At 45.2% G+C, this 143,704-nt stretch overlaps 5 protein-coding genes across 12 annotated transcripts in view; 4 read left to right on the top strand and 1 right to left on the bottom strand.

Annotated features, from left to right (window-relative positions):
* Positions 1-16,495: 16,495 nt before the first annotated feature.
* degs1 (delta(4)-desaturase, sphingolipid 1) lies at positions 16,496-26,169 on the top strand. The gene is made up of 3 exons (XM_017684071.2): positions 16,496-16,731; positions 21,881-22,623; positions 24,883-26,169. Exons 1-3 carry the CDS (start codon positions 16,650-16,652, stop codon positions 25,027-25,029), a joined length of 972 nt encoding a protein of 323 aa, XP_017539560.1. The 5' UTR covers positions 16,496-16,649; the 3' UTR covers positions 25,030-26,169.
* Positions 26,170-28,096: 1,927 nt separating this feature from the next.
* nvl (nuclear VCP like) lies at positions 28,097-57,901 on the bottom strand. Of its 3 annotated transcripts, none has more exons than XM_037532954.1 (23): positions 57,453-57,901; positions 55,237-55,307; positions 55,100-55,152; positions 54,455-54,545; positions 52,930-52,990; positions 50,697-50,954; positions 49,536-49,674; positions 49,379-49,455; positions 49,135-49,269; positions 47,793-47,894; positions 47,570-47,687; positions 46,805-46,949; positions 44,872-45,247; positions 43,904-44,125; positions 42,494-42,598; positions 41,770-41,832; positions 39,956-40,075; positions 36,627-36,726; positions 33,958-34,064; positions 33,701-33,777; positions 32,776-32,864; positions 32,574-32,671; positions 28,097-30,039 (listed from the first exon to the last, which is right to left on the bottom strand). In XM_037532954.1, the coding sequence occupies exons 1-23, from the start codon at positions 57,507-57,509 to the stop codon at positions 29,995-29,997; spliced, it is 2,709 nt and encodes a 902-aa protein (XP_037388851.1). In that variant the 5' UTR covers positions 57,510-57,901; the 3' UTR covers positions 28,097-29,994. The 3 variants fall into 3 exon arrangements, with proteins under 3 accessions (XP_037388851.1, XP_037388850.1, XP_037388849.1); XM_037532953.1 differs by having other exon boundaries at positions 43,904-44,122; positions 50,691-50,954; positions 57,453-57,897; XM_037532952.1 differs by having other exon boundaries at positions 50,691-50,954; positions 57,453-57,895.
* A 4,930-nt stretch (positions 57,902-62,831) lies between these two features.
* On the top strand, positions 62,832-89,350 carry wu:fc17b08. Of its 4 annotated transcripts, none has more exons than XM_017684076.2 (7): positions 62,838-62,927; positions 70,889-70,954; positions 75,338-75,417; positions 76,516-76,648; positions 76,891-77,208; positions 77,299-77,395; positions 82,905-89,350. In XM_017684076.2, exons 5-7 carry the CDS (start codon positions 76,944-76,946, stop codon positions 87,364-87,366), a joined length of 4,824 nt encoding a protein of 1,607 aa, XP_017539565.2. In that variant the 5' UTR covers positions 62,838-62,927; positions 70,889-70,954; positions 75,338-75,417; positions 76,516-76,648; positions 76,891-76,943; the 3' UTR covers positions 87,367-89,350. The 4 variants fall into 4 exon arrangements, with proteins under 4 accessions (XP_037388847.1, XP_017539565.2, XP_017539566.1 ...); XM_017684077.2 differs by having other exon boundaries at positions 62,848-62,923; XM_037532950.1 differs by lacking the exon at positions 75,338-75,417 and having other exon boundaries at positions 62,832-62,927.
* A 7,337-nt stretch (positions 89,351-96,687) lies between these two features.
* LOC108412153 (acylphosphatase-2-like) lies at positions 96,688-113,954 on the top strand. The gene is made up of 4 exons (XM_017684070.2): positions 96,688-96,834; positions 99,644-99,660; positions 103,060-103,169; positions 113,671-113,954. Exons 1-4 carry the CDS (start codon positions 96,762-96,764, stop codon positions 113,783-113,785), a joined length of 315 nt encoding a protein of 104 aa, XP_017539559.1. The 5' UTR covers positions 96,688-96,761; the 3' UTR covers positions 113,786-113,954.
* A 13,341-nt stretch (positions 113,955-127,295) lies between these two features.
* The window catches only part of LOC108414519 (spectrin beta chain, non-erythrocytic 1-like), a 147,861-nt gene continuing 131,452 nt past the window's right edge, over positions 127,296-143,704 (top strand). The window contains exon 1 of one of the 3 annotated variants that reach the window (XM_037532859.1): positions 127,296-127,436. The gene's annotated coding sequence lies outside the window, so the exon portion shown is untranslated. Of the gene's footprint in view, positions 127,437-129,576; positions 129,601-142,798; positions 142,895-143,704 lie in introns of those variants that run through there. The other 2 variants (XM_037532861.1, XM_037532860.1) reach the window with 2 other exon arrangements.

Below are 143,704 nucleotides of genomic sequence, written 5' to 3'. Positions count from 1 at the left end.
GCTGGAGTACAGTCTCATTTAATATTTATATTCTTAACATAGCACGTTATCAATATGGGGGTATGATAACCTCACAGAGACCCAAATTTCACAAAAGACTCTCTCCTCACAAGTTCGTGACTTTGTCCACAACTTCTAACCAAAACATGTTCACAGATCACAGAAAAAAGAAAAGGTGCTTATCTTTCATTTTACTCAGCAGCAGCCAGAACAACGGGTGGACAGCATGATCACAAGACCACAGTGGGAAAGCAGATCTCACGTCCCATTGCTGGCAGTAAGGGCGGTCAGGGCAGAACGTTTCCAGGAAAGAGGAAGTGGTGGGACAGGCCGACTATGGCACGTCACTGTCTGAGAATAGTGAAGTACTTTTAGTTTGTACTTGTTTGTGGCTCTGACAGAGCAATACAAGAACATGACTGAGACTGATTTCATCACACGGACGTCAAAAACACTGTATCAAATAGAGATTCACAAAATCAGCAAGTTAGATCTGACAGAGAAACCTGGACCAGGACCATTTGTGAAAGACAAAGTTCACAGTATTGCCAAAGACACAAAGGAGAAAGCTCTGGAAGAGTTCATTGAGGAAATCCGAGTCCAAAGAAACGTTGAAGAGGACATTTTAGGTCCTGTGAATGATATTGTATCGTCTGTGTCCTTATGGTTCTGTTCTGATCCGCCTGCAATTCCAAGCCTAACTGCAACACAGTGGAACTACAAAGAGACTCTGTTTAAACTGTGCAAAGCAGTTCACAAGACCAAAAAGTGGTTCCCCAGAGAGACGCCGATGGTGAGCTGGTGCATCCTGGCTCTCTCTGGATCTAGTCGGCTGGTCCAGGTTGGTACTGGAGAGGGCAAGTCATGCATAGTGGCCATGTTTGCTGCATATTGTGCCATGATTGGAGAAAGTGTAGACATCATCTCCAGCTCCCCTGTGCTCGCTGAAAGAGATGCTGAAGAGTGGCGTCCATTTTATAAGGAGCTGAACATCAGTGTGGACGTCAACACAAATAAGGAGCCAGACAAAGACTTGAGGAAGTGTTACGGATGTAAAGTGGTCTACGGTACAACTTTGAGTTTCGCAGGAGACTGGTTAAGACAGAGATTCCACAGGGAAGACGTGAGACCTGGGAGAGTGTTTCAGCGTGTTATAGTGGACGAGGTGGATTCACTCATGCTGGACAAAGGTCTAGAAGTTGTCTATCTGAATGGTCCAATGCCAGTCATGCAAGCTTTTAATGTCATCTTAGCTGAGATTTGGTGTGCTGTCAACCAAGTCAAACATCTGGACACAGGGAAGACACTTGGTCTTCTACAGCCCTTTTCTCAGCTGCTGTCTGAAATTCTTGGCACAGATACAGACCTTGATGAACTTAGCATCTTACAGATGGCGGAGGATTCAGGTTTAACCCCCCACAGGATCCACACGACGCATCCGAGAAAACACCCACAGCATTATACAACAGTTAGAAGGTGTCAGCGTCGACCAAATGGTCGCCTTTTTCAAGGTGTTTGAGAAGGTTTTGCCTCAGTATAAGTTTAAACTGTACCACCAGGAAGACGAGAGACTGCAGGAACTCAGTGATAACAATAGCACAGATGCAAGAAACAGGCAAGAAGTCCACATTCTTATCCTGGAATCTGGATTCTGCCGTTTAGTGTTTATGGATGAGGAAACACTGCACACATCATTAGGAAAAAAAGATTAAAGCAGGCATTTTATCTGGAGTACAGGCAGCACAGGAGGACTCCGGGGTTCCCAGTCTTCTAGAGTACATCAATGGAAAACTGCACACTTGGATCAAAAATGCTGTTCATGCCAAGACAATGACACTGGGGCATGAATACATTCTGCATGGTGGTACTGTGGTTCCTGTAGATTACCAGTCCACAGGGGTGGTGCAAAACGACATGAAATGGGGAGATGGACTTCAACAGTTTCTTGAGATGAAGCACCAAACTAGACTGACTGACATGTGCGTTATAACGAACTTCAAGTCCAATGTCAGTCTGTTCAAGAGCTACAAACAGCACATTTATGGAGTGAGGGGAACCTTGGGAAACCAAAAAGAACTTGATGTGTTACAGGATCTATATTCAGGCATTAAAACCTGTAAAATCCCCTCATTCAAGCGAAGAAAGCTTTATGAGGAGGACGGCATGTTCATCAATGAAGAAGAAGAATGGGTAGAAAGAATCTGTTCTGTGGTTAAGACCCAAGTGAACCCTAGAGTCTACCGAGGCCCAAGGGCAGCACTGGTCATCTGTGAAACTATTAAGCGAGCAGAAACTATCTACAGAGCTCTTACGCAAACAATCAGAAGAGAAAAACTGAAACTCTACACAAACAACAACATGGACAACTCAAAGGTGACAGACAAAGACGTCATGGCAGGTGATGTCATTATTGCCACTAACCTTGCTGGGCGTGGGACAGACCTCAAGATCTGTAAAGAGCTAAATGATGCAGGGGGTCTGTTTGTGCTACAAAACTTCCTGCCCCTAAACTTACGTGTGGAGAACCAAGCCTTCGGTCGAACTGTGCGGCAGGGAAGCCCTGGATCAGCCCAGCTCATCATGTGCTCCACTCACTTCTCCGAATCACTCAAACTTGTGATGGTCATTCAAACTTCTCCTCTCTTCCTGTTACTGAGTTCCCTGGATTGTATCACATCCACTCTTATGTCAGAATCGTTTGACAACGAGTTCAGAGAAGCCTTTAATACTTATAAGGACAACCCCAGCAACCAGAACTATGAGGCAATGGCACGTGCCCTGAGAAAGTTGCTAGTTGCCCGAAAGCCAATAGGTCCAACTATCCTGGAGAAGGCCAAACAGGCCAGAGATACAATGGTGCAAATGAGATTATCAGGTTTTCTTGAAGAAGACATCCCAAAAATCATCAAAAAAGAGGAGCTCTTTTCTGAATACCTTAAAACGCTGGACAACATTTACAACCAGGATCTGTGTCCCAGCAGGCGTGCAGACATGGTGTCTTCACTGCATGAATGCTGGGGCATGTGGCTCCTGATGAAATTCAAAGAGGATGAACCTTTAGAGACACTGAGACAGCAGTTAAAAGAATACATGCAAAGTGCAATAAAACAACTACAGTCTGAACAGTCCCCCTCAACCATGGTCTACCACAATATCAGATCTGGCAACAGACTTCGTCGTGAAGGCAAGCTTGCAGAGAGTATCGAGATGTACACAAGAGCTATTCAAGAGGATGCTTGCTGGGTGGCCATTGCTTTGTACAACCGTGCAGTGTCCAATATAAAACAGAGAGGCAGTGGTTATATTGCTCAAGCATTGGAAGATCTGGAAAAGGCTGAGACAGAGGTAGAATCATACATGAAGCAGTTTGTAAGTATCTTCAAATACATAAAAATCTCCAGCGAAGGCCCCAATCAGGACGACAGCTTGTTTAGCAAACAATTTCGAGCAAAGTACCTCATACAGCAGTTACTCCAGGTAAATATTCAAGAAGCAGTGAAGGCACTGCAGATCGCTGACAGCAGAGGAAGAGATGTGCAGGTAACTGAAAAACATGTGCTGTTCCTGATGCCGGGCTCTCTTCGCCTCTTATCTTCGCCTCTTATCTATCATGGAGTGTCCATGATAGAACTGATGAGAGAGCTGGCCAACCTCAGCTCAGTGGGGCTGGACACCATCTTCTCTCTAGACACAAGCTTCTCCTTTGCTGGATTCCTCACGAAAGTCTTTCGCAGTGCCAGGTAACGAAGGCTTGTTTCAGACTTGTGTGTTCAAGTGACAGCAATGCCACAACATTCTGTAACTTTACAGGACAAGGAAAAAACCTACTTTACTTTTAACAGAAGTCAATGGAACCAGACGTCTTTCCAAGTCGTTTTGGGCTGTTTCTTTTGGTCCATTCATCATGAAATTTACCTAAAGCACCTAAAGCAAGCAAGCAAAATTTATTTATACAGCGCTTTTTACAACAGGTGTTGTCACAAAGCAGCTTTACAGAACAATCAGTATTACAGAGAGGAGAGAAAAGAAGAAAGAAAATCCGGGTCCGAGCCCCCATGAGCAAGCCAGCGGCGACAGTGGCAAGGAAAAACTCCCTAAAAGAGGAAGAAACTTTGAGAGGAACCAGGACTTAGAAGGGGAACCCGTCCTCCTGAGGTCGACACCGGACAGCAAACATTATTAGTATGAAGTTTTATAGTAAAGTGGGAAAGAGATGATCTGAGGGTGAGGACTGCACAGCGCTGTACAGCAAGAAGCTCAGTGGTGGTCAAACCGGTCCAGAAGCTGGTGAGCAGTGGCACCAATCAAGGCAGTAGAGGCAACAGCATCAGGCGCACAGGATGGGCAGCTGATCAGCTCGGCAGAGAAAGGAGAAGAAAAAACAGTCAGTTCTGTAAAGAGTGGCTGACCACAGAGTTAGTTCTGTAAAGAGTGGCTGACCACAGATTACAGTAAAACAGCGCAGCAGAGACTCCAGCAGGTCTAGACCTGACAGGGAAGACTAGTCACCAAATGCTTGACTGTACAAATAAGTTTTTAGCCTAGACTTAAAGACTGAGGCTGAGTCTGATTCCCGAACATTAACAGGAAGATTATTCCAGAGCTGGGGGGCTTTGTATGAGAAGCTCCGCCCCCTGATGTAGCTTTATTAATTCTAGGTACCAGTAGTGAGCAGCACCTTGTGATCTAAGTAGGCGTGATGGTTCATAGTAGGAGAGGAGCTCATTCAGGTACTGAGGGGCGAGTCCGTTTAGAGCTTTATAGGTCAGTAATAGGATTTTATAATCAATGCGAAATTTAACTGGTAACCAGTGCAGGGCTGATAAAACTGGGCTGATATGGTCAAACTTCCTAGTTCTTGTGAGGACTCTGGCTGCAGCGTTCTGGACCAGCTGAAGCTTGTTGAGGCTTTTGCTGGGACATCCAGACAGCAGGGCATTACAATAATCTAGCCTTGAAGTGATAAATGCATGAACTAGCTTTTCTGCGTCCTGTAGAGATCATGCATTTCTTAATTTAGCGATATTGCGGAGATGCAGGACGGCTGTTCTAGTGATATTAGTTATATGTGTGTCGAAAGACAGATCAGCGTCTATCATGACACCAAGATTTTTAACAGATAGGCTTGATGAAACTGAGAGATTGTTAAGTTTTAGTGTTGAGTTAGACAGTCTGTGTCTGTTTCTGGCTAATTTTGAACCAAGAAGCAGGACCTCTGTTTTATCTGAGTTAAGTAACAGAAAATTATTTGACATCCAGTCTTTTATGTCTTTTACACAGTCCTCAATCTTGCCAAGTTTCATTTTATCATCTGGTTTGCTTGATATATATAACTGGGTGTCATCTGCATAACAGTGGAAATTTATGCCGTGTTTACTGATAATGGTGCCTAGTGGTAGCATATATATTGTAAATAATATAGGTCCTAAAACAGAACCTTGTGGAACACCATAAATTACTTTTGCACGAACAGATGATTCACCCTTTACATTAACAAACTGATATCGATCGGTGAGGTAGGACCTGAACCAGGAAAGAGCTGTTCCTGTTACCCCTACAAGGTTTTCTAGTCTATCTAGTAGGATAGCGTGGTCTATTGTGTCGAATGCTGCACTAAGGTCAAGGAGGACTAACAACGACACATTTCCTTGGTCCGTGAATAATAGAAGATCATTTATAATTTTTACTAATGCTGTTTCTGTACTATGATGTGGCCTAAAGCCAGACTGAAATTTTTCGTGTAGATGATTCCTATGCAAATAAGGGCTTAATTGTTTTGCTACCACTTTTTCCAGGATCTTAGATATGAAGGGGAGATTTGAGATGGGTCTATAATTTGATAGTTCACAGGGATCGAGGTTAGCTTTCTTAATCAGCGGTCTAATTACTGCAAGTTTAAAAGTTTTTGGGATATATCCGAGGCTAAGAGAGGAGTTTATTATTGACAGAATAGGCTTAGTTATTTCTGGGAAGATTTCCTTGAGTAGACCTGTAGGGATCGGGTCCAGAATACAGGTCGATGGTTTTGCAGAAGAGACTATTTTGATTAGTTCATTTTCCTGGAGTAATGTAAACGATTCCAGCCTATCCAACCTATCATTGCTGCTATAGGCTGATGGCATCTGGGGTTCAGTGACTCTTTTGTTCTCTGTTAGTTTAGAAATTGTGCTAAATAGTAGTCTGGGATTGTTCTTATTGTTTTCTATGAGAGAGGAGAGATAGGCTGAACGTGCTGAAGTAAGGGACAACAGGCACTTTATCAAAAACTGAAAAATGTAAAAAATGGAGATACAAGGTTTTGTTCTGACAGCATTGATATAGCAAAGGCCTTGCATGCTTTTCATTTGCTGGTGGATCAATTGTAACTCTTGCAGTATACACTTTATTATCGATTATTTTCCGAAAGTTTCTGAAAGTTTATAGCTGGAAACCATTTTCTTCACCTTCCCTCCAACACAAGGCAACAGCACCAGGCTGGTAACAGTAAACATGAAAATGATTTCTCTTCAGCTTGTTTTATCGTCTAGTGCTGTCAATCTGACTGCCTTCCTCTTGGTTTCACACACAAATAGACACTTACTGACTCTGCAGAGTTTATAACTGCAAAACCACAAAGTAAAGAAAACAGTTTGGTTCCATTTGATTCATTCTGTGTAAAAGTCTTCGGGCCCCAAGACTCGTTTTCTAAATCTATTTATTTGTGTAGTTTGTGTTTATTTGCTGAGAAAAGTGTTAATATTAGAATAAACTAAATTTATAGGATTTATAATATTAATAATGATTTTACATAAATAATAAACAGTGATTTTCTGGATGTCGGTGTGTTTATTTGCTGAGAAAAGTGTTATATGATATATATATATATAAAATAACTAGTGATGTTCTGGACGTCAGCGTGTGTGTTTACCCATCTCCAAGCCTCTCCTCCTCGAGGAAGTCCAGTATTATATGTAGTTAAAAAGCAGCTCCTGGTTTGACCAATCAGTGGTCAGTAAATTGAGCTCATGATGTAATTGATGATATTAACGAGTCTCTGTGGCGGCTGTGAAGGTGTCCAGGAAAAATATGGACCCGAGAAATTCTCGTTACTGTTTATAGTTTTTTTTCTGTTTATTTGAATTATGAATACGACTTTATTCTGATGTATATTGGGATAAACTCACTGCTGAGGTCGATGGTTTAAACATTTGCCTAAAACCTTTGCGCAGTTCTGTATGTTAGCACCACAATTTATCATTTTCCTACAGATAAATTATGATGAACTGCTGCCTTATATGTATATTTAAAACTAAAAGCTGGAGTACAGTCTCATTTAATATTTATATTCTTAACATAGCACGTTATCAATATGGGGGTATGATAACCTCACAGAGACCCAAATTTCACAAAAGACTCTCTCCTCACAAGTTCGTGACTTTGTCCACAACTTCTAACCAAAACATGTTCACAGATCACAGAAAAAAAGAAAAGGTGCTTATCTTTCATTTTACTCAGCAGCAGCCAGAACAACGGGTGGACAGCATGATCACAAGACCACAGTGGGAAAGCAGATCTCACGTCCCATTGCTGGCAGTAAGGGCGGTCAGGGCAGAACGTTTCCAGGAAAGAGGAAGTGGTGGGACAGGCCGACTATGGCACGTCACTGTCTGAGAATAGTGAAGTACTTTTAGAAGTGACTCCGGCAGAAGCTCGGTTAGGTTCGGTTAGGTAACAGCAAAGGTGTAAAAGCAGGCTTCGGTCATTTTGATGTGTTTTATATAAAAAAAATACTTTAAAACAAAGAAAGATTTCTGTGATGGATTCTGGAGATCCAAAACCAGGTGTGCAGTTCACTCCTAGACAAACCTTGTTTTGCTGGGCCACCAGATTCTCATCGTTCTGACCGGAGAATTTTGTTAATAAATGCAGTTACATTTACAGCATTTAGCAGACGCTCTTATCCAGAGCGACTTACAAGAAGAGCTTTGTCAATCTAGAGAAAGTATCTTTGCTAGTTACCAGTAGCTTAGAGAAAAAGACAGTCCTGAGCTCAGATACTGATAGAAACACAGTCACTGCAGACACCAAGAGAAAAAGAACCAGAGTTGAACGCAGAACTCTGAGCCATTCAATGCAATACAATAACAATAAGATACAATACAATAAATAAAATAAGTGCAGCTTATAATTCAATGCTCATTTAGGTGCTTAAATACGATACAATACAATATGATTACTGATAATAAGAAGAAGAAGAAGAAGAAGAAGAAAAACAACAATAATACATTTTTAAATGTCACATTCACTCACACACGTTTTCTAATCCACTTATCCTTCTGGGTTGCGGGGGAGCCGGAGCCTATCCCAGCAGTCATTGCATGGAATGTAGGATACACCCTGGACAGGTCACCAGTCCAGCACAGGGCAGACAGACAGACACGTTCACACACCTAGGGGCAATTTAGGGTGACTGCATGTCTTTGGACTGCGGGAGGAAACCCACGCAGACACAGGGAGAACATGCAGACTCCACACAGAGAGGACACATGTTCATGTAACTGCACATGCAAAGCCATAAATACAGTGCCCACAGTAACGATGACATGGCTCTAGCTTACCTGACAGCGTAAGACATGCCTGGGCCCCTGAAAAATTCCTCCCACCTCTACCCACTCTATCCAGGGGGCAGTCGTGGGCTAGAGGTCAGCCCTGTAACTGGAAGGTCGCTGGTTTGATCCCCTGAACTGACTTGAGTCAGACACCTAACCCCCAACTGCTCCCTGGGCACTGCAGATAGGGCTGCCCACCTCTCCAGGCAAGTGTCCTCACTGCCCCCTAGTGTGTGTGTTCACTAGTGTGTATGTGGTGTTTCACTGCCCCCTAGTGTGTGTGTTCACTAGTGTGTATGTGGTGTTTCACTGCCCCCTAGTGTGTGTGTTCTCACTAGTGTGTATGTGGTGTTTCACTGCCCCCTAGTGTGTGTGTGTTCTCACTAGTGTGTATGTGGTGTTTCACTGCCCCCTAGTGTGTGTGTGTGTGTGTGTGTGTGTGTTGAATGGGAGCTTGATCATTAACATCAACGCCGTGGGTCACGACAGAAGCTTCAGTAGGAAGATCTGAAAATAACAGCAAATGGTTGTGAACAAGCGCGACGACTCTGGGGTTGAGTCAGATGCTGTAGAGCCGCTGAGATTGTTGGTTAAAAGCCTTTGACAATGTGAGGCAATAAAAGGTTCACAAGGTGAAATAAGAGCGAACCGTGCAGCTTAATTACAGAGAGAACTTTAATTAGGAACCTTAACCAGCGCTGAGTTTACACACTCGTGGGCTCTCTGGGGACGGACGAGCCTTCATGTCGAGTCTTATTTAGTGTCAGAACTGATTTTTTTGAGAATGCTGTTTTACCGTGTTACCGCTAACGGATGGGACATGTCGGTTCTGAGCAGCGGAGAGTTTACAGGCGTAACTGTCCTTTTCTTTAGAATTCTGTGTTTGCGTTTTCAAATCTCTCTCTGTCTTTCTAATCTGATGTCCAACTCCTCCCATGAGCTACATAAGATCCATAAACACCCGAGCAGATGACTGAATAAACTGCAGCCCGAAGGCCAGTGGTGGACAGTATCTGAGTAACTGAGTAACTGAGTAACTGAGTATCTGAGTAAATGTAATTAGTTTCTGTACTTTAGTATTTTTGGTGTATCTGTACTGAAGTTTCTCCGTTCTGGGCGACTTTCTCCTTTCACTCCACTACATTTCAGAGTCTAATATCCGACTTTTTCCTCCTACATTTTGAGAAATCTGTGGTTCCTTTTGGTTTCTGTGTGTATAAAAACGTAACATGTCAAAACGAAAGAAGCGCAAAGCCAGAGCACCAATCAGGGCCCAGCGGTCACTTTGTTTAGAGCTGGTTTTGACCTGTTGGTCATACCGACCCAGTGCAGCACGCGGTTCAACGTCAGCGCAGCAGCGTAAAACTTTGGGAGAGTCTGTTCAACATAAATGATGAACTAACCTAACTTTGTGTAAATAGAGCTCAATATAGAAATATGTCCACATATGCAGTCGAGACTGACGCGGCTTTTTTCTGAATTTCTACAAACACCATTTCATTTTATAGTAAATGAGTTTGGGCTGGTTTATGTTTATGAACAGACGCCTACAGATCAACATAGTAAAGGAGCTCATCTGTGATCCTGAGTTTAAAGCCAGTTTTTATTCAACTTAAACTTGGAACTAAGTTGTAAATAAATCTGAAACTGAAACTTTGCTTGTGTGTAAAAAGTGATTTCAGAGCCACTCGGTTCTCCCTGATGGAAACTGTTTACCTTCAGTGTTTTGTGCTTCTGATCATTTTAATAGACGTCAGCGTCACTAATTAATGACCTTCTATTAAAAGACTGGTTTACCAAGAGAGACGCTGGAGGACTTTCACCTGAAATGAGTTCATGAAGCCAGTCTGGTTATAAAAATGATAACAGGACATCAGAGCCAGAATTACTCTTTTAGTACTTTTACTTTATACTTAAGTACATTTGAAGGGAAATACTTTAGTACTTTTACTCCAGTGGAGGTCTAAAGGGAGGAACTTCTACTTTTACTGGAGGAATATTTTACCTTGGGTAAGAAGAAACAAACACACTATTTATTAATCTCTTTCGTTTCAGAGGAAACGCTGGATGAGCAGGTGTCTACAAGACTTCTTCACAAATATACCACAATGTGAACTTTCAATGGTCTAAATGTAAAACATTACAAGATGAACTAAATCACCAATATTAATGATGAATTATATTCCACACCCGATTAATTACATTCCTCTACACTGCTGTCCACATCAGATGCACAGAGTACTCAGGAACGCTCAATATTCAGCATCAAACATTCAGAATTTAAATTAGACTTTCAGATTTTTATGATAAACTGGTATTTAAAAAGCACAGAGAAGGAAACGGGAAATTCCGCCATCTGGTGGCGAACACGAGCAATGGCATCAGCTCTCCAGCCTGCTAGCTCGCACAGCGGCCGTTTTTATTGGTAAAACTGGAGCTGTACGGCACATAACACCATAAATAAAATAAAACATAAAACATAATAAAATATATAAGCTGCAAACAGTAAGGCAACCACAGTGTGCAGTTTCATCATTTTGTCAGCTTTTCTGTCTAAACAAAACAAGCTACCCTTAGCGCAGCCTCATGTAGCTCCGACAGTAAAATGGCTTAAACTTCGCCTGAACTTCTTTATTATCGCCTCTAATTAGCGGTAGCTGTGAATATAGAAGCTGACGAATAATATCACTGCACTTTACTCTGCTTTTCCAGGTTTCTCTGGGTCACTGTCAGAACCAGTACTCACCCACAGCGGTGAACCAGAGCCAGTTTAAGGGAGCCGGGCCGCTTCCTATCCCCCCCCATTATATCAAACACAGGACTGCTGAACAGCAGGGGGCGCCCGCGAGTGGGTCCTCAGTGAATGGGACTGAATGGAACTCAATGGCTAAAACGAAGGGTTAAAATAGTCCATAATCACTCCGAACTTTCCTTTAGTTTCACACAGTAGAAGAACAAGTTTCACTACAACAGCAGAGAAAACTCACCTGCGTGTTTCCTTTATTCTACAGTACACGTGGCCTCAGCATCACCAGCTCAGCATATTTTATCTAAATCAATTATCTAACGCTATTATATTTCTGATTGTTATTTAACAACAACAACAACAACAACAATAATAATAATAGTTATTATTATTCATTTGTAAAATAAATGCTTCGATTAATGAATATGGACTTTCTGTGAGTGGCGTTAGTGACTGGTGGTCAGTAATGGTATTGCAAGTGACATCACAGTAAAACTAACATATCAGCACTAAAATCGTTTTATTTCACCATCGGTTCTTTAATAAAGGCAATGGTTCTATATTGAATTGAAATGGTTCTTCAGATTGATAGTGTCAGGTGTGATACCCGTCCTCGCCACCAGAGGTCAGCCTCGCCTGAATACTGACATTCTCCCTCGTTGCACCCTGACCCCTCACCTGCAGCTCGTTTCACCTGCCTATATGAGGACCTGCAGGACGCTGACTCAGTGTGAAGTCCTGCCAGTCTCTCTGCATGCTGAGCCTCGGCTCCTCCCTGCTGATGGTTTTGGTTGCCTTCACCCTTTTCTGTGCTCTTTCGCTGCTTCTGGATCTCCCTTTGATGCTTTTGAACTTTTCCAGTGTTTTGACCTTCGGACTGTTTTCGACTCTGACTCTGGATTCTACTCAGTCTGGAGACTCTTCCTCCTGTTATATATTGTTCTATATGAAACCTTTTTGAAATTGGTTCTGTTTAGAACCAAAAGAGGGGTTCTTACTGTTCTCACGCTGTCAACCTTGTAAAAATAGAAGAGCCCCTTTTATCACCTATAGAACCATTTTTAAAAAGGTTCTATACAAGGCCATACACAACACATTCACCAGCAAGCACGAGAACCAATTCATCATGCAAAGAGCCACTTAAACACGCAAACGTTCAAAATAGTTGGTTCTGGTTCTAAATAGAATCAATGCTTGGACTAAAAAACCCATCAAACCCATCGTTTCCGGGCGTGTAGCTCTTAGGAATTGCAGTAAAACGTCATTCTTTGCACTCCCAACTAACGCCACTCCTATTTTTACGGCAGTGAAGTAAACGTGTCTTCCTTCCAGAGAAGAACACCTGAGGCCGAGCGTCTGTGCGATAAACGTCTCGTCGTTTGTGCCTCAGAAGATCTTCGGCCTGATGGGATGTTTCTTCAAGCTAACGTTCTAATAGTTTAGTAAGGCCAGGCCTGCTAGTCTTTAACTGCCCCACAAGCTTTTCTGCTTTCCATCGAACATCAAGCGCAATAACAAGCCGATGTTCTACAAGGTGCTTTCAGTGGTTCCCAGCTCTGGTCCTGGAGTAAAGCTGCCCTGAACATTCGAGCATCTTTCCTGCGGAGTCAGACAGGTAGACAGACAGTCAGGTAGACAGAGAGACAGGTAGACAGACAGTCATGGAGACAGAGAGGCAGGTAGACAGGTAGACAGACAGGTAGACAGACAGTCAGATAGACAGATAGATAAGTAGACAGACAGTCAGGTAGACAAATACACAAGTAGACAGACAGTCAGGTAGACAAATAGACAAGTGAACATACAGTCAGGTAGACAGATAGACAAGTAGACAGAGACAAGTAGGCAGACAGTCAGATAGACAGATAGATAAGTAGACAGACAGGTAGACAGACAGTCAGGTAGACAGGTAGACAGACAGGTAGAAACCATCTAAGTTCAGTTCAGAGTGGTGGGCAGGCGTCTGCTTGCTCTGTTTAAGTGAACACGGGGGATTATCCTGACCCACCCGTTGTCCTTTGTCTGGTTCTGGGTTTTGGGTTTCGGACTGTGAGAACGAGGGCGCCAGGAACGCTCCGCTGCCCGAATAGGAAGGAATCATTCGCCCACAGCAGAGCAACGTTTCAGAGAAGCAGCCAGTCCTCACTGATGACATGACACTGGGCCTCAGTCTCCAACATCTTCCTTAGTCTGTTCTTCATCGTGTTCTCCAGAAAGGTCCTAAGGTAAAGACTGGGTCAGATTCATGACACCACCATAAAGAACAAATCCCACATAAGAAAACAGGCGACTGTCGGGATCTTCCTGAAAACTGCGGACGTGTCTTCAGAACGGTTGGTGATTGAGGCCTAATATTTTTTCTATGCTGACAGTTAGTGAATGGGGATTATTCATGGCGCAGTGCTCCAATCCTCCTGCGGATCACACCCAGCGTTATCCAATATCCCTCCTGCAGGACGTTCCAGTTAAGCAGCAAGGTTCTGTAGCGCAGCTTCAAAGGCCTACTCACTTCCACGGGGAGTGATGTTCTCTCCAGAGGGCCGAGTTCACCCCGACAATATTAGCACCCAGGTCTGACTGGAATGCACACTTATATAGGGCAGTTTACAAAGAGCCACCGGCCTCGCAGATATCAGCTTACATCACTAACCTGTACAGAACTTACCTGTAGGCGTGTCCCAAAGTGTCTGAGTTCACAAAGATTTTCTCCAATCTGACTGAACACGTTCCGGTGATAGATTAAACAATAATATACCAGCAATAAGTGTGGCTAAAACACCTGAACTCAATAATTAGGAGGTGTCCCAGTACTTTTGGCTATATTGTGTACAAGCGATTTTCCCTGTGGAGAGCACTACACACGGATATGGTGTGAATCTGTCTCGGTCTGGTTTCTGTTCTTTAAATTGTCTGCTCCAGTTTAGAAAAAAGAAGCTCCCAGTGAAAGTAATTATCACTGCTTTAGAGCTGAACACGCTCCGAGTCTGTACGCGAGCCTGCTGGACGCTCGCAGACGCGGTCTCTTCAAATATATGATGGACACTAGCTCGGAGTGGAAAAGGAGGAGAGTGCACACTTGGGATAAGAGAGACTCACCCCCTGGCGGGAGTGTGGTTCCACCATTTCTTCACTGTTAATGTGTGAAAGGCCTCGTCTGTGGTTGAGAAACGCTGCTGTGAAAGACGTTTTCAGAGCCGCCGGTCATTTCACAAGCCCCTCTGAAGGTGTGCTGAATCAATAACTGATGAATATATTTAAAGAAAAATTTTAAATCATTTTTAAACACTTTAGAGGTGCAGGTTAGATGGCCTATAGTGCCCGTGCAGGCTCTAACAAACACACAGCAATCCACGAAAAGAAACTAGCTTTGAAAAGGCACAATAAAAAGTGAGTCTTGCTTCAAGGTCAGGAATTCTGAATATATATCTGGTGAAAAACAAGAAGAAATGAAACTAACAACAACATGGATACTTGACTGGTGGAACTGCTGCTCGACATCCACAATTTCCAGAGTGTTGGATTAAAAGGCTGTTGAACTGCAGAGCATTACAGGCAACAGTCGCTCTTTGTCCTCCTGTCCTGTGTGAACTACATACACATGTAAATATATGCAAATATATAACTGTAACTCCATGTTCCTGGATCTGCAAATGAGTCTGACTGTAAATGAGTGACTGTACATGAGTGACTAAATGAGTCTGACTGTAAATGAGTGACTGTAAATGAGTGACTAAATGAGTCTGACTGTAAATGAGTGACTGTAAATGAGTCTGACTGCAAATGAGAGACTGCAAATGAGTCTGACTGTAAATGAGTGACTGTAAATGAGTGACTAAATGAGTCTGACTGTAAATGAGTGACTGTAAATGAGTCTGACTGCAAATGAGAGACTGTAAATGAGTCTGAATGCAAATGAGTGACTGTAAATGAGTGACTAAATGAGTCTGACTGTAAATGAGTGACTGTAAATGAGTGACTAAATGAGTCTGACTGTAAATGAGTGACTGTAAATGAGTCTGACTGCAAATGAGAGACTGTAAATGAGTCTGAATGCAAATGAGTGACTGTAAATGAGTCTGACTGTAAATGAGTGACTGTAAATGAGTCTGATTGTAAATGAGTGACTGTAAATGAGTCTGACTGTAAATGAGAGACTGTAAATGAGTCTGAATGCAAATGAGAGACTGTAAATGAGTGACTAAATGAGTCTGACTGTAAATGAGTGACTGTAAATGAGTGACTAAATGAGTCTGACTGTAGATGAGTGACTGTAAATGAGTCTGACTGCAAATGAGAGACTGTAAATGAGTCTGAATGCAAATGAGTGACTAAATGAGTCTGACTGTAAATGAGTGACTGTAAATGAGTCTGATTGTAAATCAGTCTAACTGTAAATAAATGACTGTAAATGAATCACTGCAAATCATTCTGACTGTAAATGAGTCTCACTGTAAATCAGTCTGACTGTAAATCAGTCTGACTGTAAATGAGACTAACTGTAAATCAGTCTGACTGTAAATCAGTCTGACTGTAAATGAGTCTAACTGTAAATCAGTCTGACTGTAAATGACTGACTGTAAATCAGTCTGACTGTAAATCAGTCTGACTGTAAATGAGTCTAACTGTAAATCAGTCTGACTGTAAATGACTCTGACTGTAAATCAGTCTAATTGTAAATGAGTCTGACTGTAAATCAGTCTGACTGTAAATGACTCTGACTGTAAATCAGTCTAATTGTAAATCAGTCTGACTGTAAATCAGTCTGACTGTAAATGACTCTGACTGTAAATCAGTCTGACTGTAAATGACTCTGACTGTAAATCAGTCTAATTGTAAATGAGTCTAACTGTAAATGAGTTTTTTCAATTTAATTTCTCTGCTGTATTTTCCTAAGTTTGCCTCAGTACATAAACATCATTAAAACCCACTCAAAGCCAAGACCCACTATCGTGGAGTTACGCCCCTCCCACTCGAAGCTAAGATCCAGTCGTTTTGAGTTACGCCCCTCCCGTTTAGCGAGCAGACCCGCCCGTTTGGGAGTCACGCCCCGCCTACTCGAAGCTAAGATCCAATCGTTTTGAGTTACGCCCCTCCCGTTTAGCGAGCAGACCCGCCCGTTTGGGAGTTATGCCCCTCCCATTTCCAGCGTGCCTCCCCTTCTTGAGCGCCGCGCCTTGCCGAGCGGCCGAGCTCAGTTAGCTGTGTCCCGAGTGAGGAGCGGACGGAGCGGACCGGACAACTGGAATCTCTCCGCCTGAACAGGACGCGCTCGCCTTCCACAGAGACAGTCAAGCAGAGCAGCAGGTTCGGGAGAGATGGGGAACCGAGTCCCTCGGGAGGATTTCGAGTGGGTTTACACAGACCAGCCGCATGCGGACCGGAGGAAGGAGATTCTGGGTGAGTGGCTTGCAGTGAAACCCCCGCGGCTAATCAGCGCGTAGTTCTTCTGCTATGTTTGTCCCGGTTCTCGTGCGCCAGGGCTGAAAGCCCGTGTCCGAAACTGAAGTTTTTCATTCGAAATCTCCCGTTCCACCTTAAATGCGCCTCAGGCACTGAGTTAACTGCTGCACTGTTTAAGGTGGGCCGGGAAGTTGGCGAACAGATAAGCCAACTTCTGCCTCCTGTATCTGAAAACATGAGCTTCGCTATGCAGCTGATACTAGACATTGTCTGGGGACGCATGACCGTTTAAGGTGGAACGGAAAAATCCAAGCGAGAGGGAGCCGAATTCAGCCTCGTGTGTTTTGAAGAAGACACGAATTATCCCGCGGACATTAGGCGGAAACTTTCGGAACATAACGACATGGCTGAGTTTCCTCATCGCTGACCTCGTTAGCCGCTCCACCTTAAATGGCGCAACCGTTAACGTGCCCTGAAGTTACATCCTGGACAAGAAGCGCCCTAAAGCTGAAGCGCCCGACATATGGACTCGTTCTTCCACAGCCGCCGCCGGCCACACCGCGTTTATCCGCGTTTATCTGTTAGCAGCGGGTGAGTTAGCTTAGCACTCAAGCTAACCCCGCAGCGCACAGCGTACCGTTATGTCAGGGCAGCTAAGCTAAGCTAACACCCACCCAAGCTAAGCCCCCCACACCCAGTTAGCTTAGCCACACTGACGCTAGCAGCTGTTTCGCGTGAAACGGCTCGATAAACTACATTTATACCCGATATGAACCGATTTAAGGCCGCGCCGGCTGGGAAAGCTTCGCTACAAGTCGCGGCTGAATAGTTAAACAGACCAGGACGAATTCCTGACATCTTTATCTTTAAGGGGAATTCCGCCCATTTCCCCAGAATTTCTGCATAACTGGGTGTTTAAGACGTAATCAGAGAGATCCAGAGTCATTCAGAGGGTTCGGTCTGAAGCGGTTCAGACGTCTTTACAGTGGTGGTGATGGGAACCAGGCGTCGCCATGACTACAACACAGATATAGACACTTTATTTACCATCCAGAACCTCCAGAGAACCTACACGAGTCTTCTGAGCTTATATGGAATGTCGATGATGGAAAACAGTGGAAAATCTGGAATAATGAGTTTTCTTTGGGGACTATTTTGCCGCACAGCGCCCTGCATGTCTCCCTCCACCATGAATGGAGTTGAAGTTCTCTAAACTCTCATAAAACAGCGTCTCAGTCATCAGGCAGTGAATTCAGAACCAGTTCATGTAGGAACTTTCTGTAGGAGCTTTTAGAGGGGGACGTCTGGTTCCCATCACCACCACTGTGAGCAGCTCTGACTCGGTACGTTTATCTAGAACAGAGAACCGCTCTGTTTACGTCTTAACCATTTCATTAAAGAGAAATCGGCTTTAATCGCGCAAACGTGTGTTTTTTGGAGGGGAATAATATTTATTATTATTATTATTATTATTATTATTATCTCTGCTTGCCTGAACGACATAATTTCGCATACACTACCTCAGGACAGGCCCGCAAGCAGGAATTCACTGTTGTTCATAACCGCCCGCGTCCATTTGTCGTTTTTCCGTCCCTCGTTCCTTCCATTGAGTCCCATTCATTTTCGCCACCAAAGTACATGCACTCCTTCAGCGCAGGTCCACAAGATCAATCCGCCGCGTTACTGACCCACACTCTTCTGTATGTAGTTTTTTCATCCCTCATTCCTTGTGTCCTTGTTCCATAGTATCCGCTGCACAACTATCCTTGGCACTTATCTAGTTATTATAATAATAATAATAATAATAATAATAATAATGGTTACTGCCATAGTAATGCTTGGCGGCAGCGACACCTGAGAGTCTGCAGCTGATACGAGGCGGCGAACAGCAGGAGATAATCTCTTTATGACCTGCTGGTATTGTGCCTGTATTTACTTTGCAGATTAACTGTTTGCAAAGCGAGATGTAGCGTGTGACGTGTGTAAAGACCAGGTACTCGGGAAGTCATGAGGCCGAAAGTGACTGAATTCTTCCAGTGGAAGCGTTAAATCCATTCGGCCACGGCTGAAGTCCAGCGTGACGGTCACATGCCGCTTAAAGATCTGCTCGTTTGGGCCAAAGTTGAACTCCCAGCCCGAGGGCAGAGCTTTTGACATGTGGGATAAACGCTACACGCTGAATGCTTCACCGGGTCCAGCTCTCCACTCCTACACGTTAAAAAAGGCGGTTCTTCAGGGGTTTTCGGGAAAGAAAACGGTTCCACATAGAACCACGAGTCCTCAAAGAACCCTTTGTAAAATGAAAAGGACCTTTGCCTTGTGAAACTGCTGTCAGATCAATGGAGAATGGGTACATGGTTCCATATAGAACCTTTTTGATAATGGCTCTGGTACAAGCTTAACATCCTAGCAACAGCAGAACACCCCCAGTCCGAAGAACTATTCACCATGCCGAGAACCTTCTAATCCTTCAGAGGGTTCTCAGAGTGTTCATGCTTCTATATAGAACCATTTCGTTACCAAACAGCCCTTAAAGTTCTGTTTCTATAAGCTTGTATATTAAAGGGTTCTACATGGCACCAAAAAGGGCACAAGCTTGACGTAACGAGCAGAACCTTTCTGTGGTGCTACCAGCACATAGAACCACATGCAACACATTCTCAAATCAATCTGAAGAAACATTTAATCATGGAAGCTTCACGAGGAAATGGTTCTTCAGGCTGATGGGGGATGTGTTTTATACGGTTCTACATAGAGTTTCTGATAATGGTTCTGTATAGCGCCAAAAAGGGTTCTTCTGCTGTTACAAGCTTGACATCTAAACAGAAGCACTGCCTTTACTAGGGAACCCTCCTTGAAGCTTGAATGTTGATCTTTGCAGACAGTAAACAGGAAAAGACAAACTGAATTGCATTTATTAATTTAGCAGTGAATCCTGGGCTGGAATCTTTTGAGTGCACCCGATAGGGGGACCCGTGTTCTGGCGCTGGGCGTGTCAGTAGCAGTACTCGGCCCTGGAAGGCCTTCGTGCCAGGTGAGTCGTACGAAGATGGTATTCATTTCAAGCGGTGCGTCATGTGACAGGAAAGGCCCAGATAAACTGAGTGAGCTGGCAGTCCAGCAGCGCCAAGGAGGACTGGCAGAGAAGACGCTCCAAAATAAAGGTGTGTTGCAAGAAAGAAGGAAAATGCAAATAGCACTTCAGCGATTTGTGTGCGCCGACACGGAGGTTCGCCCTTCTGCCTCGGCCGAGTCTTGAGTGAAGACTTGCCCCATATGAGGCAACACGTTCTCAGGAAGTTGCTCATCGTGGCCACAGTTAATGCGAGGTGTTTGACTGGCGGGGTGTTTGACTGGCAGGCGGCGGAGCAGAAAGCGAATGCAGTGCTTGCGTGCCACGGCGTGATTTGCTACCACCTGCACGTCTAGTTTGGTCTCCTCATGACTTAATTTCTGTCTACGTTTCAGTTTTTCTTTAAATCAGAGTATATAATGGTAATAACACTGAAACGGATCGCCGTTTGCTTCGTAGGGCGCTACTGAGGACGAAACTGGGTACTGAAGTCAGGAGTGGGCGAAATATTATCACGAACCCTCGAGACATTTTCACGAAACACGGTGTGCGTCACAATATTGTTTTTGTTGGAACAGAGAAAATATAAAAATATCAGCATTGTGGGAAGAAAACCTTTGACCCGGTGACTTTACAGGAGGAGGAAAAAGCCTTTTTCTTTCAGTGCAAGTCAGTGGAACCGGACGTCTTTCCAAGTCACTCTGGGCGTTTCTGTTCGTCCATCCATCATGAAATTTACACACAATGTAAAGAGCAACAGGCGTTTTTCAAGTCATTCATCAGTCAAAAACTGAAAAAAGACAAAGATGATCAGGTTTTCCTGCGATATGAGATAATAAAGCTACAGCTGTCATGACTTTAATCAACTGCGCTGAACTGAATCCAATTACCCAGGCCTAATTAGCTCACTTGGTAATGAAACCTGTACGAGCTGATGTCCGCGCTGTCCGATTGACGTGCTCTGGTCGCGTCCTTCTCTTTATAGTTATTAGAGGGTTTTAATGTGCAAACCTAATGATTGGAATTCCCCAATCATAATTTGTCATGATAACCATAAAATATAACCGTATTGCCGCCCCTAACTGAGATCAGTGAAGAGTCCGTGAGTGTAACGCACTCCCCACACCTCAGGAATTTTGCTGTTTGAGATCGTTTTCAGTAAAACCCACAAATGCTTCTTTGGCTGTGTTAAAAACAGCGTGACTGTGGCTCGCGGATCAGCGCCGTATTCTACATAGCCTACATGGCTAGAGCCATTATGAAGGCTTGTCTTTGTCCATGTCCCTTCAAAAGCCAGCTCTGTGCTCCAAATAGAAAAGCTTACAGTGTGTAGAGGAAGCTGGGAATGGCCAACACCCGGAATAGCTTCTCCATTCTTCCCCTCTCTTATTGGTTTAATGAGATGAGCGCTCGGAGCTCGTTCTGGCGTCAACCTAAACCCCGCAGACACAGACGGCCGACAGAACGAGGTAGGATATGGAAACAATGGAAGCACGTTACAGTACTTTTCATTTTTGGTATTTATCACGATACCTTAAGAACTGCAGTCAGACACTGCAGTGCATTAAACCAGAAGAACAGGACTTCTCGATTTTTAGTAACATTCATTTGGTCAGTGCTTTTATGATGGACAAAGAAAATCCCGCTGCACAGTTCTGACGGATCTGCTCTTAATGACGCAGAGAACGCAGAACGCTTTCTGCTCCGGGGTCTCAGACTGAGGGAGCCAGTCAGACGCTCCAAGACCTCCTCTTTCAGTTGGATCGTGATTGGTTCCTCGACGCCTCACGGCTGTAAAAATTCAGTGCTTTGAAATCAGATGAGTCCTTCTGAAACACCCTCTATACTCAGAAATCCATACTGTACATCGTCATGACAGTAATGACCGGGATAGCAGTGAAATATCACAGCGCCCACCCTGGAAGGGTGATGTATACGCATCAGTCTCTTCTCATGGGCTGTTCTGGATCTAGCGTACTAGTATAATTGTTCTCAGAATTGAAGTTTCTCCCGTCCAGTACCCACGCGTGCTGAACGTATGCCATTAACGTCATTTTGTGTCTCTCCTGCTAGTGAAATATCCCGAGATCAAGTCTTTGATGGGTCCTGACCCCAGGCTGAAATGGATCGTCTGTATGATGGTTGGAGTTCAGTTCCTCGCCTTCTACCTCGTTAAGGACTTGGAATGGAAGTGGGTGTTGTTTTGGACGTACGTGTTCGGGAGCTGCATAAACCACTCCATGACGCTGGCCATTCACGAGATTTCCCACAACACCGCGTTCGGCAACAACCGCGCCAGGTGGAACCGCTGGTTCGCCATGTTCGCCAACCTGCCCATCGGCCTGCCGTACTCTGCCTCCTTCAAACGCTACCACCTCGACCACCACCGATACTTGGGCGGCGACGGCGTGGACGTGGACATCCCCACCGACTTTGAAGGCTGGTTCTTCTGCACCCGCCTCCGCAAGTTCTTTTGGATTATCCTGCAGCCGCTCTTCTACGCCATACGGCCTCTCTGCATCAACCCGAAGCCCATCAGCCAGTTGGAGCTGGCCAACGTGGCCGTTCAGTTCACGTTCAATGCCTTCCTCTACTGGCTTTGGGGGATCAAGCCCGTGGTCTACATGCTGGCTGGCTCGATGCTGGGAATGGGGCTTCACCCCATCTCTGGACACTTCATTGCTGAGCATTACATGTTCCTGAAGGGTCACGAGACCTATTCTTACTACGGATCTCTTAACCTGCTCACTTTCAACGTGGGCTACCACAACGAACACCATGACTTCCCCAGCATCCCTGGAAGAAGGCTGCCTCTGGTAAGATGCACTTTTATTTGGGGGAATTTGCAGGTTTTACTGTGTTATTTGGAGCTTAATAGTAATAATTATTATTTACTTACAATTAATTTTTTTTGTTAATACTGGTACCAATAGCCTTAGTTATATAGCCTTGATATAGCTCAATCAGACTTGGTGATTATTATATACATTTCCATTTACATATTTGGCACGCGCTCTTACTCAAGCCACCACGGCAGGTAAACGGATTATGGTCCTGTCCATTTGAGCAAGTCTAAAGTTGAGTGAGACGGATACGCTGTCCCAAATAAGAGGTTTCTGTATAGGTACATTTTGTATTCGTCCAAGGTTCAAGCAACGTTATTTACCCTCAAATGTACAACGGTGGTCTTCAGGTCCATCTGTGCACCTTAGGAGTTTTCCACAGTGAGAAAATCCATATTTCTACCTTTTTTTAACCTGATGGTTTTAAGCAGAACAATAAAAAGGAGGAGTCAAGACACTGTGATGTGATGGACAATCAAAGAATTCCACGGATTTTTTGGTTTGGTGTGAAACGGCCTGTTCTAGAGAAACTTCAGAATGGTTCACAGTGGTGGTGAGAGGAACCAGACGTCCACCTCTAAAATACATTTTAATCCATTTATTTTGATCCATTCGTGGCGGAGGGGTACATGCAGGGTCTCGAAAGGCAAAATGACCCCAAAGGAAAATGTGTCGGTTCTCTGGTGGTTCTGGATAGTAAATAAGATGTCTGTGTTGTAGTCACAGCGACCCCTGGTTCCCATCACCACCACTGTGAACACATTACCTTTTTTCCTGACTATAGATTCCATATAATTATTATCAGTTATAATTGTTGACTGTAATAAAACTATTAAGCTGGTAATAAAAAAACTTGTCCCATTTAACTTGGTGCATCAGCTGCTGTTACGTAGTGCAGGTCTAGTTGATCTGTGTAATTAGTAACCAGCGTAGATCTTCAGATGTTTGTTCACTTGAGTGCCAATGAGTAAATGTCAGAACATATGAAGAAGACTTGGACCCATGACCCTTCGTCAGCACCTTTTGCATAATGGAACGCTGTCAATCATTTGGGAAAAGTTAGAGAGGGTGTTTTGACCCTGAACCTAACTCTGGAGGCCCACCTGCACTGCAGTTAAAGCATCCCAGAAGGTTTTACGTGTAAAAAGGTATACATAAATACACTAAGCTGTGATGTATACCGAAACCATCTTAATGATACCGTGACATCTGGTTTTACCCTTGATGCCCACTAGAGTAACGTGCTGGACTTTGGAGCTTTAATTCATGTCAAAAGTGGCAGTGACCACAGAGGAGCCACTTGGTCTTAGGAGGAAAGGGAGTGAATGAACAGAAAAGCTTCAGTGAGCCTCCCCTCTTAAACTCTGCCAGTGTTGGCTGTACTTTACTGCCCACTAACCACTAGAAACAAAACCGGAAGTGACGAGGTTGAAGGACAACAGGAGCAGAACCTGTCAGAACCAAGCATCACAGGAAGTAAGTCCATCTGGAGCTACTGAGGCTCAACAGCAAGATATCCCGTCAGGGCCCAGTTTCTCCAAACTGGCTTAGGCTGCGTTTGCACAGCAGGTGAAGTGGCCCAGATCTGGTCTTGTTCTTCAGATGTGTGTCTGTCCATCAGGGTGAACACATTCGCTTTCATATGTGGCACTGAAGTCTGAGCCGTATCCGATCTGCAGCGACGCGACTCCGTCTGGACAGCCAGATCGTAATTCGTGCGACTTTTATGTCAGTACAGCTCGACAGTCGTCATTTCTCCCTGCTGAGGCTCAAACGTTTGGGCTGCGGTTTCTGTACCAAAAAATTGGAGGAGACTCATCGCAGCCGCTCCGCGTTCGAAGAAGTTTCGAACGAAACGGTCAGACGAGGCCGCAGCGTCAAAGAACAGACAAAAATCTGAAAGCAGAGCTTAAAGAATCCAAGGACATGAACCAAAGAAGTGACCGCTCCCTTTTTACGGTGAACTCGAACACGTTCTGGGTGAGGAGCCCAGCTGTCAAGCATTGGACCTTCATGATGGCGCCCGAGATGCTGGTGAAGATGAAGCTGATCCTCTGGGAGCGACTGGCGTTCGTGATTGGCCAGGAGGTCCGTCATGTGTTCAGAAAAGCTCATCGATACCGATGACACGACATCACGTTTTAATCTCTAGCCTCCTGCATCTTTTGTAATTTGGATCTCATTTGTAAAGGACTTTAGTTGACCCCTGACCTCTTTTCTCTTCTCAAACAGGTGAAGAAAATAGCGCCCGAGTACTACGACGACCTGCCCTGCTACACGTCGTGGGTGAAGGTTCTGTATGACTTCATTATGGACGACGAGCTGAGCCCATACTCTCGAGTGAAGAGGAAGCTGAAGGGAGAGGTCAAGCTGGAGTGAGCTGCTCCGCCCGCTCAGTGGCGTCCAGACAGCTTCACTGACCAAAACCGGAGGCCACTGTCGCTCTCGCCGCTAACCGCTTCAGCAGAGTAATGCAGTTCGACAGCACGTCGTGTGAGAGTGAAGAGACTGTGTGTGTGCGCGAGAGTGTGTGTGCGCGCGCGAGTGTGTGTGTGTGTGTGCGCGCGAGTGTGTGTGCTTTTGAGAGCGAACGGTAATTTTAGTCACAAACCATCTAAAGACTTAAGTTCTAACTCAGTCACAGAAAGAAAATGGAATCATTTCTCCTGGTTTTCCGTGGATCGTATCCCGAGCGCCTTTAGTCTAATCCTCGTTTTAGGTCCTCATTTTGTGCCGCGTTGATTCGGCACCTTTGCTGTGTTGCGCATATTTTGCACCAAAAATGTTTTAAAGCTTTGTTCATACATCAGCTCCGTCCATTAAAAGTCTCCAAAACGCTAACTTCGCAGGATAGCATGGAAAATGAGATATAAAGCTTTATTCCTGGTCATTTTGGAGCGTTTCTGTTGGCCCGTTACTCATAAAGACAAACGATGTGCTCAAACCAGGTAGAAGAATAGACACACACGGACATCCTTTTTGTTTGTTTTTATAGGGCAGTGATGCTATACACTGTATGAAGACGTAAGAACCTGCCCAGTGTAGTTCAAAAATCAAGACCTGCCACCTCAGGTGACCCTGACGCGTTTGTTTGAAAGGTGACTCACTCAGCCTGAACGGTCAGACAAGGTTCCTCGAGTTCCTCCTCACACCCCTGCTTATCACTCTATCTGCTTTCTAAGAGGTTCCCCTGTGTTGGTTTTCCTCTGTATCACTGCTGTACACCGTGTGCACTCAAGGTGTGGACCACTTAAAGCTGACTTGACCGATATCAAGTCACTTGTGTTTATCAGTAAAAGGGGTAGCAGGAACATTCAGACCTCACATGAGCTTGCTGGCTGAAAACCGGTCTGTACTGTGTTAAAGCACTGGGATTAAGCACTGGGATTAAGCCTAGTCCTGTACTACACACCATTCTGAATGGAGAGTCTCCATTAAATAGATGATGTAGTCTAGGACTAAGCTTAATCAGAATGGCTTTCCCAACACGTGGTTTACCATTAAAGCTGCATCCCACCTTCATTTTTCAAAAGTTTGCATAATTCAGATTATTACAGACTACAACACAGATAGACACTTTATTAACCATCCAGAACCACCAGAGAACCTACACGAGTCTTCTGAGCTTATATGGAATGTTGATGGTGGAAAACAGTGGAAAATCTGGAATAATGAGTTTTCTTTGGGGACTATTTTGCCGCACAGCGCCCTGCATGTCTCCCTCCACCATGAATGGAGTTGAAGTTCTCTAAACTCTCATAAAACAGCGTCTCAGTCATCAGGCAGTGAATTCAGAACCAGTTCATGTAGGAACTTTCTGTAGGAGCTTTTAGAGGGACGTCTGGTTCCTATCACCATCACTGTGAGCGGCTCTGACTCGGTCAGTTTATCTAGAACAGAGAACCGCTCTGTATACATCTTAGCTGTGTAGCTGTGGTGGAATTCCCTCCTTCGGGGTTAATTTGTTATTTACTTTGTGTTGGTTATTTGTAATGTAATGTTAGATTTTTGCTGTTCAATTTTTTAACAGTATAGTCAATAATAATCGAGAGTGGCTTTCTAGACGGAAGCTCTTGCCTTTGGGGGATGTCTCCCACTTTCCTGCCAGAATATTGAACCAGTTTGCTAATAAGAATAAAACTATTTTTAGGTTTCGATGCCATCAGTGAGTTCTTAACGTTGCCGGTGTGAACTCAAGCCTGTTCTCTCACTAATCGTCGAACACCTTTTACACATTTTCTGGTTATCAAATCAGTTTAATTTTTGGTTTTGACAAAAGGTGGGACTGGAAGATCAAGCCTAGCTTTTGAGTGAGGTGGTGAGATGGCAGCGGTTAGAGGTGTGAGCTCGCGCTGGTATACGACTCCGCTTACTGTTCTGTAACGATGCTCTGCCCAGCTGCCACCTTTGACTCCACAAACGAAACTCAAGGCCAAGGAGACCTTTTCTGTGACTCAGTAGTAGCCGACTCATGCTTCTCTTCTCACAGTCTGTCTAGTCTTTAAAGCCCCTGTCTGCTCACTTTCACGATTTTCTTCTATTATCTCAGATTTTGAGTGAGTGCTTTTGGCGTTTTCTGTTGTGATGGAGACGTCGCTGCCTCCTTGTGTTGGCCACCTGTTGTAGGATCCTACTACATGAGATTAACCTCATTTATGAGAGCACGAAAGCTAACGACACCTTAAAAGTAGGAATAACGATGCATTACCTAAGTGCTACGTTAACTACCCTCCTAACCTTCAGGCTCACAGCGTTTCCCTGTTATACTTCACAGGCGTGACGAGCAGTAAGACACGAGAAGTTTCTCCAGTGTCTGCAGATACGACCATCTAGACTCATAACAGGAACTCAAACCCAGGCTTTAAAATAAGACGTTTACATGCAGCCTAATCATCCTTTAATAATCCGACTCAATAGCTCAACCTGAATAGGCCAGTCGAATACCAGTCCTATCTGATTGATCGAGGTGGTAATCCTGTAAATAATCTGTTAAATAGAGGAATAATATCCGTGTAAACGCCTGTATCCGATTACATTCCCTATCGGAAAGTTTCAGTCCGTTCTGCATGAGCGTCGCGTCACAGTGAGAGTTTATACCGTTCAACACGGCGGAGCAGAAACTGGTCTGCAGAGGAGACGAAGTTCATGCTCTGATCTTTAAAAGACGGCGGTGGGACGGACGTCCAGCTTATGCGTCTCAGAGCACGACGTCTTCCTCTCGGCCTTCTTTAATAAGGACGTGTGAAGGACGTTTTCCTGAGTCTGACGTCATTTTAAAGCAGTTAAAAACACAATCACTGCTCACTGCTGCTCATCTCACTCTGACTGGACTCAGAGTGATGCTGGTTGTCATGGTAACGTCTACACTAAGCGCTACTCCATACATGTACATCATTTTGGATCAGATTACTTGTGTCCATGTAAATGAAGGTTTTTTCCCCCAGAGTGTTGAGCAGAGTGAGAATAAACACCTCAGTCTTAATCTATAATCGGAATGTGATCAATTGGATTGGAGAAAATCTTTGCATGTAAGCCAGCGTGTCAATGATCTGCCCATCGTTATGCCTGTATTGTAGATCCCTAAACTGACCATCAGACAGCTTCTTCTCCGGTTTGCACTCTTCACTCCCCATTCAGAGAGCAGCCAAGAAGAGCAAAGGGAGACGGTGGTTTTACGGGTGGCCAGGAAGACACCACTGTCAATCGTTTTAGGTTCTGATGGCAGCAGCTCTGAATGTTTGGTGCATTTATCTGCTATTAAGTTGTTTTAAAATCTTATAGTTCTTGATTATAAACTCTGGTAAACACTCTGCAGCATATCTGTAGACAGGGGCTTTAAAGCCTGAGACCATCTCTTTTCATCTGTGTCCTTAACATTCGCAAAACAGCCAGACTGAAGCCCGGCTCACCCTTTTAAAGGTGCTTTATCTCCAGTAAAGCTCAGTCAGAGAGGTCAGCTACTTATCTGGAACATGTGTGACTAACGTGGTGAAACAAAGGCATGTTGATTTAGGAAGGTGGCCGTGCTGAGCGCAGCAGGTCTGGAGGTGTGACGGTGCTGCTGGAGAAACGCATTTCCTGTATCAGTATTAGAACCAGCAGAGGACACAGCCCCTGCTGGAAAGGCCATTTCAGTTCTTCAAACATCTTAATGTGGGCTGATGGCTCTGCTGAAGTGATTCCACTCCTGTTCTGCCTTTATGCTTTTTCTGTACTGATCTGATTTTATTAAACCATTTCAGACTGAACTGAGTGTCTGTCTCTCACTGTAAAATGATGTCAGAGGGTAAACAGGAGAACGCTGGACGTTTTAGTCTCGATACGCAGCAGATGAGACCAGGATTAGGCGTAACATGGATATTTCATTACCGAAATGACGTGCAAATCGTTTAAAGCTTATTTGATTTAAAAACCACGAGTCGCTTTTTCCCCCCACTATAAATGACTGTTACCGAGTTCTGCATGTGTCTTGTTTATCATTCGCCTCTTCAGTGAGACCTAAAGAACAGGCTAAACTTGCTGAAGATGAGCTTAGTTGTGTTAGACGGCTAAAGTAAACAAGTCCATATAAAATTTACAATGTCTCACTTTTTATGTGCAGATTAATCAATAATGTACTGTAGATTTATATTAGTGGTTGGTTAGTGTAGTGGGTCACACCTCTGCCCTGTAGACTGGGGTTCAGTCCCCACCTGGGTAACCACCCTACACTACACCAATAAGAGTCCTTGGGCAAGACTCCTAACACCACCTTGGCTTTCCTGTGTAAAATGATCAAACTGTAAGTCGCTCTGGAGAAGAGCGTCAGCCAAATGCCATAAATGTAAATGTAATATTAGAATAGTCAAAAATAAATCTGCCATATTTGACGCTCTCTTCCTTATTCTTATTCTGATTGATGTAGATTTTTACATATTTAGTTTGGAAAGATTTAACTGTTAAGACTCCGTGTTACAGGTAACCTGCTGCTATGGGCCAAGTTATTGCTCATAAATTAGCTGCTAAAAACCGGAGTTTGTTTTATTTGCAGCAGAGATGTGACGGCCGCTTGTGTAAGAATGATTAAAATTGCTCAAATACATCAACTGTTAAGTTAAAAAACCGATATGTTCAGTCGCGCTGAGATCGAATGCCGTATTTATTAAAAGTATCAGAACCTTCAGCAGACGCTGTTATAGCACTTTGACCCTGTTCTTATTCCTGCACTGCCCTTGTGTAATAAGGTCACTATAATATTGCGTCCGCTGTTACAAATCAGTGTAAAAAACAAAGCACAACAGAATTCGCCATCCAAACCAGTAGAGCACCTGCACGTCCGCCTGATTCCCAGGTCCCAAGGCTCGGCTATCTGGTGAGACACTCCTGCAGTCTCTCGTACGTTAGCCGGTCCTGTTAGGAACAAAGCAAAACCAAAACAAACACATCAGCTCGTTCCGTTCTCGTGTTCAAACATCACACAGGGACCATAACAGCCCGTTCCTCTCACTGTTCAGGAGCACCGAGCCACCCGATCGGCTCAGAGACGACATCAGAGCCTGCGGACGTCACCGCAGTCGGCCGGGCAGGTTAAACTCAGCTGACCTGACGGTGCTGCGGGACCAGGGGCCGACCACAGGCCGAGCAACACGAGGTGAAACGCCAGCCAGATGAAAGTAACCTCAGTCAGTCTACGGCGCTCCTGCAGGACGCAGAGCAGCGTGGGAAATGCAGCCAAGGCAAACACCTAGCAACCTCAGCTCCCCGCGACTGGAAGGACAGGTTCAGCTGGCAGCTGACAAACATCGAGTTTGCAAAAACAGCTCTGGGGTTTTCTTCACACGCGCCTAATTACACCTCACAGGCCACGGAATTCACAGCCAAGAGGACGCCGGGGAGAAATTACAGCTCCCAAGGTGCCGCCCGGGAGGAACGTGCGAGTTAGGGTGGAGAAACGCGTACACTCACCATTCAAAAGTTTGGAATCACCGTTAATAATACAATAATAATAAAAATAAAATAATATAAAAGCAGTGTAGCTGAATATCACTGCTGTCGGAACAAAACCTCACATCTCCAAAGCGGCAACTTTACAGGAGCAGGAAAAACGATCTACCTCTAATGGAACTCCATGGAACCAGAATGGGCTGTTTCTTTAGTCCATTCATCATGGAATATGCAGACCATGCAAAGAATGACAGGAATTTTCAAATTATGTCAAAAGTGGAGAAACAAGCGTTTCTTCCAACAGCAGCGAAATGCAGGTCTTGGGCCGCGAAGCACATCATTTAAAAATATCTGGACCGTGTTTTTGCTGGTAAAAACTGCATAAATCATCAGACGCACGCACACACACGCGCACACACGCGCACACACACGCACACACACGCACGCACGCACACACACGCGGACGCGCGCACACACACGCGGACGCGCGCACACACACACGCGGACGCGCGCACACACACACGCGGACGCGCGCACACACACACGCACACACTAACAGCGGGGCTGTAGGAGGAGAACAGAGTGAAGGACACAGCAGCTCCACACTGTCACCCCTGCAGGTTCAGCCCAGCACCACATGTAATGTACATGTGTGAACAGAGTGAAGCTCTGAAAATGGCTTATTTTATATGGTCTTCACAGAAAACGAGTGAAGACCACGAATCTGAAATAATAATAAATGACATCATTCTGTCTTTTGTAAACATTATAAACGGGTCCCACAGACCTGAACACCACAGAGGGGTTAGAACCTTGCTGAGTCCAAGTTTTACTGACTTTATTTCTGCAGAGACTTCAAGTCGTGTGTAAAATGACAAAATACATTTTTACAACAAATGACTGCAAACGTTTGACAAGTAACATAAGAAGGGTAAAAAAAATACCAGCAATACTTTAACTGCTGCCTCAGAACTGCCCCAGAACTGCCCCTCGGCACATCTGCGCAACCGGATTCTGCTCTGGAGCAGACGCTCTGCTTGTTTTCAGATGCGTCTCTCACTGAACCACAAACTACTGTCCTACTGCCCTAGATTCCCAGAAGCCTTTTCCCTGCTCTAATGCTGCATTCATGAGCGGGAAGTGGGAACTCAAAAGGCCAGGATGTTCTCGAGATGATCTCTGAGCTGCTATTCCATCACACTGTTTCTAACGCGGCGGCGCCACTTTTAAACTGGTCTTCAGTTTCACCGGATCAGAGTCATCACGCCGTTTTTCCTGGAGACTCAAAGTTTTTTCATCTCGAGGAATGATGGCGATTCTGACGCGGGCGGCTGAGGATGTCCTAAAATATACCCCGTAGCCCCGCCTAGTGCTAATTAACATATATTTGCATGTTGGTCAGTTAGAAAAAGAAAAAGAAACCTGTAAAATGAAAAGTGAATCTCCAGCAGGTGGCGCTGATGTTCGTTTTCATTTTCCTTTTCATTCTGACAGTCCCGAAGGCGGAATCACAGACGGTCACTTTGCTGCTGATTTATCCATTTTGCATTTTATCAGATTTGCAGCCGATCGCCATGAATAAGAAATAAGAAAGTAAACTTTGCGTTTTGATTTTAGTTTTGACGCGTTTCCTGCGTTTCATGAGGAAAAGCCGAAGTGAAGCTTGTGTTTTCTTTTGTCTGTTAGCTTTTTCATTTTAGATTTGGCCGTGAAAAACCGGAATTACGACTAAAACGAAATGAGCAGTAGGCGTTTTCAGTTTCGGCTCGCGCTCATGTGAAAAATGAAATTGCAAATGAAGGCATTTCATTTCATTTCATTTCATTTTAAATTTTGGCAGGATATTTGCGCAGACGTTTGGAAAAAGGAATAAAATAAGAGGTTTGCCTTCATTTCCTTTTTGGCCGGATTTGCCTCCCGCAAACTGTGCAGGGTCAGGGCTGAGAAATGCTAAGCCACCTGCTTTCAGAGAATAAGAACAGCTTGAAATAAACATTTACCTTTCTGGACACGGACGGCCGCACTTTCTTGAAGGCCTCCTCGAAGTTCTGCCTGCTGACCTTTATGTCTTTAACAGAGCCAGAGGAGAACGTGTGCTCTGCGTCAAAGAAACAGCACCATGAAGTGAACTGCACTGTAAGTAACCGCTTTCAGCAAGTGATGTGACCTGATTCAGTGACGGCTGTGACGTGCTGCGTTTACCTGTGTGCGTCAGAGAGGTCTGAGAGCAGAGGTGAGCCTTCAAAGCGTTAACCGAAGCCTCTCTCACCAGCGCAGACAGGTCGGCCCCACTACACCGACAAAATGAGAAATATACTCAGATTTTCATACTAAAACGGAAGCGTCAAATCAAATAATGCTGTCGATAAAACAATCAACACTCCTGATTGGCTCTAAACATTAGCAGCTGCAGTACCACCATATACGGCCCTCTTGCTAGGTTTCCATCCACGCATTTGCTCTGACATATTAAATAAAACGTAAGCAGAAAATATAGAATAAAATAGTCATACTTTACATTAAAGGTGGGTATTTGTTTGCCACAGAAAAGTAAAAATGTGATTAAACTAACATTCTGAATAAATAATATAAATTCATGACAGTTTACAAATTCAGAAGTAAATCTCTATCTGACCAAAGAAAAAAAAAAAAACCACAAACATAATAATAATAATTATTATTATTATTATTATTATTATTGACAGTAAACAGACACAAGGTGCTAGAGCAGACCTGGAGTCATTACATCGGCCACTACTACGTTTAGTACTACGTCTCCAAGCTCTTACGATGTAAAAAGCTATTAAATTAACGTCTGTAGTGCCCCCTAGTGGCCAGTTCACAGGTGGAATGGAAATCAACATAGATATGTTTCATTAATATAACCAGATTACATATTTGATAACTGGGACACTCTTTATGTGTGAAGTGTCGTTGAGCTGCTAGTGAGCAATGAGAGGTGAAAGGGGAGGAGTGAGACCCCCCCAAATTATATAAATATAAATATAAAATTTCCTACCTAACCCAGTGGTAGCACTGATGTGTGTGACATTTTTTCTTTAATCCTGCAAACTCTTGTTTAACTAATGTTTAACAGTTAAATTCTACAAGACCTTGTAATACTCACGTAAAGCAGTCACACCGGTCGTCGTGGGCAACTGCCTCCAAACTCACATCTGACTCCAGACGAGGCTTAGTACCTCCCTGCGGCAATTCCACAACTCATTTGCATGATTCTTGCATTTTGATTCATGCAAACACACCTGCAGCTTACTTGTAATTCAGGTTACAGTCTGGTGTACCAGTGTATAGTTTTTATATAATACCAGTTTCTACAGCCTGTGTTGACTGAAGGAGTCACATTCCAGGATGAGCCATACTCACCTTAGTAATGGTGACCAAGATGGCATGCCTGTCTGCTGGTGGAGGCAAACCCACATACAGGGTTTTGTCCAAACGTCCTGGTCTGAGCACGGCGGGGTCGATGATATCTGCACTCAAACACAGAAAACCTCCATTAAAGTGATATAAAATTATTATTAAATGTACAGATTTCCAAATGTAGTCGATCAGCCAAGGCAAGCAGTCCGATGTCTGCCTTAGTTAAACGCAGCATAAAGAAGCAGTGTTCTGTGCCTCACAGTGGTACACACTACTAACATACACACACTATGTTACCAAAAGTTTTCACTCCCCCATCCAGATCACTGAATTCAGGTGTTCCAGTCACTTCCATGGCCACAGGTGTATAAAGCCGAGCCCCTCGGCCTGCAGACTGCTTCTACAGACATTAGTGAAAGAATGGGTCGCTCTCAGCAGCTCAGTGAATTCCAGCGTGGTACCGTGATCGGACGCCACCTGTGCAGCAAGTCCAGTCGTGAAATTTCCTCCCTACTAAATATTCCACAGTCCACTGTCAGTGGGATTATAACAAAGTGGAAGCGATTGGGAACGACAGCAGCTCAGCCACGAAGTGGTCGGCCACGTAAAATGACAGAGCGGTCAGCGGATGCTGAGGGGCATAGTGCGCAGAGGTCACCGACTTTCTGCAGAGTCAATCACTACAGACCTCCAAACTTCATGTGGCCTTCAGATCAGCTCAAGAACAGCGTAGAGAGCTTCATGGAATGGGTTTCCATGGCTGAGCAGCTGCATCCAAGCCTTACATCACCAAGCGCAATGCAAAGCGTGGAATGCAGTGGAGTAAAGCGCCACCACTGGACTCTAGAGCAGTGGAGACGTGTTCTCTGGAGTGACCAATCACGCGTCTCCATCTGGAAATCCGATGGACGAGTCTGGGTTTGGCAGTTGCCAGGAGTTGTGGAAAGCCTTCCCAGAAGAGTTGAAGCTGCTACAGCTGCAAAGGGTGGGCCGACATCATATTGGTTCATACGCATGTGAAGGCAGACGAGCGAATACCTTTGGCAATATAGTGTAGCTACGCCCTGTTGGGTCCAGCCAGGCTCGTCAACAGCGCCGTCATTTTGGGAGGTCAACGTCGCTGCTGGACAGCATTCAGTACCATTAGAGTTTAAAAACTACTGCTCAAAATGAAAGTGGGACAGGATTATATAACGGAGGGAGCGCAGTGATCCGCGCTCATGTCTGTGTAGATATGGCCATGTGGTTAATGAGGCACCAGAGGTTCTTCCTCTGGTTTTATATTAAGCTCATTTCATTTAACAGTCTGTTCAGGGGATCTTAACTGTATGTAGTAGTTATTTATTTACAATGATGGTTAAAGCTTTGCAGCTTGGACAATGATCTCGTCCTTAATCTGTCTACACAACAGATCAGCGTTAGCACCTTCTTACACAAAGCTGAATTCAGCTTCTCCTCTGAATTTTCCCGTTCCACCTTGTTTCTCACACTAATCTCGGTTTTAATGGTCCGGTACAGACTGAACGCTGCCCTGCTGGTCTGGACGCTAATGATCACGATCAGTTGTAAGAGAGATCAAAGCTGCCGGGAGTCTGAGGATCATAACGGAATGGATTTGGTGAAAATGGGTTGAGTAATAATGAAGTTGTGGCTGATTCAATCCTGAGACTCTTCGTCTCTCAGTACCAGTGAATCTGTTCTTGACCGCTCCAACGTGGTGCAAACGCAGTCGTATCGCTTCACATAGAGAACCGCAGACAACGCTGGATATCTGTATAACACAGGGTGTGCCCGGACAACAATGAGATGCTCTGTGTCCCAAAAAAATGAACATCTGGTTTATTCCATCACCACAGTTGATGGCAAAAGCCGGACTTTTCCGTTAAACAGTGCAGCACAAGGCCATCGCCACCGGTGGCAGCAGAATCTTCCATCTCTGCACTATTGAGAACAACAAATATCCGGTTTGGCTTTAATTCAGCATTAATGTTTGGACTAGAACTACGAGGCTCATGTAGCTACAGATAATAACGGACGTTTACCCTCCAATCAGCACGGTGACAGCTCCATGCCTAAATCACAAAGCACTGGTCTTGACTTATGTCTTAGATTTATGTCTTCTAAAACTGTATGACGCCACATTATCTATAAGCATGGACACAGGTTTACGGTATAGCTAAAAGCAGTCATAGTAGCCACTCCGAAGCCTGAATTTTGACCATTTTGTCCATTTTAATAGATAACAGAGTGGCATACAGCCTTGTTAGCACGTCTCTTTATGTGGTTTCTCAAACTGTATGACACCCTGTTATCTATAAACACAGAAAGCAGTAGTAGGAGCCACTTTGAGGCCTGAATTGTGACCATTTTTGTCCATTTTCATTGACAACAGTAAAGCATTTAGCATCGTCAGCTCTAGTGAAAAACTAAAGAACCAAACATGTTGAAAACTGAGTAAATCTGACTTTTCACCACCTATTCTTTAATGCATGGAATGCAGGGCTGCACAACTCTGATCCACGAGGGCCGGCGTCCAGCACTGACTGGCAGGTTCCCGACTCAAAATACACCCACTAAACGTGGCAGTTAACAGAGGAGGTGACGGTGCTGGACACCGTTCCCACAGGACTGGAGTTCTGCACTCCTGCTCGACGGTTTTAAAGTGGTTTTACCTGGCCGGTTGGTAGCAGCCATGATGAACACCTGGCGGCGTGTCTCCAGGCCATCCATTTCTGTCAGCAGCTGGTTGACCACACGGACGCTTGCTCCTGACTGACCACACAGAGGGAGAACACGTTTATTTACAGACGTAAGTGCACGTTAGTTGTGATCTAAAAATAACGCTTTGGCACAAAAATCTAACACAGTTTTCTTCTTATCTAAAGCAGCTGAACAGACCAGGTGTGTTTGCTTCATTAGCTCTGCACTGGAGCTTAAAGGCTAATTCACCTAAAATGTACTAGAAGACCGTCACCTAATTTCTTCACCTACTAAAGAAACACTTGGCACATTAAAGATGTCCTGGCTGACTGACCACTCCTGAAGTAAGTCGAAGTTGACTCCAGTTAGGCGGTTTAAGAAATGCTGTTCCTGGGCTCAGGTGTGTAAGTGGTTGTAGGTGTTTGATGAAGAACACCGTGTTGGTTTAGGCTGGATTTAAGACTCAAACCCAAGTTTACAACCACTGACACTTTTCTAACACTGGTTCAGCAGAAAACTCTCAGGGACCCTTCAGTGAAGGCCTAATGACTTCACTGTTAAGTACAGGTTGGAAGCAAAAAGGGTAAATTTTTAAAATGCCCCAAAATTATGGGCTGGTTGTAGAGCTGAAATCTGATTACTGTCTGACTCCTGTAGACCTGGAGTTTCCCCATTATCTGATTACTGTCCGACTCCTGTAGACCTGGAGTTTCCCCGTTATCTGATTACTGTCTGACTCCTGTAGACCTGGAGTTTCCCCATTATCTGATTACTGTCTGACTCCTGTAGACCTGGAGTTTCCTCATTATCTGATTACTGTCTGACTCCTGTAGACCTGGAGTTTCCCCATTATCTGATTACTGTCTGATTCATGTAGACCTGGAGTTTCCCCGTTATCTGATTACTGTCTGACTCCTGTAGACCTGGAGTTTCCCCGTTATCTGATTACTGTCTGACTCCTGTAGACCTGGAGTTTCCCCGTTATCTGATTACTGTCTGACTCCTGTAGACCTGGAGTTTCCCCATTATCTGATTACTGTCTGACTCCTGTAGACCTGGAGTTTCCCCATTATCTGATTACTGTCTGACTCCTGTAGACCTGGAGTTTCCCGTTATCTGATTACTGTCTGACTCCTGTAGACCTGGAGTTTCCCCATTATCTGATTACTGTATGACTCCTGTAGACCTGGAGTTTCCCCATTATCTGATTACTGTCTGACTCCTGTAGACCTGGAGTTTCCCCGTTATCTGATTACTGTCTGACTCCTGTAGACCTGGAGTTTCCCCGTTATCTGATTACTGTCTGACTCCTGTAGACCTGGAGTTTCCCCGTTATCTGATTACTGTCTGACTCCTGTAGACCTGGAGTTTCCCCGTTATCTGATTACTGTCTGACTCCTGTAGACCTGGAGTTTCCCCGTTATCTGATTACTGTCTGACTCCTGTAGACCTGGAGTTTCCCCGTTATCTGATTACTGTCTGACTCCTGTAGACCTGGAGTTTCCCCATTATCTGATTACTGTCTGACTCCTGTAGACCTGGAGTTTCCCCGTTATCTGATTACTGTCTGACTCCTGTAGACCTGGAGTTTCCCCATTATCTGATTACTGTCTGACTCCTGTAGACCTGGAGTTTCCCCATTATCTGATTACTGTCTGACTCCTGTAGACCTGGAGTTTCCCCATTATCTGATTACTGTCTGACTCCTGTAGACCTGGAGTTTCCCCATTATCTGATTACTGTCTGACTCCTGTAGACCTGGAGTTTCCCCATTATCTGATTACTGTCTGACTCCTGTAGACCTGGAGTTTCCCCATTATCTGATTACTGTCTGACTCCTGTAGACCTGGAGTTTCCCCATTATCTGATTACTGTCTGACTCCTGTAGACCTGGAGTTTCCCCATTATCTGATTACTGTCTGACTCATGTAGACCTGGAGTTTCCCCGTTATCTGATTACTGTCTGACTCCTGTAGACCTGGAGTTTCGCCATTATCTGATTACTGTCTGACTCCTGTAGACCTGGAGTTTCCCCATTATCTGATTACTGTCTGACTCATGTAGACCTGGAGTTTCCCCATTATCTGATTACTGTCTGACTCATGTAGACCTGGAGTTTCCCCGTTATCTGATTACTGTCTGACTCCTGTAGACCTGGAGTTTCCCCATTATCTGATTACTGTCTGACTCCTATAGACCTGGAGTTTCCCCGTTATCTGATTACTATCTGACTCATGTAGACCTGGAGTTTCCCCATTATCTGATTACTGTCTGACTCCTGTAGACCTGGAGTTTCCCCATTATCTGCTTACTGTCTGACTCCTGTAGACCTGGAGTTTCCCCATTATCTGCTTACTGTCTGACTCCTGTAGACCTGGAGTTTCCCCATTATCTGATTACTGTCTGACTCCTGTAGACATGGAGTTTCCCCATTATCTGATTACTGTCTGACTCATATAGACCTGGAGTTTCCCCATTATCTGATTACTGTCTGACTCCTGTAGACCTGGAGTTTCCCCGTTATCTGATTACTGTCTGACTCCTGTAGACCTGGAGTTTCCCCGTTATCTGATTACTGTCTGACTCATGTAGACCTGGAGTTTCCCCATTATCTGATTACTGTCTGACTCATGTAGACCTGGAGTTTCCCCATTATCTGATTACTGTCTGACTCCTGTAGACCTGGAGTTTCCCCATTATCTGATTACTGTCTGACTCCTGTAGACCTGGAGTTTCCCCATTATCTGATTACTGTCTGATTCATGTAGACCTGGAGTTTCCCCATTATCTGATTACTGTCTGACTCCTGTAGACCTGGAGTTTCCCCATTATCTGATTACTAAATGCTCCCGTCTACGTCCGCGGCTCTGTGCCGTGTAGTGATGAAACGCCCCAGGCTCTCTGACGACAGGCAAAAGCCTGGCCTGCGAGACTAGGAGTCTCTGGGCTGTTCATCTCCTGTTCACACTGGTCCAACTGGGCCAGTCAGTGGGACTGTGTTATCATAAACGGGATCATGGGTGTGACCTGGCTGAAGATCATCAGCTCCAATATGTGATAACAGATGACCTGGGCGGTTGTTTCGGTTATGCATGTAATCTAAATAACAGCAATTCACATGTGCTGGATGAAAACGTGCTGCTATCAGACTGTGAGGGGGAATGAGCTGTATAAGATGGAGCTGTATAAAACTGACTGCCAACACAAGACTGCTGACATCTGCTGAAGAACAATGGGTCAATGTGCTGTATAGACTTCAGATGATGAGCAGGTGGAAGACTCAAAGTCTTCTGGGTATTACCTCATGACCGGAGCGTCGGGGGCAAAGGGCATCGATCTCGTCGAAAAAGATGACACAGGGGGCAGAATTCCTTCCCCTTTGGAACACCTGGCGTACGGCCCGCTCGCTCTCGCCAACGTACTGCAGGATAACAGTGTATTTCATGACCTGGTCCATCTTGACTGTTAAGACTAATTATTAATTATATTTCTTTATCCTACATTATTCAGTGACTTCAGGTGTTAAATGGAGAAGTTTAACCCAATAATGCAGAGCCTGAACTAGCAGTCTGGCAAACCACAGTCAGCGCTTCAGATACGCTAGTCTTTATTGATGGTTTACGACCGCTGCATTAGAAGAGCACGGCTCCGTGTTGGTAGGTGAGCTGTAGCTCTGATGGAACGCCAACAACACTGACCAGGATGACCACAAACAGGATAAATAGATATACAGACCCTTTAGATGCGTCTCTAGAAAACCAAGCGAGGGGAAGATTAGCTAGACTGGACCCGAATACCCGGCGTTTCTCCAGAGCTCAGAACATTGTAGGGAGTGATATTTTCTGAAACCTAATAAAAGTGGCTACCAAATAAAAACCTAAAGCTCAAGTCAGCTTCTTATTCACCAGCTACGCGTTAGAATTTTCCATTCCACGTTAAATGGTGCTGCAGCTACACTGAGGCGCCTTGAACACTTTCACAAGATACGCGAATACACAGCTAACATTAGCTTTCCTCAATAAACGCATCCTTAGTCAACAAACACCTCAAACTCTGGCCACGTTTAGCCCTTTAGAGTTTTAGCGTTCACTCAATACACTCAAACATATCCGTTAATACACTTAAGACCGTGCGTTCACTGCCTTTGCTGGATCGGTTACGGCTCTGTCACCTGAGAGGAAAGCGCCAGGTACTGTGACGTCGGCTAACGGACGCCTGCGCGGACTAGCATCACTCTGAGCGATGGTGAAAGACGGGGGGCCGCCCTGCCCACCCAGAGAGAGCGAGGCCAATTGTGCTCTCTCGGACTCCCAACCCGGGACCGAACTCGCGATCAACACTTAGACGGTTCTGCCACTCCGAATGGTACAGGTGCTATTTATGGCACACTATGAAGTGGGCTAGTATGCGGTTTGGGACACTGAAATAACAACAATGCGGGCAAATCTCAGCCCTTTACATTTCAGCATTATTTATCATCTTAATACAGCTACAGCACTGCTGAACAACTACAACCAAAACGGTGGCAGAGCGACTGTGAGGTCAGCGGAATACTGTCGTTATGGCTTTTTAAAATATTCATCACATTTAAATCACAAAATTTATCAGAAAAATATTTCCACCAATTATTCAGCCCCAGTCAGTTGTGATCTGAAGCTGGTAAAAGATCAGAGTTGGGTCAGACTCCATCATCATCATCATCATCATCTGTCCTTACACTAAACTCAATCACAGAGGACCTCTTGTGGGACTGTAACCAAACCGTCAGTGAGCTCAGGCACTGAATAATGAACAAGGCAAAAGCTCCTGCTACTCGAGTCTCTTTGGACACAAGTATCTTCTCTTCAGCTCAACGCATGTTTACCGGAGAGGAAGAGACGCTTCCTTTATCTTTCATTAAGAGACTCGGGTTACAGCCTATAGCGCTTTAACGGCCATTATCTCCCTTCAGATCGGCTCAGCCTGAGACGGAGCTTCTACGCCGATAACTCGATAACGCATCAAAAGCGACCTGTAGTTGGGGAAAGAGTGTCTGAATCCATTTCCTCCTTTCGTTCTCTGAATTGGAATGTAAAGAATGTAAAGTGAGGGATCAGGGAAACTCCTCTTACTCACCATGTTCAGTAACTCGGGGCCCTTGACGGATATGAAGTTTAATCCAGACTCGTTGGCAACTGCCTGCAATGGTAGAGAATGCGAGTGGGCAGCATTTTAAACTTTAGGATCCAACAATCCATTTTCAGTAGTTAAGCTCGTACACAGGCGCTGGCTTTCTGATCAGCCACTAACACAACTGAAAATCAAATGAGCTGATCAGGTGAATTACTCTACTCGCACTGGACCTTTAAGGCTAATGACCAGGCAGGGATTCACTACACAGCGTCTGAAATCCTAACAGACTGCTGAAACAGGGGTCATCGCAGACATAGCGTCGTTTATTTCTCACCGTCTTGAGCAGAAAGAGGGACCTTCATATACATGCATAACGAGTTTTGGCTACGAGCAAGCACCAAAAATCCCTAATGAAGTGACGCAAACTAAGTTGGAGCTGGAGCTGGACCAGGCTTCGGTGCTTTACCCTCTGCCGTGGTGAGCAGGGCTGTGTGTAAACGTTTTGAGCAAGCAGCGCCGGTGCTGTAACAGCAGCCAGTGTTGTAGCGCTGCAGTAAAAACTACTTAATTATTGTAATAAAAAAAAAAGTAACCACATTTAACAGAACGTGATCTCTTTAACTGAAAAGTACAAACGATTCAAAATGTTTACAGAACTGGCTCATGACTCTGAGCAGGAACAGCTAGAGATAAAAATAAAGAGCAATGTCAACAGAAGGAGTCGTACTTTAGCCAGCAGGGTCTTCCCACAGCCCGGGGGTCCAGCAAGCAGCACTCCTGCAGGGGCATTCAGACCCAGGGCTCTGAACTGCTCTGGGCTGCGGACAGGGGCCTGAGTAAACACACACACACACACACACACACACACACACACCCTTATTCAACCCGTATTCTCGGCGCTCGCCCTGCACAATACTTACATTCACACTTGTTCCCACAGTGCGACCGTTATGAGCAACTAGTCAGAAACCTAATAAACAAGCACCGAGTGCAAATAGTTAAAGGGGAATGCCACCAGTTGTTCCAAATGTCTGCATAATGCTGTGAAACAGACGTGAGCATGGTCAGTGTTACAGCATGAAACAGGACACAAATTAAAAAGTTTACACACTACAGTAGTGATGGGAACGAGGGGTCTACAACACATGCAGATTTTATATATACACACACACACACACACACACACACACACACACACACACACACAGCCATTTTATTTTCTCCAGTGAACCTACACACATCGTCTAGGTTTTTGTACGTAATGATTGTAAAATAGTGCTAAATCTGGAAGAAGGTATTTTCATAGGGGACTACTGTGCCCTAGAATGCTGTGCCATGGCTGTGTGTGTGTGTGTGTGTGTGTGTGTAATTTTTCTAGCTTAAATCTATCAAAACTGTTGTGAAACAATCTTTTAGGCAGCAGGCAATGTGTTATTTTATGTATTAACTTTCGTGAGGGAGCTTTTAAAGCTGGTTCCTTTTACCATCGTATCTGTGTCCTTAACCACCTCACCAAGTCAGCATGACCTTAATAAAGACCTGGATGTGGTCACGGCGGGCTGTATGTGCTGTGATGTATTGCTACAGGTACAAATTGGGCTATTTGGGTGACTACTGAGTTCTAGTGTTTGTTACCAACGTTAGCCTCTATGCTGCAGAGCTGAAGATGCGAACTCTGGACTCCAACCATTAGTTAGCCAATCGACTACTGAACCGTTCGTTTAACGACTTCTCCTGTTGGCACGTTATTCACACCTCATTATTAGCAGTACTGCTGTATTTGTAACACTCAGCCGACTCCGGTCAGTAAGATCACCATAAATAAGGCAGCAGTACAATTCTAGGTTGGCACTGCTTCTCTGAGAGGCTTTAATATCTGCCCTCACCACATTTTAGGAGCCGGAGCAGGTCTACAGAACCTGGGTGGAGGGACTTTGGAAGCTGAAATGCCACAGTGATGTTACTCCAGCTGCACTGCGTGTCTTCACTACATTTAATAACCAGATCAAACTGCTTTAGAAGGCAGACGTACTGTCAGTCAGTGACCCTTACAGAAGGACCAGTATTGATCCGCTGCATTTCAAACACGGTGCTTTTTAAAAATGGAACCAAACCCTGAACAGTGAGGTTGTCCTACCAAGATGGCCATAGTGAGCTCCTCACGAATGTCCTGCAGGGCCCCTATGTCGTCCCATGTGACATCAGGCACCGTGGCAAAGCCCTCGCGCTTGGCTGAAGGCTGGACGCTGGTCAGCGAGGCCTTGAAGTCATCCATCAGGATGCAGAGACCAGCAAGCTGCTCCTCACTCAGAGACTCGCTTTTCTTCAGCAGAGCCAGCAGCTGCACTAGCTCCCCCTGCTGGGAGAGGCAGAAAAATGCATCCGCTGCTACTGAGTACTGAGTGTGATATCGTTATACTCCAACAAGTTTTCAAAACACACCATCTGCCATGCCAACATAATACACTGGAAAAGACAAAGTAGTGCCAGACAACGATTTACAGTCAACGATTCTACAAACTGTGCTGCACTGAATTCAACCACTAGGTTAGATTTAGCAAATAAACATCATAACTGTGCCTTAAAACGTGCAGAAGTGTGTTCTCTGCAGAAATTGTGATAATTTATTTTAACTTAGAAAATCAACAAGAAGTAATCTGACTAGGGTCATCTAATCTTTTACACGTGACTGTAACTTATCTGGCCTCAGACTTTTAAAAAGAGGGGACATTAAACCTGTTAGCACCTGGTCGTGCGTCTTGAGTGTCAGGATTACATCTGAATGAGGCCACATAAAAATGCAATTATGACCGCACCCAGGACATATTTAAAACAAATCTGATCACTTAAACCTCTTCAGGAGGTCAACTGACACACATTTGAGCTATGTTATAGCAAAACCCCTCCCAGTACCACTGAAACCCCTGCCAGTACCACCAAAACTCAACATTTTCCCAGCGTTATGGGAGTGATGGTTGACTCCGACGCGTGTGGGATTTGGCCTGATAAGTGATAAATAAATATCCCAGGATTCTAACAGCCGTCCACAAAGGACGAAGCGCCAGTGTTCAGTTCGATCTGAGTCACCGACGGATCTGCACGTACTTGTGGTGTTAGGGAGTCAGAAGCTGCTGTGCTCCCTCCGTCTGACACATCAGCTGAGACACTCATATCTTGGCTCTCTGTGTTCACGCCATGCTGGGCATCGTCTATGACGCTCTGCCTGGTAGGAGGGTCAGCGTCGGCTGCCTGGTTGGGGGTTTCTGGCGGCTCTTGTGTGGGTGGAGAGTTGTCCACCACGTCAGCGTCAGGTGTTTTGGTGTCGAGCTGCTGCAGCAGAACGCGGTTAACGGCGCTCATGGCAGCCTCTCGGCACAGGGCCATCAGATCCGCTCCCACGTACCCCGGCGTGAGCCGCGCAAGCTGCCGGAAGTCAAAGTCCGCAGGCAGCTTGAGCTTCCGACAGAGGGTTTTAAGAATCCTGGAAATGTGAGAAAGCAAAATGTCGGTTTTTAGGCCATCTATGAACAAAGACACTCAGAAAGATCTGTTCCCAGTTTTCCAAAGAACGATACTGTCAAGAGGAATATTAGTGATCCCCACTCAGCCACTCAACAATGAGCGCGTTCACATGCACTTAATAATCCAAGCATCATCAGATTTCTGCAGTTATCTGATTATTCAAACTGCCAGGTAAACACTACACTCTGACCTAGAAATCTGATGTAAAAATCTGGTAAACAGGCTGGATTTTAGCTCAGTAATCAGACTTCTCAGTGCATGTGACCTCTTACTGTGATTTCTGTCTGAGTTCTTAGTTTGTGCATGTGTGAAAACAGACGGCGGTACCGGAAATAAGCGCGCTGAGACCATCTGCGTTCTTTATTCTACATTTGCATCATGACTTCCTCTGCGAGTTTATCGGCTGGTTCCAAAGCAGAAATCTGATTACTGTCTGACTCGCGTAGACCTGGAGGTTCCCCATGATCTGATTACTCAACTGCATGTGAAATCTCATGCAAACGAACTTGATTTGCGTTGCTGGTCATTTATAAACTTACTGGGGAGGGGGCAGACATAGTGCAGGCATATATACATGCTAAATTAATGCATGCTTAATTACAGCAGCAAAGGTGCATCTCGGTATTATTACACGTTTTCATCCCATCGCTATAATAATCTGCAGCAGCTCAGTAAGAAGTAAGTAAAGGATGATTTAGGGTGGGTTAATTTCTACAGCAGGAGGCAAGAGCTGCCAAAAACCAGGCAGAGAAAAGACTCGGTACATCACAGCACCATGAAAAAAATAGTACGGATGCAGACGAGGCCTGCTGTTTAATTACTCCTAACGCTATACTCACCTAGCACGGTGCATTTCTCTAAGCGCATCTGCATTTTAAATACGTAAATATCAGTTTGTGTCAATGTTTGTTTGTTTAGGTCATCGCGAGTATTGCGACATATCTCAGAACGAAAGCCAGAAGTGGGTCTCTGAATGTTTGTCCCTCTACTTCACCCAAATTATGGAAGAGTTCTGTCCCTTTAATGACGGATCTCACTTACTGTAACCAGGGATATGAAACTCCAACACAGCACCTCCCACAAACTCAGGCCGAGCCTGTACGAGTCTCTGCGCTACGTTTTGCACGTGTAATTGGTTGGACAGCTCCACTGTCTATGTGGATATTTTTGGTGGGCAGGCCGTTCTTTATCACCTACAGCTGTCAGTCTTTATCATCTTTAGAAATTAATACTTCTAACAGAAAACAGAAATTTTCAGATATTAAATTGATGTTAAGACTTTAGAAGACTGTAAGGATCCATGGTAACCCTGAAAGTTCAGACAACCAACAGGAGACTGAAAGACTAAAATGATCTCTTACTATCAGACACAAGAACCTTGGTCTTGTAGCTGATACACATGACCCTTAATCCAGCTGACGTTAGACAGTTCTGTGCCTGAGACGTCAGTGACGTGAGGCGACAATGAGAGATCACAAAGTTAAAATGACAACATTGGTCTACGAGAGGCACCGACCTGAGCCGTGTCCCTTCATCAGGAATGCCCAGACAGATCTCTCGGTCAAAACGGCCCGCCCTTCTAAGAGCCGGATCCAGAGCGTCTGGCCGGTTAGTGGCCCCAATAACTAAGACCTGTGCTGGTACCGATAAGGAGTTCAGGTCTGAAAAGAAAAAGGACACCGTCAGTCAGCCTGGATGGGTGTATTAATACCAATTACTGTGCTTGGAACATGTAAACAGAGTATGGGACCATATAGAGTGTGGGAAACACACTACATGTCCAAAGGTTTGTGGACACCCCTTCTTAGTGAATTAGGGTGCATTAAGGTAAAAACTCACTGCTGACACAGGAGGTCAAACACACACAGCTTGTATAAACTTCATAGAAAACCACTGACCACCAGAATGAAACACTCTGGAGAAGTCGCACATGACCCTAAAGTCATCATAATAATTCCAAGTGTGGGCTAGAGGGGTGTAAAGCCCCCCAGCACTGGGCTGTGGAGCAGAACTATGTTCTTTGGAGTGATGGAGCTCCATCCAATACCTTTGGGAAGAGACCCAGAACTGACCAACCGACATCAGTACCTGACCTCACTAATGCTCAATCAAATCCTCATAGCAATGTTCAACATCTAAATCTCTCTCAGAATACTAGCGGTTGTAACCACAGCAAAGGAGGAAGAGGTCTTTCTCAACAGTCTTGATTTTGAAACAAACACTGGATGAGGAGGTGTCCACAAACTTTTGGCCATATAATGCCTCTCACACCACCACTTGCCATCCATGCAGGTGAGTAACTGGGCGACAATCCTTCTCTCCATATCTTTGGAGGCCACCTCTCTTTTTGGGGTGATCGCATCGATCTCATCGATGAACAGAACGCAGGGAGCGTTGCTCTGTAGAGACACAAGATGGAAAGGCTAAACGAGTAGCCACAGAATGAATCTGACCACTTCGAAATCACTGCTGCTTCTTAGGAAACGCTTCAGAAGTGCTCTCACCACAGCCTGCTCGAACAGCTCCCGTAGCTTCTGCTCCGATTCCCCCGAAACACCGGACACGAGCTCTGGAGCAGAAACCTTCAACATGGGCAACTCCATTTCCTACAGTCAGCCAGAAGAGCCCTCTGATAACCAAGCAGTGACAGCAAAGCACGGCAAAGCACGGCAAAGCACGGCAAAGCACAGCAAAGCACAGCAAAGCACAGCAAAGCACCCTCTGTGACAAACAGTCCTGCGCTAGAAATGGTCTAGAGCAGCTACACAAATGGCAAACGACCTCTTTTAATGCCCTGAAGGAATACGCTGGCCCAAAAACGGTCAGCCCCCATTACCTTACATTCACCATTAGATCAAATTTATTAAGACGCATTACTTTCTCTCAATAAACGGAACACAAGCCTAGATCTTCTGGTCCAAAATGGGCCGACTCAACTAATGTGGTAGAACGATCCACGTAATAGTACGTTCAATTTTGGGGCAATACAAAAACAGACGTCACCACGTATATTTATACATGCACTTATATATTTATATCAATCATATTAAATAAACAGATCAATAAAAACAGCCAGGTTAAATTCATTCACACTGCACTTGTATTAAGTACTTGCTGTGTCACGCTAATCGTAATTAGAGCCCTACTGATCTATCAGTTGGCTGATACTGTCGACCTGCGTTTGTGTGTTGGTGTCGGGCACTGCCAGCCTTCAAACTTCACAATCTCCCCACAATTAAGGACGTTTACGCTGCTGATCAGACAGCAGGACTAACAACTACACCTCTCAGTGAAGCACTGCTGGAGGACAAGATTCAGATCTAAACTGTTGTTATGAAACTGCGCCACCTAATGATGTCGAGCGTCATCAATTTTTACTCCCTTAAAGTCATCAGAACCAGAACCAGAACCCTTTACTGATCCCAGAGGGAAATGAGATTATTACAGTTGCAACCATTTATGTAAAAACTTGAAACGTACAGTTCAAATCATTGCACCTCTGAGTTATTACACACAATTAAAAAAACAATTACCATATTATTATTATTATTATTATTATTATTATTATTACACATATAAACAGTACAATTTGGTATTGAGCATTGCAGAGATGAACCACAGCATCACATTTACAAATATACAAAGTGTATATAAATATATAAACAACTCTATAAACTGCACTTCGGAAGAGAAAGGTCAGTAACGAGTATCAGACAATTCGTTTATTTATTTATTACCATTTTTGTTTGTATCCCACTTATTTCCTAACCCATCCCTGATGCTCTATGGACTGTGTGTGAAAAATAATCGTTTAATATGTAGTTCAGCTCCACTAAGCACACTTACCCCAGCGACAGCCTGGGCGAGAAGGGTCTTCCCACAGCCGGGCGGCCCGTGAAGGAGAAACCCACGTGGGGGCACCACCCCCAGCTGCTGGTACACTTCGGGGTGACGCATGTGGATAAGCAGTTTACACAACTCCTAAAGACAGAGACACAGGCGGAGCGGCTTCACCATCACAGCATGGGGCCGCGCACACCACCCTCCTCAATATCGGTAATCGATGAGCTACTGTGGCTTTAAATCCTACCGTTAGAGTTTCTTCGTTACCGCCGACGTCCTCAAACTTCACTGCGGACTGCTGAAGCTCAGGGCCTCTGGTCCGGGCTTAAACGGACGAAGATGATTAAAGATTCGCTCGTTTTGTGATGGATAGAGAAACTGACCATTACAAGCAGGGACTCTACCTGTTTTTGCCATTACGGCTGCCTCAATGTCGGCGTCTACGCCTTTGCTCTCTTGCTCTCTCTGCGTTTTCCGTTTTCCTTTCTTGGTGCTCTTCTTTGGCTTCTTCTCAGACTCCAGCATTGACACATCTGCTTCGTTCTGTAATACGTACGAGATCTTTAGCACATGTATCACCAGTGGACTTAACAACTCATAAACAGTCTCATTCGGTGACGTTACAGCAGGACACCTTCAACAAGACCACACTCACTTTAGACATCATACAACACCAACTACTGCACCTGTGGCATAAACACAGAGCCTACAGCTGCATGATGGGAGCGGGAAACGCGATGCTCGATAAAGGTGCTGGATATTGTGATGGTAATATGAGAAGCAATAACTTGTAATTAATATGAAGAGTTTTGAAGTGGTTTTCGCTCTAAACAGAACTCTAATCAAAAAACTCCCCCGTCACAAAAAACATCAAATAAAAACAATAAAAGGAACAATAACAAATATCTGCATCACTGTTAAAAGCACATTGAGGCAGAAATATTTATACACACACACCAATCAGGCGTAACATCTTATCAGCTCCACTTACTGTATAGCTGCACTCTGTAGTTCTACAGTTACAGACTGTAGTCCATCTGTTTCTCTGATACTCTGTTACCCTGTTCTTCAGTGGTCAGGACCCCCATGTACCCTCACAGAGCAGGTACTGTTTGGGTGGTGGGTCATTCTCAGCACTGCAGTAACACTGACGTGGTGGTGGTGTGTTAGTGTGTGTTGTGCTGGTCTGAGTGGATCAGACACAGCAGTGGGCAGCGTCCTGTGGGCGGCGTCCTGTGGGCGGCGTCCTGTGACCACTGATGAAGGTCTAGAGGATGACCAACACAAACCGTGCAGCAGCAGATGAGCTGTCGTCTCTGACTTTACATCTACAAGGTGGACCCACAAGGTAGGAGTGTCTAATAGAGTGGACAGTGAGTGGACACAGTGTTTAAAAACTCCAGCAGCACTGCTGTGTCTGATCCACTCGCACCAGCACAACACGCACTAACACACCACCACCACGTCAGTGTCACTGCAGTGCTGAGAATGACCCACCACCAGAACCTACCTGTGAAAGGGTTAAACTGGCACTTCTGAGGAGCAGAAATTAAACGCACGTTTACCGCAGGGCTGGCCGGCTCCTCCTCACACAGGTCGATCATGATATTTTTTTGGTTCCCGTTTCCCGCCTTATCGATGAACCAGCCGCCTGCAGACACCGCAGTGGTAGACCGATGAGGACTAGAGCTCGCAGCAGCCGACGAACCTCTCTGGGAGGCCGGATTGGGGCTGCTGGTGGACTGCTCTTTGGATGGGGTCCCGTTCTCCGGGTTCCCTTTCCGATACAGGGACATCAGGGAGCTGTTCATGTAATTGGGTTTCTGTTGAGAAGAACGAAAAACACCTCTGTTGGCGTTAAACCGATATGATACGTCCACTTCCATACCGAAACCACAGCGATACTCTGACAAAAACACAGATTATGATCTGTTTCTACTGCATATCAGGCGGGTATTGATGTGTGACGGCACGTCTCCGGACGGAGGCTGAGCTTTAATGCTTTTGTCGTCTCTCTGAACGAATAAAAACACAGAACAATTTGACCAAGCACAAACACGTTACTGTAACCACGGTTACAGGCTTGCCTTCCAGGGATAACACGAACGATGGAGAGCAGAACTGGCCCAGCACCGTCAGGACCCTCACCTCCAACAGCAAAACGACACGGACATTAACATTTATAAACCTACAGAACGTGAATCATAACATCACAGATACGCTCACACGGCAGGTGAGCCGCAGCCAGCTACTACTAGCTGAATCTGGTATCAGGACTGAGACGGCGGAGGACCGAGTTCTGGCCTTCTGTGGCAAAGCGAGGACTTGATATTTATCACTGGGAACACTGGCGTCTCTGCGTGGCCCAGATTCTCACATCGCTGGCAGCGGCACGGCGCTGTTCTTCATGCGCTCGAAGGTTTTCTCCATGTAGATCAATTCCAGCGTTTCCTCAGATTTGATGCACTACCATTTGGAAGCCACAGTCTTAAGGCATTTGTTGCTCCTGGAACTGTTCTTAGTAACCGTTTGAAGCAGAGCCAGATTTCTTCCTTTGTTCTTGCATTAGTGGTAAGGTTACTGCACTAATCCCTCGTGATTTGCATTTTATGCATAGTGCTGAAGTAATGCACCAATGCTTTTTTGAGGCTTTTCGGTGCTCAAATACTACCAAGAAGTTTCAGTCAGCGCCTTTTTGGTATCGAATTTCGATTCCCAGCTCTATCAGTATGTACAGTCAGTCAGGGCTGTCGCAATCGCCCCATTTTAACAAATCATCGTTAAAATGTGTCTTCGTGATGAAGTGTGAGCGATTTGTGCGATTGTAATGCATATTTTAAATTCTCTGCACGTTTCAGTCAGAAGTCGCGTCAAACCCAGGCCGAGTCCCAAATGGCTCCGTGCTCCCTAAAGAGTGAGCTGTCTGGCATTAAGTTTAGAAATATAACCAACACGGAGAGATTGTGGGACAGACACGACAAAATAAACACAGACTGAAGCACAAGACAGAGGCCAGGATAACAAAACATGCAACAAACATGCGTCAAACAAAGACCAGCCAAAACAAAGACCAGCCAAAACAAAGGGCAACACAGGGCTCAAACAGACACCTGGAAGACGAGGGACAGGTGAAGACAATCGGGCCGGAGTCACAAAACAAGGGGGCAGGACTATGGATACCAAAACAAAGAAGCATGTGGACTATCTAAAGGTAAACAAAAAGCACATGGGGGAGTGGGAGGAGCCAAGCATGACACTGCCAAAGAACACCTTCCCCACGATATAACAGCAGTGACCCACTGCCTCCAGCGGCTTATTGCTTTAGTCTTGAGTGCCTGTCACTCAATCAGTCGCTCATTTAAGCCTTATTTAAACTCAGATGTACTTTAAGGAGGAATCCTAGCTTTCAATATAGCGCAATATAAAAAACCAAACAGCAGCAGTACAATTACAATATTAATAACACAATAAAACCTTAAAAGTAAATAAAAAATAAACCGTTCAACTACAACAAGTACAAACCGAAGATGTAATGAAACATTTAAACTGCCCTACAGCCCAAGGTGAGCTGCTAAAGCAGGCAAAGCCCACACCGTCCTGTCTGTGACGCTGTATTTCAGGCTTATCCTTCCAGCTTGCAGTGGAAAGGGTTGCAGCTCGTGTGGTATTTCCACACTAAAGCACAGGCACTGCCCTCAACTGTTCCACAGCTGCTTACAGAGCTGGACAGTGGACATATTACTGGACCTGTTAAACCCTTAGTAATTGAACGTCACGATAAGATGTGCAAACACCCACCTCATGCTCCGAGACATCGTCCTCGCTGTCCGTGGAAGCGTCCAGCATGCTGCTGCCTTCACTAGAGAACAACATAAACAGAGAAAACATCATAAATTCATCCTTAACCCTCTACTGCCCGGTGCTGCCCGGTGCTGCCCGGTGGCAACAATTACTCTCAATTTTACTAAACAGCAGTAATATTAAATCCTGTGATTACTTCTTTAAAAATTACTTTGAAAGGACAAATATTGTCTGATATCACACGACCAGGAATTTTTTATTAGGATGTAGTTATTACTGTATATTCTAAACACCAAAGGAAATTATATGTACAGTTTGAGTCGTATGTTTCATTAAGTACAAGTTGGACTTGTTTTCAAGAAAAGGATGAAAAATGTTATTTTATGGTGGTTTTTTTTTATTAATTATTTTTTTTAATGGTGTTATGGTACGACTGGGCATTGTTGCCATAAGGCAATAATTTACCAAATACCCTACTTTAAAAAAAATATACACACATATTTTCTAATATTTCCATTTAAATAACAACAACACATAAAAACATCATCACGCCTAAGTAATAATTCATGCAATAGAGGGTTAAACATGCACTGCTTCATGTAGGGAAAGGTTGGGGCGCCTCACAGGTTACAATGCTTTTGGTCACCTTCCTGTAACACCTGGACAATTTCCATAAACATCTGCCTGATGTTTCTCAGGATTCACCTTCAGAACTGTTGTTGTACCATAAAGGTCACTTTCAGCAGCTCCCTTTACTGCGTTTTGTGTACAACGATCCAAAAAATCCATATTATTTTCTATTTCTCTGGCTGTGTGTAATACAGCACAGTTTTGAGGCATGCGAGTGTCTCACAGCGAGAGCTAGACAGGCTGAAGAACAGCCTCCACACAGCGGGGTTAGGCTAACATGTAGTTTAAAACCCCTCACTCCTGGTCACAGAACACGTTTTATGTTCTACATCTTCTAAGTGGTACATTAATACATCCTCTATAAGGAATAAGCTCAAATATGGCACTTTTACGCATATTTAAGTGCTAAATTTCTATTTATTTGCTGAATTTAACATATTGGGGGAAAAAAAACAAGTGTGTCCTCGTGTTAACTTATCTTTACTTAGAAAACCAACAAAACAGGTACACTGAGCAGGCGAGCCCAGAGTTCCACTCCAGGATCAATAAAACACGTCTATCCATCAATATGCCTGACTGCCTCGTCACGTCTCACATCAGATTTATGCGTATTTAAGACGGGATGCTTGTTCGGCTCATAACTGGTCAAATTAATAATTAATTAAGTATTAAAACAATTCATTTCTAGGTCGCTTGTATGAACAGATTATTAGTACTGCTGAAATATTTGGAGAGGGCTTTATTAATGACTGAAGCAGAAGGTAGGAATGACCATGGGACCAAAACATAGATAAATATTCCTAGAACAGGACCTAAACGCACAGCAGAAGAGAAGATCTACCACCAGCTGCTATATCTAGATCATCATGCATACATTACCACCGTCTCTCACCCGTCGTCATCCTGGCTGCGTCTTGCTCTTTTGGCCAAGTGCTTGTCTTCTAACGGAGACAGTCCAGACTCACTGCATATGACTCCGTGCACTACAGAGAAACCCCCAGTGTCATTAACCCCTTAAAATCACAGGCATTTTACCTACTAAGGCAGAACCACAGGGACTTCAGCGCAAACTGGCGGCGCTTTTTTAGGTTATAGGAGTGTAGCATAGTGTTATATGGGGCAGTCGTGGGCTGGAGGTCAGGGAACCAGGCCTGTGACTGGAAGGTCGCTGGTTTGATCCCCTGATCCGACAGCATGTGACTGAAGTGCCCTTGAGCAAGACACCTAACCCCCACCTGCTCCCCAGGTGCTGTGGATTGGGCTGCCCACCGCTCCAGGCAAGTGTGCTCACTGCCCCCTAGTGTGTGTGCTCACTAGTGTGTATGTGGTGTTTCACTGCATGGATGGGTTAATTGCGGAGGCCATTGGTTCTGAATGAATGAATGAATGATTAATTCATTAAAAGTGTGCATTATAATAAAAAGGTTTAACTGCCCATTTCAGAGGTTAAATTAATAGACAGTACAGGAGTCCTAAGTCATCTGTTATAGCTATGTAACAACTATGTAATTCCGCCCAAAGGCTGAATTAGACTCACCTTTTTCTACCTGAATCCGGAAGGCAGTCCTGTTGCGGCGGCCGTAGTCCATTCTGAGAAAACAGTAAAAAGGCTGTGACTTTGAACAAACTATTAAACAAAATACGCAGGACACACTGGAAGAAGTGGAAACCCACCTGTACTGATGCTGAAGGTCTGCAGCCATTCCAGCAACATCCACATACGGACTGTTTTTGGACTTCAGGTACTGTAATGGTTAGAACACACGCTGTTCACCACTTTTGGTCATCGGTTCTACTTTAAAAGAGGCCAGACTGGTCTAAATCCGCAGTCTAGAACTTTTCACCTCCTTCCCAATTTAACTAGGAAATCCTTAATTATTTCCCACCCATTCCCTAACCTACACTCTCAGGGATGGTTCTTCAGGAGCTCTTCAGTAAAGATGGTTCTGCTTAGACCCACGAGTTCAACACAGAACCATTTGCACGCTTAAATGTTTTGGGGGTTTTTTTTGCATGGTAAAATGGTTCTTTAGACTGATGAGGAACGTGGTGTATAGGGTTCTACACAGAACCAAAAAGTGTTATGGTGAAGTTTCAGACCTTTCGAAGAAGGTGGTTCTTCAAGGTTTCTTTAAGTAAAGGCAATGATTCTATTCTTGAGAACCATCAAACTTATGCTACACCTTCTCCACCACTCACGAAGAACCATTTAAGCATGAAATGGTTCTCTGTAGAACCACTGAGACTAAAGAACCCTGCAAGAACCATCTTTTATACACTACTCAAAAAAATAAAGGGAACACTCCAATAACTCATCCTAGATCTGAATGAGTGAAATATTCTCATTGAATTCTTTGTTCTGTACAAAGTTGAATGTGCCGACAACAAAATCACAAAAATCATCAATGGAATCAAACTTATTAACCAGGCCTGGATTTGGAGTCAGACACAGAATTAAAGTGGAAAAACACACGACAGGCTGATCCAACTTTGATGTGATGTCCTTAAAACAAGTCAAAATGAGGCTCAGTGTTGTGTCCGGCCTCCACGTGCCTGTATGACCTCCCTACAACGCCTGGGCAGCTCCTGATGAGGTGGTGGATGGTCTCCTGAGGGATCTCCTCCCAGACCTGGACTACAGCATCCGCCAACTCCTGGACAGTCTGTGGTACAACGTGGCGTTGGTGGATGGAGCGAGACATGATGTCCCAGATGTGCTCAGTCGGGTTCAGGTCTGGGGAACGGGCGGGCCGGTCCATAGCTTCAATGCCTTCATCTTGCAGGACCTGCTGACACACTCCAGACACATGAGGTCTAGCATTGTCCTGCATTAGGAGGAACCCCGGGCCAACCGCACCAGCATATGATCTCACAAGGGGTCTGAGGATCTCATCTCGGTACCTAATGGCAGTCAGGCTACCTCTGGCGAGGACATGGAGGGCTGTGCGGCCCTCCAAAGAAATGCCACCCCACACCATTACTGACCCACTGCCAAACCGGTCGTGCTGAAGGATGTTGCAGGCAGCAGATCGCTCTCCACGGCGTCTCCAGACTCTGTCACGTCTGTCACATGTGCTCAGTGTGAACCTGCTTTCATCTGTGAAGATCACAGGGCGCCAGTGGTGAATTTGCCGATCCTGGTGTTCTCTGGCAAATGCCAAGCGTCCTGCACGGTGTTGGGCTGTGAGCACGACCCCCATCTGTGGACGTCGGGCCCTCATACCATCCTCATGGAGTCGGTTTCTAACCGTTTGTGCAGACACATGCACATTTGTGGCCTGCTGGAGGTCATTCTGCAGGGCTCTGGCAGCTCCTCCTGTTCCTCCTTGCACAAAGGCGGAGGTAGCGTTCCTGCTGCTGGGTTGTTGCCCTCCTATGGCCTCCTCCACGTCTCCTGGTGTACTGGCCTGTCTCCTGGTAGCGCCTCCAGCCTCTGGACACGACGCTGACAGACACAGCAAACCTTCTTGCCACAGCTCACATTGATGTGCCATCCTGGATGAGCTGCACTACCTGAGCCACTTGTGTGGGTTGTAGAGTCCGTCTCCTGCTACCACGAGTGTGAAAGACCACCAACATTCAAAAGTGACCAAAACATCAGCCAGAAAGCAGAAAGGTACTGAGAAGTGGTCTGTGGTCCCACCTGCAGGACCACTCCTTTATTGAGTGTGTCTTGCTAATCGCCAGTAATTTCCACCTGTTGTCTGTTCCATTTGCACAACAGCTGTGAAACTGATGGTCAGTGTTGCTTCCTAAGTGGACAGTTTGATTTACTGGGAGTTACATTGTGCTGTTTAAGTGTTCCCTTTATTTTTTGAGCAGTGTGTATAGTGTACAGAGGTAAAACCAGTTTAGGTGGGATGCTATTAGCTTAGCTTAGCATAGTTTACCTGTTCGACTCTCTGCTTGAGTCGCTGGTCAGTGAATCCCCCACTTCGGTTCTTCATTCTCCAGGATTACATCCGACCCCTCGCGTTCTGCGTTCTGCTCGGTTTTTAACGAGGCTGTTTGTGCTGTAGGTTCTAACGCCAGTGACTATATTAGCCACCAAGCTAAACTAGCTTCAGAGCAGCGTGCTAACGTTTCTGGCTAACTCAGCTATCTAGTTAGCGGCCGCGCTAAGCCGCTATTCCTGCACGTTGCGCTTAACCGTCTCGGTTTATAGTCTAAAGACGAAGCTGTGAGGACAGGCAGAGCACACAGAGCCATGTGAGGCCACCATTCTTCCTTTACGGCGAAGAAGACGTGATACTGCTGCCGCCTGCTGTGGTGGAGCGAACGCGGCTGAGCTAGTTGTGGGGAATCGATTCCGAAAGAACCGATTCTTTGACTCCAACTTGAAGCCGGAGTCCAGTCTCAGAGACTCAGAGAGTCAAATTGTGTGAGTCAATTGTTCGACTCCGTATTTTTCCACTGCGGTGGAATCGAGAGACGTTTTGAAGGCGTTTGTTTAATTATCAGGCTTTAAAGAGTGAAACCTTTCAAAACGGCATCATATAGTCTTTTGGGGTGTCATTCAGAGCGATTTGGCGTGAAATGGTCGACGGTAGACAGCCGCTGATGTCCATCTACATCACAATAACACCAAAACTACTAGAATCAGGTTCTTACTGCGCTGGTTTCGCGGTTAAATTAAAGGGAGAGTTCACCCGTTTTTCAAAATCAGTGCAGTGTTGAGTGTGAACAGAGTCATTCAGAGGGTTCGGTGTGAAACGGTCCAGACGTCTTTACAGTGGTGGTGATGGGAACCAGGCGTCGCCATGACTACAACACAGATACAGACACTTTATTTACCATCCAGAACCACCAGAGAACCTACACGAGTCTTCTGAGCTTATATGGAATGTTGATGATGGAAAATAGTGGAAAATCGGGAATAATCAGTTTTTTGGAGGCTTTTTAGTCCCACCACACCCTAGGACCCAACAGACTTTACAAAATATGTCCAAAAACTACTGTAAAACAGTGTCTCGGGCATCAGGCAGTGTATTCATAACCATTTCATGGTTTTAGAGGCGGATGTCTGGTTCCTATCACCACCACTGTGAACAGATCTAACTCATGAAATGTTAAAACTAAAAGAATAAAATAAACAACAGAGGCAAAAATAAAACACAACAAAATCAAAAATACGCAGCAGATGAAGAGCAAAAATATAATCAAAGATAAAACAAACAATAAAATAAAAGTCCAGCAAATAACAGCAATAGGACTGTCCAGTGTGGCTGCAGGTTTTCATGCCAAACGAGCTGGAGCTCACCTGATTCTGCTTGTTTAATTAGTCTACCTGCTCACAATCAGCCGGGGTGGGTTCAGCGATCTGGGGCTCTAGACACAAGACTGGAATGAGGCCCCATCCACACTACAGAAAGGTTACCTTGACAAGTGAAATCATCTCCCAGCATTAGCTGCCATATCTAATAGTTCTCATTTGAGATCGTTAAAATCCACGTCTTTATGGACCTGCTTTGTGCAGTCATGTTGGAACAGGAAGGGGCCGTCCCCAAACTGTTCCCACAAATTTGGGAGCGTGAAATTGTCCAAAATCTCTTGGAGCTGAAGCACCAAGAGTTCCTTTCACGTCTCAACACGTCTCCACTGCTCTAGAGTCCAGTGGTGGCGCTTTACACCACTGCATTCCACGCTTTGCACTGCGCTTGGTGATCTAAGGCTTGGATGCAGCTGCTCGGCCATGGAAACCCATTCCATGAAGCTCTCTACGCTGTTCTTGAGCTGATCTGAAGGCCACATGAAGTTTGGAGGTCTGTAGTGATTGACTCTGCAGAAAGTTGGTGACCTCTGTGCACTATGCCCCTCAGCATCCGCTGACCGCTCTGTCATTTTACGTGGCCGACCACTTCGTGGCTGAGTTGCTGTCGTTCCCAATCGCTTCCACTTTGTTATAATCCCACTGACAGTGGACTGTGGAATATTTAGTAGTGAGGAAATTTCACGACTGGACTTGCTGCACAGGTGGCGTCCGATCACGGCACCACGCTGGAATTCACTGAGCTCCTGAGAGCGACCCATTCTTTCACTAATGTCTGTAGAAGCAGTCTGCAGGCCGAGGGGCTCGGCTTTATACACCTGTGGCCATGGAAGTCACTGGAACACCTGGATTCAGTGATTTGGATGGGGGAGTGAACACTGATAGTGTATAGTGTATAGTGTATATCTACCCAGACAGCATAGAGCTCGAAGAATGCCATATTAAAGTGTGTCCCCTGTAGAGCCAATGTGCCAAATACAAGGCCTGCGCACTGTTCAGCTCGCAAAATCACTTTAATTTTCTGTTAATATTATAGTCCATTTCGCATCAGAGTTTCTGCCAACATTGTGGGATATTTTAGCACAGAAGTGATTAACGAGATCACTTTTTCCAGGAGTTAATTAGTAAATTATCTCCGTTACAGTTTGAGTAGTAAGTAGTTAGTAACCAGACTTGAGCCAACTGTACTACCATTAAGGCCCTGTCCCATTTCTCATTTCCCCCCCTACCCCTTGTTTTTGAGTGTTGCCCCTTGTTCCTGAGCTACAGGGCAGTGGTTGAGATCTTCCTCTGAAATGAGCCCCTCTAATAAAAGAGCATCACTTCATTAACAGCTACTAGCGCCGCTCTGTAGGCGACCCTGCCCGTCTGCAGGGACAGCAGAGGAGCAACACTTCCCCCTCTCTCTCAACAGGAGTCAGGACACCCCACCCCTAGACGAGAAAGGGCTAAACGGAGGACTAAGGGCTCAGTGGTAGGGGCGAGGGGTGAAATGGGACTGGGCCAAGCTCTTTTCCCTTCCTCCCTTTCTTGCGTTTCTCTGCCGCATTTGAATCTCATTCTCGACTTCCAGCCAAATCACAGGGAAGAAGATCCTCCCCACGTTGAATATTATGGGTTTAGTGCCTTGTTTGTACCAAGCTGTCTCTATAAGCCTGATAAGAGGACTCAGTTACTCTGTGTCAGCAGTTCAGGCAGTTATTCTGATGATTGAGTGTTTCCAAGATCACGGCTGCAGCCCAAAGTATGTGGGAGCAGCGCTGATTTACCTGGATATGCCATTCCAGGCACGGATGGGGCGGCGGTTCACAGGTCAAACGCGAAACCATGGCGTAAAGTGTGAAACTGGGTGGAGTGGCTGGTTAATCACATCAGCTTGACTCAGTGCTGAGAGGATGTAAATGATTCCTGATGAGACACGTCAGTGATCAAGTCCGTGATCGTTCTGACTGAACAAGGATTGTAAAGGGATTTAAATCAAATCTCGTTAAAGCTGCTGTCGAAATGTCACCAAGTAAGGTTTCAGAAGTTTTGTAGGGACGTCTGCTGGGCTGAGATGTAGATCGGCTCTGATTTGGCTTCGTTATATAGAAAAGGAATGAAACTGTGATGAGTAATGTTTACATTCACCATGCGGTGTATAGTAACCTTGCCCTGCTCCCATACGCCGAGTGAGAGCAGCTGAGTGTACACTACGGCCCTGTCCCATTTCTCATTTCCCCCCTTGTTCCTGAGCTACAGGGCAGTGGTTGAGATCTTCCTCTGAAATGAGACCCTCTAATAAAAGAGCATCACTTCATTAACAGCTACTAGCGCCGCTCTGTAGGCGACCCTGCCCGTCTGCAGGGACAGCAGAGGAGGGGGAAGTTCAGCTCCTCACTGCTGGGCTTTAGTTACATTTAGGGATCAGATGCCTTCAAAGAGGGGGGCAGTTATTTATTATCACCCCCCCCCCAATTCTTCAGTGATATGAAGCTGAAGTCAGAGATTCTCCAGATTCTTAGAATTTCCCCGTTCCACCTTAAATGGAGCAGCAGTTACATTCAGGCGTCAGAACTGCTGGACTATTTAAGGTGGAACGGGAAAGTTAGCCAGCCAGCTACGAGACAGGGACACCCACCCCTAGACCCGGGCCAAATGGAGGGCTGAGGGCTCGGTGGGCGGGGCGAGGGGTGAAGTGGGACTGGGCCTGAGTGTGGATACTCAGATACTCGAGGGCTCTGCAGACCACACAGCCTGTCGTCACCACTTGGGGGAATCAAGGCCGTATAGTCTGTCATTATCATGAGAAAATGTCTCATAATCATGACTTAATACACTCTGAAAGACATGGTTCTTCAAGGGTTCTTCAGTAAAGAAAATGATTCCAAATAGAACCATGAACACTATGCAGAACCAAAGAACCGTTTGCATGATTAAAGGGTTCCTTAGATTGAAGGAGAATGTATTGCACATGGTTCTACATAGAACCCTTTCAGAATGGTTTTATATTGCACTAAAAAGGGTTCTTCTACTGCGTAGAAACTAGACCTTGTAACAATAGTAGAACCATTTTTGTTGCTGTATAAAAACCTTTTTGAAAAGGTTCTATACAGAACCTTTTACAGTGTATTCTCCTTCAATCTAGAGAACCCTTTCATGATGCAAAGGCTTTGATCACGCAAATGGTTCTTTGAATGTTCATGGTTTGATTTGGAACCGCAGTCTTTACTGAAGAACCCTTAAAGAACCATCTTTGTAAAGAGTGTGAAACATTTTAACTGTTGCTCATAATGAGAGTTACTGTCTAATTATGATGAACGTTTCTCATAATTAAGAGAAAATATTGCCACAATCACGAGACGCTGCGCCACAATCACGAGACGCTGCGCCACAATCACGAGATACTAAGTTGTATAACTGCATATAACTGATGCATAACCGTGTATGACTGTTGGGTTGTGACGAACACCTGATGCCTGGTGACGAACACCTGATGCCTGGTGACGAACACCTGTGCCTAAAGTGCTAAACCCCTTTATTATGAACAGAGAAACTCTGAGACGATCTGCTGACGGCGCCCCGCTGGTGACATCCTGTATAAATAAAAATAAGGCGTGGCCACGACTTAATCATCTCATTCCCGCGCCTCACTAAGTCATGGCCACGCATTAGGATCTCGTTCCCACGCGTTAATAAGGCGTGGCCATGATTTAGCAAGGCCTGGGAATGAGATCGTGCCTTACTAAGTCGTGGCCACGCCTTATTTTCATCTATACAGGATGTCACCAGCGGGGCTCCGTACTTTTAACTTTCTTTTGGCAAAATAAATAAATTTTTTTAAAAAAATCACACGTACATGCTCGTGCGCGCGCTGTGTGACGTGCCCAACCCCCCAACCCCCCCCCCCCCCAACCCCCCCCCCCCCCCCCCCCCCCCCCCCCCGTGCCCCGCCCCCCCCCCCCTCCCCCCGCGACGCGACTCTGCGTGCGCGCTCCCGCGGGACTCATACGGTAGAAAATGGCGAGCGCGTGCAAGAGGCGGCTTAGCACGAACGAGAAGCGCGGCGTCCGCCAGGATTTGGACTCATGGCGCTCCAGGCTCATTCAGTGTGTGGGTAAGACCGCTGACCCGGCCGCGCTGGGCGTGGGCCGCTGGTTCTGTATGATGTTCTGTGCGTTCCCGCTGATGGAACCGGACCGAGACGGACTGGCCGCCCGAGTCTGGGCTGCTAGGCTAGCTGAGAGGCTAAGCTAACCTAGCGGCGCTGCAGCGCCCGCGGTTCGTGAGCGCTCCTGCACTTGCCCGGCTCTTCCTCTCGGTGCCGGGCTTACGGCGGGGGCCCACCCCCGCTCCGGGGGGCCACCCCGCCGTCGGCGGCCGGGGGGAGAGCCGCGCTGCTGGGCCGGGGAAGTTCCTGTGAGGCGAAGCTACCTCGGCTAGCAGGCTAGCCGTAGCCACACAGGGAGTGTTCCGGGCGAGCAGCGCTCGGACCGCGTCCACCCCGAAAAGGCCCGGTTCTCCAGGGTTCTGCAGTGCTGCTCAAGACCGTTCCTTCTGCATGGAGCCGTTCCCTGCGCAGAAGGTTCTCTGTGTGGTGAGGCGGTTCCTCGGGTTGATGCAGGTCGCGTGCGCTTCAGTGCAGAGCCTCGGCTTCTGAGCAGCACCGGAACGGGACGCAGGCTTGTCATAGGAACAATGGCAGAACCCGTTTTGGTGCTGTGTAGAACCAACTCCTCTGTGCAGAACCGTGCCTAGTCGTTCTGGAGACCCGTGTGCGCGGGGCGGGCGGCGCTGCTTCGGGGTCTTCTGAGGGAGCAGACCGAGCTTTAGAGTTTGACCTGCTCGGTCCGGGTCCGGGTTCGGACGCCGGGCTGCAGCGAGTCCAGTTGAACGGGATTATTGAAGCCCTCCTGGCCACATCGTGCGGCTGGGGCGCTGTTTTGGGCCCTGGCTCTGTTTGCTCTGAGCGCAGAACGTTCTCCATCTGGCTGAAGAACCGTTTCACCGCAGGCGGAACGGCTGGCCCGGTTCTCTGTAGACTCCAGTAAACCGCTTTATTTAGTTTTTTCTGAGGAACCCGTGAAGATCTGGCTTTAACAGCTGTAGGCTTGGAGACCTTGTGTTGTGTTTGGGAGAAGGGCGTGGGGGGGGTGTGGGGGGGGGGGTCGCCTGCCTTTTAAACCTGACATCTCTTCCGGCTGGAAATGGATCTCGTCAGCAGTTCTGGTCCTGGGTTGGAAAAGGCCACTGATATCCATCTGCACCGCAGCAACACCCCCCAGAACCAGGATCTGCACTGGCTGAGCGCCAGGTGTACAGGAGCTTCTCACGGCGCAGGTTTCGCAGTTAAATTAAAGGGAGAGTCCACCCGTTTTTTAAAATCAGTGCGGTGTTGAGTGTGAGGTGTAAACAGTCATTCAGAGGGTTTGGTGTGAAATGGTCCAGAAGTCTTTACAGTGGTGGTGATGGGAACCAGGCGTCGCCGTGACTACAACACAGATATAAACACTTTATTGACCATCCAGAACCTCCAGAGAACCTACACGAGTCTTCTGAGCTTATATGGAATGTTGATGATGATGGAAAACCTGGAATAATCAGTTTTCTTTGGGGGGTTAATTTGCCGCACAGCGCCCTGCATGTACACCCCTGATTTCTAAGAAATGCTTTTTATGTGAAATTTTAGTTAAAACCTTCAGCAGCTTGACGTCAAAGAGGGGACGTCTGGTTCCTATCGCCTCCGCTGTGAACGGAGCATTGGCCTCTACTGAAATTTAAAAGCTGGTGGAGTTCCCCTTTAAGGGAATACGGTATGTACAGCATCAAATACCGCAGTGAGGGCAGTAAAACACGCAAACGTTTAAATCTTGTTTAAATCAAAGGGTTTTCCCAGGTAAAATTCCCAGATTTCCCTCGTGTCCCAGCTGTTGCGTTGGTCTGTTGAGCTGCCGCAGCGGCGCGGCTGCTGTAATTGCTGCTGTAATTTGCACCTTAGTGTTTGTTTATTGTGGTGTTTGTTCTTGGGAGTTAACGGGGACCTTCACTCCACGCGTGATGCTGGACATCAAAGCCTCGGCTTATTGTCTTATTTAAAGTACTGAATAGACAAACCAGATATTGGACGCTTGCTGCACATTAAAGGTCGGCGATCAGCCAGAAATATCGCGATACTTCAGGGTATTTACTGCAATGTCACAATATTGATTTTTTTTTCTCATAAATTTGATCAGTTAGAAAAATGAACGTCATTATATTTAAAAAAAAAATGATCAAAAACTATGAAAACTGATTTTTGTTCAGTATTTGGCACAACTCATTTAAATGGGACTCGTTTTGCTTTCTGTGTCATGAAACCTGCAGTGCTCTGCGAGTAATGATACAAAATATCCTCAGAAAAAGATCTTTTGAGACGTTTATCACAATAATATGTATTTTTCTGTTGTCCAGGCTAACTGGGCCACCTTGAAGAGGTTTGGCAACGGATAAAGACGAGCAGAAAATCTGCTTAGTGCAGTGATGTTAATAATCTGAAGTGTTTTTCTGGGTAAATAGACATTTACTGCCCCGATGATGAAGCCAGAGACAGTGGCTTACTGCCGTTTCATCTGCCCCTCACTGTGATTCACCGTGACGCACGGCCTCAGGTGCCCTGCTGCTTTTATAAACAGCCGCCCGCGTTAAATATGATTATATGCATACTTAAAAAAAAAAAATAATAATAATAATCAACGTATCTGCCAAGAAAAGGAGGTCCTTTAGGGAACTAACGGCACTGTTTACTGCAGAAACCTTCCCTTTATAAATACTTGTGGCCACCAGATCACCACCACGGGCGCCTTTAGCTCCAGTCCAGCGGCTCCTCTTCTCACACTGGGGCTGAGTCTCAAACGCCTCCCTGCACCCTACATAGGGACTGTGTGGGAGTTTAAACGCTGGATCCTGCAGCTCAACAGAGCAAAACAGCCAAGAGGCTGTCGTTTGGGACTCGGACGCATCCAGTCACAAACCTCCATAGCTAGAACCCTCTTTAGGGAGTACGGAGCCGTTTGGGATGCAGCCTGGGTGTGAGGCGCCTTCTGACTGAAACGTTTGAAGTGTGTGAGACGTTCAGGTGACACTTTAGACTTTAATACTGCCGATTTACGTTTGACTCCCACTGTTCGTGCTTTAATTCAAGCCTGTGATATTAATGATGGAGCTGTTTGGGCTGCTGGCTCTTTTATCCTGTTAGCTGGCTGACCAGCCCGGTTCTAGATAAGAACATAAGCCGTCTGCCCCTCGGTTTAAACAGCAGCAGAAGGGTTTTCTCGGGTTCATGACGTAGCGATGCACAGTTCAGTTGTTGTGAAGTCGTAGGAGTGGATACGTTCTGGAAATCACCGAAGTCTGCTGGACCCCAGCCCTGACTTCCCCACCCCGGCGTATAGAAGCGCCCTTAGTGAGGAACAGTGCTGCTTTCACGTGTTGGCATTGAAAACGGCCCTCGTTCCGCGCCTCACGGCTGTAAGGGGGTCAGATTTGTTTACGGAGCACGTTTAAAAACAGCTGTTGACGAAAGAACCAAAACAAAACGTGTAGAAACGGTTTGTACAGATTGTAACAGCAACAAGAAAGTTGATGAGCTCTGGCACTGAGTCGGGGGTGAAGGGTTCTGTAGTCCTTGTGTCGTAAGAGCATCTCCACCGGACCCTTTTGCTCATCAACAGCTCAAACGCTCCGCTCTGTAATAATCATACCAGCCTTGCTCCAAATGCAACACGTCTTGGTACTGAAGCACGACGACACGTCACAGCATGCAAGTCGGTAAGGCAGCGTTCCCGCCCACTGGTGACGCCCCCAGCACCACCTCACAAAGCTGAGATACCCCAGACTGTACCAGCGGTAGATAACCCGGGTAATCTGCGCTTGGTGTGGAATAAAGAGCGACAGTGTTCAGCGTTTGACTTGGTAACCCGAAGGACTGATGAAGTGAGGAGGACGTTTTCCTTCACAAATCAAACTGGAGCGACTCGCTGAACAGGAATGGCACCGACCAACACCAGCACAGCACGTTGAATGCAGCATAAGGCCTGAGGAAAGACGCTGCGGAAGCACTGTCTCCACCTTTGCCTCGTGCCTGGGCTGGTTTGCCTTCAGATTTCCGTTATCTAGAACCGATCAGTAGTAGTGCATCTTACCGAGGGTGCTCAGGGTCATTTGTTTGCCGTTTGACTGAACCCCATGCCCACTCCTCGAGGAACAGCGGCGCGCCTGTAGTCTTGCGTGATAGATCTGTGGTTATGTAAGGTTCTCTGCACTCGGCGGAAAGACGGCACGCGCCGCTGCTCTAATTACGCCGTTATAAAAGGCTCTGAGCAGAACGTCCTCATCGCCTCTGAGCCTCCACGTTACAGACGGCTCTGCAGCGCTTTGTGAAGCAAGTGGCAGACTCGTCGTATGTTCAGCCCTGTGGAGAACGTAGTAACATGGTTCCGCGGAAGCGGAGCCGAGGAGCATCAGGCTGGGCGATATGACGGTGTATTTCTCACTGTTGTGCTGAAATCCTCGTCAGAACCCTCAACAGCTCCGTGTTTCATCATAGAAAGAACAAAACTAACTGGGTTTGGTCCCAAATACTGAATAAAACTGCTTGAGCAGTTTGTCCTAACTAAGAGACTTGTGTGTCGCTGTTGTCGGAAAGAAAACTCCTTTCTCCGAAACTTCACAGAAGGAAAAAACATGCTCTATTTTTAATGGAAGTCAATGGAACCAGACGTCTTTCCAAGTCATTTTGGGTCATTACTTTGTCAGTTCATCATGAAATTTACCCGCCGTGTAAAGAACAGGCATTTTCAAATAATGTCAAACTGGAGCGCAGCAGAGATGGAGATCCAAGGTTTCTTCTTCCTTCTTCTGTGAATCAGTTGACGTTCTGGGCGTGTTGTAAGGCTGGCCTGAAAAACGCGAGGACTGCTTTATTAAGATGCTGTTCACATCTCTGTTTAGATTTCCGAGGCTTACGTTTCTAAAGCCACAGAAACAGAAAGGGGGGGGGGGGACATTTCTTCAGCGTAGAGCTTTAGATGAAACAGGTACTGAGAATATAGAGTGTGTCTAGGGTGTGTGTGTGTGTGTGTGTGTGTGTGTGTGTGTGCACGCATGCATATCAATCAACCTTTATTTTGACTCGGAAGTACATTGAGGGCAACCCTCATTTTCAGTGTAGCTGAGCATTTACAAAAACAGGGATTGACATGACAAAGAAAATAATAACTACATTTAATCATTTTAAATTAAAAGAAAATTTAAAATAACAGTGAATAAAAGATAAAAGTAGATAAAAATAGAACTTGAGATTTTAAATGGTAAGAAATTAAGATCGAAATAGATAAGAAATTAGTAAGGTAATAATACAATATCACAAATTAAAGTAAAAAACAAAAATAAAAGTTACGAATAAATATAATTAAGTAAAACAGGTACAGGCTGTCTGTAGGTGGTTTGATATTAAAAGTTTAAAATGACTGAGTGACATATATATATATATATATATATATATATATATATATATATATATATATATATATATATATATATATATATATATATATATATATATATATATATATGTGTGTGTGTGTGTATATGTATATGTGTATGTATGTATGTACTGCTCATTAAAATAAAGGGAACACTTAAACAACACAATGTAACTCCCAGTAAATCAAACTGTCCACTTAGGAAGCAACACTGACCATCAGTTTCACAGCTGTTGTGCAAATGGAACAGACAACAGGTGGAAATTACTGGCGATTAGCAAGACACACTCAATAAAGGAGTGGTCCTGCAGGTGGGACCACAGACCACTTCTCAGTACCTTTCTGCTTTCTGGCTGATGTTTTGGTCACTTTTGAATGTTGGTGGTCTTTCACACTCGTGGTAGCAGGAGACGGACTCTACAACCCACACAAGTGGCTCAGGTAGTGCAGCTCATCCAGGATGGCACATCAATGTGAGCTGTGGCAAGAAGGTTTGCTGTGTCTGTCAGCGTCGTGTCCAGAGGCTGGAGGCGCTACCAGGAGACAGGCCAGTACACCAGGAGACGTGGAGGAGGCCATAGGAGGGCAACAACCCAGCAGCAGGAACGCTACCTCCACCTTTGTGCAAGGAGGAACAGGAGGAGCTGCCAGAGCCCTGCAGAATGACCTCCAGCAGGCCTCAAATGTGCATGTGTCTGCACAAACGGTTAGAAACCGACTCCATGAGGACGGTATGAGGGCCCGACGTCCACAGATGGGGGTTGTGCTCACAGCCCAACACCGTGCAGGACGCTTGGCATTTGCCAGAGAACACCAGGATTGGCAAATTCTCCACTGGTGCCCTGTGATCTTCACAGATGAAAGCAAGTTCACACTGAGCACATGTGACAGACGTGACAGAGACGCCGTGGAGAGCGATCTGCTGCCTGCAACATCCTTCAGCATGACCGGTTTGGCAGTGGGTCAGTAACGGTGTGGGGTGGCAGTTCTTTGGAGGGCCGCACAGCCCTCCATGTCCTCGCCAGAGGTAGCCTGACTGCCATTAGGTACCGAGATGAGATCCTCAGACCCCTTGTGAGATCATATGCTGGTGCGGTTGGCCCTGGGTTCCTCCTAATGCAGGACAATGCTAGACCTCATGTGGCAATAAATAAACATACGTACGTACGTACGTACGTACATACATACATATAAAACAGTATTGACGTATTTTTATATATATATATATATATATATATATATATATGAGAGGGTCATTCTGAGAGCGTGATGGAAGGGCATGAGGGATAGAAACGCTTCTTTCTTTCTTTACAGTAACGTTGGCAGCGCATGTGTTTTATGGTGATATGATTTGGGTGTTGCAATGTTTATAGATAGTAGTTTTGATGTTGGCTGCCTGCAGAGGGTTTGACTCCGTCTAGTGAGTGCTTTCTCTTTCGTTGCCACTCGGTTCTTTTTCGTTTTATGTAACTAAACTCGGTCCTTACAGTGGTGGTCCTGTTTGAGCCTCTCTGACTCATCCCGTCTCTCATGATGAGCACCAAACGAAAAGGGCTGGGAGGAGATGACGACGTTTTATTGATGTTTCCAGCAATGTTGCAGCTTTTTGCTCGCTGTTGGCTTAGTTAGCTAATAATTAGTGATTATTAACAGGTTGGCTGCTTGACTAAGCAGTGCTGCACACTAAAATATTTCTTAAGAACACCTAAAAACGTTTTACATGCAGTTTAACTGGTTTTATTCCATCCAGAAACCGTGTTCAGATCACTTCAGGTAGAGTTCTGTCGCTTGGGGCAACCGTTTGACTTTACTCTCGTAGGTGGTTTAATCTGAAGTAATCCAGGTTTAGTTTAGCAGTTCAGCAGCCACCCTGCAGCTTCACACAGCCCTTTGGTCTGAAATGTGTGAACATTACACCGTGAGGTTCTTGCTGTCGCGTGATGTGAACGCTGCTCCTGCAGAGTGAGTGCTTGCTTGGTAAAGCCTCAGCGTGTGTACCGATAAACGCGGCTCTGTTGTTATTTGTGCGGCTTATCTTAAAGGGCAGATGAAACCACAGAACCTGCCAGCGCTCCGGGGCAGGAAGCCTGTGTGTAGAACTTCTCACGTGCCCCCAGACACTGAACCTGAGGATATAGCTGAGTGTGCAGCACAGCGGTGGCTTCATATTTGGCCTTTTCGTCTTCAGTAGTGCAAAAAATGACGTTTTCCTTCATTCTCCAAAAAACAGCTTTGCCGCATTGTGGGCCGTGTTTGTATGAGCAGTTATGAATGAATGAATGAATAAGCTTGAAGAGAAACTTCTATTAAGCTTCCTCAGTTTTGCCGCGTACGTGTTTATGATCCAGTCTTTGTGTTTTCCTTGGTGACCGTCACAGTAAAATGTCTATTAGATGCATATTAGATGCCAATTAATTGTCATTCCTGAATTTTCCTGATTTCCTGAAAGTGTGACTGCGTAATTCGGGACTATTTTATTTATTGATTTATTTGAAGTTCATGGCTAAGAAATTCACCTGTGTTTCATATTGGTCTCTTTTTTTTCTGTCCCACACAGGTACTGAGAAAATCTTGGAATTATTACTTGGTACCAGAATTTTAGAGGACCTACGGCTTTTCAAAGGTACGTATGCCTGGATAAGAAACTGCCTTCGTTTGGAACGGTGTAATGAGGTAATGCAGCAGTTCGTTCTTGGGTGTGTGTGTGTGTGTGTGTGTGTGTGTGTGTGTGTGTGTGTGTGTGTGTGTGTGTGTGTGTTAAAGTGCTGGCAGCAAGGATCTAGTGTAGATAAATCAGTCCTCACTAATCTTCCTCCGTGGACCTCTTAGTTTAGTGCTCCAGATATTTTAGGTGATGCATTAGGAGACGTGATTTTATGGTCGATTATTTGGTGACGTCGTTACGTCTTTCTCGCGCTCGCTAGGAACGTTTTGACGTTACCGCCTGCTGGAGAGTTAACAGCGCGACGCCTGCCTCACGAGGAAACTCCTCAAAAGTGCGGGAGCTAAACTCCTCTGAAGAGGAAACGCGTCAGCTCACTGGATCAAGACTTATATCTGTGGGATACGCCGCATCCCAATCCGCATACTAGCACACTAAATGGCGCGTACAGTAAGAGAAGCACACTCATAAGTGTAGTACGAGAAGGGAAGAAGTGTGGTTTGGGACGTGGCCGTAGGTGGTGTTTAAAGCCGTCCTGCTTCATGTTCCGAGCTCAGCTGTAACGTTGTCTGTCTTGAGGTGCTGCTCTCTGGAATCGTTACTGGAGCTGAACCGGAGAAGCAAGTAGCTCTTATTCACAGCCACCCTGTTTAGTTTAGTTCAAACATCGCGTCGTCGTCTGAACGTCGAAGCCCCAGTACAACGAGCGCCCCGATAAGGCCAGTAAGCATCTCCAGACTGACTGCGGTTCTCCGCGAACGTTTGCCACCGCTCGGACGGTTTCAGGTGGAAGTTCTCAGCAGACGTACGGGGGGGCTTGACGAAGGTTTACTGCTGAAATGAAGCGTTTACACACAGTCGTTCACATTTAACTTCCTAAACAGGTTTTCCACAAACGTTCGCCGCCGTGGGGAGTATCTGCTCTCAGAGGAGGGCGAGACTCTCAGGAGCACAGCAGAGCACCGGTCAGACTGCACTGCTTAAATGGGAATTTAGTTTTTTTACTTGATTAAAGGGAAACTGGTCTAGTTTATATTTTAGCGCTGCTATTTGCACGTCCTCAGTTATAAAGATCTTGGAGTTTTACTCTTTTGTGCTAGCAGGCAAGTTCATGAAAACGGTGAATGTTATTCGTCTTTATTGTCTTCATTGTTAGTTAGCAAACGCATAAAACGACCTCAAGACGCAAGCTGACGAGTTATTTGGTGATTCAGGTGATTCATCATCCGATTAATCCGTTGTTTTAGTAATCGATCGATTATTCAACTGTCAGATTAGTCAGTTGTTGCCGCTGTAATAGAGCAAGTTGTCCAGTGTAACGTGGTGTTACTAAGCTGTGCATGACGACTGGTCTCTAGGAGGAAGCTTGGTGGAAACTGCCTTAAGGTTCTCTTTGTGCAGACAGTCCAGCACTGTGGAATAACACTTCTCCTTCCAGAGTTCGTAGGTCGTTGCTAGTGTTGGTGTGTCATTAACCCTCTACTGCATGCGTTATGAGAGCAATAAAAAACATTTAGTTCATTTTTCTTGCGCAAAATAATTCTTGATTTTATTTTTTCAGACCTGATTATTAGATTCAGACATAAATTGTGTGCAGGGGTCCTTTTGGAGTTGGTTGCCTTGAGGCAACATTGTGCAACAATGGGAAGGAATCCCATAGAGCCGTGTTCCCTGGAGTTGAGACCTGGTTTGTGACGGGCTAAACCCATTCCACTGTTGCGCATCGTTGCTTCTAGGCAACAAACATTATTCCTGCAAAATCTCAAGGTTTGATACTGAACGTTTAGAGGTTTAAATGTGCCGGCAAAGAGATGGTTTGACCAAGTACGTTTTATTTGACTTATTCAAACTCTTCCATTTATTGTTAACCCTATTGTTGTATTTAAATGTTTACCGTTATTGTAAAGTCAGGAAAATGAGTTTAGAGGCAATAGAGGGTTGAGAATGCCCTGCTACCATCTTGATGGGCAAGCTGTAACTTTGTGATGGAGCTCGTTTAATCACAGCTTCAGCAGACACATCCTTACAGGGGGATGAAGACCAAGCAGAGTAGACCAGAATGACCACAAGAAAGGTGAACAGATATGGGGACCCCTTCAGTGCAGTTTTTAGGTAGTGCTCTGAGGGGATGATCAGCTTGACTGGCAGGCAAATCTACTAAAGCTCTTAAATCAGAAGCCCAGTTAAGCTGGAGTTGCTGTCTTATTATTCAGATGTTCCGCTCACCCTTATTGGGGGGGGTTAACTTTCATTATAAACGTTTGAGGAGCAGCTCCAGAGCTATGCTCAGCCTCTGGAGCTGCCGGATCTAAAGCTGTGACCCAAACCACACACTTCTACGCTCACGTATTACACTAATGAGTGCACTACTAATGCTGCTGCACTCCTTTACATACTGTTTAGTGTGCAGTTATGCAGTTTGGGATGCTGCTTTTGCTGAGTGAGTTGTGGCTTTATCTTAAACTGTCCCTGTGCTCCAGAATGAACTGGTTGCCTACCGCAGTGGTGGCAGCACAATTACGCGATGTCAGATAATCAGATTATGTGAACCTTATTAGTCCCACAACGGGGAAATTTCACCTCCTCATTTAACCCATCCGTGCAGTGAAACACCACATACACACTAGTGAGCACACTTGCCCGGAGCGGTGGGCAGTCCTATCCACAGTGCCTGGGGAGCAGTTTTTACGGCATTTGGCTGACGCTCTTCTCCAGATTTGATCATTTTACGCAGAGAGGCCAAGGTGGTGTTAGGAGTCTTGCCCAAGGACTCTTATTGGTATAGTGTAGGGTGCTCTCAGGTGGGGATTGAACCCCAGTCTACAGTGTAGAAGGCAGAGGTTTTACCCACTACATTAACCAACCACTTGGGGGGTGTTGCAGTTGGGGGTTGGGTGTCTTGCTCAAGGACACCTCAGTCATGTGCTGTCAGCTCTGGGGATCGAACTGGTGACCTTCCGGTCACGAGGCTGGATCCCTGACCTCCAGCCAATGACTGCCCCTGTAGTAATCAGAATTACTATGGTGTGACTGTGACGTCCATTACGTTTTACCAGCGTTGTGAATCGCAGACTTGCAAGATAATGAACAAACTGGATTGACGTCTCTTCTCCGAGCTTGGCTTAAATCATATTATCAGAGGGCCGTAGTTTTCCTCCATTGTCTTTATTGAGCACCGTTATTCTAGTGCTCAGTGGACTACGGTAAAATTTGAGATCTGTATATTGTTAAAGAAGTGTTAGGATTAAGAAGTGAGCCTGAAGGAGGGACTGTTTTAATGATCAAATTGCTTTCTGCAAAAATTATCAGTGCGATTTTTTTTTTTTTTTTTTTTTTTTTTTTTTTTTTTTTTTTTTTTTTTTTTAAATTTGGCATTGTAAAACATTTCGTCTGCCTTGCTGTTGTTGTGGAGTCCCATTTTACCATGGTTCTCACTGGAGTTGGGTCAATTCGTTTTGGGAATTGGGCGTAAATGATTCTGTGGTAAAACCACCCCCCCATGCTTCTGGCAACACGGCACTGGTGGCAAGCGGCAAAAAGAGACTTGAAGCTTAGCGTTGTGCTGCTGTACTGCTTTCCATGCACAGCCAGTGAGAAAAGCTACACTGATTGTGTTGCTCAGCACAACAACAGGTCGATTACGTCTTATGGCCTCAAACGTTATGGTTGGCTTTAATGATAACATAGCTGGCTAGCTAACTTATATGTGCTAACGGCGAATGTGAACATTTTGAGGAACAGAAATATTTTGGAATGAGGCAGAGACACAGACTGACTGGGCAGATGAATTGGAAACTTTCGGTACAGTGTTATTGCACGTTGTCATTATAAATGCGTTACGCGTCTTCTGGAGTGAGCTTTTGCTCTAACTTGGTCTAACACAAGAAACTTGGTCACCTACGTGAATATTTTTATTAAAAAAAAAAAAAGCAGCTTGCTAAGGGCCAGCCTGTTCACTTCTTCTGAGTTTGAAGTTCAGCAAGCTGTCCATTACCAAGTGTTGATTTAAGTTCCCGTGAGTCCTCCTAGTATTGGGTTTGTTTGGGAGTCTGCTAGGTCACAGAGGTCACCCACGAAGGTGAAAATGGGCTTCAAGGAACATTTGTGACAGGATTTGTTATTTCCTGGCCTTAGATTGGGAGAACTGGAAAAATCAGTATGGAATGTTTTCTTAAATGTTTAGTGTGTCGTTTGTGAGCATTGTACGTATATAAATCACTTAAAAAAGAGGGCTAATACTTGTGCTTCTGTGTGCAGTAGAACCAATAAAATCACGTTAAGGATATAACCTTGTCATTTCCTACCCTCTATAGTTTAATTTTTACTTTTCTCTTGGATCCACAGATTATAAGCCTGCAAGTGTGTCAAATTGGTCATTTGATGAAAATTGTCTTTTCTGCTGCTTAAGGCGAGAGAAAGTGAAGGTAGTTTCTTTTTGTTTCCTTGTTTCTTCCTCTCATGATTTAGCTGTTCTATTTATAAGCCCCACCTGTTAATTAGACGTTTATGTTGTGTTCAGAGACACAAAGCTGTAGTTCTGGACAGGGGTTCTTAACCTGGGGGATGTGATGTGCTTCCAGGGTTGCAGGAGTGGTGCTTTTTTTTGTGTATATATATATAATGGGAGTATTTATATATAGATATGACCCCATTTCTAAAAATGTTGGGATGCAGTACGAAGCCGTTATATGCGACTCCTGTAAACCATATTTTTAAGTAAAATACTACAGACAACATATCAAATGTTGAAATTTGATTTTTTTTTATTTTATTTTTTTTAAATGTCTGCCCGTTTTGAATTTGATACCATCAACATGTTCCAAAAAAGTTGGGACAGTGGTCTGTCTACCGCTGTGTCATCGCTTCTTCTTTTACCAGCACTCTGTGAGCATTTGGGAACTGACGAGACGCTGCTGTAGTTTAGAAAGTGAAACGTTTTCTGTTCTTGTTTGATTTCAGGATTTCAGCTGCTCATCAGTTTCAGGGGCTCCTTTTATCTTATGTCATTTCAGAAGTGTTTCTGAGCCCATGCAGTGACTTCCACCACAGACATTCATGCCTGTTTTTAATGCAGAGCTGCCTGAGGGCCCAAAGATCACGGCCAGCAGATGCCGCCTCTCTGAGATGATCTTTATACCCAGGCATGTTCCTGACCTGCTGCCAATTAATGAGTGTTTTTTAGTATTACACAACTTCCCCAGCCTTTTGGAACATGTTCATTCAAAATGGGCAAATATTTTTCAGTAAACAAGAAAATTTCTGTTTCAACATTTGATGTTTTCTTTGTACTATTTAGCTAAATGGAGAAACATTCCTTAGTTAATGTCGTCACTCACACTTGCATAAAATAATCTAGTTAACAAGAAACTTTAACTGTCAAAACCACCTCAAAAATATTTTTCACCCTAAACATTGGGCACTCTGCAAAAGGTTAAGAACCTCTGGTTTAGGCCAAGTGGAAATGAGGAAATTATGATGTTATAATTGAAGTTTGCTGCTCATTTCTCTTTTACAACATACAGGAACATGTAGTTGCACTTAATAACAAGATTGTGGAAAGTGGAGGCAAACCTCTACTTGGCAAGGATCAGTCTAATATCAGCAGACTTGAGTGGCAAGTAGAAGAATTCCTCAATGCTGTCTTACACAGGAAAGGTGAGTGCATCAAAAAGTAGTTTCCACACGTAGAATGTCAAGTTTTGTCCAGATAACCGTGTAACTTGTTTCATGAAAACACATGCAGAGCACTTCTTTTTCCCCTCACTTGCTTCATCTTAATTTTTTTTCCCATTGGTTTATATGAAAGCATTTTTGTGGATTTTAATTTTTCGTATGTGTGTAGTTTTGTGGTTATGCATATCTTCTTTGTTTTGTGCACCTTGTTTGCCATCCCACAGAATACACACCAAGGATCCCAGATCCTCACATCCCCGTGGTGGCTTGTGATACCATGCAGCAAATGACTAATCAGCTAGTGGTGCATTATACAAATACCAACTCTCAGGGCTCACCTCAGCGCAGTGGTAACATGGACCAAAGCCTGCTGAGAACCTGCTCTGTCACACCACCCACCGTTGCTGCTACAGCTACAGCTACTGCTGCTGCTGCTGCCGCCACTGCACAGAATCCTGTCCTCAGTAAGCTCCTCATGCCAGACCAAGACGCTCCCCTGGACCTTTCAGTCAAGAAGGTCAAACCGGAAGTCACTGAACAAGGTATTATATCTACACCAGCGTCATCTGTGGAAGGAGACCGGCAGAACGGTCTCATTTGATTTCCTCACTTTATTTACATTTGTTTTTCAGATGGAGTCCTGGATCTCTCGATAAAGAAGACTCGTAATTCAGACAGCACGTCTCTCCAAAGTCCTCAGAAGACTTTTACAAAACCATTTGTTGCGAGGTTAGTTAATGGAGATACTGTTTAAGAATAATAAACATTGGCACACAAACTCTGTTACTGAAGTATAAAGCTTTTTGCAACTGGGTTCTGTTTAGAACATGATGCTAAATTAAAAAAAAAAAAAAGCTTCCGGTGCGCTTCCGGTCTGAGTGTACGCTGCGCGCTTCCGGTCTGAGTGTACGCTGCGCGCTTCCGGTCTGAGTGTACGCTGCGCGCTTCCGGTCTGAGTGTACGCTGTGCGCGTTTGGCTGCCACTACTCGCCGGTGTTTTGTTTTTCTTTGGTTGCTTTTCTTTCCCTTTGTGGGACTTTTTGGTACATATACTCTCCAGTATCGGTGGACTCGTCTCTCTATGTTCAACAAAGTTTGGGAATTTAGTGTCGTCTCATCAACACGGTATCTATCTGGTGCTCTACAATGTGGGTGAGCCAGTTATTTACCTGGTTTGCAATTGTTTGGATTGTCCTGTCGCTCTTCTGCGAACCTGCGACAGGTCTGTTCCAATACACCGCTGCTGAACTTCTCCGGCTGCGTTATCCCCGGTATGAGCCTCCGCCAGCAGTGCTGCATTTTCACCCGGACATTGCTTTTCTGCCTCGCCCGAGATGCATTAATCTTGGGTGTCGCCAGATTTTCCGTGTTGAAAATATCTCTACTGACATTCTATCATTCTGGTCCACCAGCCGTCGCCCTCGCAGGAATACCGGCCGGCGTTTTAGCCACAGCGTGCTTGCTAGCTTAGCCAGATCAGCTAATGCTACGGCCAAACACGACTACACTACCGTCAACTTCGGTCTTCTCAACATCCGCTCACTCACGAACAAGGGACATCTCATTCAAGATCTCCTCACTGAGCGCAAGCTTGACTTTCTCTGTCTAACTGAAACCTGGCAACAACCTAATGACTCCTCACAGCTCACCGACTCGGCTCCTCCTGGGTTTGTTTACGTTTGTCAACCCTGTGGAGTAGGTCGCGGAGGAGGTCTCGCGATACTTCACCGCGAGAATTGGAAAGTCCTCCCTGTATCTGTGCCTGTTTTCAGTTCTCTGGAATGTTTAGCATGTGAAGTGCCTGGACCCTCTCCTACCATCACCGCTACAGTCTACCGTCCTCCTAAGCCCCATAATGACTTCCTAACTGATTTAGCCTCTCTACTCACTCATTCATCTACTCTCTCACCTAATGTAATATTGCTGGGGGATTTCAATATCCACATGGACTGCAATAATCTCCCCCTCACCAAAGACTTCTCATCCTGCCAGGAGAATTTTGGATTTAATCAATTCATCGATTTTCCTACCCACATAAAAGGACATACACTGGACTTAATCTGTTGTTCCGGTCTCACTCCGTCTAATTGTACAGCTGATGAAGTTACTGATCATTTCCTCCTCTCATTTAACATTACACTGTCTCTCCATAACCAAGCCATCACGTCTCATCTCATTTAGGAACATCAAAGACATTGATAAGGATGTCCTCACCTCCAGCCTGGACAATATTCTGAAACTGGCAGCTCATCTTCACTTGATGAACTTGTTGACCACTATAACAATAGTTTAACCTATATTCTCAACTCTCTCGCTCCTGTGAAAACCCCTAAACTGCGGCTAATGAAAGCTAAAGCTCGTCAGCTCGAGCGACTCTATAGAAAATCTGGTCTTATCATCCACAAAGAAATGCACAAAACACACATATTGCAGTATAAGGAAGATTTAGTTTGAACAATGACATCCTATTACTCTGGTCTAATTAACTAGTGAAGGGAACACCAAAGCACTGTTCTCTCTAGTCAACAAACTCTTCCAACCCAAATCCTTCCTACCTTCCCACTTGTACTCAACTGATACTTGTAATGCTTTGATGTTGTTTTTTTTAGTGAGAAAATTTATAAAATCCACCAGAACATCTGTCCTGATCCAGAGCCTCTCTCCTTCTCTGTACCTCTTTCACATAGTCAGTCTCTTTCCTGCTTTCAGCTTCCAGATGCATCTGTCATTTCTGATCTCATTAGCAAATCAAAACCTTCTACATGTCAGCTTGATCCTTTGCCTACAGTCTTAGTTAAATATGGTCTTTCCTCTCTGCTCCCCCTCATAACTGCCATTATTCATTCCTCACTCACTAGTGGAATTGTTCCTACGCCCTTCAAAACGGCTGCTATCACTCCTATTCTGAAAAAACACAGTCTGGCTCAGAACCCAACAACTTTAATAACCTTCGCCCGATTTCTAACCTCCCTTTCATTTCCAAAATACTTGAAAAAGTTATTGCTACTCAAATTCATTCCTACCTATCCCAAAATTGTCTATATGAACAATTCCAGTCTGGTTTTCGCCCTCTCCATAGCACAGAAACGGCTCTTCACTAATGACCTTCTCATGGCAGCTGATTCTGGTTTATTTTCCATTCTCATTCTTCTAGATCTGAGCGCAGCCTTCAACACTATTTCTCATACCATCCTCCTTAACAGACCATCTTCCATTGGCATTAATCATATCGCACTCGACTGGTTTCATTCCTATCTCTCATGCCGCACTCAGTTCATTCAACTCAAATCTTTCAGGTCTCAGTCTTCCCCTGTTTCTTATGGTGTACCCCAGGGCTCTGTCCTGGGGCCCCTACTTTTCATCATTTACCTTCTGCTCCTTGGCAATATTTTTCGCTCTTTCGACATCCATTTCCACTGCTATGCAGATGAAACCCAGCTCTATCTATCTAGTAAACTAAGTACTTTGTTCCCGCCCTCTTCCCTTTCCAACTGTTTATCTGAAATAAAATAAAAATATATTTTTTTTTTTTCCCCTACATTTTGTACAGTGTCCTTGAGTGTCGAGAAAGGCACTTTTAAATTAAATTTATTATTAAAAAAAAAAGATTGCAATTCCAGTGAAGTTGGGATGTTATGTAAAACATAAATAATAACAGAATACGATGATCTGCAAATCCTTTTCAACGTATATTCAGTTGAATCCACTCCAAAGACAAGATGTTCAAACAGATAAACTTTGTTTTGCGCATTAAAAACCCACATCATTTTGTAACGGATATTCCCACATGGGCTCAGGAACGCTTCGGAAAACCACTGTCAGTGAACTCAGTTCGTCGCTCCGTCTACAAGTGCAGGTTAAAACTCTGCCATGCAAAGCGAAGCCACATATCAACACCACCCAGAAACGCCGCCGCCTTCTCTGGGCCGAGCTCATCTGAGATGGACTGACGCAGAGTGGAAAAGTGTCCTGTGGTCTGACGCGTCCACATTTCACACTGTTTCTGGAAATCATGGACGTCGTGTCCTCCGGGCCAAAGAGGAAAAGGACTGTCCGGATTGTTTTCAGCTCAAAGTTCAAAAGCCAGCATCTCTGATGGTGTGGGGGGGTTAGTGCCCATGGCAGGGGTAACCTGCACATCTGTGAAGGCCCATTAATGCTGAAAGGTCCATACAGGTTTTGGAGCAACATCTGCTGCCATCCAAGCAGCGTCTTTTTCAGGGACGTCCTGCTTATTTCAGCAAGACCATGCCGAGCCACATTCTGCACGTGTTACAACAGCGTGGCTTCGTAGTAAAAGAGTGCGGGTACTAGACTGGCCTGCCAGCTGCCAACTGAAGCTGTACATCAAGCAGGAATGGGAAAGAATTCCACCTACAAAGCTCTAACTATCAGTGTCCTCAGCTCCCAAACACTTATTGAGTGTTAAAAAGAAAGGTGATGTAACACAGTGGGAAACACGCCCCTGTCCCAACTTCTTTGGAACGTGTTGCAGGCATCAAATTCAAAATGAGGGAATATTTGCAAAAAACAAAGTTTATCCGTTTTAACATTAAATATCTCAATTGAATATAGATTGAAAAGGATTTGCAAATCATATTCTATTTTTATTTTAAACAACATCCCAACTTCATTGGAATTGGGGTTAAAAAAGCGCAATAAATTTCAGCAAATGAGTGAAGTGTGGTGGTGGCAGTCTCATGCTGTAGAATTTTCAACAGGAGCTAGAAAGCTTGAAAAGTGAAATATTCATGGAAAATATTAACTAATTATAAACGGTCAGTTAAAACTTTGGGGAAAAAAGCAATATACTTTTGTTTCAATTTAAAAAAAAAAAAAAAAAAAAGTCCCACATTGGCCGTGGCTACCCTGATGCTGTTTATGACTGGTCACTTCATGTGAGTAGTATCTTGAACATCTCCTGTATCCTAAGATTTTAGCCCCATGCATTTACGCTTGGTAGTCAGATACGTCTCCGGTTAGTCTGACTGAAATCCAATTGCTGTGTCTGATGGAACATGTGAATCCACTCGTTATGTGGCAACTAGTTATCAGTTGTTTATTGTTTAGGCTCATCTGCAGTTTGTTTGTATGGTAGCATCTGTGTTGCTCTTAAGCATTTTGTTTTATCTGGCCCTTACCATGTGGATCCTCCATGATTATCTTCCTTGCAGACATGGATCACATGCCAACTGTGATGGACTGCATTGGGAGGAGTTTCATTTGTACTGAGAGGGGTTTTGGTTGAACTCTGAGGAATTTTGGTTCTACTGGGAGGGGTTTTAGTTGTTGAGTGTGCTCTGGAGACGGATACTGTTATGCTGCTATAACCTGTACCTCATGTCTCAGACTGCCTCCAAATCTAGTCTCGGTGATTGGATTTGTGTCTGGTTTAAATGGATCTTGGGTCCGTTTTTAAGACTCAAGTGATCAGGTGTAAACGGGGTCAAAGTTACCGAGTGGGCCCGCTAAAGCCCTGCTCCGAGTCCTGTTTAAAATCTATGGCAAGTGTTGTAAAAGCTGTTGTTCGTAAGCGTTGGCCAAAGAACTTGAATTAGGTTAATGTGCCAAATTGGTAGGATCACTGTTTATTTGTTTATTTTATTTGATACAATTTAATATAAAATGTAAATAAAAGATCTTTATGATGAGCAAGGAATTGACACTGTAGCATCACTGATACCCAAATCTGATCCTTAAAGTGATAGTTTTTTTGTTTAAGGAACCTAATTGAATAGATGTAAAATAAACATTCAAGACAGATCTGGAGACGGAAGCAGGTTTCTTAGGATCTGTATAGCTAGACATGTTAACAAGGTCAGACTGAGTTTAGACAAATTATGAATTTCTGGACCAATGAGGCATTAACTTGAATCACTATAGGCTTGGTAGGCTGACTTAGATTCCCTTTCTTTGGTCATGCAAATTGCAATTTTAAAGAATCCGGTAGGGGCTTCTGAGAGGCGCAGCCGTCCGTAGCCGGGAGTCCGAGAGAGTACAATTGGCCTCGCTGTCTCTGGGTGGGTAACTCACAATTAAGTTTAAAAGATAAGCTTTGCACATGGTTTTCAGTCCAATGGCTATATCTTGTTCTGAACCTTCTTCACCTGAATACTTTCGCCAAACCACTGTAGTTGTGTGTTTTGAATACCAGCCTGGGTTGGTGGGAGGGGAGCTGCTTTAAACTGTAAAAATAAGTTGTCTTATTTACATATTCATTTGTTTATTTTTGTTTTAGGGACTCCTTAGATCTGGATCTGGATCTGACGGGAAGGGATCTGCAATCAGCTTCCAAATTGGAACAGTTCATGGCTAAGCTTTGTTTGCATCACCAGCGGCAAGTTGTTGATGCATTTGGATTCTTGCAAACTGAGGTCAAGGCTGTATCTTCCTACAGTACTTTTCAGGCGTGCTCCCCAACCATCCCAGAAAAACCAACAACTTCAGGCAGCAGCCATGTGATGTTTGAAGAACGGACCAGGAACCAGGGGTGTGAGGAGATGCAAGATTTATCTGTAGCATTAAGCACATTTAGGGTCCAAGAATCACCTTTTGTAAAGAGTGATGAATTTTCACATGCAGAGCTGCCCTTGAAAACTGAGGGATCACCAGTTGCCTCGGTTGAGACTGGACCTTTCCTAGATATTACTAAGACAAGCATCGGGGATGAAGATTCGGCATCCTCTGACGTAGTAGCTGCTGAATCTAGAAATATAGATGTTCAGCCAAAATGTCCGACTCTCCTTATTGTGAAAAATAGAAGCTCTGGCAGCCTTGAAGCCAAAAACTTGATGGAAGAGGGCGCAGGCAATCAGCATGTAAATAGTGGTATGGTAGACCAGGACCTGTGTACTTCTGACACACGTTTACAAGCAAGTTGCAGCGAGTCTGATGTTATTGAGCTGTCTTCATCTATGGGGCAAGGTCACTCTGATGCCAAATGCTGTGCTGTAGAAAGAGGTTCTATCACCAGATCCTGCACAGTTGAAAGGACCTCAAATGTAATTTCACCTAATTCCCCAAGAACAGCTAGGAAAAGTGGTAGGGTATCTCACTCTCTTCTTAGGGATAGCTCAGGATGTCATATTATTAATGGTCCTGATATTACATGTGACATTGTCTATGTTGGAAAACCAATTACTGAATGTGAGCATCAATCACACATTCACATGACTCCACGAAAAAATGCTAGAAAAAGCACAAGGGGATTCCGGTATATTGGGGGTTGTTGTGAACTAAAAACCGTGCGAACGTTGGCACGTAAATCTGCTGAGAACGGTAGTGGGAATTGCCCTGTTCCTATGCCGGAGATGACCACGTCAGTCGCCCCAAAGCAGGCTCTAGCTAAGCCTGATGGTGTTCCTCCAGTGGATATACTGTTTACAGCGGACTGTATGGAAACTGTAATACACAAAAAGCCCTCTGATCAACCAGAGGAGACGGAAGTTCCTGAAGATGTTATGGCAAGTGAGGATGTAGAAACCAGTCAGACGGATCAGACTCAAAGTACAGAGAAGTTTTCTTGTCCAGTTGAAAGTGAGCAGAGTGACACATCTGTACAGCAGGAGTTAAATGCAGGCATATGTGAAAGTGTTGCTGACAGTAACGACGTTGGTGTCCACCAAGGAGACCTTGTAGATTCCATTGTGACAGATATTAATGTAGCACCTCAAGAGGTGGAGCTGACAACAAAAGAAACCCTAGATTTCTCTGTGTCAGGCGTGACACAGAGTGGATTAGAAACTGAAGATCAGGATCAAAATGTAGCCACAGAGGCACTGCAGAGCCCATTGTCTTCAGGCTTGGCCAAAGATGATGCCTCTGACACAGAAGGTGTGTGTGTAGAAAGAGGTGTCCTAACTGAGGCTCTAGAACAAACTGAATGTGTAGATTTGCAAGTGATGACGAGCACAGATAAAAGTGCTGACATAGAAATTACTTGTGGAACTGAAACTAATCTCAAACCTGGAGATGATATTGAACCAACTCAAGATAAAGATAAAGAAAAAGAGGCAGGGACGTCTGATTTAAGTGTTGAGGAAATGATTACAAAGGAACAACATGAAGAATGTAAGGGAGAGGGGCTTGTACCGAACACTCTTGACGGTTCCAGTCCAAAAAAAGTTGTAAAAACTGTTGCTCCCTCAAACAGATGTCTCCGAAATAGAGTATCCAAAGGTACATCCGAACAAACGATGTCTTCTAATGCACCAGGTCAGATGGAAACACAGTCAGATAGCCCTGATAAAAATCAGAGTACTCCAGAATCTAAACGGCATTTGAAAACTTCAAAATCAAAACATGTTGAAGAAAATGTGCCATGTCAGGACGGTCAATATAATTTGAATCCCACAGAAAATCTTAATCTTGAGAAAACGCAAAGGTCCCCAGTTGTCACACAGCGGGATGGTGTAGACATAACGGATAATATGGTGTGCACGAGGCAGAAGCAAAAATTAATGATGGAGAAGGAAATCGAGAGTAGCAAAGAGCAGAATGTTCTTGAGCCATCAACCCCAAAAGATGAAGACAAAGTTCAAGGACAAGATTCCGTATCTGATGATATTCCAGAGAATATGGAGGTTACTCCACCCAAAATTGGTGAATCTCCTGGCAAGTCCCTAAGGAGTTCTGAAAGAATCTCCCTTAGAAACGGCAGTCATCAAATTGAACAGCCTGTTAAAGTCTCTGCTTCACCCATCAAAAATAGTACGCAACCCTCTGAACGAATGCCTTTGAGAAACAGGAACAGCAGTGCCGTTGATCAGCCTACTGGGGGAGAATCTTCCAGTTCCCCTACAGGAGGCCGTTTAGAGAGGCTGGGACGGATGCCTTTGAGGAGCAGGGATAGCTATAATGCAGAGCACATCGTCAAAGATTCTTGCATCTCTCCCAGTAGAAGCGGTTCAGACAGTGTTGGTCGCATGCCTTTGAGAAGCAGGAATAGTAGCACAGTTAATCAGCATGTTTCTGGAGGTTCAGATGGCGTGATCAAGGATGTGTCAAGCTCTCTCACTGAACAATCCAGTAGTGACCTCGTCCCAACCAGTAGGAGAACGGAGAGCGCTGGACACATGCCTCTAAGAAGTGGAAATGCTTCAGTAGCAGAACAGCCATCCAGAAATACTTTGTCTGTTGGAAACGTCTCGGAGAGCCCTGGGCGTATGTCATTGCGAAGGAGCAATGTGTCTGTTGCTGAAAAGATGGATAGCTCTGCAACACCTCCCAAGAGCATGAAATCCTCCCAAAGACCTCCAAGGAGTGTCAAAACATCTGTACCTCCCTCCATTCTGGAAGGAGAACAGAGTCCCAAGAGTGTGAAATTAAAAACGGATAAACTTCTTAAGGATCAAGCAAAAGATTCTTCTTTGTCAGATAACTCTGTTTCTGTTACCTTACGAACCACCACCCCTGTAACCCCCAGTACATCCAAGTTTTTGGAGGCATTAAATGGAGAAGAGAACCAACATTTGATTTCAGAATTAAACACCAAATTTGATAAGATGCAGAAAGGATGGGTTCAGATGGACAAAGAGGGACAGCCTGCGCCAAGACCAAAAAACAAGGCTGATCGACTGAAAGAAATATGGAAAAGCAAAAGAAGAATTCGAAAGCCAAGGTCGCTGGAGCAGCAGAAGTTCTCTCCTGTGCAAATGCTCTTTATGAAGTCGTTTGACCTTCCCAGTATTTGTCGGTGGTTCTTGCAGTCCACTGAAACGAAATCTCTCGTTATTGTTAAGAAGGTGAACACTAGGCTTCCATCTGAAACGCAACTGTGTTTCCACACCTCAGCAGCTGTTCCAGGGGCCTCCAATGGGGTCTTTCCAAGCGTGCAGGCTGAACGTTTAAAAAAGCATCTGAAAAAGTTTGCCATTGCATCTCCAGTGAAGAGCAACCCCAAGAACAAACGGCTAATTGCTAAAGCATTAGCTCAGGGTATCTCCGTCTCGAAAGGTAAAGAGAAGCGAGAACCAAGCACTGCTACACGAATCTCTACGAAACCCCACAGCTATACTGGTTTGATCCAGCCACAGCCTTCCGAGAGCCACGGCAAGGTCACAGCCAATGCAAAAAACCCAGCAAGTGCCAGAATTCTGAGGAAATATTCCAACATGCGTGAGAAAATGCAAGTTCAACAAAATACATTGAAGAAGCTGGAGAGTTCCCTGGACAAGGCAAAAAAGGTGCGCGTGATGCCAAAGAATGTCTCTAAAGCCATGTCTGCAGGTAAAGGACAAAGGTCTGCCATTGTCAAGAAGGTGAAAGCCTTGGCTAAAAAAGCAAAAGTCAAATCTGCAGTAAAAGAGAAGACCCCCAAGAGCAGTGTCAGCAGATCATTAAGAGGTTTGAAAGACAGAGCTGGAATCCCAGCAAAGAAGGCGCTCACTAAAGTATCTGAAACAAATGTTGCAGCTGACACTAAATCCCCAACCAGGAAGGACGCCCTGCCGAGAACCAGCAAGTCTCCACAAACAAAAGCAGACGTGAAAAAATCTCATTCCCCTAAAGGTCGAGAAGGTTTGACGTCTCCGTCTCAAACTGCAGACGTGAAACCGGCAAAATCAGAAGACCAGGTGTTGACTAGGTCTCAAAGAAAGATTGAAGCTACCCTTGCACAAATCGGATCTCCAAAAACCGCCACGAAAAGAGGCAGTGAACCCTTATCCACCCCCGCGAAACGTACAAGGACCTCAAAGTAATGAGTGATGGAAGCAGATAAAGACTGCATGGGTGGATTTGGTGAATGGATGATGAGATATATGTTGCATTTCTGCAAAGCCGTGGAAAACGATATTTTTTTTTTTTTTTTTTTTTTTTTTAAAGCTAAAGCTGTGCAAGCTGATTATGTGAAGTCCCACAAAGCCAGTGCAGTGTGCAAAACCTTTTTACGAAGTTCACAACCAGATGTATATTATGTTTATAGTGCACCTTTTTAAATATGCATATTAGTTATTACCCCTTTTTGAGTAGCCAGTGGTGTGCCCTTGTCATTACAGAGCTACAGTGTGCTATTCAAAGTTGAGATTAACCATTAAAGTGGTTTTTTGCTTCTCATAACAGGAACATCCAATGTGTGGTGGCTGAGATTCACGGCTGATCTGCAGCCGTTTTCCGGGTGTTGGTGTCCCTGTTAGCAGTTAGATGGTTGTGTGACTTTGGTAACGTGCCTTAAGAGACTGTCCTTAAACCTCAACGTTCTTCGTATTGCACATAGATGAATAGGTGTCATTTAGTTTAAAGGTGTTTATTCTGCCCGTGATCCATCTCTGCTCCGTGCTTGGTGTACAAACACTGTACTGATATTATTATTTTTTTTTTTTTTTTTTTTTTTTTTTTTTTTTTTTTTTTTGGATTTCTTGCTAATTTTATTTCTTTCTACACCTGTAGGTAATTATTTCAGAGCATTAAAACATTTTCTAAATGCGTAATCATCCTGTAACTGATGTTGATGTGTTGTCATGTTCTTATATTTTTGTGTCCTGTGTGTTTTGTTGCTTTGCTTCCGTTCCATTAGATTTCCTTTACTAGCCAATGCCAGAAAATGCATTAAATGAGAGAAATATTTAATAATTGTTTCCTTAAAGCTTAAAATACGTTACTGTAACTTATGAATGGTGGAGTCCGATGGCATGTCATCATGGAATTACTTTATTTTGTATGTTAATGTTGGTCTTTGCTGTCTCTCTTTGTTTTTTCTTTTGACTTTTTTTTTATATTTTCATGCAGGCTGTTACTTTGCTCTGCCAAAAGAGAGTAAATAGGCTTTGTCTTTTATTTATTCAAGAACTCTGTGTGCAGTGGGTGATTGTGAGATGGATTTCCAAACCTACGTTTGCCCTGAGAGGGAAGAAGACAGCTTTGAGTCATTTTTCTATTTCTCTGGATTTGAAGTCTATGCATGCACGGTGATGTGCCTCCGAGTATTGTACAGAATAAGACCTTTTTAGTCTGAAAATCTTTTTTGAAATTGTCTTTGATGAACCACCACACGATACAAATAGTTTTACCAAACAATGACTGAAGGCTGATGTCCAGCAGTTAACCGTGCAGTTGCATGCTGTTAGCCTTAGGCTTCTACCGTCCTCTTCTTAGTCGTACAAGTATGTGCGGTTTGTCCTGGTCACAGCGTTTGCTTTGAGTTCTGGAGTCTTAATCCAGAGCTGGACTGAATGAGCCGTGTGGGTTTTAATCTTTTTTTTTTTCCCCTTAAAAAAATGATGGTATACCCATTGATTTACAATTATAGGAAGAACTGGAGTAAACCTGTCAAGCATCCTTGGGTTTGTGAAAGGCTCTATATAAATTTATTATTATTATTGTTATTATTATTCAAATTCCTGTTATTTTGTGGAGCTATTTGGTGGTGTTCATTTCTTTGTCCGCTCAGTCTTTTATTGTTTCACTTCAGCACAACTGTCTTTTAATTTTCTTTTGGCTTTAAAAGTAAAATCTTGTAAATGCAAAGCTATTAATCTTTAGATTTTTATTGATATTTAATGTTACCATGGGTATCTTTTGTCATGAATTGATTCACCCACCAAATGCCAGACTTGAAGATTTTACTCTTAATGTTGATATTTATAGTTTTTGGTTTTGTATATTTGAAGAGAACACAGATTTATTTGTGTATTGTTTTAAGTTGCATTTTCTTGCTATAACTGATATAAAGTGTTTCCATTTAAATGCTTCCTTGGTGGTTTGGCTTTTCTTCAGAGCTGTTGTCGGGTTTTGAGATTAAGGTCCGTGGTGGGATGACTGGTCAGTGCCAGATACCGGGCGACTACCGGATTGTGTAATAAGAACCCAAGGGGTGAAAATGTAATTGAAGACGTTGGGCACTTAAATCGGGAAGGTTAAGTTGACAGATGAGCCGAGATTTGATTACTTGCACACTTTTTAAAAAATGGTTCTTCAAAGGTTCTTTTAGATATGAAAAGGGTTCTATGTAGAGCTATGAACACTCGAACAATTTGCATTAAATTTGATTAAAGGGTTCTTTGCATCGTAACAGGGTTCTTCAGATTAATGAAGAATGCTGACGTTGGTTCTGTATAGAACCTTTTTGAAAAAGGTTGTAAACTGCAACAAAAAGGGTTCCACTATTGTTAAAGCTCGACGTCATAACAATAGCAGAACCCTCTTTAGGGAAGTGTGTACAGCGATGGTTGGGAGCAGACTGGCACTGAGTAGCTGGTTGATGATTTCTGGAAGGCCTGGATCTCCTTGGGACTTTCTGGCTCCGCCCCTCTTTATCCCTGTCACCTGCGTGTTGGCCGTTTTCCTGTAATTCTGGCCTGATGGCTTTTCATTACGCCCGTCTGCTTATCTTAAAATTCCTCCTCCTCAAAGTTCAGCCAGTGACGCAACATCTGACGTTCCTCCTTAACAAGCCTGAAGTGGCTTTGGTCCATTAGTAGCTGACCGGAGGGGGCGCGTGCCTGTCTGGGCTCTGCCCACTTCACCGTAGGACTGTTTTTGGGATGGTCACACTTTAATTAACCTGCAACATGTGGAGCAGAACGGTCCGAGGTTTGACCAGCCGCTTTTACGAACCAAGTGATGGAAGAAGAAAAGGAGTAAAACAGCGACGTTTCCACAAATAATGGTGTTCTTACGGTCCTCGGCTCTCGCGCTCTCTCTCTCTCTCTCTCTCTCTCTCTCTCGCTCTCTCGCTCTCTTTGGCTCTCTCTCTCTCGCTCTCTTTGGCTCTCGCGCTCTCTCTCGCTCGCTCTCTTTGGCTCCCTCTCTCTGGCTCTCTTTGGCTCTCGCTCGCTCTCGCTCTCTTTGGCTCGCTCTCGCTCTCTTTGGCTCCCTCTCTCTCTCTCTCTCGCTCGCTCTCGCTCTCTTTGGCTCCCTCTCTCTCGCTCTCTTTGGCTCCCTCGCTCTCGCTCTCTTTGGCTCTCGCTCGCTCTCGCTCTCTTTGGCTCCCTCTCTCTCGCTCGCTCTCTCGCTCGCTCTCGCGCACGTTTCTCAAACCACGTTCTGGCCTTCATCCGCTGAGTTATGAGAAGATGCATGTTCAGGAGCACAGATGGGAATTTTTTTTTTGCGTGTCTTGGAATCTTCAAGACAAACCCCCAGAAAAGGCTGCTGTGTGTGAAGCTCAGTGGCTTACTGGGAAAAGCCTCTGCCTCGGGCGTGGCAGGTTGTGGGTTCAAGTCTGGTGTGGCATGAGGCTGGAAGAGAGAAGACAAGAGAAGCAAACAAACAACCTGCAAGTTTTTAGTTTAGTAGTTTTTAGTTTAGTAGTTTTCAGGTTAAGTCCACTCTTTTTACCATGATTTCTGCATCGCCACCTCTTGCGATAGCCTCCTGATGTCGGTGTCGGGGCGTCTACCAGTGAGCCGCCGGCTCTCACAGGCTGTTTTTTTTAAACATTTGTCTTTGATTTTGCCGTCTTTACTGATAAAGACATGCAGGCGTGAGGTCTGAAGGGGGATTTGAACCCACCACCTTCTGACTGTAGACATATCATTTATACCAGCGAGCCACAGGCCAAACAGAGCAGTGCTTTTTTTTGGACATTTGTCTTTAAGATTCCCAGGTTGTGCCTCTACCTACGTTTGGGAACAGCTGGTGCCAGGATGATTTAAGGAATCGATGGTTCCAAAAGGCGGTTCCAGTTCTGGAGGACTTACCGTAAAAGTGAAGACTGAACGCTTTTAGCCTTACAATAAACACTTGTAACAACACCACACTTTTCACGTGCCTGTTTTAGGAAGAGTTACATTTTGTATGAAAGTTGTTTTACACTGTAAACAGCTGTGGTAGAATTATCAGAACAATGGCCAAAGGTTTACATCAAGGTGAAGACCAGTTCTGAAACATTCAGGGAAACAGCAAACACTCAGTAGCAGTAATGCTAATGAATCATTGCTCAGTATCAGTGATGGTAGCGTCTGTTTGCTGTAGAAACAAAAACATGCAGGTGAGTCTTGTTTGTTGTTTTTTTTAATGAAGTTCTGTGAAAATGATTAGAAACTTTTTATTTCAGTAGTTTAGCTTTATTTACCCCTGTTCTCTGAGGACCTGCTCTTGGGTGCCCTCTGCTGTTTACCAGTGATGTATTTGGAGACAACCACTCCAGCTGATCAGCTTCTTCTGAAGTGCCTGACTGGCTGAATCAGACGCATCTGTGTCGGCTCTTACCGCACTATTGAAGGACAGTCAAAAAACGCTGACGGCCTTAAAATAAGACAGCGGCTTGAAACTGCGTTGTGCCTGTTCATATGGTTTACTTAAAAAACCCTGTGAAGACTTTCATCTGTGTGCTTTGGGTAAGGATCTTCTATTACAGTGCAAAATGGAAGGAACCTCTAGATTACAGACACTATAGTGCCTCAGAAGTGTTCACCATCAATGTGAAGCCTGGTACTAAAACACTTAAAAACTGTTAAACAGCAAACACACATCTGTAAAATGATCTGGAGTTTAATCTCTATGACTGTTATAGACTGTGCTCTGAATAAAAACAGCTCCAACCCAAACTCTCTGCTTGGTTGGTCAATCTTGGTTCAGTGGTTGAGGATTTTTATTCATGGGGACTCATAAATAAACAGAATTACCTTGTCAAGAAACAACTAGAGGTTACCACCAACTTGAGAACTAGTCCTGAAACTGCTGCTGTTTATGAGAAGAGACTTGGCTTTTGTAATGTGACGAAAAGAAATAACGATACCTGTAACCGAACAAGCGTTTCTCAAAAATACAAAAAGCATTACTCAAGCAGCCACAAGCACAAGATATTGCAAAAATTACTACCACTTGGAAATTTTTAACCACAGTATCAAACAGAGACTCAACAGCTTTGTTGGTCCATCTTAGCTTGGAGCTCCAGGCTTCTTCTTTATGGTAGCTCAGGAAATTTGCATATTCCCAGGTGTGGAAGACAGTTAAAGTTACCCTGAATTTACCAACTAGTCTTGAAGTAGTTATTGTTCAGGGCGCTTTTTTTTTTTATATACAGTGGGTTGCAAAAGTATTCAGCCCCCTTGAACTTTTCAACCTTTTGCCACATTTCAGGCTTCAAACATAAAGATATGAAATTGTAATTTTTTGTGAAGAATCAACAACAAGTGGGACACAATTGTGAAGTGGAACGAAATTTATTGGATATTTTAAACTTTTTTTAGAAATAAAAAACTGAAAAGTGGGGCGTGCAATATTATTCGGCCCCTTTACTTTCAGTGCAGCAAACTCACTCCAGAAGTTCAGTGAGGATCTCTGAATGATCCAATGTTGACCTAAATGACTGATGATGATAAATAGAATCCACCTGTGTGTAATCAAGTCTCCGTATAAATGCACCTGCTCTGTGATAGTCTCAGAGTTCTGTTTAAAGCGCAGAGAGCATCATGAAGACCAAGGAACACACCAGGCAGGTCCGAGATACTGTTGTGGAGAGGTTTAAAGCCGGATTTGGATAGAAAAAGATTTCCCAAGCTTTAAACATCTCAAGGAGCACTGTGCAAGCGATCATATTGAAATGGAAGGAGCATCAGACCACTGCAAATCTACCAAGACCCGGCCGTCCCTCTAAACTTTCATCTCAAACAAGGAGAAGACTGATCATAGATGCAGCCAAGAGGCCCATGATCACTCTGGATGAACTGCAGAGATCTACAGCTGAGGTGGGAGACTTTGTCCATAGGACAACGATCAGTGGTACACTGCACAAATCTGGGCTTTATGGAAGAGTGGCAAGAAAAAGCCATTTCTCAAAGATATCCATAAAAAGTCTCATTTAATGTTTGCCACAAGCCACCTGGGAGACACACCAAACATGTGGAAGAAGGTGCTCTGGTCAGATGAAACCAAAATCGAACTTATGTTTGGCGTAAAAGCAATACAGCTCATCACCCTGAACACACCATCCCCACTGTCAAACATGGTGGTGGCAGCATCATGGTTTGGGCCTGCTTTTCTTCAGCAGGGACAGGGAAGATGGTTAATATTGATGGGAAGATGGATGGAGCCAAATACAGGACCATTCTGGAAGAAAACCTGTTGGAGTCTGCAAAAGACCTGAGACTGGGACGGAGATTTATCTTCCAACAAGACAATGATCCAAAACATAAAGCAACATCTACAATGGAATGGTTCACAAATAAACGTATCCAGGTGTTAGAATGGCCAAGTCAGAGTCCAGACCTGAATCCAATCGAGAATCTGTGGAAAGAGCTGAAAACTGCTGTTCACAAACGCTCTCCATCCAACTTCACTGAGCTCGAGCTGTTTTGCAAGGAAGAATGGGCAAAAATTTCAGTCTCTCGATGTGCAAGACTGACAGAGACGTACCCCAAGCCACTTGCAGCTGTAATCACAGCAAAAGGTGGCGCTACAAAGTATTAAAGCAAGGGGGCTGAATAATATTGCACGCCCCACTTTTCAGTTTTTTATTTCTAAAAAAAGTTTAAAATATCCAACAAATTTCGTTCCACTTCACGATTGTGTCCCACTTGTTGTTGACTCTTCACAAAAAATGTCAATTTCATATCTTTATGTTTGAAGCCTGAAATGTGGCAAAAGGTTGAAAAGTTCAAGGGGGCTGAATACTTTTGCAACCCACTGTAAATTTGGGCTGCTGAGTGCCTTCTTTCCGTTGTGATGGTTTGCCTCAAATCCTTCCTAATCTCGGCAGGACTGAGGAACCACCTCCTATGCAATGGCGAGCGGCGCAAATGCATCAGTCCAAATTTAATCTACCTTTCCTCCGGCCATCGGGGAAATGCCTGGCTGGTGGACGTGGCCAACGCTAGGGCTCCTCTCCGGCCGTCTGGGGAACGCCTGGCTCGTGGCCTCGGCTCCCCTGCGGCCGTCGGGGGAGCGCCTGGCTCGTGGGCACGGCTACTGCTCCTCTCGGCCCGTCGGGGGAACACCTGGCTCTTGGGCACGGCTACGGCTCCCCTGCGGCCGTCGGGGGAACGCCTGGCTGTTGGACAGGGTGGCCGTGCCCCTCTAGCCCCAGAGTTACCAACAGACCAGGCCTGCAGGACCAAGTGACAACACAAACCATTTCTGACAAGCATTTTGCAGAACCTGATCCCTGTTACGATGCTGCTATTTACTCTGTGGGACTAAGCTTCTCAATCGTGGTAGAAACATCTGATTTTTAGTGATTTTTCTCGTCTTCACCGTCATCGAGAACACCGTTCACATCACAAGCCTTATAAAGTCTCATTTTAATTTTTATGTCATTGACTTCTCTGATTGGCTACTTGCTCATTAATATGCAAATATATGCAAAAGCCATGTGGAAGATGAAGTCCATGAGATTCTTGGTGCCTTGCATTCTGGGAAGGTTATTTGTGCTGCAGAAAATCCACCTGAATGACGCTTCAGACGGATCTTTCAGACTCATCTCAGACCAACAACCAGGAACCTTTCAGCATGGAATGACGATCCAGAGGCCAAAATCCAGACCCAGTTTCCTGAAAGCATCACAGTGTTAACATGATAAGAGCTGTCAAAGAAAGTCAAAGCAGTTAAACGTGTCTACAACATTTCATCAGTTACTACACAGTTTACTCGCCCCACTCACTCAGCAGCTGGACAACGTCAAAACAACTGTGATGGTAAAACGTTACTACTAGCAATTCTATCATTTACTCCAAGATTATAAATATTCAGAAACTGTCATTCACATAAAAAAATCATAACAACATTAATCAGGTGAACATCAGGACACAACAAGCAGAACAGAGAGCAAGAATAATGGATAAGAATGGTCAGTAACAGTAAATGAATAATGGAGATCTAAATGTGAAATATCTAAAAGAGCATCAGAAACGTTCTACGGGAATAAAACGATCAAGCAAACAACCAAATCATAAACTGCCTGAAAAAGACAGCTGGACAACTTTTAGGAGCGTTTTCTCAAAACAGACACAAAGTCCTGCTGTGTAAATGACGTCACGGTCACATTTCCAATGAAGCAGCAGCAGCACAGTTACATTAATCAGCAAACTCTTCTGCTTAATATCCCTGATGGTAGACCGTTCTGGGCTGATCGTGGCTTCCACACATGAGTGACGGTCATTTAAGGGGCAGATGTTGGGCATTCAGGCCAGAACAGGGCCAGATGCTGTAATGCTGATTACAGCTTTGCCTTGTGTTTCGGCCAATTCTGGCATAACTGTAATGCAGCAACAGTGAAGTCGGGCCAGATTCTAAAGATTACAGTTGTTTCTATAGAATTTTCTAAAGATTATAAAATTTTTGACTCGAATATCTGATAAATATTTTAATGAGGAAGTTAAAGACAAAATAATGTGTTACTGAAAGTCCTGGTGACCTGAAATCTTCTCTGGTGATTTTAAACTACATTGAGGGTCACCAGCAGGTGGCGCAGTTCTACACTGTCCCTCCTCATCACCAGCAAATGGCGCAGTTCTACACTGTCCCTCTTCATCACCAGCAGATGGCGCAGTTCTACACTGTTCCTCCTCATCGCCAGCAGATGGCGCAGTTCTACACTGTCCCTCCTCATCACCAGCAGATGGCGCAGTTCTACACTGTCCCTCTTCATCACCAGCAGATGGCGCAGTTCTACACTGTCACTCTTCATCACCAACATCACCAGACAGTCTGTCTGTCCGTCTATCTATCTATTTCTTTGTCTATCTATGTATTTGTCTGTCTATCTATCTCTGTGTCTGTGTGTCTGTCTAGGGTTAGGGTCTGATCAGGGATTCGTGCTTTACTCTACTTCCAGTTGCTGAAATTCCGTCCAGAAAATAAACCATTAGTCATTTTAAAGGATCATCGGTTGAGATTCACACGCCCACAGGCTGCTAATCTGGCCTCACTCACGCTGCTCTGCTGCAGTCAGGCACCTCACTGGGACACTGGGACCTCATACAAATCAAGTAACACGTTGAAAAATGACCGCAGGTTACAATGTTTTCTGTTAGTGTCTCACAATGTAGTAAACATGTTTCCTCTTCCTCGGGGTTCTAGTGTCTGATGCGTCTTTTAACGGCGCAGCTTTCTCTTTAAATCTTTCACTGCCGGTCAAGTCCAACTCCAGAAGTAACCTGACCCAGTCACCGAAAGACCCCCAAAGCTTTAGCCGCACAGCTTGGCACTGCTGATCATGTCCGGGGACACTGGCTCAAGTGGCAGCAACCTGTGCTCTGTGGATTTCGAGATATATGGACATGTTCAGGGTACGTGTCTTATTCCTTTTACTGGCCAGCACTTTGTAGACTTCAGGCCCAATGATGGCTGCAGAACCAGCAATGCTTGTTTGTAACCTTGCACTGTATTACATAAGAACAGCGCTGTGGAGGGTGCAGGGCCTTTGCTATATTAAGAGACAGCAGGTAGAAGGCAAACCAAGTTTTACAGTTTTCCTCTTGTCCTAATGTAGCTGATCAGGCGAGGCATGACTGGTGTCCCAAGTTCTTCAGTTTTGCACTGGAGCCACATGGCTTATGCTGCTAAGAAGCAGGTGAAGCTTATGTGCACCAGTTAGCACGTGCCTAAATCATCAGGCACCTGCCTCGGACCTCGCTGCTTTATCTCGAACAGGCCTCACGGCGGTTGGTGCTGTTTGCAGCTGAGAAAAGTACTTTCCGTCCATAACTCGGAGCAGTTTGAGGGAAGTGTGTGATGATTCAGCTGACTGGTTCACTAATGAAGTAAACGTTGGTCGCCCAACATGGCTTGACTGATCAGCTACATTTGGGGTGAGGAAGAAAACGAGTACATTAGATTTTTGGCTGAGCTATCGTGTCTGTATGGTTGTCTTATGACACAGGAAGCTCTGAAGAAGTACTGGGCGATACGATGTTGCTTTATTGTTATTGTGATGAATTATGTCACGCTTTTCTGAGCATATCGTGGCTCAAAACTCAAAACTCATTTGACGTAAAACTCAAACTTCATCCCGTGGCTTTTTTTAAACGTCACCTGAAAATATGAACCTACATCATCAAGAAAATGAAGAATTCTGATCATGATCTGATTATTAAGGGCATCTAAACACACTCGGTGACCAACTGCAGGTTTCATTACATAGTGAGCGTAATTAAGCCCAATTAAATGTAATTAAAATTACATTTAAAAACGTTTGGTGCCGTTTGCAAACACTGAACAAAAGTCATTGTAGTTATAAGTTTTTAATAATAATAATAATCACAATCATAACTTATTATTATTATTATTATTATTATTATTATTATAATATGTGGCACTGCAGGCTCTATTTTGTTTGTTTCACTTTACTAAACCTCTGAAAACATTTTAAATGGTATAACTGTGTATCATAAAAAACACTGCGGTATTGTGATATAATATTTTTGCCCTCCACACTGAAATCAAACTCAAACTTCATGCTGCGGCTTTTTTTAAACCTTGCGCCACTTTACCTGAAAATATGAATGTACGTCATCTAGCAGATCAAACGTAAAGCCAGTGGCGCAAAAAGGGGGTGTGCAGCGTATGCGGCGCATATGGGCGCTGCACTAGAGGGGCGCTGCACTAGAGGGGGGCCGCACTAGAGGGGCGCCGAAACGACGCCGGAACATTATTTCTAGTCTGCATTTTCTGTAAGAGCTGTTTGTTCAAGTCTGATAATACACATCAAAAACCAGCACAGCACTAATCAGGCGCCCATCCACTCCGTCCCCTGCCCTCCTGTCATCTGCTCCCAAACACAGGCGCTTGAGAACGCGGCCCATAGGGAACGGAAGAGGGAGAGAGAAAAAGATGTAGGGATGAAGAAAAGCTTCTCAAAGTGGTTGAAAGACAGCAGGTTGGTCAGTTTATACGCTTTATTCACCTACGTCACCAAAACGAGCCTGTAGGGTCCGAAAGTAGCGCTGGACCACTGGGTTCTAGCAAAGCTGCCTCACTGCTGGGTTCCCAAACGCACTTATTCAGAAATAAAGGAATCTAATAACCAAACCTTCCATAGTTTCCCCTGAGATCCCGAACTTCACCGGGAATAGAGTCACACCATCAGAAAAGATCGCCTCTTCAGTTTGAGATGTATGTTACTGTGCTAGCTAAGGCTAGCCATGTTAATATTACCCAGCCAGCCAGAAGAATGACAGCAGTGAGGCAGCGAGCTAACGCTAAAGCTAAACTGGGTTCTCCAGCTACGACCTGATTAACCCTGAACTGGTTATTTTCTCGGTTTAACTTCAAACCGAGTGACATTAGTCGAGCCACAGCTCTTTATAGCAGCCTGTTTAGCTAGCTAACCTAGCTAGTCAACACTCTAGCTAATATGCTAACCGTGGCGGCCTGGTCTGAAGCTCAGCTCGCTGGTGCCACTAAATCAGCTTAAACTCTTAGTTTCCAGCCTCATTCAGACTGTAACTGTTTTAGTTGAGTTTTCCTTTACATTTTTATTTATTTCGTCCTTTTATTTATTTAATTTTCTGTTTTACCCTTTTATTTATTTTATTCCATACTTTTATTTATTCTGTCTTCTGTTTTACTGTTTATTTTATTTCCATAATTTACTTTTTTATATAAACTTGGTGTTTTAACCCTCTTTCTTTGTGCTTATATTTTATTATTCTAATTATTAATCTCTATTTTATTGCGTTACATTTTAGCCTGTCCACTTATCAGTTTATTCTGAATTATTTTATTTCTTCTTAATTAAATCCTCATTGCTTGTTTTTTGCTCTTACCATTTAATTTGTATTCTGTTTATAAAGTTCCTTATTTTAGCTTGCCTGCTTAAATATTTGATTTTAATTTTTTTCAGTCACTTTAAGTTAAGGGGCGGGGTTTTGGGGGGGGGGGCGATAATGTTTGCATCCACCTCAGAAAGTATGTAGTTGCACCCCTGCGTAAAGCCAAGACATTACTTGTCGAGAAGTGATATATGAGACTCAGACATGCATTAATGTACACAGATCTATGAAGTGCATCACTGACTGATGTAGTTATTTTACATGTGGCTCTTCAGTTTTTCATTACATGGTAAATATACTGACATGCTTTCTCTCTTTGGTGCAGGGGTCTGTTTTCGTATGGTAAGTACGCCTTGTTTTATGTTCTTTATGACACACACACACCAATCAGCCATAACATTCTGACCACCTCCTCGTTTCTACGCTCACTGTCCACTTTATCAGCTCCACTGACCGTATAGCTGCACTCTGTAGTTCTACAGTTACAGACTGTAGTCCATCTGTTTCTCTGATACTCTGTTACCCTGTTCTTCAGTGGTCAGGACCCCCATGGACCCTCACACAGCAGGTACTGTTTGGGTGGTGGTACGTAAATGTCTGTTGTGCTGGTGCGAGTGGATCAGACACAGCAGTGCTGCTGGAGTTTTTAAACACTGTGTCCACTCACTGTCCACTCTATTAGACACTCCTACCTCGTTGGTCCACCTTGTAGATGTAAAGTCAGAGACGACAGCTCATCTGCTGCTGCACAGTTTGTGTTGGTCATCCTCTAGTCCTTCATCAGTGGTCACAGGACGCTGCCCCCAGGACGCTGCCCCCAGGACGCTGCCCCCAGGACGCTGCCCCCAGGACGCTGCCCCCAGGACGCTGCCCACAGGACGCTGCCCACAAGACGCTGTTGGCTGGATATTTTTGGTTGGTGGACTATTCTCAGTCCAGCAGCGACACTGAGGGGTTTAAAAACTCCAGCAGCGCTGCTGTGTCTGATCCACTCGCACCAGCGCAACACACATTAACACACCACCGCCCTGTCAGTGTTACTGCAGTGCTGAGAATGACCCACCACCCAAACAGTACCTGCTCTGTGAGGGTCCATGGGGGTCCTGACCACTGAAGAACAGGGTAACAGAGTATCAGAGAAACAGATGGACTACAGTCTGTAACTGTAGAACTACAGAGTGCAGCTATACGGTCAGTGGAGCTGATAAAGTGGACAGTGAAAGTAGAATTTGTTCCATTTGTGTGGTCTCCCCCATTCTAGACAAACGCACTGAGCCCTGTTTACACTGGTGGGGGTGGGGGTGGGGGTGACATCCACCTGTAAAAGTTTACAGAAAATGAATGCAGTTTGTTATGAATATGTCGCCTGATACCCGAGACATTGTTCTATGATAGTTTAGAAATACGATTTTGGCCTGAAACCAATTTTTAAAACGGTAAAATGTCTCACTTCCAACATCTGATATGTGTTCTAAGTTCTATTATTAAATAAGACGTGGGTTTATGAGGTTTGCAGATCATTTCATTCTGTTTTTATTTATATTTATTCACATTTTACACAGCTTCCCAACTTTTTTTGGAATTGGGGTTGTAGTAAACAGGCTCAGATTTAGCCCTATTTTCCTATCATCAACATTGCATTAACAAAGAAGAAGGTTCACTGGTTGTTTGGGTGTTTGGGTTGTAAATAAATCAGCTATATTTGTGTTGTTGGCATCACAACTCCTGGTGCCCATCACCACCACTCTGCCACCAATCAGTCTGTTTCAATGCACCATTTTACACCAAACCACTCTGAATGACTTTATCTAAACAACTGAAATATGTAGAAGTTCTGAAGAATCACTGGAATTCGCCTTCAAGGGCTTTGGACTTAACTTGGAGATGACTTAGAGCTGTTGACCCAACATGGACATGGAAAGTAAGAGTTGACCTCAGCACTGCTGTAACAACTAAACAGGTTTATTTTAATCCTAACCTACCAGGTAGCCTAGATCAGGTACGTCACCCTGGCTTCTGGGTTGCGAACAGCAGAGGTAAGTGAACTGCCGTGAACCCAACTCCTGAAGGCCCTGCTTAGTATTAAGCCGAATCAGGTAGGGGTGGGAATCAACAAAGACCCCCACGATACTTCAGCATCACGATACTTCAGCCACAATTTTGCGATATGCTGAGAACTGTGAGGTCTTTCCCATGAAGCAGCTGACGGACTGAGTTCTTTTCTAAGCTGGGTCAGAATCGGAAGGCAGCTTTGTTAAGCTGAGTGTGTCCAGTGATGGTCCAATCCTGCCAGCTTTGTTTTGGCCAACTTCTTCTGCCGATCATCACCAGAAAGACACTTAGCACCATCTAGTGGACCAAAAACGCGAATGATTTTATTGTTCTCGTACCAAAAAGCTGAATTTGTATTTGCGATTTCTGTAGTAAAATACTGATACTTTGCAGCTGTGTATCGATACAGTATTGGGCCGCAAAATATTGCAATAATAAGCTGTATCGATTTTTTTCCCCCACCCCTAGAATCATCTGTTTAAAGAAGTACTGAATTCTGCAGTGCTGTGGCCTGCGAGCACTAACATATTACAGAGAGGCGTGTTAGATTAGCTGTGGACCCCATACTCAGGACAGTAGCCTCCTGTACTCTGTAAACAATAATTGTGACGGGAATTCCACTGATTTTTCAAAATTTTTAACAATTAACCGTTAGAATTTAAACAGAGTCATTTACAGTTGTTTGGTGTGAAACGCTCTGTTCTAGAGAAACTTAGTCACAGTGGAGGTGATAGGAACCAGATGTCCATAGGATTTAACACCTCTGAAAGCAGCCAGACATTGACACTTTACAGTAGTTTTGTGATAAGCTTTTAGATTAAAACACATTTATAAAGATGCATGCAGACAAAATATTACCCAAAGAAAACTTTTTTAGATTCATCACTATTTCCCCTTCAAACTTACATATACACATTCAAGTGTAGGTTCTCTGGAGGTTCTGGACAGTAAATAAAATGTCTATATTTGTGTTGTGGTCATGGCGACGCCTGGTTCCCATCACCACCGCTGATCAGTCTGAACATATACATCTCAACAGTTTCAACAGTTTAAAGGCACAATGTGTAAGATTTAGGGGCATCTAGCGGTGAGTCTGCAGACTGTAACCAACTGAATCCCCCTCCCTCACCCCCCCCCTTTCCAAGTGTGTAGTAGAACACATGGTGGCCGTCAGGTTTTCTGTCGTCGCATGTCGCGATTTCATTTTATAAAATAATGTTTTTCACTTTTTTGATGATGAGGATTCATTCCTCCTTGTTTTTCTTGCACTGAATGATAAGTCTGATACTCCATTTGTCAAAATTTGAGTTCTTAAACCTCTCACAACACAAAATGGTCAACCAGCGCCGGCAGAACCCACCGATTCTTCTTCATTCTACGTCTTCCTACCCAGAGCGACAGCGCCATCAAATTCAAGCTGGCCCTTCAGCATGAAAAAAACGAAAGGCGCTCTCTAGAGTCAGCGTTTGGTTTGTCCGTTCTGGACTACTGTAGAAACACAACGGCACAACATAGCGACCTCTGTTGGAAGAAAGCCACTTCCTGTGCTGATATGAAAGGCTCGTTATAAGCTAACGAAACATGAGTCGTACTTGCAGGTGATTATACACTAATGAAAACATTTGTTACTATATTCTCTCTGAGGATCTCTCTGTTTGTCTGTCTGTTTGTCTCTCTCGTCCCTCTCAGTACACAGAGAGAGAAGGACTCACCCTTGGTTTGGTTGGTTGGGTGAAGAACACCAACAGGGGGACAGTGGTGGGGCAGGTGCAGGGACCCCGTCAGCAGGTCCATGAGATGTGAGTACATCACACATACAAATGCAAAGAGCTATTGGTGGCACTGCTGCTCTAAATCAGCGCTGCCTCGACTGTGCTACCAGAGATTTACTAACTTAACAAAGGAGGAGATGGCAATCCTGCTGATCAGCATTGAGGAGAAGGGTAACACCAGTTCAGCCAATCATATCAGACTTTGCATGTTGTAAGCCAATCATATCATGCCACCGCTAAAGTTGTCACGGGATTTTAGTTCATGGAAATGTTTCTGAAAGACTCAAAGGGCTCGACGGGGTGGAACATCTATGATGGAACAACCCTGCCAGAAGTAGATCAGACCCTCGGACCAGCTCACGGTTAACCTGGCTGGCTAGTTTGCTGTCTGACATGTCACAGCAGTGGTGTTGTAGTTCTCTGGTGTTACTAGTTTAACCGTCACAGTTCTACTCTGCAGCTAATTCCCGTCACGATACAGCGATGTCAGTAATCTGCTCAAATACAAGTTTAAAAAGTCTGAGTGGCTCCCTGACACTCTCCGAGGGTCCTTCCTCTGGAAACACCTCCGTTGTGCTGCGACTGGTTTGTCAGTGTTCCTGTAGTTGCAGGTGTTTTCTGTATCTGCTGTTTCTGTGCTGGTTAGCTGTCGTGTGGACTATTCAAGGAATAATTTTTAAAAACACAAACTGATGACGGGGATTTCAAGTGCTGGAGAAAGAACACAATGAAGATGACGCAGAGCTTCAGTGCTGCATAGTAAAACATATCCAGTAAGATTTGGATTCAGATGAAGGACAGGGAGATAGAGCGTGAAAGACAGAAACATCTGGTACAGCAGCCGCACCACCTACAACCGCAAGGCCCTTAGAGGAGTGGTGAGCTAGTGTGGTGAGCCTAGCCAGCCGGTCACCCAGCACACGGCCTGTTCACCATCCTGCCATCAGGCCGGAGATCCCGCAGCATCCAGGCTGGAACAACCCGGCTAATGAACAGGTTCTACCCACAGGCTGTCAGGCTTCTGAACCAGCTGTGAAGCTATGGGTCCGTCCCGAACTACCACTTCACTCTGTCAGCATTATTATTATTATTATTATTATTATTATTATTATTATCTCTGCTATGGACAGTAACACCTCAACACTAAGCCCCTTTAAAGAACAACAACACACAGCCACTCAAGTCACTTTAAAATGTATACTGTCTCTATGCCTTGTGTATATTTAATATATTTAAATTAGTTACTTACTTACTGTCTGTAGAGTGATTATCTGAGCCTCACCACAAGCATTTCAATGCATAAACATCCTGACATGTTGTGATGACAAATAAACTTGAAACTTGAAATGGAAGGCAGGAAAGAACAGGGTGGAGAAAACTGTCGAGAGCTTTGAAAACGTGGAGGTGACTTCCACATGCAAGGCCTTCGTGAAGGTGGAGGACCATGGAAAGGAGAGTTGTGGACGCTGATGGACCCTAAAATGAACGAAACCCTCGCCCGTGTGACCTTGCGTGTCAGAGCTGCTGTGGTCATGGCTGCCGTTACTGCAGTGCAGCACTCCGCACTACACGGGTTCCTGCCCCGCAGCCCTGAGCTACAGGCAGGATAAGGAGTTGTTTCTTGTAAAACTTGTTTAATAAATGAACGAATAAACAAATGAAAGAATAAATAAATAAATACGCAAAATAATAAGTAAGAAAATGTAAAGGAAAATGGTTGCAAATACAAATCATGAGAAATAAAATTATTTGAATTGGAAAAAAATGTGCAGTTCCTTGATCAAACACTAGGTGGAAATGCACTCTCAGTTTTAGGACCGTGTGGACTCCAGGGATCCTCTAGACTTACTCACTATAGATAAGGTATAAAGTGATTAAACTATTGTTTTGTTTAAAATAGTTTTTTTATGATTATTATTATTATTATTATTATTTAATTAATAAACCAAAAGATTCTTGATTAATTAGCCAAGCTGAAATTTTAAAAGTGTTCTCATTTTATGTAATTAAGTTCTAAACAGATCCGTTCAGAGCGGTTCTAGATAAACATACAGCCTCAGAACTGTTCACAGTGGTGGTGATGGGAACCAGACGTCCCTCTAAAAGCTCCTACAGAAAGTTCCTACATGAACTGGTTCTGAATTCACTGCCTGATGACTGAGACACTGTTTTATGAGAGTTTAGAGAACTATATCATAAAACTATCCCATCACCACCACTGTAAAGACATCGGAACCGTTTCACGGGGGAACCTGTCTGCATTAAATGACTCCCCGTCGTACAGAGGGTGGCCCCCAGAAGCGTGCGGACGATTGTGCCACTCTAAAAATGAATTACAGTGTTTGAGCAGGTTTGAACGTCTGGGCTTGTGATCCCGTCAGTGAGCAGGAGCTCACGGAGAGCGCTGTAAGGAAAACAGGCCCAGATGTTTCCCCCATTTACACCTTTTTACAGCAGCCTTAGTGCAGCATGGACGGGATTGGTCTCCACACAAAGACCATGATGCTGTGCTGTTTCTTTCTGAAAATAACATTTTTATGACCGAACCCAAGGAAGTTCATTAGAGTTTAACAATGGTTATGGCTGGTTTTCCATATCCGCCAATAAGATTACAGTCTTCAGGGTTTACCCGATAACACTGTAAATCAGCTGTGAAAGTGTTCTTTCTCACATTATTTAACATCAATTTAAATATAATATAAATACACTCATTATTTTTCAAGGGGCAGTCGTGAGCTGGAGGTTAGGGAACTGGCTCTGTGGCCGGAAGGTCGCCTGTTCGATCCCCAGAGCCGACAGCGCATGACTGAGGTGTCCTTGAGCAAGACACCTAACCCCCAACTGCTGCGGATTGGGCTGCCCACCGCTCTGGGCAAGTGTGCTCACTGCCCCCTAGTGTGTGTGTGTTCACTAGTGTGTATGTGGTGTTTCACTGCACGGTTGGGTTAAATGTGGAGGTGAAATTTCCAGGCTGTGGGACTAATAAGGGTCTTTGAATCTTATTGTGCTGAAGTCTGACCACTAAGACACTAGGAGAGCAGTTTTTGTTGGCGGTTAAGGCTTAAGACTATCCCGTAACATTTCCAGCATCATGACTAGCCGCATAAGTCCAATCACTTTAGGCAGATCAGGGTCTGTAGCCGTCTTCGTCGTTAGCTTTGAAGTGTTGTCCTGTGACCGTTTTTTCCGGAACTTTCTGTGGATGTTTAGTGTTTTTTTGCTCTAGTCTGTTTCCTACCCAGCACTCTGTGTAGCTTAGCGCGCAGCACACATTCTGGCTGATACCCTCCCGAGTAACGATAATGCAATTAACCCCCCCCTAATGCAATCATCCTAGCCTGACCCTGATGCCCGATGGCGAGGTCACTGGCAAAAATCAGCCCATCCTGCCTCGTCGTTCCAGCCCACCATCCTTCAGCTTCATGTGTTTATCGCAATATATTTTTACATGCAGTGCAAAGGCAGACAATCAGCTATTTACTTTTGGACTAGAACTACATTCTTAAAGACGGTTCTTCGAGGGTTCTTTAGTAAAGGGAATGGTTCTATTCACAACTATTTCATGCTTAAATGCTTTGTTTTGCATGGTGAAATGGTTCTTCAGACTGATGGAGAACATGCTGAGTAGAAAAGGGTTCTTTGGTATGATGCATGCCTAAAAATTATGGTTCTTCAAGGAACTCAAAGAACCACCTGCATGATTAAAGGGTTCTGGGAAGGGAAACTGTTCTTCAGATTGATGGAGAGTGTGCTGTAAATGAAAAGCATGAAAAAAAAAATTCTCCACAGCACCAAAAATGGTTCTTCCATCGTCACAAGGCTGACAGTGAAACAAGCGTAGAGTCCTTTTTGGGTGCTTTAAAAGGTTCTACACAGAAATATCTACAGCACATCAGTCTAAAGTACCCTTTCATGATGCGAAGAGGGTTTGGAAAGCAGTGATGAAGATAACGGAGCGTTTAGATATGAAACACATGTGGATCGTGTTCTACGCAGAGCCTTTAAAGGAGAGATTACAGAGAGAATACAGATTAAGAGTTTACAGTGTGTGTTTAATTGGATGTGTACAGTATGTTGAGGTAAACCAGTTTACTGTGCAGGTAATGAGTATCAGCTTAATGTTCAGTTATACAGCCTAGAGCATCATTTCTAAAGAATATATTAGTATAGAGCAGCACTGGGAGCTGCATGTAGCTCTGCCCTGTCGTGGTTCCACAGCTGAATCAGATCAGTAGGTAATAATAAAATAATCCTCCTCTACAGTAAAATAAAGCTCTGCTGATCCTTCAACACAGTTTAACAGTAAATGGTCTTAAACGCTCGAGTTAATGTAGAACTGCTGATTCACCCTTTAACCCCTAAGATCAGCGCAGACGGCTGGTCACCATAGCAACACAGACAACAGTCTCGCCCAGCTAGTAGCTACGAAACGGCAAAGAGAGAGATTTAAGACGGACATCGATCATTTGGAGACGAAAGGACTGATTAGTGTTTATATTCAGTCCAGCTGGTTTCCTCATACGTTTAATCTGCAGTGAGAAACTGAAACACTAAAAAGTCGCTTCTCATTCAAATTGTTCCAATCCGCCTTAAAAGGTGCAGCAGTTACATTCCGGCACCATTTAAGGTGGAACGGGAACATTAGAACGAGAAGCTGGTGAATGAGAAGCGACTTCAGCCTCGTAAAAAGTCGAACGCTGAGAGACGTTTCACAGAAACTGATCTACTCCTGAGGAACGTTTCCTGCTGCAGATGTGAGAAAAGCAGCTGCAAGTTCATTTATATTTCTATCCTATTCTAGCACATCAGCACACACTGAGACATCCTTACAGCCAAGATGGTAAATGGACATTAAATGTGGCTCCCAAGGTGGTTTCATTTTGGTTGAAAGGAAAAATGGCTCTGCTCAACATTTGGGTTGCGACCCCTGGTATAAAGAGTATACGGCTCATGAGCCTTTCAGTGCAAAACCAAAGAACTTCGGACACTGTGTGTGTCTTGCTTAATTTACTGAGTTAATGAGACAAATTAAAAACCTAAAATGTGAAGTATCACTTGAATTATGGCTCAATATGTGTCTTGACATTAATATTAAAATCGCCTCATTCTCCTTTTACCCCTTTGCCTCATTTAATCTCACTTCATCCTGAGCAAAGTTTCTCACCAACACCTGAGGATGGCGAACAGATGTTGCTCAATATTGGCAAGGTCATCGTCCGTGCTCCTCTCTTCTTTCCTCTTTCTTTTTTAGTCTTTCTTTCAGCTTTCTAGCAGCACTAAGGGAGTCAACCCCCTGCCCAGTCGGCCCATTTTAGCATCGCCACTTTCCCAGGGGCCCCGTGACCCAGATCAGACAGCAAAGACACCAAAAAAAGCAATAGATGGAGGACCGGAGGAGAAACAGCAAATAAGGGCGTGCGAGAGGCTTTTATGAAGCGTGCTTGAGGAAGACAGAAGCATGATGAAGCTTAAAAAGGGGGAGGAAAGGAAATATGTTGAGTTTACACAAGCTTACATAAGAAGGCTACAGAAGAGAAGGGAGAAGAGGAGGAGAGAACGAGAAAAGAAGGCAGGTCAGATCCATTAGTACTGAAGTACCTTGTGGAGCCATGAGGGAGATGGATATGCCGAGGAAAGAAAAAGGAAGTACGTAGAAAGAAGTTAAGAGCAGAAGAGCAGACAGGAGAAGAGAAAAACAGAATAGAAGAGGAGTAAAGAGGAAGGAGCAGAATAGAGAAGAGAAACAGAAGGAGGAAAGACGAAGAGAGTAGTAGAGAAGAGAGCAAGGCAGAAGAGATAAGAGGAAGATAGGAGAACAGAAATGAAGTGAAAAGCAGAAAAGAGGAGGAGGGCAGAGCAGAGCACAGAAAAGGGGAGTGGAGAACTATAGAGAAGAGATGAGGAGACAGGAGAAATAAATAGAAGAAAGGAAGACAACAACAAGCAATAAAGATGAGTAGGGAAAGGAGCAGACAAGCACAGAGTATGAAAAGAAGAGATGAAAGGAGGAGAGAGGAGAAGAGAAGAAAGGAGAAGAGTAGAGGAGAGGAGAAGAGCTGTAAGAAAGCTGAGCAGATCGGTTTGTTTTGAAGAACTCTTCCGAGCACAGATGGCCCTCAGCCTCCACTGTAATCCCTCCCTGACCGCTCACTCTCTAATGCCCTCAGACGATCCCCTCAACGTGCCTCCCTGATGTTCTAATGCCCAGCAACTCCAGCGCATGCAGCTGTTACACTGCTGTGAATTATGTCTGAATAGTACAGAGCAGGTCCTGGAGATCTACCAGCCTGGGGAGTTCAGATCCACCTGACCTGACACTACTCTCCATCTGCTCCTGAAGGCCTTGATTACCTGGAGCTGAGCTCTGCAGGGTAGCAGAACTTCAGGACCAGGATGGGGCACCTCTGGCACTGAGGCTCCCATTAAAAAGTGGCGATTCAGCCCCATCGATGCTAAAATAAAAGCAAATATGGTATAAATTATTATATGATTATAAAAGAATGATTCCTCTTTGGACAACATTCTCAGGCTGCTCTTCAAATGTAGAAAAAGCAAGGCTGCTGTTTTAAACCACCTACCTGTATCTACACACTTGCCTCAGTTTATATATAAGAGCATGTTATACGGTCTTAGAAACCACTTAAACTAGTACTTCAGATCACTGATCAACCACATATGACGTAAGGGGGAGGAAACTTCAACATTCTGGCAGCCCGATTATTTAACTGAGCGTGGTTTGAGGCGAGTGTGCGGTGATTTGGGCATAACTGGTGAGGTATGAGCTTCGGTAATTGTTGGCCACATTAGCATTGAAGCTCCAGAAAAAGGCCTTGGACATCAAACCAGTCTTGACTGACCTTCCTGAGTAACCAAACGGTCACTTTTAAAGTCATCTCTCATGGTTCATCCATGTGAGACATCATCTATGATGTGTATCGTGTGGAGTCACTTCCCTTTAGGTCAGTGTTCTTATGCTTCATGTGGCGTGTACTTACATCAAAACAGCTCCTCTTCCATTGCAGGCTGGGGCTGATTTGATTACTCTTGCTGTGGTGCACGTCCAGATGGGCTAATTCACTTATGCAGGCTGAGACTGGACCCAAGCTACAGTAAACTGGTAGAAGTCCAGGACCAGGAGTGGTAGAACGGAGTGGCTCCAGAGCTGTAATGTGAAATACAGTTGCTAGACTTTAGAGGACATGTTTGCAACATGTAACACAGATGAAAGGTACACTGTTAGAAATGAAGGTTCTGTGCAGGTTCCTCTCTGGAGAATCCTCTCTGCAGGTTCCTCTCTGGAGAATCCTCTCTGCAGGTTCCTCTCTGGTGAATCATTTCTGCAGGTTCCTCTCTGGAGGTTCCTCTCTGGAGTTTCCTCTCTGGAGAATCCTCTCTGCAGGTTCCTCTCTGGAGAATCCTCTCTGCAGGTCCCACTCTGCGGGTTCCTCTCTGGAGAATCCTCTCTGCAGGTTCCTCTCTGGAGAATCCTCTCTGCAGGTTCCTCTCTGGAGAATCCTCTCTGCAGGTTCCTCTCTGGAGAATCCTCTCTGCAGGTTCCTCTCTGGAGAATCCTCTCTGCAGGTTCTTCTCTGCAGGTTTGCAGGGCAGTGAGATTGTCCTGTTGTGCACGCTGAATGAGTCCACTTTGCTAGCCATATGCTTTTCTTGTTTGTTTGTTCGGTTCTGTTTAATTCTAATCTTACCACTGAAGTGAACATCCAGGCTGTGTTGTTTTCATCTAGTCTATTTGGGGCAATTTGGGGAAATTACTCAGATAATTTATCCTACAAATCCGCCAGTCAAACCCCTTACAAAGTACGTTACCCGACCTCCTCTTGTAGAACTAATCCAGCTCCAATAGGGATCTACATGGGAAAGTTGGAATCTTTTAAGTGTTTCTAGCTTTTCTCAGTGAGCGGTTTGAAGAGCCCCTGCGTCTATGAAGGTCCCTGTGCCTTTTACCTAGCACACATTGAAGAGGAGAAATAATCCCAGGTTACGTTAATCCTCTGCGAACTGCCACATCAGTAAGTAATCTGTGATATCCTGTGGAAAAGGAGCTTCTGTGCGTTGTCTTATCTGTGCAGGTGCTTGGTGAAGCCTTTGCTTGTATTCTCTGCAACCCAAATCAAGCCAATATGCATCACCCTATCTGAAGAGGACGTCTCTGAATATTAAAAAAACACCAAATGACAGAAAAATGGGATTTTATGTGACTGTGTTGGCTGTAAATTCCCACACTAATGACAGACTGCATTCGCAGGCAGCTTAGCCTAATAGAAAGGACGATTTTGGACGTGTTTTCTTAACGGAGGCAGCCAAACACATTGTGCACGGAACTCTTGTTAAGAAAATCAAGTAGCCGCTCCTGCCTCTGCATTGTATACCGAGATATCGTGCGCTAAGCGGTCGTAAACGTTAGACGCCCTGTGGTAAAATGCCACCTGCTCCGCCTCTCCATGTAGAACCCCATAGGAACAGAGCTTTAGATCTTGTGGACGAGGTGATAAAACTGATAAAGCATAAAAGGTCACACAATGAAGTTGATAATCTGCCGTATCATGCATGTTCGCGTTTACTTCGTAACAGCAACATGGATTGGGACACATCAATCCCCTGCTTGCTTGTGGAAAATGAAAGGGGATTAGATTAGCCCCAGATGTTGCGTGTGATTTAGCTCTAAGCTGCTGAATTGCTGTTAAATCTGCTGTTTTGCTGCGTGTTTGTGGCTCTACACTTGTCTCTCAATGGAAATCTCGAAGGCAGTTGTTATGGGCGGGTCAGCGGACACTGTGCTACTCTGCGCCGCGTTAATCTACACACTGTAATCATCTGTTCCAGCCCTGACTGACCTACATGCTGCCAGTGACCTTATTCTCCAGCATGTGCCAAAGCCAGCTCTGCGGGGACTCTCACCACCAGCTGGGACATTGCACAGAGTTAAGGCGATGCTTAGCGCTCAGTTCCAGTTTAAACACTGGGTTCACACCATACTTCACCCCAGAATACTAACCTGGCTACCAATAGCTCAGTTCACTAGATTTCAGCCAGCTAGACATTTTTGACTTGTTTAAACTATGGTTAGTGTAGTGGGTAACACCTCTGCCTTCTACACTGTAGACTGGGGTTCAATGCCCACCTGGCCAAACACCCTACACTATACCAATAAGAGTCCTTGGGCAAGACTCCTAACACCACCTTCACCTCCCTGTGTAAAAATGATCAAACCGTAAGTCGCTCTGGAGAAGAGCGTCAGCCAAATGCCATGAATGTAAAACTTTTTATTAACCCTTTACTGCACGGTGTTGCCATATGGCAACAATTATCTTAATTTTATTAAGAAACTGATATAAAATCTGTTTTCTTATTTAATTGTGGAAAAAGGGTCTTTTATTTTGAAAGGACAAATACTTCCTGACATCACACGACCAGGATTTTTTATTATGTTGTATATTTCAGGACTGGACTTGCTGCCCAGGTGGCGTCCGATCACGGTACCACGCTGGAATTCACTGAGCTCCTGAGAGTGACCCATTCTTTCACTAATGTCTGTAGAAGCAGTCTGCAGGCCGAGGGGCTCGGCTTTACACACCTGTGGCCATGGAAGAGACTGGAACACCTGTATTCAGTGATCTGGATGGGGGAGTGATGTATTATGTTTATGCCCAGGAGACTGCAGCTCAAAATGACTGAATCATCTTTTGTTCCTCTTAGTTAGTGAATCACCATCAACGTAGTAAATCACAGAGGTGACAGCTCGAGAGCTGTGAGCACAGACACTATCTATGCATGTATATAATAGACGCGCACTGTGACACAGGGGTTGGAACCAGCTCACTGAACACAGGCTAATGTAAAGGGCAATTCCATCACATTGTGTACATAATTCATTTGCTGAACACAGCGGTTTGGTGTGAAACGCTTTGCTCTAGAGAAACTTACAGAATCACAACTGATGACAGAATCCCAGTGGTGGTGATGGGAACCAGACGTCCCTCTAAAAGCTGCTCCCAGTGGTGGTGATGGGAACCAGACGTCCCTCTAAAAGCTCCTACAGAAAGTTCCTACATGAGCTGGTTCTGAATTCACTGCCTGATGACTGAGACGCTGTTTTATGAGAGTTTTGAATTTAAGTTTCAGTTTAAATGTATTTTAGCCCATTTATTTTAATCAGTATAAGAAGAGTACAAAAAGGGTGCTGTGAAGCAAAATAGTCCCCAGACAAAATGAATTATTTCAATTATTTTCCTCTGCACTATTGGCTCATAATGTACTTTTAACTCTATTCAGAGCAGAGCGGTACAGGCAAGACGATATATGGCAATAAATTACTCAAACAAAACCTATTGTTACAGATTTTATCATGTCAAAAGTCCATATAAGCTCAGAAGACTCGTGTAGGTTCTCTGGAGGTTCTGGATGGTATATATCTGTGTTGTTGTCATGGCGACGTCTGGGTCCCATCACCACCACTGTAAAGAACCCTGAGTCAGCAGCATTAAAACAGAGGGCATGTTCCTCTCCACAGGAAGGTGTGGCTGAGCAAGGAGGGAAGCCCCAGCAGCCGCATCACCCGAGCCGTTTTCAAAAATGAGAGGGACATCTCCAAGCTGGAGCTCTCTGGCTTCTCCACCCGATTCTGATCCACGAGAGAACCACGCGAATGCTGCTGCCTCGTCACCGCAACCGCCGTCTTCCACAGAGTAAACTTGTTATTGCCAGTCCCACCACAATCTACCGTTTCTGTAACTACAGCATTTCTGTACTTTAGGGTGCCCAGAATGAATACATGACAATTATTTTGTGTTTTCATTTGACTTGTAGCTTTGACCATTTTGCAAAAAACATCACTTTACAAATCTACTTGTTCTATTGGCTCTAATGACGTGAGTTTCATAATCAAACATAAAGCACGTCACTGCTGTCGGAACAAAACCTCATATCTCCAAAACGGTAACTTTACAGGAGAACGAAAAAACTTACTTCACTTTTAATGGAAGTCAATGGAACCAGACGTCTTTCCAAGTCATTTGGGCCGTTTCTTTTGGTCCACTCATCGTGAAATTTACACACAATGTAAAGAACAACAGGGATTTTCAAACTGTGTCAAAAACTGAAACATGTCAAAAATGGAGATATTTTAGGTTTTGTTCCGACAGCAGCGATATATGTGTGTTTATAAGCCATGTGGCAGTTTACAGTGAAATCAGACGTATAACGCAATGTGAGGATATTATAGTGATGTTGTGACAACAATAAACGGCACATTCTCTCCACTCTCCTGTCTGGGCTTATGTGAGCGCTTCTGCGTGGGCTGTAGCACTCCAGATGGTTGGAAGGCTCCAGCGCCGGAGAAATGAACCCTTCACGTTTGGGATTAGAAACAGTGTCTCTTGATTCCAATCAGTGTGGACGGAGCTTCTAAATCACTTTCTGACAAACGGTGCGGGAGCAGCGCTCGGACTTTCAGCATTTTGAGCGTTTGCTATACTCCTACATGCGTTTGACCAGCTGTGCTGAAGCGGATTGGATGGCACTGTAAAACAGCCCTTTCCTGCTAACTTCTGCTCCATTTCGCTGTGTCAGCATTGCTGGCCAAGCTACTGTATCTCTTCAAGGTAGCCTAAGGCCCAGTCCCATTTCTCCTTTTTACCCCTACCCCTCGTTTTCGAGTGCTGCCCCTTGCTCCTGAGCTACAGGGCAGTGGTTGGGATCTTCCTCTGAAATGAGCCCCTCTAATAAAAGAGCATCACTTCATTAACAGCTACTAGCGCCGCTCTGTAGGCGACCCTGCCCGTCTGCAGTGACAGCAGAGGAGGGAAAAGTTCAGCTCCTCACTGCTGGGCTTTAGTTACATTTAGGGGTCATACGCCTTCAAAGAGGGGGGCAGTTATTTATTATCACCCCCCCTAATTCTTCAGTGATGTGAAGCTGAACTCAGAGATTCTCCAGATTCTTGAGAATTTTCCCGTTCCACCTTAAACAGAGCAGCAGTTACATTCTGGCGCTTCAGGCGTCAGAACTGCTGGATTATTTAAGGTGGAACGGGAAAGTTAGCTAGCTGGCTACTGAGACATTGGCATGCTATTAGAGATTTAGCTCTTAGTTTGGAGGGTCATGTAGCCCTGACGCTTCGCCCCACCCCTCTATCTCAACACCCTACTCCTAGACGTGAACACAAAACAGAGGGCTAAAGGCTCAGTGTTAGGGGCGAGGGGTGAAATGGGACTGGGCCTTACTTTCTCTGTAGGGTTAACATTGATCACTGAGTAGCTCCAGCCAGTTAGTTCAGACAACGCAGAGCTTCCCAATAAAGCTCTAACTTCTGCTGGCTACATGCGCCCGTACGTTTGGTTGTTTACCTTTATTTAATCAGGGAACGCACATCGAGATTGGCCGTGAAGGCAGCACACAACATCCACAACAAGTAGTCAACCCAAAGAAACACCACCACAACCAACTAAATCAAATGAAAACAACAACAATTCTTTAACAATCATCTTAAAATCAGTTGAAGAAACACACCGGTCAGCCATAACGTCCTGACCACCTCCTTGTTTCTACACTCACTGTCCACTTTATCAGCTCCACTTAGCTGGACTCTGTAGTTCTACAGGAGTGTCTATAGAGTGGACAGTGAGTAGACACAGTGTTTAAAAACTCCAGCAGCACTGCTGTGTCTGATCCACTCGCACAAGCACAACATACACTAACACACCACCACCACGTCAGTGTTACTGCAGTGCTGAGAATGACCCACCACCAGAACCTACGTCTACTGGAGACTAATCAAACTCTTCAGAAGACCTTGATTAACTGGATCAAGTGTGGTTGGTACTGAACTTTGTAGGTAGGTAGATTGGTTGGTGGCCATTGCTCATCTCCTTAGATCCTGGTCCTGGAGATCTACCAGAATTTACTTCCAAGCCAAATCTAGGACACTTGATCCAGATAACAAAGGCCTGGCATCTAAATACCAGAGCCAGGTGTGTTAGATCTGTACCAGGGTGGGAGATCTCCTGGACCACAGTAGGGCAGCCCTGTTTAAGACCCTACCTAAGTAAACTGTGGCTCATGTAGCCTTTACAATGGTCACCCGCAGGATCTCGGCTGTTCGGAATCCGCTTAGCGGGAGAAGCGTGATTAGAATGTAGGTTTAAGCACTTGTGCCGTCATCTAACGGATGATGAGGTCATTCTACAGCGCTGTGTTGATGGATGTGCTGCTGATCACAGGGCAGCGTACTGAGGCAGGAGCGACTGGTTGAGGTTGATTAGCTGGATGATTTAATTTGCATATTTTTCATATCAGATTCTGACATTTTTGCTTAGCACAAAACATACAAAGAGGAAAATTTTAAAATTTACAGTAAAATACAGAGAATAACTTTTAAAAATAGAGTAAAGTATCTTTGGATTTTATTAAGCCTATGGCCTCGAGGATGTGGGCTAATTCTATCGAGAGAAGAGGGGGGCAGTGGTGGGGCTGGGCTCTTTGGCTATGAGGGTCATAGTTCCACTTAAAGTAAGCCGTCCCAACGTGATCTTTTCACCGCAAGACAAAGACGAGCATGGAGGAGTAAGTATCTGAGCCGAGCCGTCACTAATGACCACTTAACCCCAACGTAACCTCTTCAACGGCCTAGACGGAATGACTACAGCCGCTGACTGGCTCTGCACCGCCTGCCGTAGGGTTTATACCTTCAACCTACACCCTACACTCTGTCCAATTACAGTCAACATGGGCTTATTAAACGTCTCACAACTACGAGTGTTGATGCAGGGTCAGACTCGCCCCTCCAATGAGGTGAAGCAGCACCAGTTCTTCAAAACGCTCATGTTTGTGTTATGAAGCTGTTTGACAGTCCAGCTTTTGTAGCACCAGCCAGTTTGTTAACAGCATCAACAAGGATGTCTGGTACAAATGGGCACCTTAAAAATCAGCTTTAAGGCGTTAAGCAAATGATTAAAAGCCGACTCATTTGGACTTCTGTGGACCCAAGATACCAGACAAAAGTACCACCAGACAAAAGTACCACCAAAAGTTCTAAAATGCAGGCGATGTAAGAAGTAAGATTTTGACATGGGCCAATCTACACTCCTCCAGAACTGACATCCATGTGGGCCAGTTTTTTGTAAGGTTGTGTAGTCCAGCTCCACCCTTCTGCAGTCTACAGTCAGCACTAATCGAGGTAGGTGATCTTGCTCCCAGTGCACAGTTCCCGTGCTTCCACATGCAGTTCGGACCTTTGTAATATATGATATTTAAGCAGTAGAACACAGAGGGAGTGTGTTATAGTGAAATACCATCCCGGCTGTGATCTGGTGGCCGTAGATCATCTCAGCCGTGATGTTATTGGTGATAACTCCCTCCTCGAGTGCTCTACTGCTTTAATACAGCAGTTAAATAAATACAGTAAGAAATGAATAAACTGGCCGTGAACGCGGCTTTAATATGTTTTAATGTTCAGTTCCTTCACCAAATTATAGCTCCTTAGTATCCGTTTTCTGTTTGCGCGCAAAGTAAGAAGTAAAAATGTCCAAATAGCTTGAGCGCCACCTGTCAGTCGTTGCGTATAAAACAGACGTTAATCCCTGCTCTGGGAGTTTGAGTAGTCTTCCACTTCGTGGCTGAGCTGTTGCTGCTTCCAGATGTTTAAATTTCATAATAACAGCACTTGCAGTTGTCTGGGGCAGATCTAGCAGGGGGAAAAAATCATAACTGACATGTGGCGAAGGTGAGCTCTTCAGTACAACCCATTATACTGCCTGTGTTTGTTTATGGAGATTGCGTGGCTATGTGCTCGATTTTATACACCTGTCAGCAATGGGTGTGGCTCATTAATTAGATGGGGCGTCCACATACTTTTGTCCATATAGTGTACTGTAGTCTATGCTTGAACTGCTTTCCCATGTGATAGGGAGGCTATTGGCTGCCAAACATGGGTCTTATGCATGGAGAAAGCCAGAACACACAGGATTTATGTGCCTAGTGAAAAGGCCATAGAGCACTGTGAGCGCCTATCTGTCCCAGTTACATAACCACAACAATCCCCATTGATTGCACTCTCCAGCTTTTGTCTGCTTGTCATGGTATTCATCGGAGTGCCTGGGTTTCCATAGAGATGAGCGGATGGGTCCTTGATTCACGAGGCTTGCGTAGTATAGCCATGCTTTCTATTACTCTGCTGGAACCCATGGTGTTGCAGCGCCCAACAGGACGACTAAATGGAAGGGCTAACTGACATTAAGATGCTACCATAGACTGTGGCAATGGGAGGCATGGAGTTGTGTGGTGTCCAAGATACAACTGGCATGAGCAAGCAGACAGCATTCACACAGCGGTGAGAGGCAGCAATTGTCCGGCGTGGGGTTCATGGCAACTCTGTGAAGGGGGGATCCCGCGGACAGAGTCAACTGCAAACAAAGTGGCCTTCAGCCAGCGGAGTCCACATCTCAATACTGCCCATTCTTCTCCGGGTCCTCTCTCAGAACAGAAGGTGACACAGGCTGCCAACATTTAATGACCGTTTCCAGAAGCAGTGGTGTTCATGTGGGTGGGAGTGTGTGAAAGAGCGAGAGATTGTGCAAGCAGGAGGGGCTTTGGAAGCTCTCAGTCATCGTTTGTCCACTGTGTATCATCTGCCATGCTAAATAAAAATAGATCTCTGAAGTCGCGCGTCATTCGATATTCGGCGGTTGCCCAAAAAAACCGCCAATATCGCGCTTTATCAGTGGTGGCGACCCGAACCAGGAGCGTCTCTAAAGGCCTCTAAAAGCTCCCTCACCAAAAGCGGTCACCTGAAAAGGCTGAAGAAACAAAACAATTGACCTGTCTAAACAATAAGAAACCGTAACGTCAAATGAAATGAAAATAATAAGACATTTATTAAACCCTTTATTAAAACATGCCAGAAAATGCTCATAAACTGGTGAATTCATATGGCTCTGTGTCTCACAGTGAGAAAGGCCAGTGGGACAATTTAAAATATGTATTATTATCAAGCAAATTGACATCTAATCACAGCCGGTCAGTTTTAATGAAAGATTTCTGGTTTTACTGAGAAATCGTGAAAACCATAGACCCTTAATTTCGCAACAAGCTTCATCTTATGTCCATAAACCTTGATAAACAATCCTACGGACTTCTACTTCTTAAATCGGAACATAAACCTGTGTATTTGTGCATGGACCTGTTAGCTTCAGCTACTTTTGCTCCATGTCTGACAGTGTTCACTAGAAGCTAACGTTAGCTTAGCGAGAAGGCTCACCCACCAGTAATTTCAGCCTTTTAGGAAAACGACTGATTATTATCAGCTGATTAATCCCTTCTGGAGCTGAACGAGGTGAGAACAGCAGAGAAACACTGAACTATCCAGTGCAGTGGCTCCTAACCTGGAGAGAAAACACTGAATTAAAGGTCTGTGTGTCTCTCGGCTTCTGTCAATCATTCACAGGTCAATCATTCACAAAGCCCAGCTGACTGAAGGCGTCGTGCAGTGCCTGATTCAGTCCTCAGCATGGCAACTAAACAGTGTGATGTTAAGAATCACAGAGAAAGTGCTCCCTGTAGTTAGGGAAGGGGCAGGGCTTAGAAAGGGGCAGCAAGGGGGTGTGTACAAATTGCATAATAGTGTAAATTCATAGATCTTTGCATTCTTAATGAGGGTTGAGGTGTTTAGGGATGCTCCTGTGCCATTTTCAGTAGTTTCTTGGACATGGCGATGATGCATAAGAAGATTTAACGAGTTATTACTCATCATTGATTAGTTTTGTTTTTAAATAGTGACTTTAGACACAGGCACTTTAAAGCACTGCTTGCACTGCAAAGCGTTGCTGCTGCTGTTGGTGAGCAGTTTCTCTGCTCGGGTGCCTGTGACATTTCCAACAAATGTCATATTAGTCACTTTCCATACTTCACACTGCTTCACACAGAAGACTTGTTCCTAAATTCAGTTGCAGTGGCTTCTCACCGAGGCCCTTAGCACAAAAGGCTGCTTCCAGTGTGTTGCTGTACGTGAAGATCTCTGCGTTTCTGAGCTGTTTCTGAGCAGCGTATGAGATGCCATTCACCTGCTACTGGATGCCCTCTGGATGGAAGCCAAGCGTGGGCCGAGAGAAAGAGAAATAGTGTGAGCGAACTTCCATCCAACCACCCACCCACTCGTTCCCTTTCTCTCGCCACTGTGCAGCGTCTGAAATCAGGCATGGAATGTTTTACCCCCTCCTATGCCCTCCTCCTCCTCTTCATCATGGCCCCTTCTCCACCAACAAGGCACTGTTCGCTGTGGCCATAGCAACAGCTCTGAGCAGAATTTGTGTAACACTCAACAAAGAGCCCAGATGCCTTTTCCGTCCAGCTTTGCGCGTCCCACCACTCCACACAAAGCACACCCCCCCCCCGTCTCCATGGTCCAGGCTACCTAAGAGACCTGTTGACTGAGCGAATGTGCTTGCGCCAGCGAAACTCACCCTCTTTCATTTCTTCTGCCTCTTTGCTTGGAAATGTTTGATCATCTATCCATTGACCATTAAAGGTACAACAACCCGATTACGCAGGGTCCAGTTTTTGATGGACCACCTATTATCTGTCCAGGGAACTCATTTAATTTGCTTGTTTACTTGCCTCAACTAATGCGGGCGAATGGCTGGTGAAGGTTAGTAAATGAGAATAATTCCAGTGCATAATTAAACAGTTAAGACATAATCAGAGACATTCAGCGCAGTCTGGTGTGAAACGGTTCAGACGTCTTTACGGTGGTGGTGATGGGAACCAGGCGTCGCCATGACTACGACACAGATATAGACACTTTATTTACCATCCAGAACCACCAGAGAACCTACACGAGTCTTCTGAGCTTATATGGAATGTTGATGATGGAAAACAGTGGAAAATCGGGAATAATGAGTTTTCTTTGGGGACTATTTTGCCGCACAGCGCCCTGCATGTCTCCCTCCACCATGAATGGAGTTGAAGTTCTCTAAACTCTCATAAAACAGCGTCTCAGTCATCAGGCAGTGAATTCAGAACCAGTTCATGTAGGAACTTTCTGTAGGAGCTTTTAGAGGGACGTCTGGTTCCCATCACCACCACTGGGAACATTTGTGAGTTTCTCTAAAACAGGGGTGTCCAGTCTCACCCACTAAGGGCCGGTGCAGCTGTGGGTTTTCATGCCAAACGAGCTGGAGCGCACCTGATTCTGCTTGTTTAATTAGTTGGTCTCTGTCTTGGGCAACTGATTGCGTGGGCTCCTGCACTGTTGGAATGAAAACCTGCAGCCACACCTGTCCTTTGTGGATAAGTTTGGACAACATTACTCTAGAACTAAACCACCAGTGAACCTACAAGTGTCTAAATGTTTATATGGTTGATAAAGGTAAAATAGTGGGAAATCTGAAAAGCTTTTCTTCAGGGACTGTTTTGCTTCACAACACACTGAAAATATCTCTCTGCCACGAATAGAATTTAAAAATACATTTTAGTCCAAAATCATATTGGAAAAACCAGCAAAACGGTGTCTCAGGCATCAGGCAGCATAATCGCCACCACTGTATGTAATGGATTTCTGTGAGGAGCTTTTAGAGGCATTGAACTCTTCAGACATCCGGTTCCCATCAGTAGTTATTGTGGGAATCTCAAACGTTTCGATTTGTTTGGAACTCTTTGCCCACATTTGTCCATGTCCTTGTATCTACACCCTGTTGTTCAATGGTCAAGACCCCCACAGGATCCCTACAGAGCAGGTATCCTTAAGAGTACTGCAGTGACTCTGACGCAGTGGTGGTGGTATGTTAGTGTGTGTTGTGCTGGTACGAGTGGATCAGACACAGCTGTGCTGCTGGACTTTTAAACACTGTGTCCACTCACTGTCCACTCTATTAGACACTCCTACCCTGTCGGTCCACCTTATAGATGTAAAGTCAGAGACGACAGCTCATCTGCTGCTGCACAGTTTGTGTTGGTCATCCTCTAGTCCTTCATCAGTGGTCACAGGACGCTGCCCACAGGACGCTGCTGGCTGGATATTTTTGGTTGGTGGACTATTCTCAGTCCAGCAGCGACACTGAGGTGTTTAAAAACTCCAGCAGCGCTGCTGTGTCTGATCCACTCAGACCAGCACAACACACACTAACACACCACCACCACGTCAGTGTTACTGCAGTGCTGAGAATGAGAATGACCCTCTGTGAGGTTCCATGGGGGTCCTGCCCACTGAAGAACAGGGTAACAGAGTATCAGAGAAACAGATGGACTACAGTCTGTAACTGTAGAACTACAGAGTGGAACTATACGGTCAGTGGAGCTGATAAAGTGGACAGTGAGCATAGAAACAAGGTGGACTCTCATTGTGGGATCACATCTGACCCTGTGAAAGTACAACAACATAGTGCGGTCACTTAATGCTATGCAGCAAATCTAAACACATCTAAACAACTTGTCCAACTAGACTGAACAAGCTTGGGTGTTTGTAAAGAAAGGACTTATAATGGCCCTGCATGCCTTCACTCTGCTCCACCTCCTCCACCTCCACGGCCTAGGAGGCCTGTTGAATGAGCAAGCTTTAATCTACACGCTTGTGCCACTGAAACCTGCTTCTCCTCTTTAGCCTTGGGAACATCTGATTACCCAACAAAATAAGTCCTGAAGCACCTCCTGCCATCTCGCTGTCTGTCTGATGGATACTCCGTAATGGTGTTTGGCTGTGACGTATGCTGCATGTCCACAAATACCTGTTGAGTGTGTTCTCGGAGGCTGAAGTTGCTAAGCAACTGTAAGAGGTCCATGAGAATGATTGGAGTGTGAATTTACAATAATTCCACATTCTGCGTAGGTGGCATGATGCCGAGCGCTCTGATTAGCTTCTGCCAAAAAGAAACTCACCCATATCTGTCTGAGAACGTGGACCTTTTTCCATGTCGTTTGTTCTTCCGTGATCAGATTTCATTTCTGAATGACATTCTGCAGCAGAACAACACATACAATGATTAGAGCTCACTAATTATGAACCAGGACCAGGCAAAACTTTGAGGATCCTTGCTTGAGTTCAGAGTGATTCACTCGTTATATATAGAATGCAGTTATATGCAAATCATGTAAAACACTTTTAAACTAAAATACTAAAAAGACAACAAATCGAATGTTGAAACTGAGAAATTTGATTGTTTTTTGAAAAATATCTGCCCATTTTAATTTGATGCCAACAACATGTTCCAGAAAAGTTGGGACGGTGGTCTGTTTACCATCACCTCTTTTTTAACAGCACTCCTACTTTTTTAATACGGAGCAGTGCTGCTGTAATATATGCAGAATGTGGTTTGACATCGTCTTGCTGAAATAATCAAGGCCTTCCCTGAAAAAGACGTCGTCTGGACGGCAGCAGATGTTGATAAAACATGTTTATATCATTCAGCTTTAATGGAGCCTTCACTGATGAGCACGTCACCCAGGCCATGAGCACTAATGCCCCCTAAACCATCATGAATACTGGCTTTAGAACTGAGCACTGATAACAAGCTGAGTGGTCTTCAGCCCAGAGGACACAGTGTCCATGATTTCCTAAAGAATTTCAGATGTTGATTCGTCGGACCGCCGGACACTTTTCCACTTCCCCTCAGTCCATTTTAAATGAGCTCAGGCCCAGAGAAGGTGGCAGCGTTTCTGGATCCTGTTTATATTTGGGTTCTTCTTTGTGTTTTAGAGTTTAACAGCGTTTGTGGATGCAGTGATGAACTGTGTTCACAGTCAGTGGTTTTCAGAAGTGTTTCTGAGCCCATGCAGTGATTTCCACTACAGAATCATGTCTGTTTTTAATGCAGTGCTGCCTGAGGGCCCAAAGATCACGGCCAGCAGATCCTGGTGTTCAGCCTCGTCCCTCACAGACAGAGATTTCTCCAGATTCTCTGAGTCTTTAATGATATTCTGCACCGTAGACGATGGAAAGCAGAAGCTCTTTGCTGTTTTATGCTGAGAAACGTTTTCCTTGAATTGTGCGGTCTTTCACAGAGTGTTGAACACCTCCTCATCTTTACTTCCCTTTTCTCAGTTCAGTTCAATTAAATATGCCATTAAATTTAACTAAAAGCTTAAATAACTCTGCCTCGATTCCTTATTGATCACTGACCTGCACCAGATCTGCTCCTTCAGTCCTGCCAATCTCCTCCAGCTTCCCTCTCCTCCCCTGTGTAGTAACACATTAAGTTATTAAACTCAGATTTACAAGAACTCAGAGTAAAAACCAGCTTTAAGATTACCAAGAGATGCTTGTTTAACTGGTATAATCTTCTCGGAGTGGCAATAGATGGAGCTGCTACCTTAATTTCCATCTACAGGATGAGTAAAACTGCATTATAACCTCTTATTTTCCAGGGTATATTCTGGTTTTCCATATGAATGTGTGACCAAATCGTAAGGCAATTTATTCAGTACCTGCATGAAATAAATGTAAAATAAATGTATTTGTTTTTTTTTGTAAAAGCCCCTCAAATGATCAGAACGTGTGTTTTATGATCTCCACATTTCACTACATGCTCACGATTCACTGCTGAGAGCCAAAAATCTGCGCCGCTCTTTGTGTTGTTCTCTAAAAGTGATGTTTCCAGAGCAGATCACTGAAGAGACGCCGTCTGTTTATAGTTTAGAGCCCAGATTTGGGGAAAAACGGGTCGACTTTCAGTAGAAAAACAAACTGAGTTCAGCTTCTTTTATTATAAGGGTTTAAAATGACGTCACCGTCTATTAGACTGGAGAGAAGAGCTACAGCCTCACACGACGCCCAGCTTCTGAATGGAGCTTATGGAGTATGAACGTTATGGAGAACATGACCAAGAGCGGTTTGGGACCACCGGTGGTCCCGAGGAGTTTAAGAGGACAAGCAACACTATATGTCCCATCTGTTTTGGGGGCAGTCGTGGGCTGGAGGTTAGGGATCTGGCCCTGTGACCGGAAGGTCGCCGGTTCGATCCCCAGGGCCGACAGTCCATGACTGAGGTGTCCTTGAGCAAGACACCTAACCCCCAATTGCCCCCCGGGCGCCGTGGATAGGGCTGCCCACCGCTCCGGGCAAGTGTGCTCACTGCCCCCTAGTGTGTGTGTTCACCAGTGAATTAGAGTTAGAAAGGGAAATTAAGTGAGAACAGTCGTGGTAGAGTAAGAAAATGCTGGTCATGCGTTTGAGTTTTATTTATTTTTTGGTGTGTGAATGGCTGTGCGAGTACCATGCCGACACGGTGACCTCCAGGCCACTTTGAGTTCACTCTACCACGAGGTTTTCTTCCAACAACAGTGGTATGTTTGCTTTGATAGTAGGCCATCTCTGCAACGCCGCCGGGCAGTTATTTCCAGCCATACAAGCCCAGACTCCTCCCTCTTTGAACGGAGATGGACCAAAACGCTCAAAACTCAATGTCAAACATCTTCCAAATCACTTTTACAATCTATAGAAGGGTCTCGTGAGATGGTTGTAGCATTTGGGTGAAAATGCACATAAGACCCATTTTTTTGGATCTCTCTTCACCTGCGGATACCACCGGCTCTTTTTCCTGAAGGGCAGGACGTTCCCCATAAACAGATCCCATGATGAGTTCCCATTCATATTTTAAGCAGTGACCGTCTCCTCCTCCTTTATAATATGTGTGGTACGGCGTGGCTGTGGTCCACACCAGCTGGGGAATAAAGCACCACTCAGTTCCTTTGAATCGCGGTTACCACTACAGTCTGATTTCGTGATCATCTCGCATAACTCTGACTAGGCGATGATGTAATAACTGAGACCACCCCGCTGAGAACAGCCCAGAGATCATTGTTTTGCTGGTTTCTAGAGGTGCCGTTATGTGTTTTGGCTGTTTTAATGGGTCGGCACCACAGCGTAAAGGATTCCAGTAGTTTAGCCGGTGACCACCGGCTGACTGTAAATGCATGTAATACTTTCCTGATGGGATCTAATGGTATTTTACAGAAAATCAATTCCCATTAGAAAGCAAAACCATTCGGTTTTAATGCTAACGGTTTCGGATGGTCCTTCCTCAGCGGGGCGGCTACACTCCTAACAAAGACGGTTCTTCAAGGGTTCTTTTGTAAAGAAAATGGTTCTATAAAGAACCGAGAATGCCTTTCATGACTAAACGTTTCTTTGCGCCATAAAACTGCTCTTCAGATTCATGGGGAATGTGCTGGAGGTGGTGCTATACATGGAGCCATTTCCAAAAGGGTTCTACGGTGCTCAACAGGGTTCTGTATAGAACCGCCCACAGCACATTCTCCATCAATCTGAAGACATTCATGACGTTAGGTACCGTTTGATCATGCAAAAGGTTCTTTGAGCGTTCATGGTATAGAACGTATATGTATAGAACCCCCCCCCCACGCTGGTGACATCCTGTATAAATAAAAATAATGCGTGGCCTCAACTTAGTAAGGGAATGAGTTGATTAAGTCATGGCCATGACTTAGCAAGCCATGATCTCGTTCCCACGCTCGTTCCCATACTAAGTTATGGCCGCGCATTAGGATCTCGTTCCCACGCGTTAATAAGGCGTGGCACGCATTGCTGTCATTTATACAGGATGTCACTAGCGGGGCTCCGTGCTAAATAACGTGGCGACCCCTGGTTCCCATCACCGCCGTGGTAAAGCCGTTGGCGCCGCTCAGTTTCTCTGCAGTGACCGACAAAGTTTACGCGTAAATAACTCAGATACGCCGACATTTAAAAAGCGGAGGAATTCCCCTTTAACCTCCATCACCGGTAACCGGGAGGAATAACGTGCACTGCGCGACCGAGCCCCGCCCCTCCCCAAAACGAGGCTGCGGGGGAGAGAGAGAGAGAGAGAGAGAGCGACAGAGCGCGAGCGAGCGAGACAGAGCGCGAGCGAGCGAGAGAGAGAGAGAGAGAGAGAGACAGAGCGCGAGAGCGAGAGAGAGAGAGACAGAGCGCGAGAGCGAGAGCGAGAGAGAGAGAGAGAGAGAGAGAGAGAGAGAGAGAGAGAGCGAGAGAGAGAGAGAGAGAGAGACAGAGCGCGAGCGAGCGAGCGAGAGAGAGAGAGAGAGAGAGAGAGAGCGAGACAGAGCGCGAGCGCGAGAGAGAGAGAGAGAGAGAGAGAGAGAGAGAGACAGAGCGCGAGAGCGAGAGAGAGAGAGAGAGAGAGCGAGACAGAGCGCGAGCGAGCGAGCGAGAGAGAGAGAGAGAGAGAGAGCGAGACAGAGCGCGAGCGCGAGAGAGTCAGAGCCTGTAAGGGAGCTGAAGCAGCGCGGCTCGTCCCTCCTGCTCTCTGCCTCCGGTTCCTGCGCAGTTCTCTTCAGGTAAGTCCGGTGAACGGGTGAGAGAGTCGGGTTGAGCGTGAATGAGACGCCGCGCGGTTTCAGCTCAGACGGCGGAAACGCGGAGCGGAGCTGTATGAAGACCCGGCGGCGGCGAGAGCGGCTTGTCCTCCCAGCTGGCCGTGATTTGAGCTCGTTTTCTGCCGGGCTGGTCCCGCGCTAGCCGGGCTCGGAGCTGAGCGGTGCCAGCCACGCTATTGCCTCCGCCTGCTGCAGGTACGGGGACGGTACCGGTACCGATGAGTTCGCACAGGCGACCCCGTCAGCAGCTCATGAAACCGACAACCTGGACCTCTTTACCAGCATTGAAACAGTAATCCAGACATTTTGACAGCCTAAAGCACCTCAGTTCAGAAGTACGGCTGCCTCGAGTCAGTACTGAATTAAGCCTGCAGGGCCATTTCCACACCGCTCACTCGCTGCTGCGCAAACAGAGCCACCCAGAGTGGCGTGTCAGAGCTGTGCGCAGCGGGGGTGATGGGAACCACACGTCCGCCCCCGAAAGCCCCTTCATGGGAGAATGAAAGTTTGGGGCTACAGGGCGCTTTAAAGACCCATCAGCAGAAACCTGTTATTTCCACTGTTGTGACGTCATCGGCGTCCCACAGAAGCGCTGTGTGGGAAACTTTGAACAGTAAATAATCTACAGCATGTCTGCTGGGGTCACGGCGACCCCCGGTTCCCATCGCCGCCGCTGTAAAGACGCCCGAGCCTCGCCGGACCGGGCCGCTGTCACAAATGTTAGAAAATCGGTGGAGTTGCCCTTTAACGTGAGCGCCGTTAGCACGCTTAGCTAAACCGGCGCTTCTCTGAGACAGTGGCCTCGGGAAAGGTTTAGGGGGGAGGCCTCGGTCCTCCGCGGGCGCTGTGGGCTGGACTGCGCACCATAAAGGAGAAGTCACCCGAAAATGCAGTGAAATGGAAGTTAAGCGAGCAGGTGAGCTCGTTCAGTTGATGTGAGCGGCGCTGGCCGGCTCTGTTTCGGGTGGAGTGTCCCTGCGAAGCCTGTTATGTAATCAGACACGCTGACATGCGTCTCCCCCGCGAGAGAGAACTCACCGAGCGAGTGTCTGAGTGTTTTCACCGCGGATCTGTGTCCCCGGCCCGGCCCGGCCCGGCCCGGACTGGGAACCGGGCCAGATTAGTGCCGCAGTGTACTTGAGACTCTCCAGCCCTGGTCCTGGAGATCCAGAGCCTCAGTCCAACCACAGCTTGCCTCACCTGCTCCAGCTGATCCACCTCTTCCCCAGTCCCTGATTGGCTGGATCAGCTGTACTGGGGTGGGGCAGCTTATTAGACACCAGGCTGGAACCAAACTCTGCAGGAAGGCAGCCCACCAGCACCAGGACTGGAGACCACTGATCTAGGCAAAGCCCCTTATACTGTCTCTGCATTAGGAGAGATTGATGAGCTCATATACAGAGCGAGCGGCGCTGTGCAGATGGAGTTGCATCATGTTTCACCGGTGGACGCCACCTGTTCAAAGGGGAACTCCACCAATTTCTGCATAATTTCATGGCTAGGCCGGGCTGGTTTGGAGTGAAAGGCTCAGACTCGTAAGGTCGGAGCTGTTCACAGTGGTGGTGATGGGAACCAGACGTCCGCCTCTGAAAGCCCCCTCACAGAGCGCGCTGCCTTTGTGATCACCTCTCGGCTTAGACTGTGTTTGAATACGTGCTGTGTAATCAGTTCGTGGTGGAGGGATACAAGAAGGGTGTTCTAAGGCGAAATAGTCCCTGAAGAAAACCTTTTCCACTATTTTCCATCATCAACATCCCATATAAGCTCAGAAGACTCGTGTAGGTTCTCTGGTGGTTCTGGATGGTGAATAAAGTGTCTATATCTGTGTTGTAGTCATGGCGACGCCTGGTTCCCGTCACCACCACTGTAAAGACGTCTGGACCGTTTCACACCGAACAGCTCGGAATGACTCTACGGCTTAAACACTGGATTACACAGAAAATGAGAGAAATTGGTGGAACTCCCCTATAAAGGTGGTGCTTGTGGAGGAGCGTTTTCTCTGAGGAAGACGAAAATAATAAAAAAGGACGGAAGCCGCGCTCTGTATCCGTAGTGTATGTCTCTGTAGCGCGGGAGTTTGAGGTTTGAAGAAGGAACCCATCCCTTCCGATGACGTATCGTGAAGGTATGAGGACCTTTGGGAAAAGCTCCAGCTGCTTTGGGGTGGATATTTGGGAGTTTAGCTGGGAAATGCAGAAGGAAGGTCGGGAGCTCACATCACTGCCAGGAAGCGAAATGTCTTACTGCAGCGCACGTTTATCTGTTCGCTCTGTTTTCCCAGGATAACGAGTTTTTGAATGAGATTTCCTTTTTTTTCTCTACATCTTGTGATATTTCTGTCAGCATCATGGCACAGCGGTTGTTGTTTTCTTGAGATCTTGAGTTATTTACATCATGACACGACGTAAACATTCACTGTTGAGACAAAGATGGTTCTTCTAGGGTTCCTTAGTAAAGATAATGTGTCATAGAACCATGAATGTGCTGAAATGGTTTTGTTTGGTGAATCGACTCTTCAGATTGATGGATGTGGTGTATGTGGTTCTGTCTAGAATCTTTTTGAAAGGGGTTCTAGATAGTAGCAAAGTAGTAGAGGTTTTATGTTACAATGTCATGCTTTTAAACAATAGAAGAACCCTATTTGGTTCTATGTACAGCACATTCTCTATCAAGCTGAAGAACCATTTCACCATGTAAAGAAGCATTTAAGCATGCAGCTGGTTCTTTGAGTGTTCAGCGTAGAACCTTCTTTTTATTCTTTTAAGTGTAGGTACTTTACCTCTCTGGCTTTTTCCTCTGGCTAAAGAGCTAAACTGTCTGCTTTGTGGAGTAAGGACTGGTTGACACCACAGGGATGCTCAGTGGCTGTCTGATGTATTTGGCTAATGCATGATGGGTATTGTAGTTAAAGGACACTAGCCATTCTTACATGCAGCCTAATAACAGCCTGTTAATATTCCGACTAATAGTCGGAATATTAACGGAATCGGAATAGTCTAGTTCGATCGAGACCAGTCGGAATACCATTCCTATCCAACTGATCGAGGTGGCTAACCCTGTAAATAATCCGTTAAATAGAAGAATAATATCCGTGTAAACGTCTGTATCCGATTACATTCCCTATCGGAAAGTTTCAGTCCGTTCTGCTTGTGCGTCGCGTCACAGTGAGAGTTTATACCGTTCAACACGGCGGAGCAGAAACTGGTCTGCAGAGGAGACGAAGTTCATGCTCTGATCTTTAAAAGACGGCGGTGGGACGGACGTCCAGCTTATGCGTCTCAGAGCACGACGTCTTCCTCTCGGCCTTCTTTAATAAGGACGTGTGAAGGACGTTTTCCTGAGTCTGACGTCATTTTAAAGCAGTTAAACACACAATCACTGCTCACTGCTGCTCATCTCACTCTGACTGGACTCGTGGTAACGTTAGATCGGATTACTTGTGAGTGTTGAGTAGTGCGAGCGTATAAACACCTCAGTGTTAATCTATAATGAGAATGTATTCAGTCAGACTCAGTCAGGCAAAAGTTTTTGCATGTAAACATGATAAACAGCACGTTAAACTGTAGTTTTCAGCTGGACTGTCCTTTTAACGACGTCTGCAGTTTTTGCTGGCATGTGTTGCGACGCCAGGGTGAAGTCAGTTTTGTATTGTCATGATTTTTAAGGGATGGATAAACGTTGATGCTCCTCCTTCCATTGTAATCTAGCAGCACGTGTCCTCTTTCATAAATATAAACCTTTTAATTTCCTTTTCACCACTCAGATCCAATTAAAAGCCAAGGCTCTTTTGGACGGCCTCCTCTTCCCATCGCTGAAAGCCATTGCCATTCTTTTCCTGCCCCGTCACTGAGGACAGTCGTTTAATCTGTCAGGCTCATGAAGGCTCCATGCTCGGCTGAGACAGAGCTTTGTTTCTGTATGGTCTCTGAGAGCCCCCCGTCCCAGACAAAAACGCATTCTGCGGGGTTTAAGAGGGGCAGATGATGGCTATTTTCAGGAACGAGCCCACCCGCGGGAAGGAACCTGTTTTTACAGTCACTGCCGCTTAAGTCCAGAGACTCAGACGTGGAAACGGCCTTGATATTTGTATTGTTTTTTTATTTTAAGCAGGTATTTATACTTATTCTGGGACGGAATGGGCCTGAGCCTTTTTATCAAAGGGGAATTCCAACAATTTTTCACAATTTCAGTTTGATTAAATTGACAAATTGTGAAAAAAAGGACTCGAGTTACTGAGTCAGGATTATTCACAGTGGTGGTGATGGGAACCAGACGTCCAGGGCAGTGAATGGGTTTGTGTTACGATGGTTTGAGATATAAATCTTGTGCAGTTTCCTAATCTAAAGCTTCTTATTCCTGATTTTCTGCTATTTTCCATCATCAACATTCCATATAAGCCCAGAAGACTCGTGTGGGTTCTCTGGTGGTTCTGGACGGTAAATAAAGTGTCTATATCTGTGTTGTAGTCATGGCGACGCCGGGTTCCCATCACCACCGCTGTGAAGGAGTGACTTGAAATGACTTGTTTACATCTCAAACAGTGAATTATGCAGTAAATTATGAAATGTATTAGGAAACGTACTTTATATGTATTTGTATCATTTATAAAATTAAGGATAGTTTTTTTAATATAATTATTTGTTGGTGGAATTTAAAAATGATGAGAACCCTGCCGAGCAGTGAAGACCATAGTAGTAGATGGCCAGGCTGGGCGTTTTAAGGATGACCATGAAGAGATGAATGCACCAGCATGACCTTGGGTGGTGCGTCAAAAGAGGGAAATGATTGGTAGCCATCGAGATCAGAACGTCCAGGTTGAAGGTGGACCTGCACGGCTGTGGACTAGTCTTTATTGATTGGCGGCCACAGCAGGATGAATTCTGAATTGGGGAGCGTTTTAACTGCTCCGATCCGCCGGAAAGCCTCGGAGCAGCTCTAGAACTCGGCTTTTACTGAAGCAGCTGTGGAGTTGTTCACCGTCGCCTGAGTGGAGCCCTACTGATCGGACTTTTCACAGACTTTTCAGAGACCAGACTGAAAGTAAAAGCCCATGGAACTGAAGATGGCTGCATTGCAGGCCTGACCGAGCTTCCCCTGAGAAAGCGGTGATGATCACAAAGGACTCGTGAGGAAGCACCAGCAGTATTTAAGATCGTTTTCACGCGTCTAATTACATTCCATGGAAACTTTGTGTGTAAGAAGGACTGTGAAACCTGTATGGATGTAAATTCCCTCCAATTAGCGACAAAGCGACACTCATCACTGCTGCGGAGTTGATGCTGATGATTGGCAACCTGATGTGTTACTTTAGGCTGAAAGGTTTGCGATGAATGTGAGTGGTGTTGAAAACCGTAAAAGGGGCCTAAAAGTTGCATTTCATGTATTTATGCAGTGTAGTTTTAGCACAAGTTGTCATCCGTCAGCCTCCGCATCCTTTTTCTGTTTTCATCCGTCATTGTCCTCTCACTATGGCCGTTGACTCAGTGGTCCAGATCTGATATTCTTTGTTAGTTTGCTCAGAAAATGAACGCGAGACGTTATTCTGAGCAGATCGGCTCCTAAACCGACCCGCGTGCACTAAAGAGCAGTGATTGGTGTGGCGCGCTCCTCCACAGGTAATCAGTTTTATATTGAGGTCAATATAATTTAACAGAGCAGTTTTCAGAAACTCATTTTTAAATTGGAGCCTACTTTTTCATTTGAAGTTTACCACGCAGTTCATGAACTGCCTGAGTTAGACCAGTAAGATCCAGCCTAACCTCCATCTGTTGTGACATCACAACCATAACTTACTGGCAGTCTGGCACAGTAAATTGAGGGGTCAAGGCTCAAGCCAGGTCCTCTTGGCCAAACGACAGGCCTAAACCTTAATTTATAGAAAGTAATCGCAACTTAAAATATCTGATCATCGGTGGGAAAAATCGCAATTAGATATTTTCCCCAAATCGTTCAGCCCTACATCACAGGACCTCGTAAGTAGCTCAGATGGCCGACAGCTGGGCTCGTTACCCAGGATGCGCTCGATGTCGCGTGAAAAAGAGAAGGTTATCCGGCCACGCCCGCTTCTGTGGTTTGTGTCCTTGGTTTCTTCGTTCTCCCACATCCGCATTCGGTCATTTTCGTTGAAATCTCTTTGAACACAGAGCGGTTAGGATAAGTGTGTTATAATTATGTTTGGACAGAAACGTCAGCCCAAACGTTCTCAGCAGCGTGAAATTATGACTGATATCGAGTTGGATCGCATGAATTCCGATCTGCCCTTCAGACTGAATCACGTTGATGAGTATCGGATATGGGTCAGATTTCAGCACCACGCGTGAAAGTGTCCCAAATCGGAGCAGAAAATGCCCGATTCAATGTGTTTTGTGCTTTTTACAAATAACACCGAAACACATCTGTGTCAGATAAAGAAAAAGACCGGGTTTGGATACATTGGCTGCGTTCACACTACAAGCCTCGCTGCTCAAATCTGATTTTTTGCTCAGATCCCGTCTCTCTGACTCGATGGTTCTCACTCGTTTAGGTCAGTGACTCTAATCTGTCATTAATGTGATGAACCGGCTCCTGAACTGACCCTCATGAGCTCCTCCTACTCAGTGATGTCACGTGACTGAATCACTGCATCATCAGCACAAACTAACGAGCAGAACGAGCTTCGCTGAGAAGATCATTAACTCTGATCAGCTCTCAGCTTCATTATTAGAGCCAGACAGAGGAGAAAAAGGTGAGACGAGCTGCTTTTCCACCGTTTACAGGCTTTAACGGCTGTTCGGCGCTGTTGCCGTGGTAACGGAGAAAAAGCACATGAATTCCGATCTGAGCGCCACATTAAGGTCCCGTGGCCATGAATCGGATACGTGTCCAATCTAGGACCCCATATGAAAGAGGCTCAGGTCGGCTTTGAGAAGATCAGATGTGTGTCCACACGGCCCTGAAAACACCAGATCTGAGTCCCATTAGAGCAGAGAATCGGATTTGTGCTGCTTCAGCTTGGAAATGTGAACGTAGCACAAATCAGATTTTTTTACCCTAATAGTTGCAAATACATCATGCAACCATTGGGAATAGCCCACCCCTCATCCCCCACCCCAATAAAGAAAGGTACCGATGGAAAGGCCAATAAGCAAAACCTCCCAAACAGCGATGTTGGCTCTGGGTGTTTGCCCAAAATGCTGCCCGCCTTCAAGCTACATCATCAAAAGGGGAGCTTCCTGGCCTTCAGACTGTCAGACTGTGTAGAGACTGCCGTGGCTGCACTGTAGGTTGCGGCAAGCCATGTTTACAGCAGGTGTAGCAATGGCTACCCTTTGCATTTTGGCCAGTGTGCCCCTTTAAGTTTCCTGGCCTCAGCTTGAAGGACAGAGAAGCCTCACTAAAGGCTTGGGTGAGCTTGCATTGTGAGAAATTCATTGTATCCAGGAAATGGTAAGTGGGTTTGGGTCCGAGCAGAGAGCAGTGGAGGAGAGGGGGTCCGAGCAGAGAGCAGTGGAGGAGAGGGGGTCCGAGCAGAGAGCAGTGGAGGAGAGGGGGTCCGAGCAGAGAGCACTGGAGGAGAGGGGGTCCGAGCAGAGAGCAGTGGAGGGGAGGGGGTCCGAGCAGTGGAGGGGAGGGGGTCCGAGCAGAGAGCAGTGGAGGAGAGGGGGTCCGAGCAGAGAGCACTGGAGGAGAGGGGGTCCGAGCAGAGAGCAGTGGAGGGGAGGGGGTCCGGTGCTGTAAGCAGAACAGTGCGACAGAAAGTACCTCTGCTGCCCTGTGGCCCCCGTCACACTAAATATAGAGCACTCCGTTGTAATTCAGCTTCTCTTTGCTAAGCTCTCTTTCTTTCTCCTTCCGTTTGTCACTCTTTAATTTCTTTCTCTCATACAGATTAATTGATCTTGAAGTACATGAAGTACTCAGATTAGACTGAGTGACAGGAAAGCTGCATACCTGCTAATTTCATGCTTTGTTCTCCACACAACTGACCGTTATTCTCGAGTATGTCTGCCTGGCTTCCGGGCAGCGTGCGGCTCATGATTGAAGAAGCATAGTGGGAATTTGCTTGTCCACCATCGATCTTTCTTCCCCTCCGTCAGCAGAGCTGTTCTTAATGTACCCCAAGAGATCGTGCTGTGGCGAGCGCTCATCAGCGCAAACGTGTGCGCACGTATAATTAAACTGGCATTGTTGACCAATCGACCAAGTCCTGATACAGCAGCTTCTGCAACGCGGCCTCATATCTGGCCTCTCTCGCTTAAACATGTTTTCAGCAGTGCGTTTGGACCTGCCTGAGGGGGAGAGATGGGGAGGGGGGGTATTAAGGGGCTTTGCTCTGCCCATAAATACAGTGCCTCCCCAGTGCATGCTGGGAAGACTGTGTGGGTCACGGCAAAAGGGCTTGGGAGTATGTCCTTGAGCACATGTAACGGCCAAATACAGAGTCCATGTAGCCAGTTTATTTCACTGCAGAGGAGTAGTTTGGCAAAAACATCATATTTACCAGCTTTTCCATGTACCACAGATGCAGTGGTTCAGCCAAGACATGTTTGGAGGGCAGATTTTGCTTTATTTAGTTTAGAACTGGACCTACGAAGCTAACATTGCTGAGAAGGAACACTTAAACTGAGTAGTTACCCAATAGCACAAAACACATCTCGCCGAAACTTCTTAAACTGCGTTCAGCTCTTCTCTACTATTGCGCAGAGCTGTTGATGTGTTTAGAGCACCGTACTGGCCTGTTCACACCACGCATTGGCACGGTTTGTGTCCAGATCGGATCTGGATGAATCTTTAGCCGTATTTCATTTACTCTCTTTGTTAAACTGCGGTGCCAGTTTGACCAGATGAGACACCGTTTCTGTTTTACTTCAGTTTAAGTTCTCCCCTGTTGCGGTACAAGTGGTGGTTGGTGGCTGTAGACTGGGGTTCAATCCCCCACCTGGGCAAACACCTTACCCTATACCAATTAGAGTCCTTGGGCAAGACTCCTAACGCCGCCTTGGCCTCCTTGTGTAACATGATCAGATTGTAAGTGGCTCTGGAGAAGAGCGTCATCCGAATGCCGTAAATGAATTAAATGAAAACGCGTGTTGATGCAATGTGTAATCGGCCTGTGTGATGGATGAGGGACAGGAGGTTGCGTGAACGTTGGCGACGCAAAGCTGAGTGGAATTTAACTTCAATCAAATAAGGCGCAAAGCGATGTGGCGCTTACCAATAGGAATGGAGCGCTGAGCAGCGTAGTACGCACTGTATCTCCTCTATCTCTGCCACCTGCGACATGATGGGCTCCGTTTTGGGGTCCTAGATATTGTTCCTATGAGACTGAATAATGGAGGCGGTAGACGGTAAACACGAAGACCAAAGGCTGTTCTCCTCACTGACTGACTGCACAGACACCGGGTTTAAATACAAACGAGCACATAAACGGTCGCGCCAGGATCCTTATCTATCTCTAACGGGAACATCTGATTTGTGCTTGGCATCGGTGAAACCATGGCAACCAATGGTCAGTTCAAATTCAGAAACGCCCACAGGCGATGAGCCATCAGGGATCTGGGTCGCTGCCGGTGTGAACACAGGGTGTGAACACAGGGTGAGCCGTGAACACGAACAGAACATCACCGGTATGTGCGGTCATTTCAGTACCGCACAGCAAAGGACTGATCTTGAAGGTTCACCTGCACAAATGCTGGTTCTAGATCAGCTGTCCTTCTGAAGTGGGTTGTGAATAGACCCTGTTGCCTAAAGTGTTTTTCACTGTGGTTCGACAAGTCTGCGCGACCTAAATGAAGACCTGGGCGTGGTCTGAGCTGCTTTCGGTGATGTACGGGGTGAGTCCAAAGTCACAGGACAGGTTTTATTTTATTTAATTTTTTATTTTATTATTGCCTTTTATCTTTGGGGTCGTCTCAAACAAGTTGTGTATGCTGAGAAAGTCCACAACAAACACCAGCTTCATCACCGCATCGTGGAGTCTTGTGACAGCATAAAAAATAAATAAATAAAATAAAACGGTGTCCTGTGACTTTTGACTCACCCTGTATTTAGAGAACCTGGGCTGTTTGGGTGAATATGGAGTTCTTGTTAGTGATGTTAAGCTGTCTGAAAGAAGCTTTGGTGATGTTTAAGTAGCGTAATCATATGTAGGTAGTCTGACCAGAGGAGGACGGGTCCCCCCTGGTGAGCCTGGTTCCTCCTAAGGGTTCTTCCTCAGCTCTGAGGGAGGTTCTCCTGGCCACTGTTGCCCCCTGGCTTGCTCACCGGGGGGCTTTACATCCCTGTTAAAACTCTTTACTGGAATTCTGTGAAGCTGCTTTGTGACGACATCCGTTGTAAAAAAAAAAAGCTACAAATAAATTTGATCTGATCTGATTTAAATGTAAACGGATTGGGCTGTTTGGGTGACTGTTGAGGTCTTGTTAGTAATGTTTGCCTTCAGTTCTCAGTGTTAAGCTAATGAAGCTTGACCTCAGCTGACTGGCTGTATCTGGGGTCAGTGGAAAATTCTGTGAATTTGATGAACCAGTCCTGTAAACGGTGTTATTGTGTCATCTGTAGTGCGGTGCAGTAATCACAGACCGTCCTCTCGGTGAGCTGTGGGTCATCTTTTTCAGTCCAGGAACACTGTGAGGTTCTCTGAGTAAATAATTGTTCTCCAGTCCTTCCAATTCAGGGAACATCAGAACAGCCTTTCAACCCAGCAGGATTCGGGGGTCCACTTCTAAGCGCGCTGCGACGGAAAAACAAAGGAGGGCAATTCCCTTATTACACGCCTCTGTGACGTGACCGCAGAGCCAAATGAGGGTCAGCAGTACGTGCAGTTTTGAATAGGAGTAGGCGACATTATCCATACTATACTCAGAAAGAAGTGTGTAAGCTATCATCATCATAATAATAATAAATATTGTGATATTGGCCATTCCTAGTTTTAAATGTGTTCTTGTTGGTCTGTATTAGGCAGCTACTCAAGCATATGCTTAAATATTAGAGGTACACTGGTCGTTTATGTTGTTGGCCGACTCCGATTGGTGTATGATGTTTATATTCTGGCTACTCGGACAGGCAGTGATACACTGTATGGCCAAAAGTATATAGACATCTCCTATTATTGAGTTGAAGTGTTTCAGCCACACCCATGACTAACAGGTGTATAAAATCAAGCAGATAGTCTCGCAGTCCTCACAGACACTGAGAGTAGAATGGGTCATACTGACCGAGCTCATTCACTTTAAATGCCGCTCTGTTATTAACACAAATCCTGCTAGATCTGCCCCAGACAACAGTAAGTGCTATAATTGTGAAAGGGAAGCGTCTAGAAACAGCAGCAGCTTAGGTATGAAGCGATAGACCACACAAACTCAGTTCAGTTTATGCCAGGCCTTCTCGTCCAGCGGCTTGACCCCAGAAATGCTCTTTTGACTGAATGGACACAAACTCCCACAGAAGCTTCCGAGAAGCGTGGGGGCTGTTATAGCCGCAAAAGGGGGGGAAACTGCAAATTAATGCCCATGGCTTTTAAATAGGTCATCCAGCAAACTCCTATAGGTGTGATGGTCAGGTGTCCACATGCGTTTGACCATATATTACATGTTTGATGGTAACGTGAGGCTTATTTGTCAGTGAGGTTAGCATCTTCGCTCTGTGGTAAAGCCTTTGCATACTTTTCCTCAGCGGTTCTTTAGTGAAGGAAATGGTTCTAATTAGAACCCGGAGTTCTATGTAAAACCATTTGTATGGTTCTATGTAAAACCTTCTTGAAAATGGTTCTGTATAGCACCGGAAAGGGTTCTCCCGTTGTTACAAGCTTGACATCGTAACTGTGTAAGAACAGTTTTTTGTGAGGAACCGTTCAAACATGCAAATAGTTCAATATAGAACGGTTGGTTGGTTGGTGTAGTGGGTAACACCTCTGCCTTCTACACTGTAGACTGGGGTTCAATCCCCACCTGGGTAACCACCCTACACTATACCAATAAGAGTCCTTGGGCAAGACTCCTAACACCACCTTGGCCTTCCTATGTAAAATGATCAAACTGTAAGTGGCTCTGGAGAAGAGCGTCAGCCAAATGCCGTAAATGTAGAAATGTTTCTACGCAGACGCCTTGAGGAACCATCTTTTTGAAGTGTGTAGCTTCTATAGACTCCTTTAGATTACCAGCTTTACGGCGGACCTGGATTCTTTTCTTGCCTTGAATGGTGAACGTTTCTCATAACGTCTACATTTGGCCAAAATGGTTCTCGGAAGTCCATCTCTTATGGGCAACGGCAGACCAGACCATCTGTTTGCAGCTGGGATTTGGAGCAGGAATATCACAGCTCTCGCAGATGATACCAATAAACGGAAAAATGTGGTTTCTGGCAGACGGACGTCTCTCCATGTGACTCCGAGGTCAACAGCCGCTTGATCAGATTCTCCACTTTGTTTTAAATCTTTTAAATTCTTCATTAAATTTACAAACGCTGAGCACAGTCCCACTTCAAACACGTGCAAAAAGGTTCTTTATGGGTTCTTTAGTACAGAAAATGGTTCTATATAGCACCATGAACGCTCTGAGATTAAAGGGTTCTGCATCCTGTAAGGGTTCTTCAGATTGATGGAGAACGTGTTGCAGAACTGTAACAATAGCAGAAAATGTTTTGGTGCTATACAGAACCCTTTTCTAGAAGGTTCTGTATAGAGCACTATATAGCACGTTCTCCATCTTTTTTAGTTTTCGTTCGTTCTGTTCGTTCGTAGGTTCTGTGTAGGACCATGTTCTTGGCCCTTGAGGAACCGTCTTTCTGTAAGAGTGTGGGCTGGAGCAGAGTTATGTTTCGTACTCGTTGCTGCAGAAATGTCTGAAATGGCCCGTGCAGAGTCCGTTTCCTCTCCTCTGGTTCAGATCAGCTGGATAAAGCAGCCCAGCTGTTCGTGTTGACTCGTCTGGGACTGATGCCAGTGGACGAAGCGGTCACTCTCAACACATGGGCTGCTTCACAAAATCCCCACTTTGTTCCTGGAGGAGGGGCAGTGGATCAGCCGCTAATTCGGACCAGTCCGTGAGAGTAGCCTGCCAGGCGTGAAGTGGTGGCGACGAATGCCAACGACAGCCGAGCGACTGTAGTGGAGCGGGGAGTGGCCTGTTGAGAGGCTGAGGTGTGGCGAGTACAGCGTACGGCTCTTAACAGGGTCTCGGCATTGGTTTTATTTATATATTTGTTAGATAACCAGCATTAATATCCGTTATACAGGGAGGTTCACTGGAAAGAGGCCCTGAATATTCTGTAATAACTCTCTCCGATGAATCAACGTGCAGTGAGCTCCTCAGGGTATGGAGCTTCCCACAAGCCCCTGTGTTTAACCTCAGCTTGCAGCTTCCGAGTGCAGACCCCCCCGTTCCCCTTCATGTGTCGGACAGAAAACGGAGATCATTTCCAGCATCGCTTGTAATGCGATTGATTACACACTTGTCAAGGTGTGTTGGTTCAGATGCTTCGTCCCTACAGCAGAATATTCGGGGCCTCTTTCGAGTGGATCTCCCTGTAGAATGCCCAAAACAGAGGTCAGGATCATGTGGCCCCTCTTTTACTGCCCTGTTGTGGCTGCGCAGCTGAACTGATCTGCAACGAGAAACTGCCAAACCCTAAAAAGTCACAACGTTTCTCTTTCGCCTGCTTCTGGGTCAGATTTTCATGTTCCACCTTAAATGGTGCAGCAGTTACGTTCTGATGCCTCAGGCTTCATTTAAGGTGGAACGGGAAATGCGAGAACAGGCTGCTGTGAGGAGTCGGATCTGTCGTGAAACATTCGACTCGGCGCTCCAGATGAATACAGATGATCCCGACTCTTAGTTCCTGATTCAGTTCTTTCACTGTCCTCATCCACCTTAGTGAACCTGCTTTAGTACAGCGCACCCAGGGGATAAACCACACATCCAGAAGGCTGTTGAGCAGCTAATGGGCATTTTATTTAGTTCTCTTCTGATTTCTGAGCTCCTAGTCTGAAATTTAGCCATCAGCAGGCACCCGATTCACTGACGTGACTGATGAGCACAGCGATACCAGACAAGCATTTACATTTACGGCATTTGGCTGACGCTCTTCTCCAGAGCGACTTACAACTTGATCATTTTACACAGGGGGGGCCAAGGCGGTGTTGGGAGTCTTGCCCAAGGACTCTTATTGGTATAGTGTAGGGTGGTTACCCAGGTGGGGATTGAACCCCAGTCTACAGTGTAGAAGGCAGAGGTGTTACCCACTACACTAACCAACCACCAGCAGAGCAGCAGAAATCAGTGTTTGTGATATTTTATTTAAAAACATTTCATTTCTGTACTTCTGCTTCGTCCAGTAAGCAGAAATTTTTCTTTCAACTTTGCACATATAACGGTACTTTTTTTACTACTGTTTTTAGTGTATTTCTACTTATTAGGGTAGAACTTAGGGGTTTTGGCCGTATTGAGAGGAGCTTTGGTTTTTTTATATATATATAATGAATACATGATTTCATCGTTCAGGGAGAAAGTCAGTCTGTAGCGCTGGTTGCACTGTTTTCCTCAAATACGCTCAGCTTTCAGTCGTTCGGCACTATTTTCTCTCGGCCGGTGAGCAGGTGAACGGTATTGTGGGATGGCCTTCGCTGAGCAGGACTCATGCGATGCTGCCTTCAGACTTGGTCAAAATAAGGCGCCTTAGAACGCAGCTGCCTCACGCTGCCTTCCGCATGGGGCAGCCTTCATCTCGGGAGCGCTGCCTTAAATTGCTGCCTACTTGCACAGCTGCGATCGGAGCGCCACCAGTATGTGACGGATAACGATTATCGTGAAATCTGACAGCTCTATTAGGATTCCGGTTCCAAAGCAGGTGAGCTTGGTTCGGCTTTGATGTGTCGGCTGTCTGATTTAGTTACCCCTGAGACTAATCTGGGTTCTGGAATCCCTCCGTGGGTTGTTTGTCTGCCCTTTTCTCTGTCCTTATCCCCCCTCGCTGCAGCTGTTTGGCTCCGCACTGCCCATGAATGTTACTGTGACTTTGCCCTCAGGACTGGCTGCTGCGTCTGATCATATCACTGAGGGTACGAATTCGGCACTGAGCTCAGAAAGCTGCTTCCCACCTTCACACTGCGGCCCACCGCACCTCCTCCTGCTCTCCCTCCTTCCCTCTTCCACTCGTTCCTCCAGGAGAGCGTGTAGGAGGGAGAGGAGAGGAGAGAACGCATGCGTGTGGACCAGGGAGCATGAAAGAAAGCGTGAAAGGGAGCGAGAGTGTAGTGAGCGGTACGGATGCGGAGGGCTGTGGGACGCTCTGGCAGCTGTGTAGTGATATTGCGTAAGCGCAGGAAATCGGGGGGGAGAGGAGAGATCCAGGCACAGGGAAGGAAAGAGTGCACATGGGAGAGAACAGAGAGAATCGCAGCGTCGGGATTTCACTCTTCTGCTCGATACTCGATCCTGCTGGAGGTGGGTGATGAGGTGATACGCCGTCGTGTTGATAAATGGTGTCGCAGTGCGCTTTCCTGAGAGAATCCTCGTTTTAGAGCCCTTAGTGGCTGCGTGTGTCACTGAGACAGTGTCAGGCCAGTTATAGGCCCCATTAGCACCTGGTCACTCCATGTGTCCAGTATCTGGATTGTATCCTGATTAGATTTCAGCCACAGGCATTTACTCTGTAGTCAAATGTGTCTCCAGTTAGTTGGATGGAAATCCAATTGCTGTGTAGGAGGGAATATGCAAATCAGCGTGTTACGCGGCAACCATTTACCAACTGTTCAGCCTGTTCTGCGGTTTCAGTTGAGCTGGGAGGGGTTGAGATTGTGCTGGGAGGAGTTTATGTTGTGCCGGGGGGGGGGGGGGGGGGGGGGGGGGGGGGGGGGGGGGGGGGGATGGTTGGTTATAGTGGGAGGGGTTTAGGTTGTGCTGGGAGGAGTTTAGGTTGTGCTGGCAAGTTTTGTTTGTGCTGGGAGGGGTTTAGGTTGTGCTGGGAGGGGTTTAGGTTGTGCTGGCAAGTTTTGTTTGTGCTGGGAGGGGTTTAGGTTGTGCTGGCAAGTTTTGTTTGTAGTGGGAGGGGTGTTGGATGTTTAATGCTAAGGGATAAAGAGAGGTCAAGGAATGGTCATGTAAAATGAATTATGTTAGTTTTGGTACATGCAACCACACAAATGGCACAACTGGACGTCAGATGCAAGAAGTATGTAGGACAGTGGTCACCAACCCTGGTCCTGGTCTTCCAGCCATAAAGTAGAGGGTTGGTGACCACTGATGTAGGACATG

This window comes from Pygocentrus nattereri, chromosome 22 (genome assembly GCF_015220715.1).
Source record: "Pygocentrus nattereri isolate fPygNat1 chromosome 22, fPygNat1.pri, whole genome shotgun sequence".
Lineage (NCBI taxonomy): Eukaryota > Metazoa > Chordata > Actinopteri > Characiformes > Serrasalmidae > Pygocentrus > Pygocentrus nattereri.
This window is presented reverse-complemented; position numbering and strand designations above follow the sequence as displayed.

Coding starts and splice junctions, on each gene's coding strand:
- nvl (XM_037532952.1), bottom strand. CDS start 57,509: ATGAAGAACCGAAGTGGGGGATTCACTGACCAGCGACTCAAGCAGAGA. Junction 50,955..52,929: donor ACGATGTCTCGGAGCATGAG/GTGGGTGTTTGC, acceptor TCTTCTCAACAG/AAACCCAATTACATGAACAG. Junction 45,248..46,804: donor GATGAAGGGACACGGCTCAG/GTCGGTGCCTCT, acceptor TCACATTTCCAG/GATTCTTAAAACCCTCTGTC.
- LOC108412153 (XM_017684070.2), top strand. CDS start 96,762: ATGTCCGGGGACACTGGCTCAAGTGGCAGCAACCTGTGCTCTGTGGAT. Junction 103,170..113,670: donor CGTCAGCAGGTCCATGAGAT/GTGAGTACATCA, acceptor TCCTCTCCACAG/GAAGGTGTGGCTGAGCAAGG.
- degs1 (XM_017684071.2), top strand. CDS start 16,650: ATGGGGAACCGAGTCCCTCGGGAGGATTTCGAGTGGGTTTACACAGAC. Junction 16,732..21,880: donor CCGGAGGAAGGAGATTCTGG/GTGAGTGGCTTG, acceptor CTCTCCTGCTAG/TGAAATATCCCGAGATCAAG. Junction 22,624..24,882: donor CTGGAAGAAGGCTGCCTCTG/GTAAGATGCACT, acceptor CTTCTCAAACAG/GTGAAGAAAATAGCGCCCGA.
- wu:fc17b08 (XM_017684077.2), top strand. CDS start 62,899: ATGGCGCTCCAGGCTCATTCAGTGT. Junction 75,418..76,515: donor TAAGGCGAGAGAAAGTGAAG/GTAGTTTCTTTT, acceptor TACAACATACAG/GAACATGTAGTTGCACTTAA. Junction 77,396..82,904: donor ACAAAACCATTTGTTGCGAG/GTTAGTTAATGG, acceptor TTTTTGTTTTAG/GGACTCCTTAGATCTGGATC.